A 129101-nucleotide genomic window follows, 5' to 3' on the forward strand; every position below is an offset into this window, starting at 1 on the left:
GCACAATAATCCTCTTACTTTTGTAAATACAATAAAATCTGAATTAGAAAATGTCGCCCAATGGATAAAGGCAAATAAATTTTCTCTTAATCTTCAAAAAACAAAATACATGTTTTTTAGCAACTCTATAGAGACACTACCTGTTGACATTGTCTTTGATGGGACTCCACTGGAAAATGTTTCCCATATTAAATTTCTGGGAATAACAGTTGATAATAAGCTTTCATGGAAATTCCATATTGATAGTATATGTAAAACTATTTCACGAAATATTGGTAAAATTAACAAGATTAAATTCTGTCTTCCTTTGTCGTCCCTGATTACCTTATATTCATCTCTCATATTGCCATACTTAAATCATGGTATTCTTGCGTGGGGAAATACATATCAAACACTCTTAGATAAATTACTTGTATTACAAAAGAAGTCACTCCGTATTATATGTCATATTGCATTTCTGTCTCATACTGACCCGTTATTTTTTTAAAACAAATATTGAAAATTAAGGATTTGTATTTGTATAATTTAGGACAATTTATGTATAATCATGATAAAAATAATCTTCCAAATATATTTGAAACAATGTTTCCAAGAAATCAGTCCGTTCACAATTACCCAACAAGGCGTTTGAATGAATTTCATTTGCCCTTTTTCAGAACTCTGCTGGCTCAGAACACCTTCATTTACGATGGGACAAAGTATTGGAACTTACTTCTTAACGATGTTGTAACCGCAAGAACTTTGAATTCTTTGAAGAATAAATTGAAATTATTTTTATTGAAATCTTATAACATACAACCGAATTAGGCTTGTTTCATTAACTCAATTAAGTCATCTTTCTTTTATGTATGCATTAATCAATTACACATCAATTTAGAGTAAGATAATCTGTCAAATATAAGTTCTCCTCAAATGTTACTGTTATTGAACAGTGCATCATTGTGTCTATTCTCTCCTTTTAATATGTCCGCTCTTCTGTATTTTTTCTGGTATGTGTACCCAATTCTTGGCAATATCATTACTCCTACATCCTGGAATTCGGCTTGCTTGTGTCCACGATGGCGTGTGTTGCAGTTTCATTTTCTTTTTCTTTTTTTCCCTTTTTTCGTTCCTTCCTGTTATTTCATTTTATGTCAGTTGACATTGGTATCTTTGATTTTGTTTCATATATTTGTAGTTTCATGAAGTCATTATTTGTTCTCTTATGTATTTCTGAGGGTCCCATATCGTACAAGCTTGGCTTTTTAGTGGGACCCTTCATTTCCATTCCCATCCATGTAATATGCATAAATGCAATTATGTTGTCACTCATGATCACATGTATTTTATTAATGAACGTTTTTGAAATTACTACAAATATGTTCTGTTAATGCATTGTATATAATTTTCTCTGTTTATTTAATGGAAATGAAAATAAAGTTGAATTGAAGTTGAATTGAATTGTTTGATGCCCGCAAACAATATTGCTTAGAGACTAAGCATTTGCTTAAAAGCGTATGCATAAAACGGATCTTTTGCCTGTTCTTGTTAGCAATACATACAATTTTCAAGGCTCTATAAAACGAGCTTTAAGAGCTTTTGCTTAAGTGGGATGTTCGCTTTTAAGCATCATTTTCATATTCATTAAAGAAAGACCAAAGTTGTGCAGGAGTGGTATAAATCTACAATTTCTCCCCTAAGATGTATAAGAAACGTTTTTGTTTCAACAAGGGGAATATCCAGCGGTTAGCATGCCAAAATGTGATGAGAAACTGGTAGGATATTTGACGTCTTATGTGGAGAGCAAGGAGACTTCTCTCTCCACGTGCGACCTGGCAGATCAGGGTTATACTAGTACTATAAACAGCAGTTGGGGAAGTGAAGGGAATCAGCAAGTACGTGTGTGTATAGATGTGCGTGTGTGTGTGTCTGTGTGTGTGCATTTACGAGTGTCATTTTATACCTCTTCTGCCATGTCAGGAAATGTTTCCGCACACACACGCCCTATCAAAGATCTTCTCAAACTCATCTTTGTTCTTGTGTTCGCACAGGCGTGACGTCCCTTTTAGGCAAGCAAAAGCAAATTAAAGGTTTAATGCATATAGATTTAAGCAATTGCTTGAGCTTGATCTTTTCCTTTACAAACTTGTGCTTGTGCTTGGAGCAATTGTTCAATTGCTAAGTTTAAAGCATACGGCCCATTGACTTTTGTATAACTTTCCCTTTTTTTCAGATCAAATTGCCTGAAAGAATGGCTCCCGGAAAGAAGCGAAAGATTGATGGCAACAAGCACACGCTTGTTGAGCGCTACGAGAACGATGCTCGAAGAGCGGTGGAGAAGTACCAGACTCTCCGTGACCTGGACATCTTCGTACTGGATAATTCGATCCGTGAGAGCACTGTAGGGCAACTGAGGGGCCACACCCTGGAAAACAAGTGGAAGATTTACAACGAGGTAAAGAAGTGCGGCTTCAAGAACACCATCGTGGCCTCCTTCTCCCACATGACCCGCGTGGATGATGTCTTCATCATGCAGCTGAAGGAAAAAGGGGAGGATCCAGAGGGTCTCTGGGCTTTCTCAGAAATCACAGAAAGTGTGTACATCATTACCTTTAAAAATCAAACATCAGAAACGTCGCTTTAAAGAGTCTATCGTCAATACAGAAGAGTTAAAAATTACAAACCGATCGATTTTAATCTCTGTACGCCTTAAAAAAAGAGAACAAGGGCCAATGCATCTGGCGTTAAAACGACACAGATAAAGACAGCCTTAACACAATGTTGATATACCTTGTCAAGCCACCAGGCGTAAACACGACCATTTATCAGTGAGCAACTGTAATGGGTTAATTGGTCGATGTTAAAAATCTCCAAAAAAAAAAAAAAAAACTAGGAAGGGAGGAGGAAGGCATTCGTATCTTTGACATTGTGACCGCGATGGGGGTTTCGAAATATTAAACTGGCCAATCCTTATGACAGAGACCCTGTTTCCAGAATCTACAAAATCTCCTTGGTGAGACTCACGTCGAAGGCAGTCACGGTCACACTCAATATGAAAGATGAACAAAATTTTAAAGGATCCTGCTGCATAAAAGTTGAGATCAAACATAAGTCAGAAAATCATACATAAGTCTCTGAGTACTCAATGGTGATCGGCTGATGCCTGAATTATGTTTGATTTTAGGAATTATATGTTTGATTTCATCTTTTCATGCAATAGCGCCCAGGGGTAACAAACCAAGGCATACACGCGTATGCCTTGGTGGGCACATGGAATGTGATTGAGAGTGTGGGCGTGTCTCCCAAAACTGCAATTTTTACTTATGGAATTTTTGATATCAAGTGCTGATTCACTCTTTCTACCGCTTATTAAAACTGGCATTATGTCATTGCGTGTATCAACTCTTGAATACGATATGTATAACACAAACTTCCCATTAAATTGCTCACTTTGGTGTCGTGTCTTGACTAACAGGTATCAAGGGCAAGGTACCCGACTTCAAGAATGTACCGGTAGGTATCAGGAAGCTGAAACCAGCAGGCCTCTACAGCGTAATTTTTGAAGTCGATCTTGGTGATACGGTGTACGACTTCACCAAGTTTTCCATAGATGACATGTGTCAGCTGCTCAGCAAATGGAACGACTGGTGTTTCGACAATCTCAGCCCGAAGGCAAAGGTGATGTTCAGCTTCCGCGACTTACCCGACGTCATGCCCGAAGACAGCGACCGAGTGTTCAAGGTCACTAATTTCCTGGCCAGGCTTCCGCCAAATCGACGTCCCTTTGGTATGATGTTTGAGGAGCCAAGGGGAAAGTCCGTCCCGGAGGAGTGCGGCATGTGGGCCAGGTACATCCGGATGGTCATGGACGCCAATGACTGGAAAGGTCACTTGCTCGCTCACGTCCACGAGAAGTTTGGCCTCTGTGATATGACAGCACTACAGGTGAGTTAACAGCGTAACAATGAGGCCTTTTTTACACTAACATGATCTGCATCAACTAAGGATCAGTTTTGAGAGTGATGGTAGCCATTGAATATGTGGACTATACGATAGCATCGCTGTCAGTAACGTCATGTATACGAGAAAGGACTTTTAAGGTTATGGTTAGGAAATGTTAGCAAATGATGGATAATTATTTCGTAAAATGTACCCATGAAGCTGCACTTTTTTCTTTGATCCGCAGCTACGACACGACCTTGGAAACTACAGGTACCATAATTAAAAGTCAATGTTGCACTACACTAGTATTCAAAATATGGCATGGTAAATCGTCCGCATGTAGAAGTAGCAAGCAACTTCTTTCATTGAAACCGATGTGGACCGTTCTCAATACGGAATTCCGTGTACTGATTGCCTATCAGGTTCTTATGGATGGCGCTGATGGCATCTGGGCCAGTGTCTGTGCTGAGGGTGCCTCCATGGGTAACGCCCCGTCCTGCGTAACTCTTCTGAACCTCATCCGCCTCGGCAACAAAAAGGTATTGAAGAAATTCAACTGTACCTACCTACGACAGGCTGCCATTAATGTGACCAGGATCACCACGGGAATGGATCCCCACATCAAACAACCAGTCTTTGGTGCTAGAGCTGTAGACTTCGTCTTCGATCTCAAGCCCGAGGAGTTCGACTTCGCAAAGTTTTTCGGTGAAAAGGCTCCCGTTCGCATCACTACCATGGCCAGCAAGGAGATGATCCAAAAGCGACTTGTCGATCTCTTTGGAAAGGATCCACAGTTCACCTTGGATCTGACATACAAGATGAAGGAGCTCATCCTTAAAGATCTTCGGAGTGGCAGGTGAGAATGTTGTTCAGTTTAGGTTTTACCACATGAACCTCAGAGTAATGGCGTTGTATGTTGTGACAGTAAAACAATTGCTTCAACTTCTTCTTTTGTTGGGATCTACCCTAACAGGACCCCTGGTCTTTTATAGTTTCCAGTTTTCATCTATAGTTATCATGTTATGTTATGTTATGTATTGTTATGTTATGTTATGTTATGTATTACATGTTTGTATACTCGTTCACTGCCTTTTGTTTTTATGTTTAAAAAAGTTATTTTTTATGAAACACAATGAAGTTCATGTTCAAGTTTTCAAGTTCAAGAATCACTCTTGGAAAAATTCCTTGCGTTTTCACGTGACTGCTAAAGATATTGCACCAGAGGGCAACTGACTATGGCCTTTGACATAGCTTTGGAAGAGCGTATTGTGGTTTCCCTGTACTTTGTAAGATATCAAGTATCAACATGAATTGAATTTACCTCTTTAGATTTTAACATACGTCAGAATATGGCAAAGTTCGAATAGCTGCTGAATGAAATGTAACTATAACTGACCTTGGTTTTGCGGACGTGGTTATAGTTATGCATATCATGATTTCTTTCCTTTCATTTTGTAATGTAACAGGAAGGAGGAATACATGAGCATGGTGGGGCTGGCCTTGCTACTCGATCGAGCCGGCGGGAAGTTGAACGCCCAAATGCGAGATGCCATTGATAACTTCAAGCTGAAGGCACCACATGCCCAGTCCTTGCTGGCAGAAATTCGCAAGACGTGGGACGAGTGGGACTTGAAGGAAGAGAAAAAGGGGGACAACATGCTCGAGTTCGACTCCTTCTACAACGGCTTTATGGCGCCCTACTTCTCGTGCTACCGCTGCCTGGACACCAAGAAAGCGCTTTCGGCCATCGATATGGACAACGATGGCGCCGTGGATTGGAACGAGTTCGAGACTTACCTGAAGTGGGCGCTTCATCAATATCCAAACATCAAGGATGCAGACGAGCTCCTGGATGTTGCCTTCCGGAAGGGAATCATCCCAGCGATGCAGGATGAGTACAGAAAGTGCCTTGAGGCTTCCGCAGATTAAACACATACAAACCTGCAGTCATTAATAGACAGCAAGCAATTACTTCTTGGCCTGTTTACGAAACTTGGAAATTTTGTTTTTGTTTTGGTTTTTTGGCTTTTTTCTTAGGGGGTATTTTTTCTTTAATACGCCCTGTCATAAAGGAAAAAAAATATTTTTTTTTACTAAGTCATTTTACTTCATGTGCAAACAATAAAGCCTCTGAGAATCACACACTGATCCCCATCGATTTACGAAATATTGCAAACGCCAGTGTTGAGAATACAACTGGACACCGTGTCTGTATTAAATTCACAACGTCTTATTTTGAGATGTAACAGCACATCTGCAATTCTCTCGATGGTACATACTTGCTGGGACACTATGGGCTCTCTAGTTAATGCAACAATAACTGGAACGAAAGCATTTAGACTCCCAGAGTTTCTGATTATCAAAAGTTGAGAATAGCACACGACTGTAACAAGGACACTACCGTATGGGAAATTTGGTCGGAAACCATTACATCCACAGCATTCATCGGAAACTCAGGGCAGACAGCACTCCCTCGCTCGAAGGTTTGATCTGTTGAGATATCACCGTAACATTAAGTTTGTGTTATTAACATTTAAATTATTTATCTAAAAAATTTGAATTTTTTTTTTTGAAATTATTTATCTAAAAAATTTGAATTTAGTGTTTGTGATGAATTAAATGTAATAAATGAAATTGTAGAGACTTTGTTTGTGGAAATTTGTATTCCGCAAAGTAAGAATATTATAATTGGTATTGTTTATAGACCCCCAAGTTCTAGTTCCAAAGATTTTTTGAATTGTATGACAAATTTATTAAAAAGTCCTCTATTTATTAATAAAAGCACTTTCATAATGGGTGATTTTAATATTGATTTGATGAAGAATGATGATAACACATCTCAAGAATTTCTAGAAATGTTTTTGTCAGCCTCTTTCTTGCCATTAATTTCGAAGCCAACTCGTGTTACAAATCACTCCGCAACCCTCCTTGATAATATTTTTTCTAATTCTGTGCAGATTTTAAATTCTGCTATAATTTTATCTGATATAACTGATCATTTCCCTATTATAACATGTTTTGATCTTAAACATTTGGTTAATAGGTTTCAGTTTTCTTCATTTAGACGTAGAGCTTCACCGGAAAATTTGGCTAGTCTTGGTGCTTGCTTAGATAGGGCTGACTGGTCCAGTGTTCATGATAATGATGATGTAAATGCATCATTTGAAAATTTTTCAAGGATTATGAATAAATATTTAGATGAATATATTCCTAAATTAAAAGATAAGTCAGTTAATTATAAAACGTCTCCTAAACTTCCATGGATTTCAAAATCTGTTCTTCGTGCAATAAATAGGAAAAATAGGTTATACTATAAATTCAAAATGAAAAAAAACTGAGGAGTCAAAAAATAAATACACTTCGTATAAAAACATTTTAACGAAGATTATACGGTTGGAAAAGAGGAAATATTATATGATTCAGTTAGAAAAATATAAACACGATATAAAGAATACATGGAAGGTATTGAAGCAGACTATGAATGTATAAAAAAAGAAATTAAATATTACAAAGTTAAAATATGATAATAAAATTGTTGAAGATCCTAATGATATAGTTAATATTTTCAACTCTTATTTTTCAATAATTGGGGAAAATCTGGCAGAAAAAGTACGACAGTCAAATACGCATTTTTCTACATTCTTAGGGCAACCTAATTCTAGTTCTATTTTTTTTGTTCCAACAACCAAATATGAAATTATAGATATTGTTACTCCAATGAATGATAAGCGAAGTGCTGGTTATGATGATATAAGTAATTTTATTTTAAAGGGAATTATATCATCAATTGCTGACCCACTTTCACATATTTTCAATAAACCTATATTAAGTGGTGTTTTTCCTGAATTTATGAAAATAGCTAAGGTTTTTCCTTTATTTAAAAAAGGAGATGAATTTGATGTACGTAATTATAGACCCATTTCATTGCTTTCATCCTTATCTAAAATTTTGGAAAAAATTGGTGTTTGTAAGAACAATTAATTTTCTTAATTTTCATAATGTTTTTACAAATTCTCAATTTGGGTTTCGTCAGAAACACAGTACCATTCATGCCCTTTTGAAGTTTATTGACCACGCCGCGCATACTATTGATAATCATTCTCATCTTATTGGTATCTTCCTGGACTTCTCCAAGGCCTTCGATACGATAAATCATGAAATTTTATGATATAAATTGTCTCATTATGGAATACGGGGGAAGGCCTTGGAGTGGTTCAGGAGTTACCTACAAAATCGAAAACAATATGTATCTCTGAACGGGAATGACTCAAATCTAGAATTTATTAAATGTGGCGTCCCACAGGGTAGCTTATTAGGACCTTTACTTTTTATCATTTATATTAATGACTTTTGTAGATCATCTGATATACTCTCATTTATACTTTTTGCTGATGATTCCAACGTTTTCTTTTCTCACCGAAATCCAGATACTCTCGTACGCATTGTTAATTCCGAATTGAAAAAAGTTACTCAGTGGATAAGAGCTAATAAATTATCACTTAATCTCCAGAAAACTAAGTATATGCTTTTTAGCAATTCCGTAGAAGCTTTGCGCACAAATATCATTTTTGATGACACTCTGCTAGAACGTGTATCTCATATAAAATTCCTTGGTATCACAGTGGACGATAAACTTTCATGGAGACCGCACATTATTAACATTAGTACCATAATTTCTCGTAATATTGGTATCATAAATAGACTCAAGTCTCATATTCCAATGTCCTCTTTGTTGACATTGTATTTTTCTCTAATTTTACCGTATCTTAATTACGGACTCCTAGCATGGGGTAGTGCCCATCAAACTTTGCTAGATAAATTACTGTTACTGCAAAAAAAGGCACCTCGTATTATTTGTGGCGTCCCACCACGTTCCCATTCAGAGCCACTGTTTAATAGATATAAGATTTTGAAAATTAAAGATTTGTATTTTTTACAGCTTGGTCAGTTTATGTTTAATTACAATGCAAATGCACTTCCCAGTATTTTCAATTCAATGTTTCCACGGAACCAGTTTTTTCATAATTATCCCACTAGGCAATCTAATGAGTTTCATTTGCCCCTCCTGAGAACTTTATTAGCCCAGAGTACATTTATATACACCGGTCCTAGATTTTGGAATTCATTAAGCTGTGATATAAAAAATTCACCTTCTTTGCATTCTTTTAAGCGCAAGTTGAAATCATTTCTCTTAAATCCTCTCTGATATATTCTTTATTAGTTAGATCTCATCAAACTCAGGGTTCATCATCCATCCACCAATCTTTCGATCACTGGCTTCATTATTGCGTAATTGATTACGTGTTTTATTATGTAATAGCCATCAAATCCTTGCACAGCTGCGTCCAGTACCAGCCCTCTGAAGCACATTTTCAATCACCCCCTGTTCCATTTCCCTAGTTCAGCGTGTAGGCATTCTCTCTTTTTTCTTTTCCTTTCTCTCTCTCCATTCTTTCCGTCTTTTTTTGTCAAGTCGTGTCATGTCTTTTGTATTTCTCCTGTCTTGTTCTGTTCTGTCGTAGTGTGATAAGTATTTGTAAATAAGTAATTCATAAGTTTGTTCATTTTTTGAGTGGTTCACAACATACAAGCTTGCTTTTTAGTGGACCTCTCAGTTCTTTTTTTTCTCAACTGAAGCATAACTTTGTACTTTTTTTCCAGTATGTGTTCTTTTGTTTATCTGTATCATTTATCTTTTGCAAAGTCGAATGTTTATGTTTATGATGTAATTCCAAATTTATTATGTGTTATGTTTTGTTGGAAAAAAGAAGAATGAAAAATAAATGAATTGAATTGAATTGAATTGAATTGAACATACAAGGTTTAGCAAAGGAATGTATCATAGATGTCCTGGTATATCTCGGAAAAAGGTTGTTGTGGATATAACATGGAACACAGGTGTAATGTTGCATCCACCACATACAATTGACATGTGTTTGTAAATATTTCCAAAACGCATCACAAAATGATTTGTGCCCCTTGAAAGCTTCGTGAAGGCACCTATTGTTGGCATGGGTGTAATCTCAGTTTATCATGATTATATGTGATAGGGGAGTTAAGATAAAAGATGCGTTATGCATGCGTCTGTTGATTTATGATGAATGCGTTTTGATGTTTAGCTTCGTGTAGCATGTAAAGGTTTATTAAAGGAATTCAGGTGACGGGATATTGTGACGTCTTATATGAATTTGTGCGATCAAGCAAGGATTTTTTTTTTTTTTGTATGTCATGAACATGAACGGAATATTAATCATGGTATCTGAAAAATGTGAACTCAGCCGTTATATGTATTTTGTAAAGTTAACAATTTTTGTTGTTAGGCTGAGGTAGGAGGATCACTCATTTCAAACACGACTTCATACTCTTGATCGGAACTAATACTTAACCTCTTCAGTTTGGATGAATATCTGAAAAGGGAGTGGTAAATAAATCATGTCATTACGAGTATTGGTTTCCATGCACTTACAGCGCAGCGTTGGCTGACGTAAAGGTTTCTTTTGTTGGATATATTTTTTTCTATGTGGGGGCGTATGCGCAATAGTATCTGCGAAAAATGTCATAATTATATGAATTCTTCAATGTTTGATTGCTCACCGAAACTTTGTACTTCAGGTGGTCATGTTTATGTTTGAAAGAGATTGATAAGCAATCTCTTGACAAAAGTAATCTGCGTGTAATTTTCAATGTCAAAAAAAATGTATATACATGTTTATTGCGTATTCTTACGATCAGTTTGAGAAGGTGCGTATCTATAGACTATAGCTGTCAAAACAAATGCTATGACATTAATGATCATTATGATAATCTCGGGTTATTGATTGCGAGGAATGAGTATAAGACGCAGACTATTGGCTAAACGTAAAAACATGAAATGTACGAATTTGTTTTCGAAGCTGATCAAAAAAAAAAAAAAAACACGAACTAAACCTAAATCAATATTAGACTGTAGGTCGCAATTGCCCTATGCCGTGGTGTCAGTAATGTGTTTTTTGTCAACCTTTGTACGTTTTAGCAGGGTTTAAGTTCCAAGTGAGTTGAAATAAAGACCGATTCTTGTTCCATGCTGAATAATCTTTAACACCAAGCTTGCACGTGAATTAATGTCTGCGTTTGCTGTTCATTTGATTATTCGTTTGTGTGTCTGTGTGTATGAGTTTGTTACTTTCTTTAGTGATTTTCAATTTCTTTGATGTTGTTTTTCATGGGAGAGCCAAAAACTATAATCCAGACTATACTAATTTGGACTCCCATCTATCTTTCCGAAATCGATTCGGCAATAAGCGATACGCACATCAAAACAAACATGCGCAACAATATCGAATATTGCTGCATAAGTAGAGTCGATTGATATTCTACTTTTAAGCGTAAACACGTTTCGACATTGGGCAAGAAAGTAAAATTCTAAATCATTCTTATTTTTCCACATTTTATGTATGCGTGTGTCCACGCATAAAAGAATACAGTATAGTAAGCCTGCATTGTCAACCAGATAATAATAATATAATATAAGCCTAAAAGGTCATCTCGGAATACACAGGCGAATATGTATTCTTTTCAACCATAGCAACAAACGGAATTCACTTTTGGTTTACTAAATAAATCAGTTTAGTCTGTATAATGGCCATCACTTGGTCTGATACCCACTTTGGTTGATTATCATTTTGGTCTAATGACCAAAATGGGGTAATGAAAGAATGCATCAATCTTATCATATAACTACGTCTACGTATAGGCGCGCGCAATACATCCGAAAGCGACAATGCAACCAAGATATCGCCCTCACAGTGCATCCGTGACAGGGCTCTAGAGTGGTGGTTTGCGCATTGGCGATATCATGAAACGGCATGGACCTCTTATGGGGTTAAGTTTTCTTCAATTTGTGTCCCTCTGTTCATACCTCATATCTTCACCCCTCTGCTTAATAGTCTCCAGCTTTAAGTATGGACCTTTGTTTGGATGATTCAAAGAGAGTTGGTAAAAGAAATCATAGAAGTAAATTCCGATGTATATAAATATATAATTTTTTTTTTTTTGGGGGGGGGGGGAATCGGTAGTTGCTAAACAACAACAGCAAAAAAGAAAGAAAGAAAGAAAGAAATCCAGAGAAACAGATTGAAATAAAGTAATGAAGGGATCATTACTGGAGGAGACCTCCAGATGATTTTTATTTTTGCACATTTGAACAACTATAAATTAGTTATGCATAAGTGGAGTTTCAGAATTTATATAGTGGTTGGGAGAAGGAATAAGAATGTTTTTAAAATTGACAAGGATGATGACATGGCGGCCTCACCATAAGAATGCATGAGTTGGGGCTCGAGGATTGGGCACGTATAGATTCCACACAGGCATTGACAGGTAAACTTGTTAGGCATGCGGTGTTGTAATGGAAGTACACTGCTACATTTCTGAAATATGTGATGCATCAATGTCATCAACACTATTCAGTGTAATTTGTATAAAAGATTTTTCAGAGCATTGGTTTCTCTGCTCAAGGACCACAATAAATTCCACAAATCTATACATGGAGCGGTCGATTTATGTACTACATGATGTGATATTATGTTAATCGTCTGGAATGCCGTTTAAAAGCGAAGTGCGGGATGAAACAATAACAATTATTGGTCTTAATTTATCTTAGTCCTACTTATATGGATCTTTATAATAATGATATGGTTGGCACTTTTCAAGGTAGCAGGTGCATGCAAGAGTGAGTATTCCTTGTCAGAAACATTGCTACTCCACTGGGGCAAAACGGACCCTTAAGTCCGTTTATGATAACAGAGACGTGAGCACGTCGATCTTACCCCACAAAAACCTTCGCGAAATTCCGCCCGCCCATGACCCCAACTGAACCAGATGCGAATTCATACATCTCTCAGCACACGCTTGGTAACAAATCACTCAAACTCGCAGAAGTCAGAGGTGAAGCATTTGAATGTATAGAGACCGTAAAAAAGCATCAGCTGATAAATCGACTCATACAAGGTCGACCACTTACAGCAGCACTAGGCGTCAAACAATGACTAGTCCATTTGTGCTCAGTAATTACACAGCGACCATTAGTTTTACAACTCTCCAACTTTAAACAGAGAAGTAAAAATAAAGTGTAAGAGCGTTCAGATGTTTGAAGTTTGCCTGTTACAACTACATATTATATGTATCTTTCAAGTTGGAGTTGAATGATATACATTGATGAACAATTTTGCAATTATTCAACATGTTGATGGTCTACAGGTAGTCAAATGTGGCTTGATCTGTATCATAGTGTATAGCCGTATTCACATATTTTCTTAATTTACCTAGGGGATAGGTAATAATTATGATATTGACTGGCCTTTCTTTCGGGAGGTACCAGAGTAATATTGCCCTCGTCTTCGACTCGGGCAATATGCTTTCAGTTTGGGCAATATTTTCTGGTACCTCCCTCAGGGCCAGTCAATATTTTATAACTCTTAAATGAATCCCACAAGGATTGGAACAATCATCACCAGCATTCCCACTGATTTTCACTGATAAGTTACTAGCCATCCCCTTTAAAAACGACATTTTTTTTTTCTCAGCTGGATATGAACTTTTTTTGCAAACATCCTTCATGGGCAGTCATTCATTTTAATAGGTACAGTGTAGGCGATTCACTGAGGCAATAAGGTGGGTCGGTCTCACTCACCTCCCTGGTCTCACCCATATTAAACTTTAAATACATTTCACGTAACTTTTCCCTACGGGTGTCTATAGTGTCAGACAGACGCGCTGGAAGCAGTTTTGGATGAGGAGGGAAAGACTAAAAGGGGAAAATCCAGTCCCAATTGACATTGACATTGATATGAGCAATAGCTGGATAGAGTGCAATTTTGTTGGAGGTAATTTGGAAATGAAAGCATAAATCAATTTCATTAAAGACCTAATAAAATGGTTTAGGCATTTTTTTCTCAATGATGTAATAATATTAAATGTTAAATTCTAAGTAATTCTATGGTTGTGCGGGTTTTTTTACTGTTCTGAATTTTGTTCTATATTTGTTAACATAATGGATGCAATTTCCTCGGTTTTGGAAAACTTGCTATACTTTCACCGCATGCGGCGCACTATCACTTCTAAATTGTGATGACGTCTAAGAACGGAGTCGTTCACGACCAGTCTATGCCGTAGCCAGCGAGCTGGCAAGGCTATGCTAGCGCAGCGCAGCGACAGCCGGCGCGCGGCCGGCCTGCGGCTGCACTGGCTAGCGCTGGCGGGGGAGCGAGCTAGCGAGCGCATAGCAGGTGCTGCGCTGCACTATTGTCATTGGCCAAGCCTTTAGACAAAAGAATATTTAATGAACTGTATCGGATTTAATACTGCCAATAATACAGATTACAACTGTGGTACGCTTGGATATCCATTATTTTCGGCAAACTCGTGAAATAGGCCCCACCACTGCGTGTCTGTGCTAATAGTAATACTACGGCGACTCGCCTGTTTCAGCCCCACCGTGTGGCGTTCATCTCGGTAGGTAAGCACGGCGGTGGGGCTGCCTTCCACAGTGAATACTCGTGAATGCGGCGAAAATGACTTCATAATATGGCCCTCGGCTCGACTAATTTAACGGCCAATTTAACCATAAATACAACCCTACCTAACCCTAAACCCTAGGAGGACCTACCCTTGCTTGCTATAAACGCACGGGTACGGTGCACGCGTGACTGCGGTGGGGCCTATTTCACGATAGCCCCACCACCACTGCGTGTCTGTACTAATACTTCGGCGACTCGCCTGCTTTATAGGCCTAGACCTACTCGTGAATCCAGCCCCACCGTGGCATTCATCGGTCACGGCGTTTGGGCTTCCTTCCACAGTATAATTTTTAGCATAAAACAAAGACTACTCGACCAAAATTGACGATCATTCTTGGTATCGTTTTTCTTAGAAAATGACGCATCTAAATTACTGATCATATTGCAGAAACTGACTATGGGAAACTGGTTAACGTGTTAGGCTTAATCGTTAGAGTGTAGCCTCTGTACTACTACCAAAGATTCTGCTATTACTACTTACTAGTCTACTAGACCTAGTGCCGTAGTGGTAATAGTACACTACTAGTAGTAGTACTAGTAGACTACTACTACTAGTAGACTATTATAACTACTAGTAGACTGCTACTAGATCTACTACTAGACTACTACTGGTACCCAGTGGTAGTTTAACTTGTAAGCGCCGGCCGACGGGCCAGGCCACGGCCGGGACGCTCCCGCTTGCTTGCTGCGGCCGGAGTAGCCGCTCACTTTGTGAGCGAGCTGGGCCTGTTCTTCTAATCTACTTACTAGACAGTTACAACTTACAATGTCAGTCATGTAGAATACAGTGTATCCTTTCTAACGTTAAACTATATGGGGGCATACCAGACATACCACTCTGTACTTCCCAGGCGATCGTTTCCGTGAGGTCTATTCTCGGGCTTGGTGCCATGTTCATACGCTCTTGCACTGGCAGCGGGGGAGATGCAGCTGGTTCATATCGGTAAGGTGCAGCCCCACGATAACGTTCTGGTTCATCGGCTGCCTCTCCCTCCCCATCTTCCCCTTCAACTTCATGTGCCTCCTCTTCCTCTCCGCTATCGTCAGAGCTGCAGTCTCCATCATCATCATCAATGTCGAAGTTTACCCATATAGGGGAAGACATTATGCTCGAGGTACCAGGTATCTGTGCAAGCTAACTTAGTGATAATGTACGTGGTAATGCGTACATGTCGACAGTCAGTGTGTCGACCGGGAGCGCACATCCCGCGGGGCCCGGGCCTGGCCGGGCTAGCTATCGTGTACGCGCGTGTACCAAGCTAGTAATCTGAGTGCTTGTGCTGAGCGGCGTCTGCTAACTGATTACAACTCCGTGCTTATACGTCATCTATCTTTTTCGCAAAAGCTGCAACGGGGTCCTCCAAAAATGTGATATTTGGGGGAGTTTCTAGAAGCAATGAAAACCGGAACGACACTGACAACATATTAACATTGATAATCATGACATATATTTTACATTTCTTTTGCATATTAAAAAATTTTGCAAGCATTTTATTAGGTCTTTAAATTCAAGATTTATCTTGAACTTAGGTTTAAGATTTTGCTCTATTTTCAACCCTCTGTACAAACTTGTCATTTTGCACTGGGGTCAATTCGTGTGTATGGAGTGCGTGGTTAACACCCAGACAATGGTCCTAAACAATGGCCAGGGTTTGAATGCTGTATTATTAAATAGTTCATGAGAAATTCCACTATCACAGCTAGTCTTTATTCATCCTGAAATGTAGTGTACTCAAGCGTATGAAAACATGTGCTTCCTTTTTTTCATGTGCGTGCATTTTACCCTTTACCATTAATTCAAACTAGCAGTGCCCCGGGCAATCCATCATGAACTGTAAATAAAGCATATGTGCCTTGGAGCGTGGACCTGTTGTAGGTCCATGCTTGGAGCAAAACTACCATAAGCCCAGTCAGCTGAGCTCTGAAAAGGTGGTATTTGTGGTATTCATGTCTATTTTTTTTTTTTTTTTTGGATTTCTGGATTTTATTGATCAGATCGAAAAACATCGTGCTTTTTCATAAGTCATATGACAAATACATTTTTGACATCACAAAACAAAAGTTTGATAGCATTCAATGATAGTAAAACTACCAGGCGTCTGATCCTTTTTTGGACTATAGTCTCTAACACACATTAACACCAATAATTCTAGAATTGTATACACAAAAAACGAGGGAAAAAAAAGAAAAAAAAATAGCCTTCAATGGAAACACTAAATATTACGAAAGACCAGACAAAACAAACCAAAGACGCAAGAACACACACTACAATCTTAAAAAAAAAAAAAAAAAAAACCCAAGAAAAACCAAATCAAAGGTACTATTCACCTGGCTCATTTATGCACTCTCCGTAACTTCCTTTCTACGATAACATAATTATACACCCAGCCCTGGGCTGAAGATGCGAAGTCTCCTGTCCCTTCTCCCGGCATTGGGGGGGGGGGGGGGGTATTCGACGCTGCAATCTTTGAGGTGATAATGCAGGACAGAATAATTGTTTCATAAACATAAACTACAGTGAATGCCATGACAAGAGAGAGAGAGAGAGAGAGGGGGGGGGAGGGAGGGGGGAATTAGAAAAAGGAGTATAAACCGCGGTGAGGAAGAAAGGACCATCAGAGCAAGGGAAAGGAAGAAGAAAGTGGGAAGGGCATTTGACTTTCTATAAAGATATAATTTGTTCTATTTTCCTCCACTTTGCCCCATGCAAATCAAATTTATTTTTGCTTTTAGCTATTTCTTCTTCAATCAAACTATATTTTCTTACATATTGCACAAAATGTTGCCTTTGAGGACATAAACTTTGATACTTACAACTTAAAATAAATTGTTTACCTAATAATATTATGAAATTGTATGAAAAAACAAAATCATTCCTCGGATGTATAACACCATATAACACCTTTTGACATGAAAACAATTGCAAGAAATCAATTTTACTTTTTTCCTCTTTAAACAATGATTCCCAGAATACTGACACCTTCCGACAATCAAAAAACAAATGTTCTATTGTCTCCGGTTCACTTTTACAAAAGGAACATCTTGAGTCATCTTTTCTCCCTATTCGAACAAGCCACGAATTAACGGGGATCAAATTATTCAGTATCTTATATTGCGTTATTCTTAATTTTGTATCAATTGTCAAACTGGCAGGTAATTTGAAAAGAGATTGAACATCTTCAAATCCATTGTCATACATAACGTCAAAACGATCAAACACACTAGATTTTCCAGGGTTATTCAAATGCAGATATGCTTTGTTGTTACGTTATGTAATTCCAACCATCTACCCTGAACCCAGATTAAAGGAATAATACTCAGGGGTTTAATAAAGGGGTGATAGTTTTGACGAAGAAAAAAAAAAACTTCCATTCACTTGGCATCTTCTTGAAACAATCAAGAAGAGTGAAATACTGAGTAAACTGTAAACCTTTACCCTTACAATCCTTCCAACGCAGAGGTCGGCCGTACTCATCTAACATATCAGTTACCTTCACAAAACCTTTCTCTACTATATGTTTATTAAACATAGACTTCCCATGAAACAAAATGTATTTATTATTCCAGATTAGTTGATTGGGTATACTTGATTCTCTGTTCTGAAGGAGGGACCACGTTTCTAATACCTCTAAAAACCACCGTGAAACATTAATCTTTAACTTTAAAACATCAAAGTTGCAGAAGAACAAAAATTCTCCTCCTACAGATGCTAACAAATTCAAACAAATGGATTTCCATCCTTTTGAACATGACCCAAATAACCTCTGCACCCATTTTATTTTTTGAGCTTGCATCATTGACTTCAAACAGCACATTTTCAAACCTCCCTCCTCATAATCTTTTACTAAAACATCGCGCCTTATTCTATCTGGGCCTCCCCAAATAAATTCATAAATAACTTTATTCACGTCATGTATAAAAGAATCTGGCACTGAAACTATACTTGCGATATATAGCAACTGAGATAAAGCATAAGTCTTAACAATCTGAATTTTCCCGTAGAGGGATAAATCTCTAAATCTCCACCTATGCAGTTGTGATTTAATATTCATCAAAATTCTTTGTAATTGTGCCTTCCGGTCGTGAAAAAAATGCGAAATATCTATCCCTAAAACAGTGAGAACAGATACAAATTCTACATTCCTAAATTGTTGCACGTCCGTCTTAGGTGCAGTAGTAAACACCGATGGACCAATTCGCATCACTTTTGTCTTATCATAAGTAATTGATAAAGACGAACAGATAGCAAAATCATGTAAAATCTTTGCAAGATTAGGAAAACATTGATCATTTGTTAAAAAAAAAAACTGTGATATCATCAGCATACATAGAAAGTTTTATTTCCTCCTGTACACTTAACTTTATTCCCATAATTTCTGGGCTAGACCTAATATGAAGTGCAAGTGTCTCTATGGCTAAAATGAACATATAAGGTGACAAAGGATCACCTTGGTGGACGCCCCTCCCAATCCTAAAATACCCAGTTGAATTATTATTATTCAAAACACAACTTTCTATATCATTATAAAACACACGCACAAATCTACAAAATTGTTCTCCAAATTTAAAGAATTTTAACACTTCAAATAAATATTGATGATTGAGGGAATCAAAAGCTTTTTTAAAATCAAGGCTAACAATAAAACCACGAATATTTTTCAATCTTGATTATAAAAGAGTGTCTCTGAAACGGTGCGAACCGCTTCACCTATATACCTATCTTTGATGAAGGCTACCTGGTCCGAATGAATGATATCAGGTAAAACCTTCTTTAACCTCATCGCTAACACCTTCGAACATATCTTGTAATCAACGTTTAATAAAGTAATCGGACGGTAATTCTCAATAAATAACCTATCTTTACCTTTCTTAGCTATCAACGTTATCATTCCTTGTCGTTGCGACGAACATAATTTACCAGACATAAAACTGTAATTCATAATTCCTACGAAAAAAAACCCAAGTTTATCCCAAAATTTGATATAAAATTCTACCGTCAGACCATCATTTCCGGGGGATTTATTTTTTGCCATAATTTTCAGAGCCGCAGTAAATTCTCTCAAAGTCAGATCTGCATCACATATATCTCGTTTTGCTGATGACAGTGATGGACTATCATCAGACTTTAAAAAGGGACAGTCTGTGAAAGTATTCCTTTCGGGCTCCTTATACAACTCAGAATAATAATATCTAATATATTTACTGATAGCATCACTATCATCAAAAAAAAAAAAAAATCTTCTCCTTTCTTCAACACGTTAATACATGTATACATCTTATTCACCTTTTCCAGATTAAGAAAATAACTACTATTTTTTTCTCCATATTCGACCCAATTTGCTCTAGACCTCACTATAATACCATGTGTAATGTGATCCAAATGCGCCTCACAATCACAATTAACGTTTTCATATTCTTGAAGAAATTGATCTCCTTGCTCTTCTATCAACTTCTGTAAATTATATAATCGTCTCTCTAACACCTGTCTCTCCTCCCTCATCTTCTTTGCTTTTTCAACACTATATTTGCGAGAAAAACAACGAATTTTATACTTCACAAAATCCCATCGTACTCTCAAATCTTTAAACTCTAATGATTCATTAATCCAAACATCTATACTTCGGGACATCTCAGTACAGAATTGCTCATCATCACATAAACTATTATTACTATTACCTATTACCTATTAACTATTATAAACTTCCAATTTGTAACATTAAAATATTTCCTTGTTTTATTCTCAGGCTTTAGAATAATTGCAGAGTGATCAGTGCCAACCCCAGGAATAATATCAGTTTCCTTAACATAACTTTGAAGAACATCCGAAATCATCCAAATATCTAATCTGCTTTGTATTAAAGGGTGGGACTGTCTCCATGTATACCTTCTAACAAGGGGGTTTCTTAATCTCCAAATATCTACTAAATCAAAATCATGTTGTATTTTGAAAATCACCTCTTGAATAACATTACACGCTGCCGGGTTACCTCCATCCCTATCCATATATCTATTCAAAAGTGTATTAAAATCTCCCCCCATTATAACAGCCAAAGAACTAATATCATCAAATGACGTCAAACGTTCATGTAATTGCTCAAAATAACGTCTCTGATCTGTGTGTTTGTCGCCTGTTGGCGCATAAATATTACAAAGTAAATATTCATTGCTTTCTATCTTCACCCGTAATAATATCCATCTTCCATTTTCCGAAACATACTTATCAATGATATCAACATCTAACCTATCTTTAAACAAAATCATCACCCCGCAGCTATGTGAAGATCCGTGTGAAAATATTGCCTTTCCTCCCCATTGTTTTGTCCATTCAATAACGTTGTCTTCAAGACTAATACGTCTCCTGCAAAAAATATAGCATCTGCCTGTTTATCTTTACATCATGAAAACACTTTAATTCTTTTGAAATAAGACCGAATACCTTTAATATTCAAAGATATAAAAGTCAGCTTTGTGTCCTTAAAAAACCCTTCCATAATGACATATAATCACTTTCAAATACAACCTTATTATCACGCCAATGTGATCAGGAATTAGCGAGAGGGAATATGAACTACCGTTGTGACCCAATTTTTCATCAGAAATCAAACTTGTGCATATCAAAAACCACAGGATAAAGATTACACAATATCTCAATCCCAGGGATGCTATCAAACCACCCAGTTTTCCATAACACCATACCCCAAACCGCTTTGACACTGATGCGCCAACGACGTCCAAAAGGAAAGCAACGCACAATTCGTACCAAATGGACAGAAATGGGTTTACGCTCGGGACGCGCACAATAAACTTCTCAACTTGGAGGGGTCTGTCTATTGTTCAGGGTCACTGTAAGCACACACTCACCTACACATCATTGGCTCCTGTGTAAAGTTCAATTTTGTGCAGAGGGTTAAGATTTGACCAAAATCTCGAGGCTAACTTTAAAATTATTCATGGATTTGTTAAATCTGATTCCTGCTTTCATATTCAAATCACCTCTAACTAAATTGTACGCTATCAAAACTATCATTCATATCAATGACAGCATCATCTGATGTATAGTTTTCGAACCTTTTTAAGGATCAAAGTGGGAAATGTTTTTTTTTTTGTAACACCTAGTACGATTGATAGGGAAAGCGCAACGTATCAGCAAAATCCTCGTCGGTATATAGGAGGTCTTGCATACATTATAGACATGTACATACATATTGCGCTGATAGCCATTGGGCAAATCGAGCAGTGTCTTTGATTAGTTCCGTAAGAGAGTTGCGCCAGACTTTTAAAGACAAGTTTACTTGAGTGAATGCAGAAGTATTAATAAAACACATCTGAGAAAATTTGAAGAGAATCTGACAATCAGTTCAACAGTTACGATTTTTTTGGTAGTTTCAGTGCAACCGTTGCTGGATGAAAAAAAAAAAAAAAAAAAAAACTGCTACAGCTCGTGATGTCAATAAGCCAGTTCGGGGTTCCAGTTTGAGCATGAGCAGAAAAAGGTCATTTGTACTGAGAGACAGGTTGGTTATTAATTTCACTGAGATAAGCATCCTTTAATGCTATGATTATTCATGGATCCCTATAAATGGTGCCTGCCAGTACATCCACCGGACAGCAAGCCTGGTATTCGGCAATGTTAACAGAAAAAAGTTTTGTTAATGTAGTCAAAACAGCACAATTAAATAGATGCTTCCCAAAGTGTTGATTGAAGAACCATTCTGTGCACTTCATCTGCACAGGTTCATTCTTGAGTTCCATAAATAATATTGCTGTGTTGGGCAAGCTGCTGCATTATGTTGCTTTGAATTAAGTGAAGTGCCTAACCAATTGAGAAAAATGAAAGGTCATTTGTACCCATGTGCACATGAGCTATCTCCGAACTGGCTTATTATGTACAACGTTATAAAAACAAATCCACAAAACCTCTTTTTTATGAAAAGTACACATGACCTGTTCTTGACAAACGATTTTGTTATAGGCAATGTCATTCCCCTGCTTTCAGAAAGAGGTGAGTGACGTGTTACCATGAAAAATTGAAAATAATTTATTATGTTGTATAAATCTTCTTTACATTTTCTCTATATAATTGTACATACAGAATGTATGATGTGAACTGACTAACTGTTGTAATCTTGTCATCATGCAATGGCTGCAACTAACAGTTACAAAGTTCATTACATTTGAACAGATTGTTCAATTTTCTCCCAACTTTCTTTGATGTGTTTTACTAATATTACTACATTCACTCTACTTAATCCACATCGTGTATTTGGGTGAATTTGCCCTATAAGCTCTGGAGTAAAAATCAAAATAGCAGACCCCAACGGCAATGTTAGAGGCCTTGCGGAGCTGAAGCGCTCGGTTTTGGTTCTCCAAAGCTCTTTGCTGACCACTGTCAGCGCAGGTGATAACAGCATGAAGGTCTCTGAAAAAAGGTTAGCACCCCGTGGTACATTGGAGCTGCTGACGGTTCTGATGTTTTACTATTTTCTCTTCCTTTTTTCCCTTAACTCTCCCCTTTTTCCTGTCTTTTTTATATAGATTTTCATTGCACTAGCACAATGCATAAAGCCAAAATTGTTTCCTTGTTTATCAACGAAGAAGAATTAATGCCGAATTCTTGTTATGCGGATCTGTTTTTTTTTTTTGTTGTTTTTTTTTTATTGTTATCATCATCATTTCGACCACTGGATAAGTGGTTTTGACATTACTATACGGGTCTCAATTCACCTCAGCCGGAAATTGGCACGGCCTAGGCAGTGCCCTGCTGAGAAGCCTGCTGAACGTACCCGGCCGGGCTGACCAAAAAATACAACACATGTACAACTTGACGAGAACTAGATCGACCACCTGAAGGTTTATGACGACAAAAAAGGGGAATTGTGGCTATGTAAGAAAAGAAAGGAAAAAAACACAGTTGTAAGCAAAAAAAAAAAAGTTTATTAATATTTATTTGATAAATTACGAAAATACGTATGAAGAGAATTATTAACACCGTTTTTGGCGTACATATGAAGACTAAATGTAAAACGCCATTAACGTAAACGACAACATTATTTATGATGAAATAACGGCGAAACTGTAAGCGACATCAGTAAATCTTTGCTGCAACCAGACATATTCAGTCGCGACCTACCCACTGGAATTAATGCTCTCATTTTGAATCTCCTTTTTGAATCATCGTGCGAAGTTTAATTATTGACAATCTGTTTGCATGCAATATAGATGACAATCTGAAGTTGTTTTGTTAAAAGAGTTTGAGCTAACTCTTGCCGTATCCAAAGCACATTTTCCAGCAATAAGTATATCGTTATATCGTTAAGGAAGAAAATGTCATATTTCACCCCCTTTGATCTAAAAGGTCAAAGGAAGTATTAATTGGTAGTAACTGCTCTTTCATGCTGAAGTTCACGCTTGAGGCATCACTAGGACTACTGGCTAATGGAGTAGGTACCAGACAAGCAAACAGTGACGCTCCAATTATTGTATTGAAAGAGAACAAAGGAGAGGGAGAGAAATGGGGAACCTAGTTCCTGACCTATATAGGACGAAGAGCGCTTTTAGAGAAAGATTCATCGAGCTGGGTTCACCGTGCGAATGGATGACAGAGCGTGGCTTTTAACATGACTGTAGACCTAGTGTTGCAAAAGAGAAGGCCCATCTCCGCTCAAAAAATAAAATAAAATAAAATAAAAAATAAGTGTTGCCTGACTGTAAAGGCTTGACTATAATCTAGGCAAAGAGGAAGAAGTCTGGTAAGATGATTATGATAAACATCAGATACCTAATATTTGTATATGCATATACGTATATGTATAACAATATGCATGTAGGGCCTATATGTGTACAATGTATGTATACAATTCATGTTAGCTGTGTAATTGGTGATGGTGACTTGCCTTACAAAATCTATCCTATATGGAGATATATAATTGCTAACTCTCAAATTTAGAGTGGACTGCAATCATGTTGTAAAGTGTAGTTTTGATTCAATTCAATTCAGTTTATTTGAACCGACTTTTCATTGAATGATACAGAGTAACAATTACGAACAGTACTGTATAACAGTTTGATTATTATTTGGGGTCCATCATCATAATGGTACACCGCACAAAGATACATTCTTATTTCACTCAGACAAAGAATACTTTGAGATACTCACAACACGAACATTGAGGATGCGATGTTATAGACACACATTCTATTTCTTTTAGTAATTGAATCTTAGTAATTTGATAATTTGAAGTTTCACATATGATATACCATGTGTATTTGGAACAGACCTTAAGCAGAGAATCTCTCATCTGAACGTGTAGGATTTAGGTTAAACGGGCAGCTTTACTTGGTTACCAAAGACGGGACGTATTATTGTGTCTTTTTGTGCATTTGTGTCTTTTTTTTAGAAAATGCGTACAGAATGACGTGAGATCCATATCCCTTCACTTACACGGAATGGCCCTTTTCCGAATACCACCTGACGCGTTCACCCTTTAGTATGCAACAATGCTCTGCTCACAGCTATAATATAAGGGGTACATAAAAGGGGAGGTCTCTGGCAATATAGAGGCTATCTTAGAAAAAAAAAAAAGAGACCTCATATTATTTCTCATCCCACCATCGAGGAGGATTGATGTGGTGAAGTTCACTTTTGACAAAAATAAGCCAGTTCGGAGTACCATTTTGCAGCAGAATAAAAGGTCATTTGTACTTAAATGAATGTTGGTTTGTAAATTCACTGAGATAGTCACTTGTGATACTAATGATTATTCATGAATCCCTTATAAAGGGTGCTTGCCAGCACATGCAATTGACCGTAATCATGGCATTTAATAATACTCATTGAAAATGTTCGTTAGCACATTCGATGTAAATTGATATAATGGATACTTTCCCAAGTGTGATGTTTTGCGGACAATTCTGATCACCTCGTTCATTCAATCTTTGTCCGAATATGATTGATGAATTCCATGAATTGTATGCATCGCGTTGCTTGAAACGCGTTAAGTGCTTAAGCAACCGATAAAAAGAAAAGTAATCTGCTGCAATGTGCGCGTCATGAACTAACTCCGAAATGGCTAACTATAGTATTAGATCTCCCCACCACATGCAAACTCACATACATCCCTGTAGGATCCTTCATACATACGCAAATAGAAGCACGCCACATGCTCATGTTCTTACATTTCAATTTGTGTTTTTCATAATCTTTATCTGATCTATATGATTTTATATTAACACACACAGACCCACGTACACACATGAGGGTAGGCAAACGTAGATATTTTACTATTCATAAGACGTATCACCTGATGTTACAGGATACGCAACACAGGACGAAATATTCATACTCATTACTTGTTCGTTTATATACACTCAGCAAAAAAAGAAAGTAAACACTTTTTCGAGTTCATGTTTTCCATAGAAGATTTTGATGAAAATCAATGTATTATATACCATATTAACGGTAATTTAATTGGCTATCAATTTGTAGTTTAATTCAAAAGGAAACTTTACGCATGAGTGAACACATTAATTTTTGCCCACCAAGGCACAAAAGTAAAAATTGCAAAAACTGACAAGTTGTCTTTCATTTGGCAATGTCCTTCAAGATAACAATGATAACAAAAAGCCAGTTTAACACAATGAGAGACATGAATGAAATAGCAAAAACAAGGTTTTGTTCTCTTTATCTCTTTGCAACATCAAACAAAAACAAAATGGGAAACTAAAGAGGAAAAATAAGAATTTTTTGCCAGCTTAAACTTCAAACGACATAGGGAGTAATGGCATAGAGATGATTAAATAAACAGAATTTCTTTATTTTATTCTTTCTATTTTGTAATTTAAGGATTCATGAAATAAATTTAAGAACCAGATATTATCTATATACAAGTTTTCCAATTTCAAAACAAATTGAAATTTCTACCATTTTTGTTAATATTGCTTCTTCTCTTTATTTCATTTGAATTGGGGTTTGACCAAAGATTCTTCATTTTTCTCCCTCATTTTTGGCCTTTATTGATGTTTTGGGCTTCAAAGATATCATAGAGATCAAAGGTTTATTTTATTCAACTTAAGCAATGTATCTAATTGTGTTCGATTTGTCTTTTATTCTTATTGTTACACGGAAGAGTACTTGCACATGAATGACAACTTGTTCATTTTTGCAATTTTTGCTTTTGTGCCTTGTAAGAGAAAAACCAAAGGTGTTCACTCATGCGTAAAGTTTCCCTTTTTATTGACCTACTAGGCTGATAGCCAATTAAATTGCCTTCAATATGGTATATAATACAATAACTTTTGGCCAAATATTTTATGAGAAATATAAACTTGAAAAAGTGTTTACTTTCTTTAGGGCTTTTTACACTTGTAAATTTTTGCTTAGTCCCGTACCAACGGTGGGGCTAAGGGGGGGGGGGGGGGCTTAGCCCCACCGTTGGTACCGGACTTCCCTCAGCCCCCCCCCCCCCCTTAGCCCCACCGTTGGTACGGGACTAAGCAAAAATTTCCAAGTGTAAAAAGCCCTTTAGAACCAAGTTTGTGACGTCTACAAAGAGTATAATGTTTTGATTTATGAGCCTGTTTTCACCTCACTTTTTTTTTTCATCTTGTCGTATTTCTCCGCTTGTACATTTGATGACAATGAATACCGTGGCCTTTCTGATTATGTCGAATTGAATTTGATATTTTTGGAATAGGAGGGGAATGCGAAAGAGCAAATCTTGTAATTAGTCTCATTTTGGACGCATATTATAACGTCATTATCATGTTGTATCATTATTACAAAATGATGTCTCCTACTTCCGTTGATAACTGACATTCATGTATAACTATTTGTATTGTTTACTAACTGAAACACAATTTTAAATTCAATTCAGTTCACTACAGTTATACTATATTTCCGTCAAACTAAACGTAATAATGATACAAAGTGTATAATTGACAATTTTTTTTCAACAACTTGTATGAAATACAAGTCATAAGGTATGATACAATTTTGATTATGATCACACGCCAGATATAACTCGCAGAGAATTTGCATACCCCATTCATAGATATTTTTCTTTCATCGAGTGTACTGTATCCAAGGCACGCTTAATAAAACTCGCCTAAAACTCGCATAGAATATTCATACCCCACAAATATATTTATGACATTTCAGTTTTATCGAGTGTTCTGTAAGGTTACCTTGTGAAAGTCAAGGAAGTTTTGCCAAAAGGATTATTCCCCTTTCCCTTTTCGAGTGGCTATTAAGACTTTCAATGCATTTCAGGAAGGAGTTCAGGTTGATATTTTATACTGAAATGAGCAAATTCTCGTATTATCATTAAAAAATGGGGGTGGGAGTGGAGCTGTATTTATGAAAGGTAACCTTTGACATGATACCATAAAAAATGTAATGTATTATCATTAAAGATACCATGCTGCTTTCAAAACAGCCATTACACGAAGGGGGTCTTGACCTCTACTGATTCTTGAAGGTTTGTTTATATCGGGGGAAAATAGGGGAGTATACTAGCATATTTTTTGTCTTTGCATGTGGTTGCGCTGTTTTATTCAACATACTGTTCAACGTGTCGTCACTCTTATATTGTATAGATGCATTCTCTGTGTACTGCTCTTTTACACCAGCGGTTAATTTCATTACAAATTAGTCGTTTCTTTATTCATTTTTTGCTTTGTTTTGTGAAGACTGTGGGTTTTTTTTTTTCACTTGTGACATCGCAGTACCCCTGTTCTACTTGTAACAAAGCAGTTAGGAACAATCGGAGGGGATGGCAGTGCACTTATTGCTGGGAATGACGGCTCACCTCTTGAATCGTGGTTAAAAGGACAATCCCAAACTTACACCAGGATTACGTACATTAATTTCTTTCTATATTGGAGAAGCAGCGATGCCGTGTTTGCAGTTCTTTTTTTTTTCATTGCTCATCTCTTTGCCAATTTCAAACACAATGAATCGAATAAAGGTGATATCGATCTTTTCATAGATTTCTCCCTCGGTTGAGTTCAGAAAAAAAAGGAATTCTGAGATATCTTCGCAATATTAAGACCTTACAAATGAAGAGCTTCTCAGTACAAAGTGCTTCTAAGTTATAAACGACAATGGCATTCATATCGTGGCTTTGAACTAAACAATCTAGTATGGCTTTATCAGAAACGACGAGTTATGCATTTAAGATTACAATCTTAATTGTTCGTAGATCCCGAAAACACAATTGGGATTGTGATAGATTTGAATAATTAGTTATACACGAATATACATTTCATAGTCGTAACTCAACAGCTGCTCAAAAACCATTGTTTCTTTCAAGAATATCAGACAATATTATAACTGTTCCTATAATATTAGTTCATTTCAGGCAGATCAGTTTTATGATTTCTTTGCAAGTATATGAGGGTCTCAACTAGCATCTACGACCATCCGCATTTCGAAAGAAAAATAGAAGAAATACAATTCTCCCAAACAAAGCATTTTCGAGTTTGATCCCGTAACGGTAGGAGAGGGTAGCAAAATTTTGGAAACTAGTAGTTCTTATAATAAATCTATAGGTGTTAATGATATTTCTGTCATGTCTATGTTGATCCTAAAAACGGCAACCCCCGCAATCTCATTCTATCTTCCTTAATCAAATTTACGCAAATTCTAAATCGATCTCTTTGTTGAAGGCGTATTCCTTTTCAGATGGAAAATATCAATTTCACACCTTACCACAGAATTTGGAGGCAAATTAACGTCCTCAAATGATTACAGACCAATATAGAATTTACCTTCCAACACTCAAATCTTGGAAACACGTGTGCAATTACAAGTATGGCAGACTATCCGAAATTTAATGATATTTTTTAGAAGCAATTTGGCTCGACACAGCAAGAACCATTCAACAACATCGACTTTAATCAAAGTTACAAAGGATTAGCTGACCTCGTCCTCCAGATGTCGCCCTTTACACCACAGCAATCTATATGGATTCATGAAAAGTTTCTGACACTGTTAACGGCCGTGTCACACTAGCCTTGCGTGCGACTTCCGAAGAACATTTTTGCTATCCGGAGGTCCCCGCAGATGACCCGCACATGATAGTACCTAGCATGTATCTCAAAAGTAGTTACCCGGAGGTGCGCACGCTGGCTCTATTTACCCGCTGCCAAAAAAGGCCCTGTCACACCAGCTAAGCGGGCTTATTGCGTATTGGGATTTTCAGCACGCAGAATAATTTCTGCGGCCGGACAAGGTTTAGGGCGAGTTTGGCGTGGGTATTACATGATAAACGCGTGATACCTAAGTCCTTCTTGCGTGTATTCCGTTGAACTGCATGTTAGGCGCGTGGGTGTCACGTGATAGCTTCGTGATAGCTTCTTTTATGTCAGTTACGGGCGACGTACGGGCTCTGGGAAGTACCTGCGCCACAACTGCGTGTTATCTGCGTACTAGTCGCCTGCGAGGTGAGTGCTAGCCTGAACAATAGGCTGGTTCGAGTGGATGGGCAAACAATCATTTGTCAACTAGCTTTCAAGAAGTGAAGATGCCCCGTAGACGGAAAGTGCACAAGGGCAGAGAACGTCCAGTGGATGGACAGCCACAAAGCCCGGAAGATTCACAGCAAATGCATCAAATTGCTGCTGAAGTCCATTCGGCGGATGAAGTCCTGTCCGAAAGGGACCAGGTAGCGCACAAATGGCACGCACTCCCTTCATATAGGCATAGATCAGCGGGCAACTTACCTACTTCAAGTGGGTCAAATGCCTGTGAATTGCGGCGGCTACGACCCTCCTACGGGTGTTCTGCGTGGAACTCTTCGGGCAATCCTCGCGACTCATCCGGAAATAGTTTTGGTCATGCTCAAAACTTTGCTGCGGGAAAATTGGACTAGCGTGCGCACCTTCGGGCAACTAAGGACGAGATAAGTGCTAGGTACTGTCAAGTTCGGGCCAACTGCGGAGAGCTCCGGGTAGCAAATTTGTTTCCCCGCAAGTCAAGCCGCAAAACTTCCCCAGATACGGTATGACAAGGCCTTGAGCATGCTCAAAACTTGTTCCGGAAGAGTCACGGGAGTTGCCCGTGGAGGTACGCGCAGAACACAAGTAGGAAACCCTTACCGGTAGCACCTTACAGGCAACTCCAAAGCAGGTACTTCGCAATCCCCGTAAGTCGCTCGTAACAGAAAATGGATCGGTTTCAAAGCTCTCACGCGAGTCACACGGAACGCACGCAAGTAGAAGCTAAGTAGCACGCGTCTAGTAAGTAAGAAACAAGTGTGAAAATTGCAAACATTCTTGTCCGCCCGCGGAAAATCTTCTACGTGCTTTAAACTACCTCCTCGCCACAAGCCCGCGTAGCTTGCCCGGACAGGTGTGACACCGCCTTGACCTTTCACGGTTCACTGGTTACTAAACTGATCACCGAATTTGTACATGTTATTACTGTTTGAAATCGACAGAATGAGATGAATATGAGTTATGGCGTCCCTCAAGGCCCTATCTTTAGGCGCGCTCTTGTTTGTTATCACCGATGGTAATAGTCAAACATGTGAATCGTTGCTCTTTATTGTATGCTGATGACACTGATTTATATCTCAGACAGAGCTTTCAGCACTGTCTGCGTTGTTCTGAATTCTGAATGGCAGAACATTTCTTTTTTTTTTTCTAATTGAGAGTAGGCTCCCTTGTGTAACTACACTACGTGTGTGAACGAGGAGTCTCCCAGCAAAAATGATAAAAACTTCTGAGGACAGAGTCATTTAAACAGAAAAACGCTTTCCTCCGTTTCATCGTCTACGCACTAGCTGTCGACCCAGAGTCAATAGGTGGCGCCATTCTCGTAATCTCAGTTACTGCTCCACGGAGGGCAGGGTTATCCAATCGCCAGTTTTGACGTCATCATAATTGTTAGATTTTGTAGAGATCTTTTCCTTCTTTTCCTAAGTCTCCATAATCATTTTTTCCCTCTTTGATGTACTAATATCCCTTACCCATAAAGAGTAATGCCGGTTATCTTAGCGATTTTTGTCTTCGAATTCTAATAACACTGAAGATTTATGACAATTTTAAGTTGACATAAAGTAGGATGTGAATCTTTTTTAATACAATGAAATGTAATTTTCCTAGTGTTATTATATTTTATGACTGGGATTATGTGATGATAACTAAAGAAGTTGACGCGAATGCCTAGACACAAGGAGATAATAATAAAATTTAAAAAAGGTTAACCGTATGCTCATCACTGCCGACACTGATAGTAATTGGTTTGGATCACAATCATCTTGTATTTTTCATAACTTTCTGTGAAATTGATTTTCCGCATTTACTTTACCGATCAAAAGAGTTACTCATTGTTTAATACTAGATAAGATCTAACACATGCAATGTATATTATCAAATATCATATAAAATGTTTATCGCAAAACATGAATTTCATCCGCTATGCACTATGATAACGCAACTTATACGGGTACCAAAATAAACTAGATCAGATTCATAATAAGTCTTAAAGCATTTAGATTTTATAATTCTCTTTTGATCTTGTAGGAGAAACATTTATCCGCCAGTCACTTCAAGTGGTCTTGATTGTGTCTGGCTGGATTCTGTCTTCAACTCTTGTCTATGTTCGCTGACGTGCATTGGGTTATAAAAATGTCAGATCACACTGTTGCGCATCATTGGCCAGCCCCACCTCGGTCACGACATTAAATTGATTTGGTTGGTTGTTCCTTCTAGATATAGTAGCAAAATATTTAATATACAAAGTGTAAAAGGAAATAAACGATACAAAGTAATAAAGGAATTGTTATTTCCGTATATAAGAATACTCTCCCTGACAGCATAACATATTGACAACTAGGAAAGTAGAGATAAAAAGATAGAAAACAATGAAGAAGACCAGATTCACAATTATGGATGGAGCCTCAACTTTACCGTCATCTTGTACACTATACTCTACCGCGCAACATTCCTATGTAAAGGGAAAGCCGACAAATTGTGAGATGATACGTTCTTGCTTTACATGTGGGCACTCTTGGTGATAGGTGTGCAAAGTGGATAAGATATACATGTAAGACGAAGCACCATTGCCTTTCTGTATTAAGATTGTATCATACTACCATGCCTGTGTGACAGTGCAAGTGGCATCGTGCCCTAAGTCGTACGGTCAGTGTAGGGTTTCTCTATACAGCCTCGAATCCACTACACGACTTCTCCCATCACATTTTTACCTTCTCTTTTGTTTTTTGTTCTCTCCCAAATATAACACGAATTATACTCTACCTAATTTCGAGTTTCTGGTTGAAAGCTACATGCCTCGGTGTCTCAAATATTACCATTCACTGAGGAGCTGTGCCCCTCAGTGAATTCATATAATAGTACAATTTTGGAGTCACCTGTGACAATAGTTTTAACCAGAAATTCTCGAGACGAGGTATAATTTTATTATTACTATTATTACCATAGACTCAGGGAGAGATTGTTGATTGCTAACTGGGATGAAGTCTTTGGTATTGATAATTATGTAGAAACTGCATTTAATATTTTTTTGGATAAATTTTCACTGCTTTATGATGAAATTATTCCTTTACGACAATCCACCCGTTTTACCAAAAAAATAGCACCAAGAATGCCTTGGATCACCAAATCCCTCCTTAAGTCTATCAATCATAAGAACAATTTATTTTGTAAATATAAGAGGAATCCAAATGATAAAACGAAAGGTAAATATGCTCGTTATCGTAATATTCTTACAACTACTTTGAGACTTGCTAAGAGGAGTTATTTCACAAGGCAGTTTGACCTTTACAAAAACGATACCAAGAGCACGTGGAAGGTGATTAATAAAGTTCTCAGAGTTAAAGATAAACCAGAACAAGTCAAGGAAATATCCCAGCATGGTATTTTGATCCAAAATCCGAAACATGTTGCTAATGCGTTTAATGATTTTTTTTTGTTGATTTAGGCCCCAATCTTGCTAGTAATATCCCAGTAACAGATAAAGAATTTCATTATTTCTTATCTGATCCAAATCCTCAATCTATGTTTTTTACTCCCCATCCAAGAATACGAGGTGAGGGATGTAGTTCTTAAGTTAAAAGCAAAAAAGGGTGCTGGACATGATGGTATTACGAATTTCTTACTGAAAAATATTATATCCGTAATATTGTCTCCTTTAACATATATATTGAATTTGTCCCTTGTTACTGGCGTAGTGCCTAGTCAAATGAAACTTGTCAAAGTTGTTCCGGTTTATAAAAAAGGTAATAAACAAGATGTAAGTAATTATCGTCCTATTTCTCTTTTGACGGCGATTTCTAAGATTCTTGAACATTTGATATATTCTCGTGTAATTAAATTCTTAAATGAATGTAATATTTTTTGTGAGTCTCAATTTGGATTTAGGAAAAAACACTCTACTACTCACGCTGTGCTTGCTTTTATAGATAAAGTAGCCCACGCTATAGACGACTCATCTCATACTGTTGGTATATTCCTGGACCTGTCCAAGGCCTTTGACACTATCGATCATGGTATTTTGTTATATAAACTCTCACATTATGGGATACGTGGAAAGGCCTTGGACTGGTTCAGGAGCTATTTAACTAATAGGAAACAGTTTGTAAATATCAACGGATTTAGTTCCAGTCTAAAAACATTATCTTGCGGGGTCCCTCAAGGATCCCTTTTAGGCCCACTTTTGTTTATTCTTTATATAAATGACTTTAGAAAATCATCTAATGTTTTATCTTTTCTCCTTTTTGCCGATGATTCTAATATTTTCTTTTCACATCGAGATCCAACAACTCTTTTAGAAGTAGTGAACAGAGAATTAATGTCGGTTCAAATGTGGATTCAAGCTAATAAGTTATCTCTTAATGTAAACAAAACTGTTTATATGTTATTTAGTAACTCCGTTACGCATTTGCCTGGCGATATAAAAATGAATAATGATTGTTTGACTCAAGTTGAATCGTCCAAATTTTTAGGTCTTTATATTGACCATGAATTAACATGGAAACATCATATAGATTATTTGTCTAATATGCTTTCGAGAAATACTGGGATCTTAAATAAGCTAAAACATTTTTTTCCCAAGTATATTTAAGAAAATTTATATTCAACGCTTGTTTTACCCTATCTCAGTTACGGTATACTTGCCTGGGGCAACTGTGCCAAATTACACATTGATAAAATTTTCAAACTACAAAAACGGGCTATTCGTTCAGTTAATCTAGCCGATTTTTATTGTCACACGAATCATTTTTTTCTTTGAAAACAGACTCCTTAAGGTTGCTGACTTGTTTTTATATAACTTAGGCACATTTATGTTTCAGTTATCAGCCAACGGCTTGCCTGACGTATTTACCCACATGTTTCAGAAAAACTATGCCGTCCATGCTTACCCAACAAGACAAAGAGATTCATTTCACCTTCCACGTACTCGTACACTCCTTGCTCAAAAAACAATTGTTTTTACCGGGCCTAAATTCTGGAATGATCTTCCCACCGATTTAATCAATTGCTCTAGTATGTTTATATTCAAACAAAAATTGAAATCAAAGTTAATAAATGAATATAATCAGTCTGATTAGAATTTTTCTTTGATATGTTATCTGCAGTATCCTTATTTAATGTATGATGAATCAACCTGCAGTTTATGATTGTTTGCTTCTGGTTTATGCTCCCATTATATAATCACTGCATCCGTACCATTGCAGTAACATATTGAACTCGTTATGAATTTGATTCTAGATATGTGTGAGTATATACTTGTGTATCTATATGCTAAATTAACTTTTTACCCTGTTGTTATTCCTTAGGTTCTTGTTTTTTTTTTTTCCTTTTCTTTTTCATCTCTTTTATTTTCTTTTTCCTTTGTACCTTGATAATCTAGTTTTTATATAGTTTCGTCATTATTACTTTGTGTCCTATCTCCATTGAATGCATATAAAATTTACACTGGTATATTTTCTTGGAACCTGCGTTTACAAGCTTTGCTTTTGCGGTTCCATCATATTTCACAAGTTATAGAGAATTGTCTTATGTACATTATATACGCTGACACACTTTCTGTCCAAGCCCCGATTTATAACATATTTTGTATCTTGCTTGGTTTGTATTCTTTTTAGTGTATTTTGATGAAATGTATATCTCATGTGAAATATGAAAATAAATATGCTGGAACTGTTTACTGTGTCTCGAGTGTAAGACCGGTGCAGTTTCAGTTATTCAATTCAATTCAATTCAATTATTATTATTATTATTATTATTTATTCGGCATTTGCAAAACAATATAAGTGATAACAGAGAAACAGAATAAACAAACAAAACACAAGAAAACAAAGTGTCAGGCTTTCCCTGTTGAGCTTCCCGAAGGAGCCGGGTTGGAAAAAAACAATCAAAATCACTATGACCCTTGGGCCTCTCCAACCAACTTAAGGAAGCACATCAGGGATTTGTTGAACATAACAGAAAAGAAATAATACAATTTTGAATTAAGCGTGTACACCAGATGGATTTTTTTCTTAATACAAGCTAAAAATATCATTGTGGCAAATGGGTATTCATTCCACCCCCCCCCCGTAAAAATAAGAAAAAAAAAAATCCAGTATACAAAAAAGTGTTATCAGAGTACATCTCAACAACAACAAATATCCCCTCTAACTGCACTACAGTGTATAAAGCCTGCAAGTATCATCAACATACCCCAAATCATCTTCGATACACAGTAAATATAAAAATAATTTCAAAACTTTAACTTCATCATTACCCTGAGACTACATAACCCAGCACTTTCTTGAAAATTTCCTTGTGTGGTATTACATACACCATTCTGCAATGTACATTATATATCAGACGCCAAAATTCATAGATAATATTAAATAATGTGAGGCATGAATTAAGGCATGACCATCCCCCCCCCCCCCAAAAAAAAAAAAAAAAATACTAATCAGTTAATGTTTAGTAATTTTATATTTTTGGGGGGATGTTCATGCCTTAATTCATGCCTCACATGAATTAAGGCATGAACATAAAAAAAAACAACAACAACAATTAGAAGATATAACAGGTTGTACACGGCACAGGTCAAAGGTATTCTATTGAAGAGTTTGGGATGTTTATCGATCCCAGTACGGGACGGCTTGATACTGATATGTCGTTGGAAGAGGATGAGTATAGGAATGACAGTCATTCCTGTCAGATTTCAGCTGGACATTGATCTGGACGAAATGTTGTAATACTCTTTAATAGCCTACACTGTACCTAACGGATTTTACTTGTTTCAGCGCTCTCGTGGAAACCAAAGTAGAAACAAAAAACTTTTCCTTCTTTTCTCTCAATCACTTTACTAAAATCAGATGATCATTTTAGTGTGTGCAGATAATTCCCCAACTTAGATGGATGGATATAACCCATTTTCCATTCATTCATTAATCTTTATTTTCATTTCCAAACAATAAACATGAATACTATGCAAAAGACAAAATAATAGTATATTCCGCGTTACATGATTATAGACAATGGTATATTCCATGTTACATGATTATATACATACACATTTTAATAACAATAATAAAAATAACAACAATAATAAATACAGCATTTGTAATGCGCCATCGATCTATTTAGTGGCCTATTCTGAGGCGCAGAGGGACGTATAAAGGGAATGACATAAATTATAGTTGTACATACGAAGGTTGTAGAAGAAGAGAGAGAGATAATAATATATACTCGATGAGCAATTCAATGAATATTCAACCAAAACAAGATGTGAACATTTATGACTTCAGAAGCTTTTTAGATATTTCAGTGGTTTCATTTTCATTTTATTTCATAATAGACTAGAAATGAAAATTGAGGCGCTGCTAAGAAACGATGAAATGCTGTTCCCTCACTTATTGCAAGGGTTCGGAAGTAGAATCGGAGAGGATTATTTTCACGTCATCTATTTGCATGTAATTCAGTCTATGATACAAATGTAAAAAAAAAAACAAAAACAAAAAAAAAGAAAGAAAAGAATGCAAGTTGAAATGTGTGCGACAATCGGAAGCACACTGGTTAAAAAAAAAAGAGAAAAGTACAGAGAACTCGAAGGAGACGAGGAGGGATTAAAAAATGCAACAAGGACAACAAACTCATGACTTGGAGAAAGAGATTTCACATGGAAGTACTTATGATGCAATATAGCTTTGCTCTAGTTAGATGGATAAATTTTGCATTGAAAGATATTTCTAGAAGTACAAAGTAAAGTGCAAGGACGCAAGGTAGGCAGATAGAAAACATCACTGTCAGATTGTGGAAACACTGAGGAAGTGCAAAGAAGACGACGCTAGTTGTGGTTAACAGTATTTTGTTCCCTCTGACGTAAGGAGCATACCAGTCTTCGAAGTCAAGCGCACTGATATAAAACATGAAAAAAAAAATAATAGTGATGGTGACAATAAATTATTATCTAAAGTCATTTTCCAGTGAATTCATATCGCCCTATAAATTTTATCATCATGAAACTGACAATCACTGCACTTCGCCTACTAGGAAGACTTACATTACCTAGTCAAGCGTTCTGCAATCAGGAAAACAAAGAAAATATTAGATCATACAAAAAATAAATGTAATAGAAGAAAACAACACAGTGGTAATGAGCAAATATATTATATTCTTCCTCTTTTTATACACGCTTTCTCATTTCACTGCACACTTTTGGATCGTCAATGTGTTCTTCACTATTTCTTTCCTATAACTCCATTAATTACAGTCTATTTGCCAGTGTACTTGGGCATGATAATAAAGTATGCCCCCACGCCTTTAAGAAAAAAAAAAACCGCCCACAGAACGTTCTGTATGTTCCTATCCTGTTCATGCGTATTTTGTGACAACATTTCCAACGCATGAATATTAATGAGTTGGAGGGATAACAGTGATTATACAGGAGCTAGACGGGTTTTACGCGCAGCTCTGAACACTTCACTTATTCTGTTTCAAATCAATCGGAAGATCGGACAGATATATGTGGGGAGCTCTTGTTGAGTCGAACAGACGTTAAAGAGTTTCTTGCGCAAATATCTAACCGAAAATTATGTTCGCTTTAAAGGATCGTATACCGTACCATCATGTATTTACACCTGTTATTTATATACCTATGCACTTGCTATTTCATTCTTTGAATTACAGCTGCAGATAGGCATAAGAACATCATATTGAACCATTATACAAAGTGACGAAGTGATTCTTGGACTTTATTCTATTATATTTCAAAACCAAAAATTGTTCAACATAAAAAGTTGGTGAATAAGGTTTCAACATGAAGATTCATATTCACTTCATTTACCAGATGATAATAATTGCAATGTATTCTTATGACAATGTTATAACTCCCATTAATGGCCTTACCCTTGTGTATGATAATCATGTAGGCCCCTATCCCATTATTATTGACCTATATCACTACGCAATGTGTCATCACCGTGAAAAAAAAAAACCCAGATAAAACAGTTGCTTTAAAAAACGGTGATTAAAATCACTGCAAGGTAGTGTTCGTCTGCCCATCCGAAAATGTTATGTAAAATATGATACGCAATTTGAATGTATTTACATCTGCTGTGCTAACTGTGCATTTCCAATTTGTACCTACTTTGATTTACATTTGCACAGGCACGATCATGTCATATTGAGTCATTATATAAAGTGACTCGCGCTTTGTCTTTATAATTGCATTCCAAAACAAAAAAAAATATGTTCATTACAAATTGGTAAAGCAAATTGGAAAATGCTTATTCACAATAACCTCATCTACCAGATCATAAACTTGCATGCATTTATGTAACTTTATGTGTGTGTGTGTGTGTGTGTGTGTGTGTGTTTTGGTTTTTCTTTTTTTCAATTTTATGGGAACATTTTACTCTTGTAACTGATTTTATACATATTTAAACATTCATTAGAACAACTCAAGAGTCCTATTGACTCAAAATATTTAGGACCCTATTGATCTGATGTCTTAAATCCTCTCCCTAAATAATCTAAAGCAATTCATATATATTTTTTCAACACTTATCAAATGAAAACTACAGGAAATAATGATAGATAATAGCTGTTGTTTTTTTACTAAATAATCAAACCCATAAATACATTATTGAAATACAGAGTGTTATTGACAACTACAACAAAATACATATCTATTTTAATTCATTATCCTTCTCAGCATAACCATATTGATTATCAAGATCCAGCCGAACCATTCCTGAATCCTCGTACCCCCCCCCCCCCACATCTTTGCCCCTTCTTTTGTAAGATAATCATAGAGAAATATTTAGTCATTTTGTCATGAAGAAAAGGCTTGCAATTTTCAATAAAAACATGATTTCTTTTGTAGAAAATCAAATTTTACAGAAATTTGTATTAGCATTTTTTTTTCTTTTTTTTTTCATATCATATTCTTCTTGGAAAGGGTTGCAGACGTAAACTGAAATTAAAAAATGGAATTTGAAAATAAAGAGAAGTCTTTACCAAAAAGTTTGCTTCCGTCTTGGTTTCTTTGGTCTTCCTGTATACCTTTATTGTATTGTTTATTTCCAATTGAACACAGTTCAAGTTCAACTTCTTCATCGATGAAATGGATATTATGATGTCACAATAACCACCACACAATCAATTCAACTTCGCGCACGGCAAAAAACCGCGGTTCGACATACACAATACACACGTGCACGCAACTGTCATATCACCCTGTCCCGTTCTTATTCTTGTTTGATACAAACGATATTAATGCATTCCAGTTTGTATAGAAAAGCTTTTCATGATTTTATGAGGTATGAAAAAGAATGACGTGTGAGATTGTTAGAATGAAAAAAGAATGAATAAAGAATGGGCGCCAGTAGACTTGCGCACTTCAAGTCACCTTCGATTTTTTTTGAGGACCACTTTACTACAAAATAACTCTTCAAGCTGAAACCTCCACCTGTTTGTTTTCTTTATTTCTTTTTAATGATAATGTGTCCCCAAACTCCTATGGGGGCTAGAGCATCATTACACCAAGAGGGTGCTTCTAGTAACTCCTTGGTTACACACACTCCAAGATCTTTCACTATAATTATTTATACTATTATTATTACTATTGTCAGGTCTGTCACTATTGTTTCATTATCATTATTTTTTTAACATCATCTTCTAATGCCGGCTAGCAGGATTTTCATTGAAGAAAGTTTGAATTCATAAATATTATTTTTTTCGATGACAAAATCTCCATATATACGCTTCCATTATTTCGACAGAGAAAAAGGAATGTGAATCATCCATTTCCCCTTCCTAATTATGTAAGTAATTTACAATGCGAAGCTATTCATACCTTTTTACTAATTGACGAATAGCGATGAAAAGGAAAGAAGAAAGTAGTCAAACAGAGAAGGCAATGCTTATTATTATCTTTCTGTGAATGATAATGTTTCTAGTTTTCTCCTAGCGCTTGAAAAGCGTTTTCCTAATCATTATGACACAACTTTGATTCGATTTCATCTCGCTGAAAGATCGATGCTTTTAAATAGGGAGAAAGGATTTAACGTGATCATTTTTCTTTCTTTCTTTATTTCAGCATACTTCCATCAGCAACGAACTACTTCTCCTGCCTCTCTTTCTCTAATATTAGGTCTTGAATAGCAAAACAAACCGTCAGGAGATTGCAGCTAAATGTCTCCATGACCATTCCATCAAAGCATTCAGACGCACGAAGTTTTTACAGTGTAATCAACTACAAAGGACAATTTCCTCATCAATTCAAGGCATTCCACCAGTATGTCTTCAAATCACATTACCATTACGCTTCCCAGGATTTGAATGGGTTATAAGAAAAGTATAACAAGCCCTTTCCAAAAGATTTTTATACAGATTTTTGTTGTTGTTGTTATTGTTGTTGTTGATTCAAGCTGTTTTTCAGGTACCGTTAATACTTGATGATAGTGGTTCCATTGGAAAGACTCAAACTGGCCACATTAGAATTACCAGGGTAACCGCTGTCCATTCGTTTGTAGCCATCTGAGACATGTGATAATTGAATTATCACATGGTTCTTCCTTTGCCATGATTTCTAAGGCGTTACTCTTTCAAATTTTGTTGGTGAAAGACTAGCTCGTGATCATCAGCAGATGTCAATGTACTGTTGCTGAGAATGGGTAATGTTCTGCCTTGAGTGCAACCAGATGTCGTGTGTTTCTGATGAAAGGCTTTGCAAGAATGTTTCGGGTCCGTTTTGTGTCAGTGTGTATGTGTATATGTGTGTGTGCGTGTGTGTGTGTGTGTGTGTGTGTGTCATTCTTGTTCTTTTGATGTGGCAAGATTGGATATGTTAACACTTTAATTTCTCTCACTTCGGAGCAACAAGAATATTGCTTGTTACTTCAGTGTAGAGATTTTGACTACTTGTGTAAAAAAAAAAAAGTTTTGTTGAAAGAAGGTTAGTTTCTTAATTGGCAAGTGCATGGCAAATGAAGTGGAAGCCGGTTTCTCATTTCACGCGTGGGTTACGTAAACCTACGCAAAATTAAATGAAACCAATCACGAGAGGTTGGGATAATCAGTTCGAACGACCAGGTAATGACAAATTTAAATTTTACGCCGGTACGAGTTCCCAATCTGAACACGCCTATCAAATGTTCACATCTCCGCGAAGGAGCCTTCGTCGAAGTCATCAGAAGAAGTGTCGACAAGCACAAAACAAAACAATAAAACAGATAAGCAAAGAGCACACACAAACCACACGCAAGCACGCAGCAACACACACGCGCACGAACGCACACACGCGCAAACACAACCTCGACATGTGATTTATACACAGTGATACTGTCTTGCTTGGAAACAAATTTGCACTTGTTCATAGCTCGATGGAATGAAATTGTTTCTTCTTCCACTTGTTCAGACACTAGCTCTGCCTCGCTGGAGCTTTCCTCCGTGCTCTGCCTGAATTCCAGGGAACAGTATATATTTTTTTTTCTCGACCTTTCTCTCTCTCTCTCTCTCTAATTGTCTTTGTATCTTTTTCTCTCCCCCCACCCCCCAATCCATCCTCGGTCTTTCGGTGTCTGACCCCTCTACCATTCTCCTACAGTTTTTCTGTAGTTAGAGTGCTATATCTTCAGACACGATACAATCTCACAATGTATCCACTGATAATTATATTTCGATGTCACCCGTCATTTGGCTTTGCTTAACAAGAAGAAAAAGAGATTCGCATCAAGCGATGTTCGATGCCGGAAAAACCCGATAGTCACTAAATCAAAGAAACTGCCACTCTGTCTGTATTTGTCAACGTCGTCAACATGACCATGACATTATTATCAAACGGTAATTATAGAATAAATAGAAAATATGATTTCTAAGCGTTGAAGCCTTTAATTTCCCTATTTACTTTGAAATAAGGACGGTATCAATTCAACAGTAATCATATTCCCATAGCAACGTTTGTTACGCAACCAAAAGTTGTTGGACTCTAATAATGCATAACAATTTCTTCTTTTCATCTTTTGTGCAACGGAACTAATAACATAGACGAACAATTATATATATATATATACATATATATATATATATATATATATATATATATATGCATGTGTGTGTGTCCGTGTATGTGCTTGTCATTGTACTTACAGTGGTGAGCCATAATATAGTCAGTCGGAAGATTTGACAAATATAAATATTATGCGGCAACCAAGCTTGCGTTTTGTTGGAGCAACGCGGGGAGTTTGCCGTCGCAGATCTAACCAAAGATTATTTCCGGCTCCACGTACATTCGGCGTAAGGAAGCCTTTGCCAAAATTATCTAGTACTCACTATTTTTTTGTTTGTTTGTTTGTTTGTTTCATTACTCATTCTTTAAGCTAATGAGCACTCTCGAAATTGGCATCGTAATTTTGATCATTTAAACAATTTGATTTTTTTTCTTTCTTTAAATATGCAAATCTTTGTTATTTGTTTGATATCAGTTTCTGAATTAAGGAATTCCATCTATTTTTTTTTTTCCGCCAGGATGAGGTCCACGGTAAAGTTGGAAAATTAATAAGGACAATCATAAATACTTTCTGTAGCAATGTGTTTCTAAGATTTGATAGGTTAATGCACAGTACAGTTATAACCTGATGAAACGTCACACAATGTCCTCACACTGTGGAATATAGATTACATGTCCATGACGAAGCCTGCTAATAGTATTTGTGACGGCCTTCTATCTTTGATAATGAGACGACAAGCTGGAAATATCGCGGTTAGACTGTGAATAACAAGACTTACCTCTTAACTGGGCAAAATAACTTCGTAAAATAAATGTATCTAAATTGAATTGTTCCTATTCTCTTCGAAAATGATATTTTTAAAATTATCCGGTAGGCAATAACATCAGAGGTAAGATTTTACCAAGCTATATGCAAAGAAGGACAAAAAAGAAAAGAATGCAGAAACACACAATGATGGGGGTTTCGCAAACGATTAGAAAAATGATGAATGCTTCTTTTTCATAACAGAAACATTGTATCCCTTTTATTCGTTTTTGTAAGTACGCTATATCACGTCCTTCGGTAAAACTCTCATTACATCCAATTTGTATTCGTCACGTAAATTTTTTGTGTTTGTAGATTACATCGTTTCACGTCGTTTTCATTACGTCGTGCATTTTATTCGTTATTCGTTTCGGAGCGGATTTGTATCATCCTTTTCTTTTCTCTATACGATTTTTGTTTTTTGTTCCATGAGTGATGTGTTTTAATTAAGTAAGGCGTATATCGACCAAACGTTCTTTTCGAAAAGTCTAATTTACTGTTATTCGCATCCAGCCAATTAGATATTGCTAATGCAACGGTGAGAATCGCTTTATTGGTTTAAATCACATCACGTCTAGCTAAAACCACGCCTCCATCTAGCAAATTAGCAAATTTGGCTGTCTATGTCGCGCGAAATTTTAAATCGTCTTAAAACATGTTAACGTAAGTGCGATACCTCTCACTGTAATGAGTCTGATAATAAGACGTATACGCAGTGATCGAAATTCTTTCTCGGGCACCTGGAATGACGGTTTTCTGCACTTTCTTATTGCCACACTTCTCAGATTCTTCGCTATTTTCCCTCATTCTCTCTCAGTGCTTCTCCTTCGAGTCCGTCTATGACAACTCACTCAAAGAGATGGCGAGCGTCTATGTGATTGTGACCATAACCTCTAATATTATAGTGTCGGTGATCGGTGTGATAGGAAACGTGTCTCTGCTCGTCGCTTTCATATGTCGCAGAGAGATCTGTACTGTCCCAAACTACTTCAACTTGACGACGTTTGTTGCCGGGTTTATAATCAGCGCGATTTCGTATCCATTGCAGGGGCTCATTGATGGATTCGTCATCAAGAGAAACCCTGAGTGCCTCATCGTCCTCTGCCTGTCGATATTCATAGGAATCTGCTTCACCTTAAACGTTGTGGCGCTCACTGTGGAGCGGTACATCTCCATATGCCACTCCCTGCTCGCCCCAACCATCTTGACCAGGCGTCGTGTTGGCGTGGCTCTTGGGGGCATAGTCGTATACGCCGCTACGGTGGGACTTCTTCCTTTTCTTACGACCATTGGGTTCAAGGGCCCTTTCAACCCAAGCATAGGCTGTCGACTATTTGTAGTCCTGCACAAATTCTACGTCATGTTCGTCTTCATTAACTTCTTGACACCTATACCCGTCATGATTATCATCTACTGTCGGATCTTCATTGTCGTACGTCGGCACATCCGCACCATAGCCAACCATTCGTCGGTCCAAGACGCAGCTGGTGCCAATCAAGCCGAAAACGTCGTGCGAGTTGTTGCCTCGACCACGGAAAGGAGGAGATGGAAGCGTGAAGCCAAGTCTGCTTTGTTTCTATTCGTGCTCATCGTCAGCTTCGTCGTCTGCTGGCTGCCGTTCTGTGTCTTCGTGCTGGGTACGACATACCAGACCAGAGTCAGTCCGCTTGTATTCTCCCTTTCACACGTTCTGGTCTACTCCACGGCCACGATCAATCCATATCTCTACGGTTTCGGTAACAAAGCCTTTCGTCAGGCTGTGATGTCGGTGTTTTGCAAAAGGTGTAGAAAAGTTGACCCCCTTTCAACATCGGTCAACACCGTGACATCTGTAACTGTGAATTAGTGATTCTGAGCCTCTATGGGGGTAAGAAGTGCACAAAAGTCTTATAACAACATGTATTTTTCCCGCAGACTAAAGCCAAACGGACAAAAAGATGTTGATTCCTGGTATTGTTTAACTGTTCTCTAGAGTCGCTACTAATACCAACATGCAAAAGTTTCCCCCCTTTGCCATCTGAAGTGAGAAGCTTTTATTTCATTTTTGTAAATTATTTCTAAGGTGGAAGGCGTCTTTAAAAACAAGAATACTTCTCATTTCTGTAAAGCTACATTCTAACCTGGTGATCATCACGTTTGATAATAAAAAAGAGGTAATGTCTTGCGCTCGAAGATTTTGTCCATGTGATTTAAACCGGGAGAATAGAGATATGGCATGAAAATAACGCAGAGTTCTAAATCGAATGAGTATAGTTAAGCGCTATAAGTGACAATGTACTGGATGACATAACAAGCAAAATGACATATGATAATTAAACTGATTGTCAAAACGATTCGTACTCTACTTCCATCTTTTTTTCAGGTTTGAGGATTAGAGTCTATTAAATAGTCCGCTGTTAATTGTTAGTGGGCGTAAATATTCGTCTGTGCGGAAATTGGAAAGAAATCTGTATCGGATCATTGTTTGTATTTAACATAGAAATAATTTGAATGTTGCCAAAATTGTGTTTAGTTTAGTGTAGTACAATCAGTCATTTATGTCAGTTCATATAGATAAACATTCACAGGCAGTCCGTTGCCCTCATTCATTATTTTAACATATTATGAAATGAAATGAAATTTGAAATGAAATGATATGAGCGTCGTCTTCATTTCATTTCGTTTCATCTCCATGCGTATGTAAATGTTCCATAATTTGACTAGAAAAAGCAGGGTGAAAGTATACGAGTGAATTCATCAGTTAATAATGTCTATGTAATACTGGCAACACCTCTTCTATAAGCAAAGTGGAATTAGATGAGGTACAAATGTATTAAACAATTCGTAGACAGCATAAAGACGATGCACCGCTTTCTCCTTAGCTCCAGTTTTCCACTGACATTCTAACTTCGATGAAGAATTACTGCAAACAATTAACAATTTTTATCCACCTTTCAGGATGAATTAAATCGTCGGAATATCAAGAACAGATCTGCAAGGAGGTCCTTAGTTATAGAGTTGGAATCACTTCATGCTTGAGCAGGTTTGTTAACCGGAAATTATGATATGAAAATTGAATATCTTGTTTGTCAATTTTCACATCTTAGAATATGCATTTATGGACGTTTGAAAACTTTGCATTCTTGATACCGTAATTGGAACACAGTCATGAGCGTCGTTGAAATGCATGGAAGAGTATCAGATGGAGACAAGAACAGAAGGCCATATTTCTCATTAAAGGGATGACGCAGTTTCAGTTGAGACGGGGATTTCAGGTTTTCAACATTTTTTGATGGTTATTTTTTTTTTTGAGATAATGAAAAAACTTTCATGAAATATGAAAGAGCATATAATTCTTTAAGATGAATTCAAAGTTTATTTGATAAAAATTGGTTTCGAAATGGCTGAGATATCCTAAATACATTGTATAGCAATCCTAATAAAAGGTGGGACTCATCTTTTATCAGTATCGCTTTGTTTACTCCGTTTTGGGCTATCTTAGCCATTTCAAAATCAAATTTAATCAAATAAACTTTGAATCCTCTTAGAATTGTTTGCTCTTTTACATTTCTTAAAGTGGTTTCGAAGTATCTTGCAAAAAAAAAATAGTTAAAAGCTGAATCCTCACCTCAGCCAATACTACGATCTCTCTAAGTTATACAATAGTTAACTGGGTATAGTCTTCTTCTTCTTCTTTTAATTGCAATTACACCTTACGACACCGGCCCGTTGAGGCCAAATCGTAAGGCAGGTTTGGCTGAATGCCCACAATTCGCTTTCTTAAACAGAAGAATAAACGTAATTTCGCCTTTGAAGAAGGGAAAGCAGAAGCCATACCTAACAACAGATTGTATAACTTTAGAAAATATTTCTTTCTTTTTTGTGAGGAGTTATGTAGTCACTATGAGAACATGTAAAGATAACTGTGTCTTTTGTCAGTAAACATAGCACACAATCATAATTTGTGATAAGCTGACGCGAATGCACTGTAATGGATTTGCCAAACGTGCAGTTCTGATATGGGTAAACTGTATTAATATTATTAGGAAGAATCTGTACAAGTGTTATTAGTTCTTGTCACATCATTATTACTAATGTTACGTAATAATGTAAATAATGATATTTACGCCATCCAGGGCAGTATTTGGCGGACAACTGCTGACAGGAAACTTTATCTGTAATAAATGACTCTTTAGGAATCTGAAGACAACAGAAGTGCCATCGCATCAACTGTATTGTAGACGTAATATAGTATAAAACCATTACCAATTCTTGGTGTATCTAAACCCGTTCTTCAAGAAGATAGTTATTTGGATCTTCGAGAAAGTGCACAGATCTTTCGATTTTGAAATACAGTCACCTCAACTTTCCGGCGTCATCTAAAATTCAAGAATGTCGTGCACACTCTTTCAATATCCTGAATGTTTGATTCATGTTATTCATAATATCCAATCATATCGTGGTATTGCAATTATCATGGCGTCAAACATTCATGTTCCTTGGAGAATATATACAGATATATATATATATATATATATATATATATATATATACATGTATATATATATATATATATATATATATATATATATATATATACATGTGTATATATATATATATATATATATATATATATATATATATATATACATTATTGAGCACTCAACCTAACGCAAGGCATCAATAGCAGTTTTGTATCAGTTACTATTGTGAATGAAGATGCATTAGCTTTTCATCAAACTTTTCCCCTTACATGAAGCCTATTCCTAGTTGGCATACATTCATTCGGAAGATACACCAAATCACGCGTATAATCGGAATGAAATAATTGCTGGGTACCTTTGAAAATTCTGTCGACAATGTTAGAAGCATATTTTGTATCAGCTTTCGGGTCGTCAAGATTGCCAGTTAAAGACGTTCTTCGTATAATAAAAAGCGCGATTTTCACTGCTAATGTCATTTCAGCTGCATCATTTTATTTTATCTATTACTTTTGCAAGTATGTATCATGTGCAAAGGAATTTAAGAATTGAGAAGATTCATACATTTGACGATTATAATGGAAGCGCTGATGGTGATTGCATGATGCGCGTTTGTGTTAATGTGTGCGAAAGAATGTGGATGGTGTTTTAGTGTGTGTTGGGCAGTGTTGGGATTGTGTGATTGTGAGATTGTGTGTGCGTATGTTGTGTACATGTATGTGTGTGTGTGTGTGTGCGTGTGTTGTGCGAGTGTGTACGTGAGTGATTGTGTGTATGTTTGTGTGTGCTTGTATGTTCTGGCGATGGCTGTTCATTTCTATTACAGGTGGTAAAGGCTTCTACCTCGGATGCCTCCTGGTTGGCGCCACAGTCGTGCCAAACGGACAAATTTAATAGCTATTAAAACCATCCGCGTTTTCGGGAGCTCGCTGTGCTGTCAGTTCAGCAAGTGAATATGGAATTATTCAATAATATCTTCTTATTATTAAATATTCAAAACGTTTTCAGTTGCTATGAATATAGAAAGAATAGTGTTAGGTGTTTGCGTGTCACCAGGGAGGTGTTTTCCACCTCCCTGGTTTCACGTTGGATATTCCGCATCGCATTAATACCGTGACATGTTTATTTCATTACTATTGTCATTCAAGGATACAGCGCACCTACACGACCGTAAAAGGGATTCGCCATGGGTGTATTAAACATTTGCACTGCTATTTTCAGATGTACAAAATTGGATAACGACATACATTTATCCCAAAGAGATTTAACCCCCCCCCCCCTTACAAAAAAAAAGAATTTTCAATCCATTGATGCACGGGCAATTTCATGCTCAAGGAAGCTCATATCTGTTTTCTCGACATTGGTCGTCTAAGCGACAGTTCGAGTGGTTTCACATTCAGATTTTGTCTCAAGAACGGCTGAGCGTTATATCTGCATCGGTCCTCTGCCCGTCTGTACCGAATAAAGCCCGACAACCATGCGATGCAGCTTGAAACTCATTCAAGCGGCCAGGGAATACGAGATAAGTTTGTCAATATGCCAAAGATGTTACTTGTATTTAACATTTCAGGGTCTTTCCGATTATTCTGATTCCACATTCCTACGTTTGAAGCCTATCTGATTCGATTTGCTACTTTCGCGAATACTCTGTGGAATGACCCGTCAGCTATGAAAATGATCATTCTGCACGACATCCCGACAGGCGTTTCAATGACAGCGCATCATTATCAATCGAAAATAATCACCCCTTTTTTTCACCTTGTCAAATTCCAGCATCCAATGTTGATTTTGATAAGTAATGTGTATCAATTACTATAACTAGTAGTTATATCTGCTAAAATACTGGGAGACATTTCGAAGAGATTGAATTTTTGCCATTATTTATCAAAAGAAGAGTGCTTGACGAGAATTTTGTAGGCGGCATGCCAGCTTGGCAATCTAAAAGGGGCTTTCCCACGGACACAACCTTCAACGTTACAACACGCAGGCACGCACACATGCACACACACACACACACACACACACACACACAATAATGGTACCAACATTGAGTGTGAAAAATAATGATATTTTCAGGCGCAAAATTGGTTTTACAGAGTACAATTTACAGAGTTGTGCACGTTATATTCACTCTCATGTTTGTGTGTTCAATAATAATTTAGCATTGTGTGTATATTATGTTTCTGTACATTTTATATCGCCGTCATATACCGGTAACAATCTTCTCACAGAACACAGTTACCATAGAGGTATATACATGCAATGCAACATGAGAACCATTAATAGCGTATTTTCGTTCTCCTTTACTATAGCATTGCAAACATTTCAGTTTTAAAGGATTTAATCTCTTCTCTCGCGTCCTCTATTTTCTCACTCATCTTTCAACGTGGACAATGCAATCAGCTTTCAGGCCATTATCCACCCAATACCCCATTTGATATCAAAGCAGTTCAATGAATGCATTCAATACAAAGACCTGTGTAGGGCGTGGCTGGTTTATTCATCATTACGTTCTACATCTCACAATCGCTACTACCATCAAGTCACAGAGGACACATTTTTAATGATTTAATGCTGTATTTTTTAATCATGTTATGAATAGTATTCCATAACGTAGAATAAACTCTTCTCTTTCATTTGAAACCTATGTTGGTCAGAAACCATCGTTTACGTCAATTAAAGATGAAGCCCTAAAATGTTAATTCTGTGATTGGCCCTGACATTGACAATGCATTCTGGAAGAATATAGACTTAAATGTTTTGGTCTTGTATTCACGAATTTTGTATTTTTTCGGATGAAGTGCAGATTTTATATATTTAGGCAATGTCAATTAATCTTTGTCCATTGTAGGATATGTGGTCAAAATTCATTACTGCCAATTTGACGAGATTATATTTTCTGAATCTATTGTCCCAGTCTGTGATGGTAAACCATGCACTGCTCTCTCCCATTATAGTTACCCATGGATACTGACACTCGCCTCAGCTAAAAAAAAAACAAAGTCAGCGTTGATGCAACCTCCCTATATACGGTGCCCCTTAAGGGTACGTCATTAACTGCGGGTCAAGTGCCTCACAAACAATTACAATGTATTATTCTTTACATGCAATGACCTACACGCAATACAGTTTATCATTTTCTTTTACCGGTAAAGAGATACCTGATTGACCTGTCCAGTGTTTTGGCCCTCAGTAGCCTTGACCCGCGGTCCCCATGTCGGTGTGTGGACCATGTACGTCTCTTGAATATAACTGCATTCCCTATACTAATCGGAAATGTATTTTGAAGAAAGTGATGGCGAGGTAAATCTGTGGGGTCATCCCTAGAATTGTCATAAATGTTCTCTTTCCCCTATACGGGCATATACAAGTACATGTTATAATGGATCAAATCATAACTCCTAAGATGACATCTTAGCATTTATTTTATCAGACAGGACTACTTTTTTGATCTTCTCTCTAAACTAGTAGATATCAACACAGTCCTTATAATGCATCTCTGCTTACATACAAAGAGATTACACCGAAACCACACTTTGATGACATCAAGTTTTTTACAGTTCCAGTTGTTCAACTTTTAGCGTGAATAGACACAACTGCCACAACAAATCTAGAACCTATCCATGGCATTCAGATGGAACATATCGACGCCTAGGCTATGGGTATTTAGCTCCGAGCCATGTGCTTGCAGAAATCTTAAAGATACCTCTATACTGTATATAATCCTTTCCGAAAAACAAAAAAACAAACAAGCAAACCTAGATCCAGCTCATGATCCATCGTCGCCAGACCTGAATCACATAAGTTTCCTTTAAAGGTAGAGAATCCCATTTGCATGCCTTAAATGAAGAGTTGTATAAACACAGTGGTATGTTGAAGAGAGTATCATTTTAGAAACTCCCATAAAGTATTGAAAGTGGAAGGTAATATTTAGTACATTTTTATTGACCGTTAGATTTTGAATTGAATTCTTTTCGGGGCTCACCGTAAATTCCAGTACATTACTAGGCTACCTTTGCAGACCCATGTACTGCATGTGTGTCCATCATGTATATTTTGTGTATAAAGTTCATCAAAACTTACAAACATTTCTATATACATTCTTGCCACACACTCTATATGTTATTACATCAGCTCTTATACTTTCAGATTTGTGTTTATAGATAAAAAATACAGAAGACTGCAACAAAAAGGCGTAAGTGTGGCTGACACACAGAACTACTGAGTAGTTGAGTGTTGTGCATTATTCAAATTGTAGATAACTGTCGACTTCCAAATTTCTAAGCAGTGGCCTAAACAAGTCCCCTGAGGTTCATATTTAATGTTTTGCTGCATTTTGGGAGTTCTGTAAAAGGTATCCCCTACCTTTAACCACTACATCGGACTGTTCCTCACAATTTCATCAATATCTGTTTACAGCTTCTTCTTCTTCTTCTTCTTCTTCTTCTTCTTCTTTTCTAACATTGCCAACAGACAGACAACCCAACAAACGCTGGCAGAAACACAACCACCTTATTGGGATGAACTCTATAGCTTTTACACAACACACGCACCAAAATTACATTAAATACGCGGTTCCCCGTCATGTTGATTTACAGACAAGTGAAAGGAATCGCCCCATGTTCTTACAGACTAGGCCTACAATTCTAGTGAGGGATCTGTATTGGCTACGTGTGCCGCAGGATCTGGCATTTAAAGTTTTGTTGTCTGTCTACAAACACTTAGGGGCCAAGCCCCGAGTAACACTTCTAAACAGTTAGAATACATGTATGTATCTTACAGGCGTATCCATAACCTTCGTATTACGTCCAAAGATATAACACTACTGCTACAAACCCAATCACGTATAGCAAACGCAGTTCGCTTTGAATAATAAGCAGAGTCCAAAATGTAGCATAAAGTACGTCTACAAATTAAAAAATAAAAATAAAACGGACACAATCCTACAAACTTTTAAACCAGAATGAAAATCTATATCTTCTCAACAAGGTATCTATAATTGATTGTTTTAAAAAGTAATAAGTACCAAAGTAGCACAGTAAGATATATTTTATCTATAAACATAGTTTCTTTGCTTTGTGTGTCAGTATCGAAAGATGTTCTTAAGTCATGACAATGGGATATAATTTCCCTTGTAAAACTACACGACTATGATCGTACAATCGTACGCTCGTGAATTGTTTCGGCTCTCCAATTATACGCCCATTGTATGGCACATTTTCAACAAATAACTCACAATGCGATATCAATTAAAGGTCAAATACACAACAGAAGTACATGTATCAGAAACAACAGTGTCGCCGTTAAAATACCATTCGCTCTCGACTTACAGTTGCACAAAAACATATAACATCGATACTATACAAACAATCACAATAATGATATATGGTTAGTGAATCTGTAATACACTTGTTACTTCTGGGGTTTTTTTACTTTTACTTGATACTTTTCTTTAAAGCGACTTGCGACGCTGATCGCACATGGTTGTAATAAGAACGTGCTTTGCTTTTTACAAAGGGCCCGTACTCTTGTTAGATTGCACGTGCTTTCCTAGCTGCAAAAAACGTTACTTGAAACATCGCTTCTGAATTACCTTCCTTTTAGTACTGACATATACACATACACTCGTATAGTATCGGCGTATCACGCGCAATGACAGAATGCTTGCGAAATATATCAGAATCTAATCCCACATACAACTCTACGTGCAGTGAATAATGGCACCTGAGAAACAGCAACTTTCAGAGGCTGACCAGGGAGGTCACCTCCCTGGGCTGACACAGATGTGTACTTCATAACGTCATGTGTCATGTGTGTTATGTGGTGTTAGACACATATACATACACACAGCACCGTTATTAGGGAGTTATCGCTACAGGACGGGAAGACCGAGAATACGCGGAAGCAATCACCTGTGACAGTCCCCGTACTCGGACTGCCGTCCTCCCGTCCCCATCTCTATTCAGTTTCGCTTTCCGTTAGGATGGAGGCGTGGGGACAAGATCGCTGATTGGCTGGCTGGCTGGCTGGCTCACTCCTCGCCTCCTGCCCAGCTGCATCGGGACCAAACGCTATTTTGGCCGAATACCGTACTCGTTTTCCCCCAGTACGGGACGTTTCTCGGATTTGATAATGCGCAGAAGCAAATTTTGCACACGGCACGCTCAAATACCGGCTGCGTCGTGCTTGTGAAAACTCCCTATTGTCATTTTGAGGCAGCAAACCCACTGCGCTACCATTACATAGAACGTCGCACCCCTTGGACCTGGAGCCAAGTGGTGGTTTGGTGCAGACACGCAAGATTATTTTGAATCCCTGTTGCATGGGGCGATGGCCAAAACTGGAACGAAATTCCGTATCAGCACTTCCGACATACTTCACTTTATTTAAACGCATTTCGACGGTATGCCCACCTCACAAAGTGATCTTGACTGAAATTCAAAATTGCGTTCAAACATTTGGTATAACACCATGAAATATCAACTGACCGTCTTTATGTTACTCAAACAAGAGACGTCATAGGTCCCGAAGCGTGTATTCTGATATCTTGAAACAGATTCACCTTGCCTCCTTTATTCAGGTGTAGGAGCTTGAACGAGCGTTTCTACAATGTATATGAAGCTCGCTCGCATAAATAATTAGTACTATAATTCCACAGAATGTATTTGAACAATCAAGCAATATAAAGTTGCAAACATACTTCAGCCGCAACTTATTCAAAGCTGAAAGCGTTCGAAGTCGAGCGGACCGACTATAGTGATAGTAATAATGATATGGTCTTCTTTATCCAGGGTAGCCTCTTCAATGTTGACATTGTTCTACAAGAGGGCCCTTCCATTACCATTACCCTAGCGTTGCTAGGTACCCATTTATACACCTGGGTCGAGAGGGACATGGTGGGTGAAAACATCTTGTCCAAGGACATAAGCACTGGACTGAATTCGAACTCGGGTCCTCTGACTTAGAGTCAGCAGTCTTATCCAGTATGTCTCAGTGCCCCCACCACCCATCGGGTTACAATATTGTCACGAGTGACTGCAAGCCCTATATAGAGTACACTTGTACTAGTAATCAACGTGTTGGCCAGACAAAGACTAACTTTGGTAGCTTGACGTGAAGCCCACCATCAAAGTTTATCTCAATTCGCTCTCTTTCAAAATCTCATCAAGATGCGCTCTTAAACGACGCCATGAGCGCATTTTAATATATCGACAATCTCAATTCTCATTTCTTCAGAAAAAAATAACAAGAACGAAACTGGTATAACATTAACCAATGTCATACCACATTATGGCCCATTAAACATCAGTGAAACTTGTCAGAAAAGAACATGATAAACGAGGCGTTTGCTCGCTTAGAATGCCACACATGTCCTATTTCAATACGGAACAACTTGAAAAACACGACAGATACCGCTTTAACGTGGATGTGGTAGTCTTCAACACGGGTATCTATAAATGGCTAAAACTGGAAACCACCAGAGACCATTTAGTCAACCATTAACAGCTAATACTAAGTATATGTTCATCCTCGAGGACCAACTCAATAACCAATGACATTTATGACACCTCGCAGACTTCAATTTTTAAAACAAAAGATGACACACATCCTGAAACAGCATGCACGAAAGGGAGTACTTACACTATAAAGGACTATAACAAAAAGAGTATGTCGAATACACAATATCAACAGGATGCTCATGTATACGCGGCTATAACTCCTATACCCTCAACAGCATGTGATGAATATTTTGCTACGGCGCGAGAATGGTCTTTGTAGTGAATTCGCAATACAAAAGGAAAGTTCTGGAATATATCGTCAAGAATTACACAAACAAAGTTGTTGATGAGAAATTCCCCCAACAAAGAGATCGTAAACAATACGTATAAACGTTCCAATAGAAGCCGGACTCGGAGGAATTGACAAAACCAACAAGCTTCCATTCGGTCAATATTTCAGTGCTTTCCATGTCCGTACTCGAAGGCCAACTCCATAACCAATATCATTTAGGAAAGCACCTAGAAGATTTCAATATATTTGAACAAAACATCTATCCTGAAAGCAATATTTTTTTTTCTTTTTTGCTGATGACATACATCCTGAAACAGCAAGAACGGGAGTGATACTACTATAAAAAAAAACTATCGCGAAGAGAACATCTCGAATTCACAATAGCAACAAGAAAATAAATGCTTAAACTATGAAGATATAGTATACTCTTACAAATCTTCAACAAGAGCCAATGATTATGTGGCTACATAGTTGTGGCCTGGGAATACTCTTTGTAATGAATTCATAAATGAATAAAGAATCTGCTTGAATATCGTTAAAGATGTTATAAACAAAGATTGCTGAAGAGAAAATTAAGGTGCAAAGAGTTCACTAATGTGCACAAAGGTTTCAAGGAAGCCCAGCTCCGTACGAATTGACATAAACGTGCACGTCCAAGTTATATTCACAGCCGCGAGGTGATTGTCATAGTCCTTTGGGTTATCAATGTGAGAAGATTGACACATTCGTAAATGAAAGTGCTGATCTAAAAACTTTTACACATCATCACACTTAATTATCATTTACTCGATGAATACTGTTTAAAAGTTACGCTCCTTGTAAAATATAGCCAAATCAACAAACGAACTGACGAAATGAAATGTCAAAACAATACAATGCAATTTTTACATCTGCATAGCGCTCTTACAAACTATATGTAAGCTGTGTCAAAGCGCTTCATATCACATCATCATATAGCGCAGCTGCGATATAACGCAGATCATAATAAAAAGAATATATACTGTAGTGATAACAAATGACGAGTGCGTATGTTGAACTAGAACATACTCTCATTGAGAAAAAACAAATCCTAAAGAAAAAAAAATACAAGCAATGCTTTGTGACGAAGCACTGGAAATAAAGGATGTTACAAAAGGAGATATTATACAGACAGCTGGTTCCATGTTCTGTTTGGTAGGCACAGCATTGGAACACTGCATTCCAAAATACAGGTCAAGTCTGACGTAGGGGGAGCTCTGTAAGAGCAGAATATGTTTTTTCTTTTCCACTTTTTATTGATTTTCATAACTTACATCCATCGGTAATCAAAAACATAAATCTCATATCAATCAACAAACAATCAAAATACAAACATAAACTAAACTACATGTATTCTTAACACAAAGTTACTTGTAATGGTGGGTATCATGAGCAGAATACTATTAATGAACCAACAAAAAACAAACAAACCGAACGTGATACAAGCCCACGTCATCAAAGTATTGACAGTATTTTCATTCCTTGGTGTGTTTTTTTTTTCGTCTGTCTATTTTTGTTCTTTGTTTGTGTGTGTGTGTGTGTGTGTTTTGTTGTTGTTTTTTGGTCAGTGGAGAAGCGTGTGCAAACACTTTTGGCAATGCTGCTGTTTGCAACTATACATCATTTCAATGATACATTGTACATCATAATTATCATTATCATTATTTACAATCTACATGATACTACAAACTAAACCACAAACCAAACATTTCACACTGATAGTCCAGCAACAAATAGTCGCTTCGAGTGTATAACGCACAACTTGTCATAATAATTATGAAAATCCAATAACAGCTTAGTGATGTACATCTGATCCATAGTCCTTACAACATAAACAGGTATTTCCGAAGTGTATTGAAGCAAAAGGTTTAAAGACTCTGCATTTATGTTGCATACACAGTGTGTAAACAATTGAAATCAAATATGAGTAAAATTTTAATTACCGAAGCGAGACCATTATTATAATGCAACGAGAAAGCAATAGTGTTTATCAAACCTTGCAATTAACTCTTTGAAATTTAATGGACATTTCTTGCTTGAATGACTCGTCCAAATGTCCCTCCACTCTCAACCATGGCTTCATAGTTCGCGTTTATTCCACGTTTTACATAAATGTTTGAAGCCAAATAAAAAAAAAATAGAGAATCATTGCAAAACAAATGAAATAAGAAAAACAATAATGCAGTAAGTTAGCATCATAAAGTAAACAAGTAAAGATACAAGGTAGTGAATAAAAAGTTTAAAAGCTGTATGATGTTAATATCAAGGAAAGAGAGACAATTATTGTCATTGCCTTTGACAAACAATGTAAGACGAATCATCTCAATACATAATAGCCTGTATTTTGCAGGTCTCTAAGAGAAAGATTTGCATTGGAGGAGAAAAAGAGGAGAAAAGGAGAGAAAAAAAAACAACCCAGAAAGTAATTCAAGAGGATTATACATGTAAAAACATGCATAAACATTATACATGCATTGCGCGGATGTGAATTTGCATCTTATACTAGTAGCTCTTTCACCTCTGCTGTTGAATGAAAAAGATAAACTTTATACAAGAACAATTTGTTTCCTATCACCCTTTATAGACCATTGCTCTCGAAATAATTTCACGGCCTTCAAAAGGGTGCTGCGGCTCCACCCTTTGACCACGCAGCTTGTTGCGCTTTGTCCATCTCCCCGGCCAGACGGTTTTCGTCAGTCAGTCGATGACGTTGTCCACCGATGGTTCCACCGCACTCTGGGCATTGGCCGCGTTCCATCGCTCCACCACATTCTCCTATGGCGTAGATATGACCCTCTCTGCACTTGAACCAGTGACCCTGACTCAGTCCCATCGCCTGGACTACTTGCATCCGCTCCCTCTCGCTGATCCCGAGGCCGGGAGCTTCTTCGATTCCTTGCTCTTTCCGAATTGTGGTGATGATGCTCTTAGCTTCACTTTCTTGCTCAAGGGTGAGCGGTTTCCCGCTAGCTAGCAGCGCGTCAAAGTCCATGACACGAGTCTGAAACACGGGATGCTTGTCCCACCATGCCAGGTCGCGAGATAGTAGGTGGGCGAGGTCGATTTCCATGCCAGTGCGAATGATTTCGGACATCATGTCATCGACTTGTTGCTCGGCAAAGCGATCAAGGTCTCCATCGCAAAGCCGGTGCTTCATTTTATCAAGGCGTGCAGACAACGGTTCTAGCTTGAATTGCGCGATATCATGAAGGGACTTCATTACCCTCTTCGTCGCAGATTCTTCCCTCAGTGCGCCCTCAATGCTACCTACTTGTTTTTCCAAAGCAATGACCTCCTTCATGAAGTTGCATCGATTCAGGCGCGAAACCACGGTCTCGAGATGATTACAGTCGTCCAGCTTGTCCAGGAAGCGTTCGACGGCGCTCTCGTCCATTCCTCCATTTGCAGACTTCCTCAGCGCCCCCAGGTTCTTTTTTAACTGGCGCCGCTTTCCTTTCAGCTCCTTCGTGCTGCCCATCATTTTTTGCTTCACCGCTTCGATGTCAGCGAGGGCGCGTTTTATCACGTTCCCATAGCGCAGATTCTTCCGAATAGGCGTGCTGCACTTGGGACAGCCTTTCAGCTGAAATCAAAATGCACATTAAAAACTACGTTGAACTTTATAAGAAGCTATTCCTTTCTCCATTTTCCCAAACTACAGACATGATCACCGTCCAATCGGAGTATTGCTTTGAAAGGTTACAATACCCTGTCACCAAAGATCTGTGTGCAGTGACAGGAAAATAATGTACAAGGCATAATGGGAATAAAGTACCCATGGGCTCAAGAAGAAAACCATTATATGAGAAATGTATTCTTCATTGCCTAAATCAGCCGAAGAATTGCCAAGTGATATGAATATGAACTGATAAGTTATTATGGTTCAAAAGACAAGGAATTGCTTACTGCAGTGTTGAAATAAAGGACGTGGAAATACTTAAAAGACCCCGAGGAAACCTTTTTAATGGTTTGGACCATACCATGACTTTGTCAGAGACCAACCTATGGTCGGTAAATTCAAATGCGCAGTTAATAAAATAGAACATTGTAAATTTGGCTTCATGAGAATGAATTGTATCGAGAGCATGCTAATTGTTTTTACACTGTATCTCAAAAGAGAATGACACCCAAATATATATGTGGATTGTCTGAATCCAGCAATATTGAACATTAGTAAAGTTTGAGGAAAATCAGATGCGCTCAAACATTTTGACTTTTTAAAGCTTCAGTACCGCCACTGATGAGAAGATGTTGATAGTTTGTGACGTCACTGGAGAACAATAATATAAAAACAATATACAGAAAATTCAACATATTTTCATTTTTATAGCATAATGAAAGAGCACTTGACTTGCCACTTTCAGAAAACAGAGGAAATAACATTGTCTTTAAAATACGTCAGTCCAACAAGTCGAGGGAATGTGTACTATTCGTGTTAAAGAAATGAAATTTGGAGGAATTCTTTTTATACTGTATATCGTTGTCCTGCGTCACGATTCACTGCAGCCTTCTCATCCAGCAATGACTGCACCGAAACTTTACAAAAAAAAAAAATCATAACTTTAGAACGGATTGTCAGATTTTCCAAAAACTTCACTGTTTGATGTAATGTCAGCTCCCATGTATATGTAGGTTACGAGGTGTTTTGAGAATTACCTGAAATCTATTTTTTTTTCAATAAAAAAAACGCATTCAGTCGGCACACAGTGACAAGTTTTAAACAGAAGTACGAACATGTATTGAGTTCATGTACATACATTATGTATATACATACATAGGCCTATAATCATATAAATGTGTGTGTTTGTGCATTATATAATAGGCCAACGGAAAATGAGCGAACAAAATAATAGTCCTGTTGGTGCAAAGATTCGATGGGCGTGTGTACATACCTTAATGTTTTCTGATTCGTCTGTATCTGAAGGTTTCATCCATTTATCGAGCCCTTCGACTTCCAGCACGTGACCACAATCTTCCAATTCCACGAATCTGCGGGGATGGGGATGGTGGTAATAGGCAAGTTAACACATGCGTTATATCTTTTTTCCCCAAGCGGAATCTGACTTATTTATTCTAAAATACTTTCACCGATTGCCGAATCGTCATCGCATCTCAAGTGGAAGAAGAGACGGGGATTTGCTGCAAGACTGTTTTCTCAAATGCATCTTTTTGTTCTTGTAGTTGTTTTATCAGACCTGTTCTAATAGGAGTGTAATATACGGTTACATTTTTGCAGAGACTCCAACCCAAAGCACCTTCTGATCTGGAGATTCTCCCGCCTGAAACCCCTAGCAAACGGGAGACTCCAACTTGATGTGTGCGAAGCGCGAAGTTCCTAGGGTTCTAGATGCTCTCTTGTGCTATCTAAGGCTTATTTTTTCAACATACGATAGAAATAAGTAAGAAATCCCTTCCAACGGGAGACAAAGAGCCAGGGCGGGAGAAATTAGATCTCAAACGGGAGAACGGGAGATTTTGCAAAAATGGGTTTTCGGCGGGAGATCTCCCGTCGAAAACGGGAGAGTTGGAGTCTCTGTTTTTGAGCGGTTCACTTATTGCGACCCAGCATGTAACGCTGATTTTTGTGTTGTTTTGTGTTCTTTTTTTTTTACAATTTGATGTAACATGGAATGAATATTGTACATGGAGGAACAAGATCTAAAAGTTTCTACGTCTGATGAACGTATCCTAACCTGGCATCAGGTTCGCTTTCTGAGCCAAAGAAGGTGCTGGTGACGTCTTCTTCATGGCAGATCCTGCACTTCTTTGGACAGGGCTCCCCACACAGTCCGATGCACTCATGGCCGCACCTAAGTGGTTTCGTACACGGCTGCTGGCAGGGCTCTCGATCGCAAGGCTTGCAACAGACTTGGCGACAGCTCTGATGGGGGCACTGCCACTCGCAGTGCTCCGTGCATGGGATGCATTCCTCCCCGCACAATTCCGTGCACCTGCTGTGATTGCATTTGTTCTGGCAGTCTTCTGAGCATGGAGGACAGGTGGCCGAGCATTTACTCTTGCACTGGTGTCCACATACGAGGATGCGCCCACAAGGTTTCTGGCACGCTATATGCAAGCGACCTCGCATGCAGGTACCGCAAGTTCCCTGGCATACATGGCCGCACTTGAGCTCTTCGGCACAGGGATGGGGACACATTTCTGCGCTGTCTGAACAGAGCACCTTAACGTTATGACCGCATGGCCAGCCATCACTAGTAACGTACTGGGGACATTTGGTTGCACACTCTTCACCACACGTATTTGGACATTGATGTCCACATGGAAGCATCTTCTCACATGCACTTCGGCACTGAATCTTTTCGGTGGGAAGAGAACACGGTGCCAGTTGAGAGTGACCACATCGTAGTTCTCTTTGGGAGTCTTTGTTGCACTTTTTGTCACATTTCTCAAAGCACTTTTTTGTGCACTTGTGACCGGCAGCGCAAATTTGTTTCTGACATGGTTGCTCGCACCGGTAGTTTCCCATTTGTTTATTGTCGTGTTTGTGGCATGGCAGTTTACAGCTATGTCCACATTTCAGTCGTGCATGACATGTGTTTCCGCATCCTTTGAGCTGTATTCGCTTTCTGATATCCCTGGGTTTGGAAGCTAGCGTTGATTGGTCACGGTGAGTACTGCAAGTCAGTGTCAGCTGTGGTCCTCCTCTAGTCAAACGTTCAGCTTCCTCAAAGAACGTCAGAATAGAGGCAGACTTTTTGGCCAGAACATCAATGTTAGATATGACATAGAGACCCTTTCTTGCACGAGTGAGTGCTCTCTTCATCCGTACTTCGTTTCGCAATCGTCCATCACGGATCTGGTACATTCCGTAAGTTGCGAACAACACAAGGTCGCTTTCACCCTGGAAAGTGTCGAGAAGATCCACAACGACGTGCTGGAGATCTGCTTTCCCAAGTATCTCCTTGACTTGCTCTTGCTGTTGGACAGAATTCACGAGGACAGAAATATCACCATTATGCCCTTGAAGCGTGACGTATTGGCACAGCTCAGACAAGAATTCAGCTTCGTGTTTGCTCGCTTCATTTCCAGTAAGACCATGGCGCAAGAAGTACACATTCTCCGCAACACCCGGCACGTTGGAAAACCTGGTCACGCTACTGCCATCCATCAGATCAGGATACATTTCTCTCTTCAAGAATTTTGAAATCTCCGGTCTCATACGATGCTGAATCTTCAAGTTGTTAACTGCATAGTTCTTATCCAGAATGCGTTGGAAGAAAGAAATCTTCACATCACTCCTGCTTGCCAAGGCACTCACAGCAACATCAGGCTCCACATTTGGCTCACATTCTCCAAGCAATATCAGCTGTCTGCAATCCGGAGAAAGTGTAGAGATAAGGGCAGCCTCAGCCACATCTTGGGCTTGGTCGACTATGATTATCCGTGGCTGGACATATCTCAAAACATCGTGATTTGCTACTGTGGCAGAAGCAGTCATGCCAAGCACAGATGCAGCCCGAAACACACTGTATTCACTGGCACGGCACCCCTTTGCCACTTCATGCATGATGTTGTCTACTTCCTGGCAAATATCTAGAATGCGGTGTGATACTTCCTGCTCATACATGGCAACCCAGAATCTGTAGATCTTCCATTTCTCAGGAAGAGGCAAGGACCAAAGATTTGTGATGCACTGAACCTTTTCCTTCTTCATCACATCATGATGCCTAAGTTGCCGCAATACCATTTTGCTTTCCTTTTCCTTGCCTTGTTTTGCTCTTTCCTTTGGATCGTAAGCTACTGCAAGACTACACTCTGTCCACTCTCTCTCCTCTCCGTGGATGTTTCCGACTGAAGTATCATCGGCCGCATGGCCATCTTGCATTTCCTCAGGTAGAATCCAGGCAGCCATACCTCCATTTTGACTGATGCTTTCAAAGTGATGTTCATCCATGACAGGTCTCAGGGAGCTGGCTTGTAGGATTGTGCCCTTCGCTTCCTTGATATTTCTGTGCAGTTGAGAGAGTTTCGTCCTGAGTTCCTCTACACCTGGCTGTTTTGATGCACCAGCCGATGTTCTGGCTACATTGCTCGCATCAATAGCATTGATCTGTGGATCACTGCTCTTGCTTCCAAACCTAATAATCCCTTTACCTTGGAATGTTAGTACGCCTTTGAGGAAGTGATCCAAGCTTGAGTCATCGGCACTTAGGACTAGAATAGGACCGCTGTCAACATCTGCTCGAGAACATGATGTACTTCCAATGCTTCGTCCCCATACATGACGATTCTGAAGAAGAATTTCAATGATCTTGAGACCAAGGTAACGCTTTCCTGTGCCTGGCGCGCCCGCAATGGCAGTGAACTCTTGAGTCAGTGCTGCTCTCATGGCTTTCATCTGGAATTCATCGAGGCATGAAGATATTACTTCAGGCCAGCACTTGACGTCAGTGAGTGGAACAGATGTTGCCCTGGCTTTAGCGCTCTTGTGTTGGATCTCTTCCTTGACAAGTTGGCTCAGATCATACGAACAACCACTGTCGTCATCCCGGCAGAATGAAGCGGCTTTCTGCGGTGAATCCATACCAATGAAGTGATTCTGAAGCGGCATGGTGACATCCGTCAAGAGTCGCAGAGTTGAAAGGACATTTATTACGCCATCTTCCATGACACGACAATCAATCATGTAGAATTTGTCATGAACAAGAAGAGAAACAACGTCCTCCTTATGTGGAATGTGCAATTCCACTACGCCTTGCCTGAGCCATTTTACCTGTCTTTTGCTCACGATTCCGTAAACCAAAGTTTTGAAGTGATCAAAAGAAAGGCAAACAATTGATCCTTTCAAAAGTTGTGTGCTCGTATCCCAGTTCACACTTTGAAATGGACTGTTGTCAAAGTGCACGCGGTACGTCAATCCAATGCGCTGTTCGCTGGACTCGACAATACTCCTCAATGTCACATTTTGATAGACAGGAACCCTGTTCAACTCATCAGGTGAAACCTTATTCGAATCATACAATGCATGATATCGCGAAATTCTTTCCCGGATGGCAGCTGCGAATCTCTCTCTTGTCATCTGGAGTTGCGCGTTGATGCATTCTGTGGTTGATTCGTACAAGCCTTTATCTCGAGTTTCCGGTATCAACGGGGGCCGGTCTGAGTGGCGTATTTCATCCGAGTCTGGGAAGTCGCTGGTTGGAAATTTGTTGATTGGTTCGCTTCGCTTCTTTTTCATGCTTGTACCGGTGACAACTGCTTTGCGCTTGTTGTCGCAACTTTGAAGCAAATCCTTCATACTCGCAGGTATGTCCACATCCTTTGATTCCATGTCTTTTAGAGCATCACCAATCACAAGGAGTAGCGACTGTGCGTCAGCTGCCTGCTCTCGGTTCGATACATTCAAGATGTCCTGCAATACAACCATTACTGCTTGAATCTGCTGTAGCAGCTTCTCTGGAGTCTCGTTGTCGGTATCGACTCTTAGGCGCAAAATGTACTGTGGCAAATGAAGCTTCAACAGTCTAGTTTGACGCCGTATTGTCTTGATCAGCTGTGACGCGTCACATTCTTTGTCTTGAATAATTTGAGCCAATATGTGCATAATATTTGCCAAGGCTTCCGGTGGCACCTCTCTCTGGCCCAGTAACTTGCCCAAACTACCTTTTTGCCTCAGTAGCTCTCCACAAACCTCTATAACCGGCTTGGTCATCAGCGTTGTTATGAAATCCTCTTCCAAATCAGGATATCTGCAGTGGGTATGAAAAACAGAAATTCCTCTTCAAATCTCAGTTCAGTGGGAAGATGAAGTGAAGCCATTAATACCGGAAGTTCCTATCTATACTTTAACATTCATGAAATACAAGGTCAGGATGAATTGTATGGACGTCAATATTCATGACTGTCTCTGATATGTTCAGAGCGATTGGAGGCGATGCAAAAACCTGCTAGAGTTCTTGATTCCAGTGCAGATTAGATGACACCTCTACAGTACTGTATATCTTACCAGCATGCTGCAGTATACAATGTAACGGCAAATGGCAAATGGAGTTTTTAAATCAATATCAATACTTGTCTTTGGCATGCCGTAGTGTGCAGGGATTTCGAGAAATGACGCTCACTTTTGAAGGATATAGCACGCTCAATATTGCCAATCAGATACAGCTCCAAGTGAGTCTGCGATCATTTTTTTTTTTGAAGGTTTGCCCGTCATCAAAATATAGCTCGTAGTAAAATCAGACTACATGTTACCCTCTCCATCAAACATGTCTACTGTAACGTGGTGATACACTTGTGCACGTAACAAGATATAATTGGAATATTGAGATATGCGTATACAGAGAAATATATACTATAGGAAAATCTAAATCAACCCACATTCCTTCATCATGCTCATGTTTAACTACATTCTACTGCCTTTCCTCTTACTCTTCTGCGTTTGACGAATCACTTTCTACTTCAAGTCGGGGTTCTTCTAGCTCTTGAGGATTGCTAATGCTGCTATCGACTGACACATTGTCGCCATCATCGCTGTCGTAGAGGCTCTCACTTTCATCTCGGATGGAACTACGATCGTAACTACTGTTGCGGCGCTGTCGACTTCTGTTCCGGTTGCTTTCGTTTCTTCGGCGCCCTCGTGTTCTCCCTTGCTGAAATTCCTCTCTTGTGCCTACGGAAGAAAGTCAAATCGGAAGAAAGTGACAATGACTGCGCGAACTCGCATGGATGTGATGACCCTGCGTACGCAATGACATACACACACACATACACACAATCTACACACACACACACACACACACAAACAAAAGATTGAATAAACGCAACTTGTAATGTGCGCCCGTCTTCAATACACGGTTCACGCTATATAGTGACAAAGAACTTTACGTAGCTCAGTTGAGGCCTTGCTCGACGCAACAATACACTTGCGGATGCCAAACCAAATCTGTGTAATGCTCCCATACCAGATACAACTACTGTAGAGTAGGACCTCTGAAAGACTACTGAAATACCGTAAAAATCAGCAGATGTCTCAATGATCATTCAGTAAATTTTCAATGATCTCCGAGGTCCATCACGATTCCTAAAAGTGATCGTTCAGTGAACTTTGTGTCTATCGTCTCCATTTTTTTTAAACGGTTTAAAGCAGTCTTTCAGAAGTCTTTCAGCAATCTCTCAATGAGCGGTCAAGGATCTTACTCATATCTTTCGACAGTCTCTCAAGAATTAGCATATTTTTTACAGAGATCACTGAAAGATCATTGAGAAATTATTGAAAAATTAGTCTCTCAATTTCAGTTTGATATTATATCTGCATTTTTCATGAAAATCATACATAATGGTACAAGTACAGGGTATTTCTAATAAATTGTCATAACAAATTCACAGCATAATATTGAGGACAATGGGCCGAATGCATAAAACTAGCAATTGCGTGTAAACAATTGCTTCAAACAAAAGCACAAGCTCGTCTAGCAAAAAAAAATGTCGTGAAAAAGCACGATGTTTTTTGATCTGATCAATAAAATCCAGAAATTCAAAAAAAAAAAAAAAAAAAAAAAAGGTCACGCTCACGTGCTTATACCTTTTGCTTGTCCCGCACAAGCAATTGCTTGCGTTTTCAAAAAAGGGACGTCACGCCTGTGCGAACACACGAACAAAGGCAGCTGTGACAGCATGTATTTGAAAGGATGTGTGTGTGCGAAAATATTTCCTGACATAGCAAAGGAGCTATGAAATGACACTCATGTGCACACAAAGACGTCACACGCATCTATACAGACACATACTGGCTGATTCCCATCACTGCTTGTATCGGTAGCCCGAATCTGCCAGGTCGCACGTGGAGAGAGGTCTCCTTGCTCTCCACCGAAGTCAGGCAACATACACTGTACCTGTTTTTCATCACATTTTGTTTGCTAATCATTGGACATTCCCGTTGTTGAAACGAACAATATTCGTCCCCTAATTAGGAGTAATTTCTTGTACATCTATACAACTCCTGCACAAGTTTTGTCTTTCTTTTATGAATTTGAAAATGATACTTAAAAGGGAACGTCCCAGTTAAGCAAAAGCTCTAGCTCATTCTACAGAGCTTGGAAAATTGTAAGCAATTGCTAGCAAAAACAAGCAAAAGGTCCGTTTTATGTATACGTTTTAAGCAATGTAATGCTTGATCTCTAATGCCCCTGTCACACTTTGCCGGATAAGGCAAACGTGTGGGAATTAAACGAATGTCGATTTTAGATATCCGTTAAAATGCGTTTCATTTCCTTTTTGTCATCTGGATGGACATTAATCTTTCGGTGATTTCCGTCAGAGCGGCCAGAAAACTTTGTGCCAGCACAAAGTTTTTTCTCGCCAAAAACGGATAGCGCGATCCGACCTGTATCTGCACTGTTCTTTGCCGTTTCCCACTCGTTTCCATCCGCTAGGCCTCCTTTAAAGTCCATTGCTGCAAGGGATGGGACAGATGGAACGGCTATGTACAGCACATCAAACGCATACCCACGGCATAGCCACAAGACGACCAACGGGCAAAACGCATGTACTTACGGGTGGCAAACGGACAGGACAGCCATCAGTGATGGTTACATGTTACCTACAGGATATCTACAGCACATTCACAGAATATGAAGAGGACATGAAGCTGATGTTTAATGAATATGTACCGGCCTTGCCGTAACTGATTCCTGCAAAGGCATATAAAAACGCAGTAGAACCTCGCCCTTCCCATTCAATGCCTGTCTGTCGTGACGAACTGCCACCGGATCATATACAGTGTAGGTATACATCAAAGGCAGGTGTGGTCCAAGACGTGGCTTGCTCCTGAGAGACGCAGGCAATTTGGTTCGTATGACCAGTTGTCATAAAAACAAGATTGATACACAAATTAGAGCTGCTTTGCCAAGTCTCCACGAATTCACTATGCAAATGTTTGTTTCAGGTGAAAAGGTGAGAGGCACATCAAAGAGAAAGCAAAATGCATCATGATGCTTCAAGGTCGGAAGGACTATCATAGGGAAACAACCTTCTCACCCTCTGTGACATGACAGCAAGTCTTTCGGAAGAGCAAGATTTTCAGACAGTTTACTATCATGGCTGTTAGAAGAATGTTGTAAATAACGAGGAACTGCATATCTGAAGAAATTTAGGGGAACATCATTATCACACTATTTGTACCACAAAAAAAAAAGGGGAGTCCAGCTGATCAGATCCGCTATCATGATCATGGTGCGATGAAGCACATACAATATGACTGGGCATCGGCTGAGATGAATTGTTGGATATTCACACGTCCCAGAGGTGGTGAACTTCGGGTTGAAAGTGAGACAATGAGTAGAAGATTTATGTCATCAAAATTAAAACCCATGACAAGGTTCGAATAGTATTAAGAAACCTAAACGAGCCATCTTACTGTGCTGCATTTGATTTGATGTTTCACAGAAACTGTTTGAGAGAAAAATAGAGACTGCTTCAAGTTTTGAGTCCATGTCCCAACTTGAAAAAAAAAATGTATTGCCGACATTGATATTCTGAATGCAGACAAATGTTAATTCGACTTCAGGATCTTCTAGTACAATGGATGAGTTTAATGAAGAATATGAGCCTTATCTTGAGAAAATCAATGTTGATCTAGCTGTTAATCACTTTAAAAAGCATGTAAAAAAAAGAGAAAGCTAATTTGTGCAGCAACATAGGGGCATGTATGAAAGTGACTGTGTAAAGTGAGAAACTGTGAGGTAAATATACACTCATGTAAGTGATATTTGGAACCAAAATGAAGAAATTAGTGTCAAAGGTCTGGCAAAAGTAGCCACCATATTGAGGAAGAAATTAAGTCTTGGCCTTTGATCCCAAGTTTGGCGTATTGATGGAAGCTGATGAGATGTGAAGTGAAGTGGAGAGGCAGTAGAGGCAGAGCTGGCCGAGTGGTGGACGCGCAAAGATGATGCACGTATTTGTAGCCCCATAGCCATCACGTGAATGGATCTCTGACGTTCGATGTACGTCTCATATGTCGTCCATTTGTCCCTCGTGCGTTTTGTCCTGTGGGCATGCAATTCATATTCGTTTTTCATGCGTTTGCGCACGTTCCACTGTCCTGTACACAATTGCCCCTGGTACGTTGTATCTTCATTTTGTTCGGCCCCTAGACCGTGCATTTATGCTCCTCTAAAACGGAAACTTTACACTTTGTCCACCGGACTGACGATTTGAACAACGAATGAGCAAAATATCACCCGCTTCTTCTACGGTGGGCCTATCCGGCAAAGTGTGACAGGGGCTTAAGCAATTGCTTGCCAGCAGCAAGCAATTGCTTGTTTTTTATGCATACGGATTCAAGTAAAAGGCTAGCACAAGCAATTGCTAGCTTCTATGCATCCGGCCCATTCTTTAACGTTATTACCAAATACAATGGAATAAAAGAAATCAGCAATACATTTTTTTTTTCTGGTTCTAAAGAGAGAAAGTACAACAAATGAGAGAGAGAGAGAGAGAGAGAGAGAGATATCTTGATTTTCATGAGAGATCTTGATTGATTTCTCGAAGATCACAGGGGAGTTTTTCAAATGATCTAGTGATTTTTCATTAGTCTTCTTGATCTCTAAGCGAACACTCTGCTGTCTTTAAAGTCCCATATAGAGTCCTGAGAAATTTGTTGGAATGGTACTTTTTGGTCTATCAATGATCTCCCAATGGCGTTTAAAAGCCATTCCAAATAGACACTATTATGGTCTTGGAGGCTGCTGACGGATCTTGTCAATTTGGGGTCTCACACCTACAGTGGTCTGTCAAGGGTCTCTTAATGTGGAATGTGCGTCTAAGATACGTGCATAATTTTTTTTTTAAGCATTCTAAAAGAATCTTGACTGAAAAATCATTAAAGACACCAAAAAGCCCTTGTATTGGAGCATTCCAAAGTTGGAAAAAATACATACGAAAACTGTATTTGCATACATCTACTAGTATACTAAACTCATATACAGACGTACACACACCATCATCATCACATCATCTGAATTCAGTTGATTGGCACCTTTTGCATTATCGGATAATGTCGTACAATACATCATTTTGTAGTTTTCCAAATCAACAATATATTTCAATTTTTCCTTACGTATTATTTCTTCATTTTTGTGTTTTTTTTTTCTTTTTTGCAATCCAGAAATGTTCTTTAAATCACGAAAAGACGTTCTTTGAATGAAGAGTTTGTTCGCAAAAACCGATAAGTCCATTTTTGAAGATTTTAAAGTACGATCTCTGTCATAAAGTGCAAAATAATACCTTTTAACTGATACATTGGTCACTACATATAAAGGTATATCTTTGAAGTTACGGTCAAAAGAAGGAAAAATTTTATTATTCTCCTTATTTTTCTTGACCTTTAATCACAAATATCTGATTTGGCAAATATGGACTTATCGGTTTTTGCAAACAAACTCTTCAAATGTTCTTTAAAACCTCCGAAAAAAAAATTAACGTTCGTTTAGTCATTTAATACAAAATACCTGGCATCCAATAACACGTGTTTTCCCCAACTCGCATTATCCAACTCTTGCACATACATGTATCTTGCGTACCTTTTCACAATCCCAAAGCCAATGTATGTTTCAATATTTAGTTTTCACAAAGAACGCATATTATCTTAAAAAAAAAACCAAAATTCAAACAAAGTTATGTTCTTTTGTGTAAATCACCCATGGAAGGAGTATGAACTAAAATCAGAGTTAGAACTAGAGTCTTTCAAACCAGAAATAAACTGGAAACCATGATGGTCAACCCCTTATCTCTGAATGGTATGACTCTTATAGACTGATTGCAAAATGTTTCTATCTCCTCTTGAAATATGTTGCAAAACCTATTAACAAAAATATCCCGTATCATTATTCTCATCCAGATATCTTCATTGGTCACTGAAGTGCACTTAAGACCAACGACCAATTGTGTATCTACCACTTTTCAAATTCATACCACAGAGTTTTCAGAGTTAATTTCAAATATCTAATCCTAACATTAGAAATCAATAATCGTCAAAACAACGGCCTATTGCAACTGATTGACAATTGCCCTACATCGACGTAAATAAGCACTGAATTGATCAGTGTGTTAGTGGTAGCCATGATAAAAAAATCATGGGCGTACATACTCAAGCAGGATTCGAACCTACGACCTCCTGATCTCCGGACAGGCGTCATCTCTACTCGACCACCGAGCTTCCGCCCGACAGCAAGTGTTGGTTCTAATCCTTATAGCATGCAGCGGGTATACTGCGTAATTAGTCAAATTTATGAAATTCTTTCGTTGAGATGTTTTCTTTGCAACTGATTGACAATTGCCCTCCGTCTTTGTAGGGCAATTATCTATCAGTTGCAATGAAAACATCTCGACAGAAGAATTTCATGACTTTGAACAATGACCTAGTAGATAAATAAAGAAAAATTCCCATGTGGAAAATTTCATCGAATACATCGTCCCACTCTGTAATAAAAATATCTGTTATCGAAATTAATTTGGTTTATTTCAATATCCTGCTTCAATTTAAAAATATAGATCGCAAATGTTGCTACTCTAAAAACAACAACAATTTCTTTGTGTCATAATTACGACATGCGCCCCGTGTGGCCTCGTCCTTTACGTTATGATTTTTTTTCTCTTTGTTGGATACGAATATTTTTTTTCTTCAAAATATTCCTTGCGATCTGCACCTTCATCAACCCAAACTGCTTTGACCTAATTCTGATTCCCTCTAAAGAAAATAATCACACAAGTGCGCGCGCGCACACACACACACACACATTTCCTACAACATATATATGATGCTATACAAATGCTGTGGATCATTATCATCATCATCACACACGGATCTTCCCATGAAACCAGCTAATTCTGGAATGATGTGAGAAGTAAGGTAACACAAATTTCATGGGAGGGTCTTGCTTCAAGCATTTATTGACAAGAGAAAAAAAAAGACATACCATGGTCTCGTGAAGGTTGACCATGTAGCCCTTGTTGGTGCATGGGATATGCAACACCTGTTGGTCGAGCCTGCTGTTGGGCCGGTGGTGGGCCTCTTGGAGGAAACTGTGGCATGCAAGGTCTATAACTTGCCACTATCGGACCTTGCTGCGGGAAGTTACTGAAGAGTTGAGGTCTGGGACTAAATGATCGGGGACCGCCTTGATGTAACGGAGGAGGAGGTATCATTGGAGGAGGAGGAATACACGGCTGTGATGAAGAAAGTCCTACTTGGCCATGGGGAATGTCGCTCTTAACTGGTGGTCTTCCGGGCTGTCCCATCAGCGGTGGAATGAACTGTTGTGCCTGATATGGCTGCTCAATAAACAATATAATATTATCATACAATCGATAGGACAAATAAATACAGCACCATTGCATGCAGTGAACAATATTTTACAATTTTTTGCAATGATTAAAATATTATTGTTTCAACAATAAAGATGAAAATAACTACACCTACTGTGCGTGCTATCGTGCATGGCTTGAGGTTCGAACACAATATTTTTCTTAAAGAATTGTTGTGTAATGAGTTCCCTCGGCGCCTTGTGGAACTTGTATGACTTTCCTCAATATAACCCCTTGAAATATTGGTGACATCAAATTGAGTTATGTAAACCTTTTGACTCTCTGTTACAAATCGCATAAAATGTAATCTGACCGGAACTAAAGTGGAAATTCAAGAGAATTAAAACTTGGCACAAATTATTTACTGTGTTTATTCTAGAATCTTAAAAATGACAAAATGTAAGACTTTTGCGCATTTCACAACGGGGAATGCAACAAGAACAACAACAAAGACAAAAAGTCATATGATGTCTGCGGTAAGGAAGGTTCACTTTGCATTGGTATGGCATTTATCCTGGATAAATATCAATTCAACACTCAAGCCCTTGTATTTGTTACAGCTGTACAGAACAATACGTGACTTACCGGGGGAAATGGAGGGCTGCTTGTACCGACTGGTACACTCTGACCTGCAGGACTGTGTGGCGGTCGCATTCCGTCGAAGTCTGACTCCTGGATATTTCCACTTTCATTCAACTCTGACCTGCTTCCTGCACGTCTTAATCCGCCTTTTCCACCCCGACCCCTACCTCGATCAGGGCCACCACGCCCGCGAAACTGTCCGCCGCCTCTGTTTCCACCTCCACGACCTCTGCCCCTTTCAGATGGTCCATGTTCAGTTTCCTCGTGCCTCACCTTGCCGCGTTCAGGGTGCGCCCCGCCTCTCCCTCGATCACCGTGCCATCCTCCTCTCCCTCGTTCATGTCCGCCACGTTTCCCACCTCGACCATCCTTGCTCCCGTTGCCAAAAGCTCCCCCATCGGCTGCATAGGGCTCGTCTTTGCCACTTTGCCCACGTCCGTCATATCTGGAAAAATTCTTTCCCCCGTGTTGAGCACCGCGATGTCTCTGCTCATTCTCAGTTCCTCTACCTCGGCCACGCTTGCCCCCTCCATCCCCTTTCTGTTTGGTATCCATGACAACCCTCTATTACGTGCAAAGTCTGTAACTTTGGCAAAACAATTTTCACGAGTTTGTTGGACAGACTTGATCCATGCATGCTCTGTAAAATCAAACAAAAACACTTTACAGCGTGAAGATAAGTAAGTGAAACTGGAAGTATCGGCAAATTTATATCGAGATTTCTTATAAGATTTTGAAAATGATGGTCCCATCACCAGGCCTTGTTTAAGCATCGTATACATCAACAGATTTTTGTGTAAAAATAGATTCCGAAGTAATTGTTATACTGTATATAGCAATACGCCTGTATCATATTTTTCTAGTTAATTTCCGTCCCATTTCAACTTAATACAAACTGTGTCTATTATATATAGGCACTGATAGGCTATGGGAAAGATTTTGTAAAAATACAATTTATGACATCTCTTGAAGAAAACAGCCTTTATCGAAATATCATTGATTTACACGGAGACAGTCGGTCGTCACACCTTTTGTCAAAGTTACCGATGAATGGATGAAAGCCATAGGCAAAGAAAAAGTGCTTGGGATAAAATATTCATAGACGTTTTGTTGCGTCACTTAATCATAACTTGCTTCTTAGCAAATTACGCTATATTGGAGTATCAGATGAAATGCTTGCTCTGGTTTACCAATTACCAGAAAGGGTGATCTATTTAAACTTTTCTGAATTCAAATCTTTCATCTCCATTTCCCGTCTCTTCTGAGCGTATCACCGGGATCGATTCTTGGTCCCCTTGTATTATCAATACTTTATTTATAGACACACTGCAAATTTCTCAGTTCAACTGCATGCAGATTATCCCGTTGTTTATTTTTCTAATAGCAACATTGATGATGCCCGTGCAAAACTTACCAATGATTTATGTATTTTTCATAAATATGTATTTTTTAAAGGAATAAATAAATTTTGAATAGAATGCATTTTTACCTAAGGGCTGATTTCACGGAGCACGCGAACAACTTGCTAATCAAAAAAGGATGCGAATGTCGAAGAAATAGTCATTTCCACAGTAAAATTAGTTACTTTTCAGGGATGTTGCTTCATTTTCTGTTTCCAATGTGCATTACCCCCCCCCCCCGCCACAATACAATATGATCTTTTAGAACACTTTAATGATAGAGACAACTTTGCCCCAAAATTGCTTTAAACAAGTAATCTATTAAAATTTATGCCAACGTTTGGGGTAAACATAATAAATATAGGGCCTACTAACATGAAGGTCAAATTATGAATGTTCATTGAATCCTTTTTTTTTTAATTGAATGGTCTAATCTTGATAAGAGAAGATATTAACAGCTCTGAAATTCGACTGAACATTGTGTTTTATACCACTTCTATATCTAGTGTTGAACGTATATGACAGACCAACTTGTCGCATTCTGGTCTGTCCATCATGCTAAATGTGTATCACATACATGTAGATCAGCAGACACCTGTAGGAGACCTAATGAGGCATCTATCATCTTTTATCTTTGTGTCATTATGTATAACATTTATATTCACAAATCTGTTATGCTTTTATTCCATGTTTGCTTGTATTTTTATACCTCGAGAGGGAGGTTGAAGGATTGAAAAAAGACAAAAAGCAAAATAAAATCATGGTACAAATTCTACAAAAATAAGCTTGGGTTACGCAAATTTTTGGCCCCTAATCCCTGCATTGCCCTTTTAACAAAAAAAAAAAAAAAAAAGAGAGAGAAATAATAATAATAGTAATAATAAGGATATACACAACAAAAGAGCCCGATGAGATATTAAAAAAAAAAACCACGAAAAACACCCCCATAAAACAATAAACAAACAAACAAACCACGAAATTAGTGTTTTACCTGCAACGTGTTGTGGATCCACAGTAGAACTTAGAAGTACTAACTTTAGTACAGCTGTACTAGTAGAACCTATAGTATTATAATTGTACCTGGTACAATTACTATAGTAAACTCCAATCGGTACACCGATGCACGCGATCAGTCAATGCCCAATGGCGATGAATAGATGACCATTCAGCCGGCTACGGTGTCTTTGATTAGAAATGTTCTTTTCTTTACAGTACTTAGGCCTATAATTATTATAACTACTACAACTAGTATGGGTACCGAAAATGTACACGTAAGTAGGTTCTAAGGTTGGTGACTCAAAAGTACAGGGTCCATACATTTCGACGCACTTCACGTTATTTGACGGCTCATCATATAAATACAGATAAGTGCTATACAGGCAGATTCTTGCGTGGAGTATGTCCAAACATAATGTGCATTTCATCAAAACAGCGCATCTCATTCACACGTTTGAAAGTTTCTAAACGAGGAGGTTGTTCACATACGTTTCAGGCTTGTCCTACATCACCCTGCTGATAGGTTGAGTGGTAAATCTAAGAACTTAGGCCTTTTATTTTACACACATACGTTAATTTTACTTCCTCAGTACAGTACACCAGTGAGGGTGTTGTTTTTCCAACGGATAACGCATTATGCTCTGCCCTTAGACTCACGGTACGTACGCACAGCTGACCGCGGGTTCTGATCTCAGTGGGTTTTCCCCAGTTGCCCAAAGAGCTTTTCCCGAGTAATACTAGAGTGCGGAGTTTAAAGAGTCCGCACTCTAGCAGTCACTGGGAAAAATTTCTTTGGTATAGGGCTCAAACGGGTAGATAATTCCCCATATATAGAGACGTGTGTTAAAATTCAAAATACAGTGTACAAAAAATTCTGTAACATAGCTGGGAGAAATGAGGTGTTTCATCTTCACTATCTTGGATAAGTGAGATATACCTTTTCATCCATCAAATTTCCAAGGCGGGTTCTTCGGCTCAAACTCTGTCCAAGGGTTCGCAAAGCCAGACTACGAGTTCTTTTCACTAAAAAAAAAAAAATCACCTATTTTCCGTACATGCACCCAATGAAATATATTAAAGTCCCCTCAAATTTAATGAGAAAAGTTTTTATCTTCCAACCAAAATGCAGTTAAAACCTTCATACTCAATATCTACAGCTATTCAGTTTTTTTTTTTTTTTTTTTTTTTTTTTTGCCAAACTGCATCATCGATTTTTAATTATTGTTTTTCTTTATTTATTTTGGTATCTTTGGTACGAATTTGTGAAGGGGTCCGGGACATCCCATTTCATTTACAAGTCAGAGCCCTAAATTGTTACTTCAGTACGCAGAGTCCGCCTTTTCTAAATGGGTAATGGCAGCCCCCATGAAGTCTCTAGTACCATTATATACTTCGCCCTCTAGAGGAAGAGAGGAGAAAATAACTGGTTTTCCCCGTTCGATTTCCGCTTCCGTCCTGGAATGTCAAAACGCAAATCCGCATGCGCAGATGAACTCAAATCACAAACGCCAATGTGTGTGTGATGCATGCACTCATTTATTTCTTTCCTACTAGTATTCAGAATCCTTAGTATTTTGCTTGATTATTTTCAGATGATTTATTTTCTCAACATTTCATCCAGCGACATGTCTGTGCTAGAACACTTTTCAATTAAGATTGAGTGGGTGTTCAACTGTGTGTTGTGTGTGTGTTGTGTGTGTGTATCGAGTATGCATGTATATATACAAATGTGTACGTATAGTATATATATAATATATATATATATATATATATATATATATATATATATATATATATATACACTTGGTGATTCTATCCTTCTATGAAGAGTGCTCGATATCCTCAAAGGAAGAGCTTTAGACAGAAGTATTGGAACAAGTTCACTCGGTTGACAGCAGGTTCATCCGTATTTTATTGCTGCTCGGAGTTTCATGCCACCTTCATTTAGGGGCAATCATCAAATGAAGGTGGCATGAAACTCCGAGTAGCAATAAAATACGGATGAACCTGCTGTCAACCGAGTGAACTTGTTCCAATACCTAATTATACATATATATATATATATATACATACACTGTATAGGCCTATATATTCCCACGTTATGTATACGTGATGTATCCCCATTTATTCCCACGTTAATTACAACTTATATTTTGTATTTATTTTGTATCGTCTGGTAAGTTCATACTCGACTGGTAGAGAATAAGTAACAATGGTTTACATTATAGCTTCAGGAAATTTTAGGGAATTTGTAGAGTTATTAACTAAATCCAAGAACAGGAACATATAGCAATAAATCGTAATACATGATTACATAGGAATTTAGGAAGTGTTTAATGGGCGGCCGCGTAAATAGTAAATAAAATTAATTGACTTTGGCTGAGATAGGATTGCTTCCCGCGTAAGTACTAGTAAGCAAAAAAAAAAAAAAAGGCAACAGTGGAGATTTGCTTTAACCTTGTGTAAAATTAAAAAAAAAAAAAAAAACTTTAATTTTCTTACTTGTTGAACCCTGAAATCTTGAGTTGTACAACCTTAATTGTCTGATTTTTTTGATTGTTTCTGTACGACTCACTTGCTCAGTTTCTATTCTCATACACCACACACCCCAACGACTAAGAACATACGTACATCATTCATACATACACCACATTATACTCCTCCCCTCGAATATTCCATCTTCCCTCCATGGTCCTATACTAGTACTTTGACCAAAGAACTCATCCCCATTAATTAGCACCGAGACTATTAATTTCTGAAAGGTTGATTAACTCTGTATATTTTTACCGCTCGGACATTGGGATTAACTCAACACCTCGCCCATGGAGTACCGGTAATATTTCGGGAAACACACAACATCACATACTGATATCTCCCGGTCGTTTTTGTTTGTTTGTTTGTTTGTTTGTTTGTTTGTTTGTTTGTTTTTGTGGTGATAGCGCCCCCAACGACAACATCGGCGCAGTATGGTGCGCGGCGTGTTGATTTTGTGCGTAGAAGAAAATCAATCGAGTAATCGGTCAACTTTATACAGTATCCTACTTTACCACAGGCTGCCATCATAGACTTACCACAGAAATCAACTATTATAATTAATTACAACTCTTCATGCTCAAAGGCGATGTGTAAATGCCTTGATTAAGGATGCTAAGTTACAATATCATTCAAAAAAGGAAAAAAAAAAAAGGTTACGGATTGTGGGAAAGATACACAGAAGCCGTACAAAGTTTCTAATACTTTACTGTACCGAAACAAGGCATAATACCGCACTTGAGAAAGAAAACTGGATATACATTATCAAGATTTGATGCACAAATTGTTTATAGAAAGTTGTATATACAGCGATTACATCAACTCATTTTGTATATTCGTATCAATTGGCTGCTGTGGAATAAAGTCAAACTTCACAAATTTTTAACTTCCCTGTTTTTCATCAAGATGTTTGTGTTGCACCTCTCATTCTTTACAGATTACCTTTTTATCTGTCCAGAATTACTTTATTTTGCTAATGTATCTTCAACAAGAACAAAGAATAGAATAAAACGTGTTATCTCAGGTTAATGATTATTTATTTTCACATTCAATCACAGCGAATGAACATATCAAGAGCCAACATCTGGATGCAATAGTCCGTGGTACCTATGCATGGTAGTAACATGATAGAGTACTCGCAATCAACACGAAAGGTACCACTGCATACTTCTTGAATTTACTGAAATAATGCAGCACGGTACATATTCATCAAGCACCTATGTTTAAAAATTTGACGCATAGCATCTACTTTATCAGACCGTTTATGACTGCTTTACTGCAGGAATATGAGCACGTCAATAACACAGAATCGAACAGGAGTTATATGTAGGCCTATACAATCTCAAAGAGTAGTACAACACGACAGTGAGCACTTAACCACAAGTATAGCAGGCCTAGAACTGTTCTATTCATTAGGAAAACTGATCATCGAAGACATGGCATACAGACTCACAGACAACTAAACACACAAAAATCCATGGACACAAATGAATTGCAAGTGTCGCATAACGATTACAGGCTCTTAATTACACCACAATTATTCACTCTCTCGACAGAAGTTTGTTATTCAAAACGAACAACTTCAAACACGAAATGACGATGTTTATCAGATTTACTCAACCTTGCCTAGGTCCAATCGCAAGGGACCGAAGAAAATCAATCTACTTGAGTAAATTTCAATTTACATACATGTATGTATATGATAAATTAACACGCGTATATCCATTGCAGGAAAGAAGTTTCCTTCAACTTAACCAATTTTTCGATGTCGACTTGGGCGAGGTTGACTGTAGTACGTAAGTTATAGAATTATACAGATGGGTCTATACAGTGTGTAACAATCACCACTTTCCTAATTTCACTGACAAGGTTTTTAAGGAGTGCCTAATAAACATAGACAACAAATCACTGTTACACATTTTCTCAAGATTTCACTCTGAAGAGATCGCATGTAGTTCTCCCTTTTTCATACTCCACCTGTAAGTACATTGTTGTAGGTTGTAATTGACTATGATGAGGAGCCACAGGTAACTTTTAGGAGAAATTAATTTTCATGGACGAAAGCTTTGGACGAAAACATAGTCAGCCACTTTTCTCCGCATGGTAGCCTTGTTATCCACACACACACACACACACACACATACATACACACACACACTCTATACATAGAAAGGGCCACAGAAAAAATAAAACAACAACAATGCAAATTTAATGAAAAGACAGTTTGGTCGATTAAGACAAACAAAACATCTCTGTGTGGTCTACTTTTTCATACTAGAAATAAAATTTAAAATGTTACGCAGAATTCACTGCTTCAAATTTGTGTTTGTTTTTTTCTGACGTTCAGTGTACATGTACTAGATTACAAGGAATAGCTGGTTCACTCCTCTCACAAGTTGCATTAGAACTAAAGTTGTACACTACCACCTCCACTATTCTGTCTCATCACGTTCTTTCTCGTCAGTGAATGCATTTTGTGATGCTGTATTCACCCAAAGTACTTCTCCAGCAGTTTTCTCTAAAAGAACAAGCTTTCGTAACAAATAGTGTTTTGTTCTTGTTTTTCTTCATATACATGAATTTGATGTAAAAACTAGCCCACCTCCACATCTTCACAAAATAGATGACCAGAATCTAAAAAATTGCATCTAATATATTCACAAGTGGGTCGGTCTTGTCTTTTAGTATTACATCGTTATAAATGATAAAGTACACCCGACAGTGTAATGCAAAATACAAATCTGAATGGCATAGCCGATTGTGTAAAGAAGGTTTATTGACTTAACGACAGTCTTTACTGCTTGGAAAGGATCTTGTACTTCCCTATCACCAACTTAGTGGACACTTTTGGGCAGAGGTATTAAAAAAAATGGCAGCAAAAGTGTCACTAATATCAGAAAAATGAGGTAGCTTTGGGGTTATGAATTAAAGCGGGTCTTTGCAAAATTGTTGGTCACAGAATCACATGTGCGTGTGAGAAAGAGTGATAGATGTCACTGTCTTTCAGTCTCCCATGTGTTTGTACAAAATTACTCTTGAAACTTTTCTCTGTCAAAGCTAAAATCATCCCCCCCCCCCTTTTTTTCCCCATGGTCATCACTGTTGAGGTCTAAAAATGCCAAATCTCCCTGGTGTGGGAGGGGGGATACCTCCCTTGCTCTGTCGCTTTGCTCCCGCGCACATATTTTCCCAAGTTTGCCCCCCCCCCCCCCCCCAACTGTCTGTTAGTACCACCTTGGCCAGGAACATGGTCATTTATTATGCTGATGACATCCCCACCTCCACCAATACCCCATTTGGAGTCTCCCGAAACCTCCAGAGGCTGTGCTGTGTTTATCTCAGACGCCTGGGACTCTATAACAGTCACAGCACAAAGAACAAGTCTGGAGTGAGTCTGGTGATAGTCAGGAGTGAATTGGAGGTGTACTTTGCATCCCAACTATGACTAATGAAAATACTGTTGGAAAACTATTTTATTTTTTTTTTTTTTGGGGGGGGGGTGTATTTTGCGTTTGTTTCTTCTTAATTACACTTTCACTGGCACTGTCATGTTTGCTTGAATGTACAGTCAACCTGAACATGGATTCATTTTTATTTCTATGTGTAGTCAGCAACCAGGTATCATCATCGAGACATCTATTACACTGCCAGTACATTCAAGTAGATTCTGCCGCCCAATTGTTAACTTTTTACCAATACGCCATTCATTACATTGGCTGCCTGTAGAAAAAAATAAAGGATTATCTTTAAGATTCTGTTATCAGCACCACATTCATTTCATCCTTCCCCCCCCCCCCCCATATACCTACATGAATCTATTCCTAAATAAAATTCAACACGAAGTGTACGTTCATCATCAGATGTACTGTTACCCCAAACACCCACAATAAAACATGGATGGGGGTATTGTGCTTTCTAAGTTATGGGACCAAAATTGTGGAATCACTTTCCTATTCAGTTATGGCAATTATCATCTACAGAAACATTCAAATCCAAACTTAAAATGTATCTGTTCCTCTCACACTGAGGATTATATAACTGTAAACTATAATGTTCCGAACATAATTGTGTTCTTTATCTGGTATGTGTTTGTCTGTCGTTTGTTATTTCTTCTCTGTTGTCATGTCTGTACATGAATGTATCATTTATCTTTTCATCTTTTTTTTTTTTAAAGCGCCATGAGCACCGAAAGGTGGACCTGTACGCAATACAAGTAACCACTGTTATTATTAGTTGTAGTAGTAAGAGTATTACTCTTCACAGTTGTATACAAGCATCGCAGACCAGCCTTTGACAGGTTGTTGTTCAATTAATAATGCAAAAATCTCTTTCAAACATTTTTTATGTAATTATATACATATACATAATATACACATACATACTGTATTGTGCATAATATACACATATCGTCGCTGGGGTGACAAGACCCTGTATCTGCGATTTTGGTGAAAATGACTTTTTTGCATTAAAGGGGATGGCTAGTAACTGATCAGTGGGAATCAGTGGGAATGCTGGAGGATGACTGTTCCAATCCTTGTGGGATTCATTTAAGAGTACATTATATATCTATTGTTGTGTGAAAATCATTTGCTTCAGAATGGTCTCATATTCAAGTAATGTGCAGTTTAATGTTTCCAGGTTAGCGTGCCTGGTCAGTGATGGGGCATTAATCTGCACATTACTTGAATACGAGACCGTTCTGAAGCAAATAATTTTCACACAACAGTAGATATATAATGTACTCTTAAATGAATCCCACAAGGATTGGAACAATCATCCCTCAGCATTCCCACTGATCGGTTACTAGCCATCCCCTTTAAGTGATGTCCTGTCCAACTCCTAGCTGTCTTACCCCAAAAATGAAGCCACCATGGCACGTCAAAGGAACGGCTGTCCCATTCGGTATAGTGCTTTGGCCGCCATGTTTTTTGGCTCTCCTGAACATTTGACATTTTGTAGATACGAGGTCTTGTCGCCCCAGCGACGATATACTATGAATTCAGCTTTAGGGAGTCATCATATGCTCATAATTACTATATATATTAAGGATCAATCGCATGGTTTACTGCTGACATTGCTTATCTACATACTGTCTCCCTAAAGCTGGATGTAGAGAGATATATATACATACGGCATGTATATATTACATATACACCAGGGTTTGACATTAGCAGTGGCCACCAAATTTCCTTCTTGGTGGTTTGATCAGGCATCTTAAATTGATAAGGAATTTTCGCATTTCATTTCATTTTAGGGTCACCAGAATTTTGTATTTAGTAAAAAAAAAAAAAAACCTAGTGTCAAGCCCTGTATACACACACACACACACACACACATCTATATATATCTATATATGTATATATATGATACACACAGTGTAGCATACAGATTATATCACTAATCTGTGTCCACAAAGGAGGTGAAACAAAAAAATCTTGTCTCACAAGAACAATATCAATATTGACACAACATGTTCAGTGTTGTCCAGTTGAAGCAAGAATCATTGTATGCAGACACATTCATAGTACTTAGTAACATATTCACATTTTGTCAATCTCAGAGCCCTTCTTTACATTACAAGTATGCATGATGACAACACTTTAACTTCTCATGCATAGCCTACTTACTATTTTCTAGTCACAGTCACAGTTGTAGCTTAAGTATACTCAAGTCAGTATCATACATGTTTCTTTTGGCAGAATATAATATGAGAGACTTTTATCATAGACTATTATATCAATATATTCCTCTTGTTATCTACATACAAGGTAATAAATATGCAACGCTACTGGAATGGATAGTTTTGAGACAGGTTGGACACATTCACACCTCATGTTGATACAAGATATCTACTGTTGATTTGTAGTCGACCGGCAAGTCAAAATCCACCCCCTGGGCGCCGAGTCTGGCAGCACCGATAGCGGATGATTCTTTCAGCTTCAGTAAGGTGAAGCTCTTGATGTCTGGGCAGGAAGAATCTCCTGACGTCAGCCCTGCAATGAAACCTGCAGGAGATCATCAGTCATTTTTTTTTTGGTCATCAGACAAGGGTCTTGTAATAGTGTACACAGTAAACTCTTACAACAAACTCTTTGGAACAAAGGACTTTGGTTTTTACATTTTATCCATACTCTGTTACTGCATCAGTGTGGTGAAAACAACTAAATAAAAAGTTCAAACATTGAGTCCAGTAAAACTGGCTGATTTACAAGTTTTTGTTACATCAGTTTGTTTCACTGCTTTTGTTTTCACTCCATTGTACTGGCCCATTTGCAAGCTACCGTGGTACTCAGGCTGGTTTAACGTCATATTCACATTTAGAGAATACAGTGTACCTCCAAGCCAAATGATTGTTCCTAAGTACTAAAAACCAGTGAAGTTAGCCTGATGGGGCAACAACGTGAGCATGCAAACTAGATTCCAAAATCTGAAATGTATTTGGTTTCACAGATTCAATAGGGTAACTGAATATGAGTCGGCCAGCCAAAATTATATTTCATTCATTAAAAGAAAGAAAAAAATCACACTTTCACCTACAGATTGACCAGAAAAAAAAAAAAAAAATGTGAGGCATTGCACAGGGGGATATGGGTGAAACAGTGAAATTCTAAAAGAATTTGGCCTTGACCTTTGACCTTGAACATGTGCAACAAAAGTTGATGGGCACAACTTTGTTCACTCATACATATGCCAAGTTCCATGAAGATATCTTGAGCCATTTCAGAGATATGGAGAAAAAAGTGAAATTTTTGTACTTTCACTTGACCCCATGTTTCATTAGGATATCTCAAATGGTTTTTAAGTTACAGTGTCCACAAAATTGATTATGGACGGACAACTCAAAAACATCATTACGTATGCCTCCGGTGACACTTTGTGGGAGAGACATAAAAACCATGAACTTACCTTCCTTCAGAAGATCCCAACTCTTCCACACTGAGCCGACACAAACAATCCTCAGTCCATTCTCCCCTTCCAAGAGACTCTGTAGAGAGCACAGTGCACAACAAGATCCAGATCATCGAGCATGTTTTCATTCATTAAAGGGTGTTTTCATTAAAGTTCTGGTCGAGGTGAGGATTTAGCTTTTAACGTTTTGCGAGATATTCAGAAACCACTCTATGAGATGTCAAAGAGCATGCAGTTCTAGGGGGTATCAAAAGTTTATTCGATGAAAATCGGTTTTGAAATGGCTGAGATATCCAAAAACAAGATGAAACAAAGAGATCCTAATAAAGTTGTGGCATGTCGCCTTTTATCATTAGCACTTTTGGGATATCTCAGCCATTTGAAAACCAATTTTCATCAAATAGATGTTGAATCCTTCTTAAAATTACATGCTCTTTCATATTTCATAAGAGGCTTTTCATTATCTCACTTAGGAATGATCAAAACATGAATACCCATACACTCCTGTTAAAATGAGCATGGTTTATAATGAAATTCTTGTTGCACAGTTCAGAGTAAAACGTCAGGTCTCCAAATCATCATCTACACTGTATATACTGTAAAAGTGGAAATTTTAACGCAAAGAGATGTTAGTGCAAAAATAAAAGCACAAAAATATTTTTGCTTGTCAATTTGCTCCAGTAGTTGATGTCTTGATTCTGTGGAATTAAAAACATGTGAAACTCTTCTTACCCAGCCAAGCGCAAAAAATTAGCTCCATCAAACATCACACCCAACTACAGAGACATGACAGCTGAGCATGATACAAAACAAGTGATTGCATCATTTGCAATAGAGCAGTTTAAAACATCTTCAATCAAGCATGCCATAGAATCACATGTACACTCACCTGATCTATGTGTGGAGAGACAGCGACTATATGTTTGCCTAGCAGTCTTCCAGCTTCGCAGAAAATCCATATACAGAGGGGGTCCTTGTCATCCCTGGCACCTGACACACACAAGCACACACAGCACAATATTACAGGTGGAATCACTCCTTTGTGTGACCTTTTTTAATCTCATAAAAATCAATTCTCACTACTGTCGCACAAACGCAACCAAAACCACAACACTTACAGCTGTACATCAAACTGCCCAGCTTGACAGAAAAATTCACAGAATGATGCAGATTATCTTTAAATTACAAATTGCCTGTGCAATGAGTGCAATCTTTTTTTTTTTTCCTTAAAAGAAAAAAAAAATCTTTAAAACACTTCAATATGTATCTAACTGCTTCAAATGGCAAATTAGGTGTCACTGCTTGTCTCATAGTCCCATGAATGGTGAACGTATGAGGCCTGGTGCGAACTCTTAGTACACTTTATCTATATGGTCAACTGGTTCTAATCACTCACTGCCCAGAAGGAAAATTAGCATCAGTTTCAGCACTGCCTGACCAGCTACATCCACAAAAACAACCTATTAGATGATGTCCAGCAGTAACATTGGTACAAGGATCATATTCAGTGGTGGTTGAGGATGGGGGGGGGGGGGGAGGGGAGGGGGATAACATTTTAGCAGTGGAGGTGTAAGTGTAACAGATTATGTCTAACATTGAAACTGCATTACAAAACCACCCAAAAGTTGCCAGACATGGACTTTTAATCAAGGGTAGATTCTGAAAGAGCAGACTCTAAGCTTTGTGTAACTCCATACAAATTGACTTTCCTAATCTATTTGAATACTGGAAAGAAAGTACACACTATGGAAAAATGTTTACTGAGAAAAGAGGCTATAAAGTTTAGAGTCTATTCAAGTACACTACTTAATCCTACCAAGCTGCGCTTTGTGCAATGAAGAGGACAAAACAGACAAACTCCACAGCAATCACAATGAAGGCATTATTACATTAAGTTGAAATTTTGCATTACCTATTGCACATTCTATTCACGACTAATACTAACTCTCAAGCAGGAGCATCGTCCTTTCAAAAGTTAATAGGATTGAAAGTGAAGAAAGTGAAAAGGGTTTTCAAAAAATGAAAAGGGCGTCACCTAATCACACTATTCCACAGAAAATAGTGCTCTCAGGAGGAAAGCTGCAAAAACAAAATTTCCCATTTGTTTCATGACTGCAGTTTTTAGAATTAGAGGGAAGGAAGATTTTTTTTTTTTTCAGAAAATGAGAAAAACTCAAAGATTGTCCAGGTTGACCTATTTCACCTATTTTGAGTCCTCTCTCATGTAAAATGCAGTAATGCAACTCTTTGTTGGCTTTGTGATGCAAGGTCACATACAATAATGACAATAGTATAGAGCTGGACCTAATCCTGTCTCCAACCTCACTATCCACTGTGAGAGCAATGGGCTGATTTTGCACGACCAACTTCCTCTTTGCATATCATATCATTTCCTCACACCGGAATTGAAGCAGAATCTTCATGTAACACTACTGCAAAGAAAAGTAGCATTTCATACATTTGCTTGCTACAGGCGTGCAATAATGAGCTAGTAGCATACTAGCTGATTTTTAGCTTGTTTCCGAGGACTGGGCCACTCAGCATCTTGACAGTCATTGACAAGTATTTCTTTGACAAAGCAAGGATATTTTCAATAGTTTATAATTTTAAACTCAGAGTGAATGCCTTGCCCTCTTGTGTAAACAGGAAACTGCAGTGCCTTTGCATACATTACTGTGGCGTGTAGTGCTGTGGTAGCTTGCTCAGTCACAACATAATTTTGAAATAATTGTGGACCAACATGTATACGAGAAGAGACAACCTGATGCATATTATATAAACAACTGAAACTATACATGTAATTTACACAAGAATGCATGAGGAGCTATTATAATTGCGGCTTAGTGGACATGACCATTGTCTCTAAGCCAGACTCCCATGGTTCAAGTCCCACTACAGCAGCAGTTGTGCCCTTAGGCAAGACATCTAATCTTCACTGCCTGGTCCTTTAGCAGAGAATTACTGGTAAAACCATAAGAAATGTGGCAGCTTGCTCATAAACTTTGAATGACTTTAAACACACACAAGTGGGTGCATAAAGGGAAAAGGGTTAAAGGGATGGTATAGTATTGGTTGAGGTGAGAATTCAGCTTTTAACTTTTTTGTGAGATACTTGGAAACCACTTTATGAAATAAAAAAGAACACATAATTATAGAAGGAACTTAAAGTTTATGCTATGAAAATCAGTTTTGAACTAGCAGAGATATCCATAAACAAATTAAAACAAAGTGATCCTAATAAAAGGTGGGTCCAATTTTTTATTAGGATCACCTTGTTTTGGATATATTAGCTATTTCAAGACCAATTTTCATCAAATAAATGCTGAATTCCTCTTAGAATTACATACTCTTTCCTATTTCATAAGATGTTTCTCATTATAAACTAGAAATGTCGCTTTGGCGACTGGTATGCCTCCGCCATAATGCATGATTTTCCCAATAGGTCTAGATAGTACATGTGGACAATGTGTGATTACATTTTCACAAAATTGGCAAAATATTGAAATGACAAGTTTGTCACAAATGTGTTGAATGTTCACCTTCCTTGACCTAGGTTTAATTGGATGAATAGGAGAGCATGTATCCAGGGATTTAAGGACTTTAACTCGACTTTGACCCATTCATACATTTAGGCATTGAGTAATTTTCAAGGTACAGGTGTGGAGAAAAAGTGCAATTTCTGAATTGAATAGTAAATTGTTACCATTTTCATCTGGCCCTTGACCCTAAAATTCATAAGATAATCACTTTCAGGTAGAACATGCATAATATATGTACTAAGTTTCAAGATAACTTGAGCCACTTCGAGATATGGAGGAAAAAGTTAGTTCAGCACTTTCACTTGATCTTTGACCTTTTGACCTTTGAGGCAAAAAAAGAAGAAAAAAAAAAACTTTCCAGAGAATTTCTATTAGGTTACACATGCATACACCAAGTGTAAAAAAATAATAACCCTGCTGGCATTGCATAAATATGAGGGAAATAGTAAAATTTTGAAGTGTTGCACTTGACCTTTGACCCCGTGAACCCTACATTCTCTAGATAATCACTTCCAGTCAGTACATGTATATACTATGTTCCATGAAGATAACTTGAACAATTTTCCAAGGCACGGAGAAAAAAAAGAAGTTTTGATATTTTTACTTGACCTTTTGACCTTTGACCTTTGACCTCATGACCCAAACTTTCACCAGAGAATCTTAATTGGGTAATACATGTATACACTAAGTTTCAAGAAAATATCTTCAGGCATTCAATAGATATGGCGAAAATAGTGAAATTTCATGTATTTGACCCTGACCTTTTGACCTTTGACCTTTGACTTCATGATGCAAACTTTCACCAGAGAATCTTAATTGGGTAATACATGTATACACTAAGTTTCAAGAAAATATCTTCAGGCATTCAATAGATATGGTGGAAATAGTGAAATTTTATGTATTTGTGTGGCGCTCCGACAAAATGAGTCATAAGTCGCACGGGGAGTTTTCCCGTAATGAGCCGAAAATGAAGGGGAAGCACTGCTCGGGTCGAAATTTTTTTATGACGGATTTTGATTCCTTGAAGTTTTATCTGTTTGTACAGAAAATTTCAGCGTGTAAAAATGAGTACAAGTGTCCCAAATCACAGTTTTTCTGAGACAATTTTTTTCGGTTACATTTTTTTTCGAACGCTCGCCTTTGCGTTGCGTTTCGCACCTATTGTTCTTGCCCGATCGAGACTCCGCCTCCGTTGCCAGGATGTATGCTAATGAGGCATTGCTCTTGACCCCATTAAAGACAAAACAAAGCATGGTGCGCGCGGCGGCGTCGGCGGCCAAGCGGCGAGGGCTTTAGAATTACGCAATAATAGTGAGCTGACGAAGGCTATCGATTGCATGACCAGCGAGTTTCGTTGGATACATGCACTCCATTTCATGAAGTGGTGATTGATGTGACGCACAAATCGCGCTGAAAACTTAATTTCAACGAACGATCACGCAAAATTTATGATACTTTATCTATGAGCTAATACAGTTATCACATATCGAACTTGAAACCTCTTTATGCGTGTGTGTACTCTTTCAACGGTTATTAATTGGCCTCATTAATGAATTCATTCAAATAATCATACCTTTCGTTCCCTTGTATGTGACTTGCTGTTTTAAGTTCATCTCTGGAGATATAGTAAGGCCTAAGTTGTCAATTATTCTCGTTTTTATAAAGTCGACAATACGTGTGATAATTCGCCAAATGTAGGTAATGCGTACTATTATTTCCCTGGTTAATAAAACATATTGCACTATTTCTTATGATGGTTTGGGCCGTGACGGCATGGAGAGAAATCGGAAGACAAACATTATTAATGCCCAAATAGCTCGTGTTCCCTTTGGAGGATATTCTCACCCTTGTCATCTGTGTATTTATTAGAAGTAGGACCTATTTGAGAAAGGGACAGAAAGCTGTGTCGCTACTCAAAAGTTCGCTTCTTCATTTTGTTTTGTTTTTTAATCAGAATGTTTGTAATGATAGCTGTTTGTCGTGTATTGCGTGTAGCTGACATGTGAGAGGTCAAGTCTGCAAAGAATTTGGCTAACAGCTTTGCGAAGTAGCAGCGCTAATTGCCCATTGAATTTCGTATTCTGAGGAATTTCGAATGAAAGAACTCGGACGACACTGTTCACGCTTTGTATCCGAGTAAACCCCGCATCAACGAAGCCTTAAACAATGAAAGGTAAACTTCCTGCTATCAAGGCGTGGATAATCACGCAACCAGTATTCTTTCTTCGCCATTGAAAGCAGAATCAGTGACGGCATGGAGCAGCAGTGTTGGAGGATCGGCATTATGTCTGCTAATTTGTAAAAGAATTTTTCAGTCCCCTTTTGTGTTCAGAACCACAGTCAAGGACGCTAACTTCCCTATCTCCGACAAGCTATCGTTATTATCTTAAAACGTGAATTTTATGAAAGGTTAAAAGTGATCGCGGAATCAGTTCTTCTGCGTGACACATGCAGGCTTTTATAATAGGATACCAAGCTTACCTGTATAGAAAGGGCGGGGATACACACTTATCGCAATCATCCGGATTTGAGAGTGATACACTCTACTACTTTTGTTCATCTTTCCCCCGACGAAGACCATGGTAGTTCAAAACAAACAAACAAACAAACAAGCAGTTGCATTATATCAGAACGTACAGAATTTTTGTTTCATGTATGTATAGGTCATCTCTTGATGTATAGTAGGCATTTGTTGTCGTTTTTACAGCGTTTCCTAATAAATGCCTATAGCGAAAACCCAACACAACTTTTATCAAGGAGGGAAGGGAACTTAAATTTAAATATAACATAGTTTACAGAAATCAGACATGTAAATAAGGCAATCATATACATCCGCACGGCCGAGTGTAATCTCTTACTTTGATTATCAAACATGATCGCCTGCATTTACGTGCTTTTTTCTAATTTCTTGAACTTTGCCTCATTTTCTCTTTTTTTAAAACAATTGCTCGAAACATCTAAAAATCGTAACACAGTCTGCTGTCCCACAACATAACATTCCATTTGATTTGCCACTAATAATTGTTGGTCGGGTGACGCCAAATGGTGGAATCTCGAGCGATGATACACGGCATTTTGTTTGTTGGTTTTCGTCTCATCGCTCGAAAGAATTTTGACTACGATTACAGAGGTATCATCTACAAGACATAACTGATGGTTTACAGAAGAGATCATCAATTCAGTAAAAATTAGTCAAGTCATGAATTTACTTTACCCATCATGTCTAATCGACCTACGACATTGTTTGGGTAACTGCGCCTTTTTATTCTCATCGTTCAAACTAATTCTTGACATAATCAAAACAAATAATTCTTTATAAAATTTCTCAAAATACTCAAAAGATGGCCTAAGTCAAATCTTTCCACAAAGATTGCATACGGCAATCTTTACTAGCCTAAACAAGTTTTCTAGAGCTATCAGTTCCCCCTATGACGATGACTTCGATTGCGTTTTGAACTTGTATCGAACTACTTTCAAAACAGCTGTTACCTTTATAGTTCGATTGATAAACCAGTCTTTTGAATTCATAACCAACATTCGTAATCGTAACCATACAGTAACATAATACTGCATGTCAATAAAAGTTGAAAATGTAAATGCTATTAATAGTAGCGCAAAATAAATGAGTAACGATTATCTTAATACATTCTAATTCCTAAGTGATGTTGCTACGAAAATGACACATGGTTTGACGACTGCTTCAAGCAAATAAAAAAAAAAGGAATGGGATATACTTCTAATGATAGTACCACGCCGTACAATGCATTTCACTGTATTTGGTAACGTTTGGTTACGTTTCTGTGCGATTTACGTACGGAAAATAAAAGGCAGATTGATGCTCTTAACATGCTAACACACGCATTCAAAATGATTTTTTTTTTTTTGAAATACACCGTGTACTAATGTTTCAGTATACGGTTTGAAACTTTTAATTTGCGAGTCCTTTATAAAGTTATAGCAGGGTTATTACATTATCAAGCAAAAATTAAAGTATTTAGGGATTCGGATTAGCGCAGAAGACTAACAGTGCTATATATGACGATCGTTCGCAACAGAGACAATCCTCTCCAATAGATATACAATGTAATTCTGTTTTCATGAATTGAAAGAGAAACGAAAAGAAGTCAACTTTTTAACTTCATTTAGCTTTCTCACCAATTGAACTTGATTTGATCTGCCACGCAGGATCGCTGTGTGTTCTATTAATTCTATTAAAATGTTATCTAATCGGCGTGCTTGTTTTTTTATGCAGAATGTCACAGGTAAGTTTAATTCATTGAAGTTCATAATATTTGTACATATGGCGTATTAGTTTTTTTGTATTTTTATTTTTATAATATATCATGTGTCCATTATCTGATTCTGACCACGAAAATATGGCGACTGTTTGAATAATAATAACAATAATAATAATTGCATTTATATGGCGCTTCATACTGACGTTTCTAAGCGCACAAATTAAATGCGGAGCATGTACTGGAAAACTGTAATGTCTCCTGCCAGTATAGACAAACTAATTTCTAGTCTATCCCCGCTTGAAATGGAAATGAAATTTAAAAAAAAAACGAAGTTCGACTTTCAGTAGATTTCAACCGTTTTGTATAGTGCCTGATTCATGTAATGAACACAATTCTTTAGCACATAAGCAATCACACAACTTTCGGGAATAGATGTGTGTCTCAATGATTGTATCTCATGGAAGAAAACTCGTCATCTTGCCTGACTTTTAGCTTTTTCCTGTTCAAGCTTGCGTGAAAGAAATAGTTGAACAATCGCAATCATTGAGAGAGGCACACATTAAGCACAGGAGTACTGAGACACACTTCGAAATAAAAACGGGTCTTTTATCACTATTGACAACGCATGACATTGAACTGTTTTTTTTTTTCCTTGGGAGAGGGGGGGGGGGGTAATACAATTGATTATTCTGAAGATTCGTTAATAACACAATGAAATATGGTTCACTATTAGCTTAGGTTCGTTAACAAGAACATTAAATGCGGTTCCTTTCCAGTCATTGCCGGTGGTTCCTTTACCCGAAGTAATCAAGCAATCATTTTTTCTAATAAGGTTTGTGAATGCAAAACGAAATGAAGAAGGCCTAAGTATTAATTCCGAATATTTGTCAGTATTATTATATCTATACTCCACTTCTCAAATGCAGAAAAATTGTAACTGCAAATGTGATGTTAAAAAAAAAAAAAACATTCAGCTTAAGCTACAAGTTAATGATTTTTTATATGCTATGGTATTACAAAAGTGACCGAGAATAAGAAGTATATTTATGATACAATCATTGTAAACCCAACGTGAAGCTGTCAAGCCTACATCAACCTTTGCTTCTGATACGTTTAATATGTGCAGCATTGGCAAGCGTGATAAGCGATAATTACTGTGCACGTAACGCCTATAAAGGAAATGTGCCTAATATGGCGGGAATTCAGAATGTTACAGAACAGACGCGAAAGCAGTCTTTGATGCTCTGCAACATTACGACCATGTGCGTAATTTGAGGGTTTTTAGTACACGCAAAGAACACGATCTCAAAAGACGACTATCGTTAATTAACTTCATTGACTTTTTCTACCGATGCTGTCTTTTGAACCCCCGCCTACAATAGGTTCTCAGGTTCTATTTAGGTATTGGTACTTGCATACTAAACGCATCCTCTTTAGTTTCCATTGACAACAGCATCGGAGGAGAATGGAAGCGATGAACGCCCTCGCTACAAGACGCTCTCGTAAGACGCATTGCGTGCCCGCCTACAATAGGTTCTCAGGTTTAGGTATTGGTACTTGCTAAACGCATCCTCTTTAGTTTCCATTGACAACAACATGGGAGGAGAATGGAAGCGATCAACGCCCTCGCTAAAAGACGCTTCTCGTAAGACGCATTGCGTGCCTTTTTTTCTTTTTACTGTTTGCTATTGTTTGTGAGTTAAAAACTTGCGGCAAACCACAACGCAGCCGACACACAACGTGTACCGACTCATTCATGCGGCGGCAGCGGCACGGACACAAACGCGCCGAAGTTTACATTCGGGCTGCCGTATTGGTCAGAATCGTTATTGACAGACCTGTCCTGCGATTGGTTAATTATCTTACATACCCAAGCTATCGCCTTATACGGTAGTGCGTGCGATGGAGCGTAAACGCCGTCGCTAAGCAGGACTGCTGTATTGTTTCGTCCCGTGAAAGAAACAGGTTGTGAGCTTGAACGTAGCCTGAACTTTGAGAGCGATTTTCTCCGTTATTTAGAAAATGCACTGACATCATAAACGTAGTTTATATTCGTTTTTATGATCTATAGGGATATCGAAATGAGTTGTATTACACATCAGTGTAAAGCTTAGAGTCTGTAGAATTCACATATAGGCATAACTACGATTTCATTTTTTGCGACTTTTGACTCATTCCGACGGAGCGCATCACATTTGACCTTGACCTTTTGACCTTTGACCTTGAGCATGTGCACCCAAAAGTTGATAGGCACAACTTCACCCCCTAATACACATACATGCCAAGTTTCATTAGGATACCTCAACAGGTTTTGATAGTTACCTTGTCCACAAAATTCATTACGGACGGACGGAAGGACGGATGGACGGACGGACGGACGGACGGACGGACAACCCGAAAACATAATGCCTCCGGCACCACTTCGTGGCGGAGGCATAAAAAAAACCCCAAAAACTAAAAAAACAACCCTGAAGCCCATCTCAACCAAAACTGTACTACCCCTTTAAACTGAACCTGCATATTTTTTCTTTGGACACACACACACACACACACACACACACACAGATGAAAAACTAGAAATGTCGCTATGGCGACTGATGCCTCCGCCATAATGCATGATTCTCCCAATAGGTGTATAGTACAATGTCTTCACAATGTGTGATGACAGTTTCACATAAATGGCAAAATATTGAAATGACAGGTTTGTCAGAAATATCTTGAATGTTCACTTTCCTTGAACTGGGTTTGCTATAATTGTCTAAGAGTGCAGGTACACATATTTGGGGAATTGAGGATTTTTACTTGACTTCTGACCGTCCCTTTTATAAGTTTATGCATTGAGTAATTCTCAAGGTATGAAGAAAGAGTGTAAGTACAGTACAAAATAGTTTTTTTTTTGCATTTAAACCTGGCCTTTGACCCTTAACCTTTGACCTTCTGGCTGGAAATTTCGCAGAGAATCTCCATTAGGTAATACATGTACATATTAAGTTTTAAAACTAATAATGCAAGCATTGCATAATATACTAGTATGGTGATAAGCACAATCAGGGTATGCAATCATGACTTTCTCACTTTAAAAAATTGTAACTTCTAAAAGAATGCACCAACTGACTTTAAAATTCACATGCAGCATGCTAAGACATCAGTAATCACATGTGGTAAGAAAATAGCTAATTTCTTCTCATTTACTGTTAATTATTAAAGGTTAATTACCAAAAAGTCCCCCAAAACCCACGTAATGCGTCAAAAAAAGCGTTTTACAACTTACGTAAAATCAAGATTTGAGGTCCATATTTTAAGTCTACCCCTATGTGTTTGGTATCAAATTAATGGATTTTTTCCTGGCATTGCTTGCATGCAATAAAAAACAGTGGTTCTTTCAGCTGGAGAAAGTTATAAGGTCTGAAGTCCCATCGCCATGAGCATCATCATTGATGGACTTTCAGCGCTTTATAAGAGGCCACTATTATTATTATTATCCTGGTAGGAGTGTAATGCTAGCTTATTTTTGTGACATTGTGACCTTTTAACCCATGTTGTACAGCTATACATGGAGAAACAGCTTATTTTTCTGCTTTTCCTGAAAGTACTAAAGACACACTACAATATGGTGCGCTGTTTGCCAATAAATGTTCAGCCAGTTTTGAGTTTTGAAACATTTTCAAATGCTGAGTAAAATAAGTGCAACCGTTTTTCAGTATTTTCAGGGAGGTATATCCTAATTTGACTACTTTAAAGACTCTTTTCCCATTATTGAATATCCTTGTTTTTTTAACCATGAATTGTACATATGTAGAAATCTATTGTATGAAAATTTTAGCAGATTTGAGCAATAGAAACTTATTTTTTTTATTTTTACAAATTGCTGAGCATAAATAAGTGCGATACACGCCCATGTTATACTGCATGAAGGCCATATGATAAGTGTTCAGTGTTCATATTTCAATGCTTGTTCAATTTCTAAAGATATCATAAGCAAAAACATATTATTTTGGCTTAATATGTCATTGTTTGACTGTCACAGCTTGGATATCAACTCAAGTCATCATAAATCTCACATTCATTCTTCTATCTGTGTTTACAAATATGAGAATTGATCCAAACACTGTGCGCACATTCAAGGTCAAACTGTACAGATAATTTTTTGATGAAAAATATAATATCTTCCAAAGTACCAGCCCTAATTTCATAAAAATTTGTAATAATGGCCACTATATGTCTGTTACCTATTCCTGAAAGTTTCGCCTCTTCACTCTTTGGCAAAAGTGAAATATCATAAAATATGTAAAAGTGGTTTTATTTGAATTCAAAATAATGCCTACAAAATTGATCATCCATTTCGAGAAGTGAAAATATGAAATTTATTCATATTTTGTGATATGTCATGGCTATGTGCTGGTGGTGAATGAAAGAGATATTTATCAGGAATATCTCACAGCATTATCAGATGAAAAAAACATTCTCCTTTTTTTTAATGAATTTTTTCCAATATATTAGTCATTTCAATGTAATTCGACACCCCTAATTTAAATGCTAATTTATGCGCAGTTTAATGCAAAATTTTGACTCGTTCTTTACGTGAAATGAAAATTTGAACACTCAGCTACAACAAACAACAAAAAAAGCATTTTCACCAAGTTTTTTCATTTTTGCCCCTTTACACAATTGCATACCCTGATTGTGCTATTGACCGTATATGAGGGAAATAGTAAAATTTTGAGTTGACCTTGACCTTTGACCCCTGACTATTGACCCATGACCCCTAAGTTCCCTGCCAGTCAGTACATGCGTATGTACCAAGTTCCATGAAAATACATTGAACCATTTGCGAGAAAAGTGAAATTGTAACATTTTCACCTAACCTTTGACCTTTTGACCTTTGACCTTATGACATGAAACTCTCTCTGGAGAATCTTTACACTGTAGTACATGTCTACATTAAGTTTCAAGAAAATACCTTTGGGCACTGCATAGATATGGGGGAAATAGCAACATTTTTAGCATTTGACCTTGACCTTTTGACCTTTGACCTCTTGCCAATGTCACTTACATCTACTCAACTAGTTGCCCCATCATACATCATCCTTGGACCAAGTCTGGTGAACGCTGCTTCATCCAGTCTGGAGTTATCGCACAAACAAATACAATTTCATGATTTGACCTTGACCTTTGACCTTTGACCTTTGGCCGAGTTCACCCAAAATCTAATCAAGTAATTGCCCCATCATACTTTATACTTGGACCAAGTTTGGTAAAATTCCAGTCAATATTACTCAAGTTATCGCGTAAACGAATGCGGACGGACGTACGTACGGACGTACGGACGGACGGACGGACGGACAACCCAAAAACATAATGCCTCCGGCACCACTTCGTGGCGGAGGCATAAAAAAGGACAAGAAAACTACACAGGGAATGAACAAAAGTGTGATCAACTCACCTTCAGACAATCTTTTACAGAAGCCAGCAAACTTTGACTTGTCAAAGCTGGTGTAAACATGATCTAGTAAGCCAAATCGCTCTGTTATCTGAAAAAAAACACACACACACACACACAAAAAAACACACAAGGCATTTGCAGAGGCCTCAATGCATGTAAGCAGTTTGACCTACATGAAGAACTTGAAAAGCAAACTAATTGTTGGTGACTTACATAATATTGTACAAATCTAGATACAAGAAATTCATGGAGCTGTACATTAATAGAGGTCTTGGAGCTCCAGTATTCAGAAGAAATTGACAATTTTCCCAAGAAATACATACATGTATAAATAATCACGCTGAATAATGTGGATGAATGATAGGCCACACATATCAACTTTCACCTTTAATATATGATTTATATGATATATGAAAATGAATGTTTGTTTTTTTCTTCTCTATTTGTAACTAGGTCACTATTATACTGTTAATATCTGTAATTTCTTTGTACTTTAAAGTAGTCATAGAATATTACAAATGCATATGTCCACTACCTGTAGATAAGAATTCCTTCATATTTTTTTTTCAAATGTTTGTATGGAGAGACGCACAAAATCAATTATTTGATTCATTGAAACACTATAAATCATCAAGAGTATATAACTTTTTAATTTGATTTGAAAGTAATACATCAATTTCCTACATTTCCAGCACAAAGTTTAAGCACAAAACAATCTTAAAAGTGATGAGTAGCAAATAAAAATAAAGGAACTTTACCCCATAAAACTTTTCCATGGCACCCTTCACGTATTGAATGTCATGCGGTGGACTGGCAAGATTATCTATGGCATCAAACACAATCTTGACAGCTTTGTGTGATATCCAGTAGGCTGGGATGAGGAGTGAGGAAAAAAATAGAAGTCAAATTCACACAGATGAGATGATATCAAACTATCTACAAAAAAAAAGAAAAAGAAAAAAGAATCATCTCTTACAGAAAGACCAACAAACTTAAAGGGATGGTATAGTATTGGTGGAGATGAGTACTGGGCTTTTAACTTTCTATGAGATACCAAAGAAACAATCATGAAATAACAAAGAGCATACCATTCTAGGAGGAATTCAAAGTTTACACAGATAAAAATCGGTTTTGTAATGGCCGAGACATCAAAAAAACAAAGGAAAACAACGCGATCCTAGTAAAAGTTGGGTCCTACCTTTTATTAGGATTGCTCTGTTTTGGATATCTCAGCCATTTCAATACTAATTTTCGTCAAATAAACGTTGAATCCCTCTTGGAATTACTTGCTCTTTCATATTTCATAAGATATTTCTCAATATCCCACACAAAAAGTGTTAGAAACCTGAAGTTAAGGTCTTGACCAAAACTACGGTATGTGATCCCAAGGATGACAAGAAAACAACAAATATCTGTCTTCCATCACCCCCACCCCCCCCCCCCCCCAATTGGCAACGAGTGGACTTGCATTTTGTGGACATGAGTAAAGTTTGAATGTGCTCTTGCAGAGACAATAATGACTCAAAAGACAATGTTACGCATTTTGTGCTGAAAGAGCATTTTTGTGCTGGGTGTGTAACAACCACTGTATGGAATCTGTGTGGAATACCTTGGTAGCGATGGTATGTGTAACAGCATTAAGTGATGACTTTTCTAGGTAATTGGCACCTAAAACAAAAGACAGGTTGTGACACCCAACAACTAAAACAGTGGGTTAAGGGCATATCTCACTGGAGGAGATGTCACAGCAACTGCCGTGACTGACAGACATCTCCACAATAAATAGAGACTCAAGTCACTACCAGGTCTCACTTAGCCTCCAGGCTAATGAGATTATCTTTCCACCACTGTAATCAGATGCTCCCTTATCAGGGAGAATCAAACACAACGTTAATCATAATCTTAATTAGAATCAAACATAATCTTAATTAATCTTAAAACAGTGAGAACATCTAAAATGCACACAAAGAAGATGGATTAAGTGCTCATGGCAGACTGACTATAGCAATGAACAGAGATTGGGGGTGGGGGTGCAGGTAGAAGGGACGAAGCAATCCTACCTGAACTCTCATCTCCGAGCATGTGGCCCCATCCACCGCAGGTGTGCACTGAGCCATCGGGGTTGATCAGTTGGCAGTTGGAGCCGGTGCCAGAGATGAGCACAATGCCACCTGGATGATGGTGAAAGGAACGAGAGAGCAGCAGCATCTGTCATTGGCTGAGCTGGAGAAGTGTGGTTGCCCCAGCAACCCAGCCCTCAACATCTTGAGAGCAGGCATTTTGGCAAAGGGAAACCAGGATGCTACTGTAATCCAAACCTGAACTTGAAAGGGCAATACTGAAAAAAAAAAAAAATGCTGCTCTCTTGCAACATTTGCGGCTAGGATGGAAGTGTACAGTACATGTTAATGACAGGGTAGGGAAAGACATTGCTTTTGTTGTTTCTTCCTTTTCTTTTACAGGACATATATTGTTAATAGGGAGCAGAAATATTCTGGGCCTTACAAAAATGCTGAATCGAATTAAAATCTATCATTGTTCATCATGTGACATCATGACAAGAGAAATAACAAATATAATTTAACTCAATTATAAAATTGAAGAAGAAACAATCATGAAAACCAAACATTAAGTTTTTGCAAGGAAAATTCAATACTGCAGCTCTGCAAACATTAACATCTGAAAAATCACACGGGTTACATAGAGCAATCAGAGAGATATTTGTGCGTTGCACGCAGCCCAAAAGGTGAAAACAATTTCCATATCAGGAAGGTTTGCATATTTACTGGTCTGGACACAAGGAGATAAATATTATTTGTAGGAAGCCTTCTGCAGAATCAGTTCAGTTCAGTTCAGTTAGTTTTGTTTTGTTTTGTTTTTTCATACTTCCAATTACCTTCTCAAAGAAATTACAAAATCATTGACAGTAATACAAGTAAGAATAAAAAAAAAATATATACAACCACATATTTTGAAAAAAAAAACAAAACACATATTCATACTTACCACAAGAAAGGCTTGGCAGCTCTGATATCACAAAATAGTACACATGGGCAATCATTTGGAATCAAAGTAATTGAATGCAATTTACTCTAAAGAAATAGTTCAACACTACGCGATTACAAGACCCCTGATATGCTGCTGTGTTCTATCACTGACAAATCCATGGTTCAGGCTTCAACATAAAAACGTACCTGCTTTGCATGCTGTAGCAATAGCTCCATAGGTGTCCGTACACATGTGGTAGTGTTCACTAACATTGGGATATTTGGATTTCATTCCTTCAATGACCTTTCGTTGACCCTCCTTTTGTTCACCACCACTCAGTGATAGTCCCTAAAAAAGACAAACAAACAAACAAACAGAAAACTACTCAGTTTCGCTACATCATAACATTTCCCCTCTGGAGGATATCTGATCCGGTCCTCGCAGTGGAATTTCCAGCTCATACATGTACATCATTATACCAATCGACGTACAATGTGTAAATCAGCATCTAGATATACAGCATCACAAAACAAAGTTATGTGAAATGCCCCTCAAGGACTACCATTCTCTTGTAATAGTATTTCAAACCTATATACTGTATTCTGTGATAAAAAAGATTTGTGCTTCAGTTTAAAGGTAGGGGATACCTTTTACAGACCTCCCAAAATGCAGCAAAACATTAAATATGAACCTCAGGGGACTTGCTTGGGCCACTGCTTAGAAATTTGGAAGTCAACAGTTATCTAAAATTTGAATAATGCACAAAACTCAACTACTCAGTAGTTCTGTGTGTCAGCCACACTTAAGCCTTTTTGTTGCATTCTTCTGTATTTGTGATCTATAAACACAAACCTAAAAGTACAAGAGCTGATGTAATAACATATAGAGTGTGTGGCAAGAATGTTTATAGAAATGTTTGTAAGTGTTGATGAACTTTCTTCACAAAATATACATGATGGACACACATGCAGTACATGGGTCTGCAAAGGTACATATTGTAGCCTAGTAATGTACTGGAATTTACGGTGAGCCCCGAAAACAATTCAATTCAAAATCTAACGGTCAAAAAAATGTACTAAATGTTACCTTCCACTTTCAATACTTTATGGGAGTTTCTAAAATGATACTCTCTTCAACATACCACTGTATTTATACAACTCTTCATCTAAGGCATGCAAATGGGATTCCCTACCTTTAAGTTTGAATTCACAGTCTCACTAAATTTCTGATCTTGAGCGCAGTCATGTTGCAATGTAATATGACATGCAAAGTATGCAATTTGATGGCATTTCATTTTCAATAGCCTAATGTACTTATAAAAATGCAATGTTTAATATTAAAGTCAAACCACACTGCATACAGTGCTTGACATACGGAATCAAAAAGCAGTACCATCATTACTCATTTCATGTGGCCACTACGGAAGTAATTAGACACTTAATAGATGCAAGTCCTTTCAATGTACCAGGCAGGAAAGATGTATTTCCTTGCATACAGGCACTATCACTGCAGCTCAACAGAGAGCTCACACTTGAAAGTCTGTGTTGTACTGTAATATTACTATATCTCAAGATGCATTGAGCAGCCATGCACATATTGGCAGAAAGGTGTCTTGTCATGAAATAGTCAATCTTTTATGAATGTTGCTTCCAAATTTACTCCACTCAGTTACATGTGGATTGAGTGAATGAGTACATGTATTTTTGCAGAACACATCAGGGAAAGTTTGAGATATATATATATATATAATATACTGGCCGTCGGCGGTCCCAGCGTGTTGGTCTTTTTGGGGCATAGGGATGGGTGATCTTTTGCGCTGCAGTTATGGGAGAGGAGGAATCCGTATAGAATTAATGATAAAAACGGTTATTTTTTTTTCTCATTTCTTGTAAAATTGATTCTTCGGGTAAGGATTTCCTTCCTAGAGTTGCCCTTGGCAACCTAGTATTTGCCCTATATAGTGGCGGTTGGCGGTCCCTATGAGACTTGAGATGTCTTCTCTTCTGTCATAACACAATACGTATTACATACATGTGTTCCTTCTATTGATCGGATAAAGAACAATTACCGCAGTTTTATTATAACTTATTTTGAATATTAGTATTCATGCTTATGACAAACTGTTCTCTTTATGTTTGTGCCTACTTAGATCGTATTAATGTTATGTATAGGACGATCCTATTTTCCTTTGTAGACAATGTTATATTAAGAGACAACGATAAAATGTGTAACTGCAATATTGCAACAATCTCCACAGTCAAATTGTTCTCTACTGCCCTCTACAGGTGCCCTCGTGGACTCGAGCAACGGACAACACGCTCACCCTTTAATACGCAATTCTATAGACACAGCATTCAATTCAATTAATGATGATGACTTTTTTGATTTGGCAGGACCTTCTTTTGAACAAAACGAATCAAATATCAATCAAAATGACAATTTTTTTGATAATTATGTTTCTGACAGTTTTAATTCATCGCCGCAAGAATTAGATTATGATTTTGACACAGAGAACCAATTGCAAAGTCCGTCTTCTGAATATCTTACTCAATCCCAATTTACCAATGTTGTCAAGGAATATGATAGTACTACTTTTTCTCTTTTACATTTTAATATTAGAAGTATTAATAAGCATTTTGAAGAATTGAGGTTATTTTTAAATAGTCCCATCATGCATAATATCTCGGCGGTAGGTTTAACCGAAACCTGGCTCTCTCATGACTCCAGTCTTCCCTTCGCTCTCGACGGGTACGATTTAGTGGTTAATAACAGACAAAATAGGGTAGGTGGAGGCGTTGCCATATATGTTAAACAAAATTATGATTATGTAGTCCGCGATGAGTTCACCAGTATGACTGATTTTTTTGAGTCTTTATTTATTGAAATCACAGTTCCAGGCAGCAAAAATATAATCATAGGTGTAGTATATAGACCACCAAACGCGAATACTAAATCATTTTTAGATTATTTTTCGGATCTGGTTAAAAACCCACTTTTTATCAATAAAAATTGTTTTATAATAGGTGATTTCAATATAGATTTACTAAAACAGAACAATATGTCGCAAGATTTTTTGGAAATATTTTTGTCTGCCTCTTTTTTACCCTTAATATCTAAACCCACACGTATAGTTAATGAATCTGTTTCTTTAATTGATAACATTTTTTGTAACATTCTTCCTCCTCCTGATTCTTTTGTAGTACTCTCAGATATCACCGATCATTTCCCCATCTCGACTGGTTTTTCTTTAAATGAAACAGTTAATAATAAAAACAACAATATATTTAAACGAAGAATTACTCATGAAAGTATAGCTAGGCTAGGTGCTAGCTTAGACACTGCAGACTGGTCCTGTATCTTTGATACAGATGATGTTAATTTGTCTTATGAATATTTTATGAAGATTTTTATCCAACATTTGGACATTTGTATTCCAAAACGTAGAGAAAAATCAGCTAATTACAAAAAAATACCCAGGCTCCCATGGATTTCAAAATCACTCCTGCGTTCAATAAATAGAAAGAACAATTTATATTACAGATTTAAAATGAAACGTACTGAGCAATCAAAGTTGAAATACACTAGTTACAAAAATACTTTGACGAAAATTATACGAATAGAAAAGAAAAAATATTATACTAATCAGTTACAATTTTACAGGCATGATATGCAAAATACATGGAAAGTTTTAAAGCAAGCCATGAATATATCAAATGTTAAGTCAAATATTACAAAAATTAGATTTGATGGTGAAATTGTTGAAGATTCTCAACAAATTTGTGATATTTTGAATAACCATTTTTCTTCAATTGGGGAAAGCCTGGCAAGTAATATTCCTCCCTCCACAAAACATTTTTCCGAATTTTTGGGTCCCCCAAATTCTAGTTCAATATTTTTTAATCCAACATACACTCAGGAGATAATTAATATTGTCTCTGATTTCAGTTCCAAAAAAAGTGCTGGACACGATGACATCAGCAATTTTCTTTTAAAGGGGGTAATATCGTCAATTGCGGATCCCTTAGCTCATATATTTAATCTATCCCTTTTTAATGGCACCTTCCCCGAAAGTATGAAAATAGCAAAAGTCATCCCCTTGTTTAAAAAAGGTGACAAATTAGATGTAAATAATTACCGACCAATTTCTTTGTTAAGTGCATCGTCAAAAATTCTTGAAAAAATTATTTATAAAAGAACTATTAATTTCTTTAAATTTAATAATATATTTACGAATTCTCAGTTTGGATTTAGGGAGAAACATAGCACCACACATGCATTATTGAGTTTTATAGAAAAAGTGGCACATGCTATCGATAAATCTTCTCATTTGATAGGTTTGTTCCTGGACTTCTCCAAGGCCTTCGACACCATCAATCATGATATTTTACTTAACAAATTACACCATTATGGAGTGCGTGGGAAGGCCTTGGAGTGGTTCAGGAGCTACCTCATGAACAGGAAACAATATGTTTCTTTAAATGGTTGTAATTCACAAATATTAAATATTAAATGTGGGGTGCCACAGGGAAGTTTATTAGGTCCACTGTTGTTTACTGTTTACATAAATGATTTTTGTAGATCATCAGATGTTCTTTCTTTTATTCTTTTTGCAGACGACTCAAATCTATTTTTTTCACACAATAATCTTTTTACCCTTGTTAATACAATAAATTTAGAATTAGAAAATGTTGCCCAGTGGATAAAAGCAAATAAGTTATCTCTTAATCTTCAAAAAACTAAATATATGCTTTTTAGCAATTCTACTGAGGCATTACCTGTTGATATTGTTTTAGATGGTACTCCACTCGAAAATGTTTCCCATATAAAATTTCTTGGAGTAACAGTTGACAATAAGCTGTCCTGGAAATTTCATATTGACAGTATATGTAAAATTATTTCACGTAATATTGGTATAATTAATAAGCTTAAGTTTTGTTTTCCTTTGTCGTCCCTGCTCGTATCATATTCATCCTTAATATTGCCATATTTAAGTTACGGTATTCTCGCGTGGGGAAATACATATAAAACATTCTTAGATAAATTACTTTTATTGCAAAAGAAATCACTCCGTGTTATATGTCATACTGCATTTTTGTCCCATACTGACCCACTATTTTATGAGCATAAACTATTGAAAATTAATGATTTGTATTTGTTTAATCTAGGACAATTCATGTATAATTATAATAAAAATAATCTCCCAAATATATTTGAAACAATGTTTCAAAGAAATCAATCCATTCATAATTATCCAACACGGCGATCAAATGATTTCCATTTGCCATTTATGAGAACTTTGTTGGCTCAAAACACATTTATTTACGACGGGCCAAAGTACTGGAATTCACTTCCCAGTAACATTACTACAGCTCAATCTCTGAATTCCTTTAAGAATAAATTAAAATCATTTTTATTGAAACTTTATAACATCCAACAGAGTTAGTTTCCCTTTATCATCTCAGTCAAGTCATCATTCTTTTTTACATAAGTCCTTCTATTAAACTATGTCCCTGTTTGTGTTCTAAATATAACGATGTTTTTTTTTTTCTCCTGCATTCTTACCAACATAACTACGTATAAAAAATGTTTTGCATTACATTCAATCCAGCTTGTATTTTATCACTTATTTTACATTATGAAATCCAGATTGCTTGCGTCCACGATGGCACATGCTGTAGTTCCCTCTTTTTTCTCCCTTTTTTCCCTCTTTTGCTTTCCTTTCCTTTTCTCTCTTTTTCCTCTTCCCAATCATTTTGATGTCAGTTGACATCGGTTCGTTTATTGTGTTTTATATTGATGTTTTGTGTATTTTTTCTGAGGGTCCCATATCGTACAAGCTTTGCTTCTTAGTGGGACCCTCCACTTCCATCCTCATCCTTAGTTGACTTGTATTATACGCTTTATGTATTTAACAAAGATGTAATCACATCTACTTTTCATTTTCATAATTTTCTTATGTACCTTTTCAAATTTTGTTCTATATCACAAATATCCCGTGTATATGCAATGTAAATAAATTTCTTTGTTCATTTTGATGGAGGTGAAAATAAAGTTGAAAGTTGAAAAGTTGAAAGTTGAGAAAAATCATTCAATCTGTTCAAAAGTTGATTTTTTTTTTTTTAAGCTTTAGTGCAGCCATTGCTGGATGAGAAGGGCACTACAGTTTGTGGCATTACATATGAAGAAGAACATAAAGAAAATATAAAGAAAATTCAACATATTTTCACTTTTCTACCATAATGACGGAGCGCTTGACTTTGAACCTCTTTCAGAAAGCAGGTGGAATGGCATTACCCTTAACATACAGTACAATGTATGCCAGCAACAAGTCGAGGGAATGCATACTTTTCATAGTAAATGGAATTTTGTGGATTTTCTTTATATTTTCTTAATATCATTTTTCATCAAATTTTCATAAAATCACATGAGGTGACATCATCATGACCTTACAAGTCTCCTATTCATCTACACACAAATCTTTACCTACATTTTGTATTTGTTTTCCTGATAGTACAAAAAAAAAAAAATGTTTCATATTTTAGTTCTTATTTCTGTTGCGTTGCAATGATCCAGCAATGGCAATGACTTTGGCTGAGAAAGGATTGCAGTTGCTAAATTCTTAGCCAAAAACATGATTTGTTCACAAACCAATGGAAGAGTCCGTGATATTGTAAGATGGAGAAATAGGGAGTTTATACCTTAAAACAGAACAAACCTCATGTAATTTATAAGTGTCTCTTCATTGACCAAGTTAAGAATTTATCCCCATTTCCTGCCCCAATTATACTGTCTAGATATACGACCAGTCCAATCCAAACCCTATGATCACTTCCCAGCTTTATAGTCTCATATCCTTTTATCAACAAGACCATCAAACCTCCAATGAAACTTCCATTCAGAACCCAACCATCTTTGTTATTACTTTGGTTAATCTCTACTCAATAGTTAATCCTTCCCTTTGTCCTCAATCAAGTTTAAGTAAATTCAGACCAACTGTGTTTACAATTCCCACCACCAGTCCCTTACACAGTACTGTTCAATGAACCTATAATCCCCACATCATAGACCCTCTCCTACTAATCTCTTAACTTCTATTCATGTCCCTATATATATTATGCTTCTGGAGTTGAGGAATCAATCTTACTCCGGCCCCGACTCTGTTCGGTCATGTGCCAAGAAGGAGTGGAACAGTATTCTTTATATATACTACCGACAATATTCCCTTGTCAATATTATGCACCATTCTGGAATTCCTGATTATTATATCTAATAAACTAAACTGTATATCTTGGAACCATCACCTTGTCTCCTGCATGGACTAATGTTCGATTGTGGCTTGACATCATATACTATAGTTAAGAGTGCACACCACGCTACCAACACATAAAACCAGCACTCTTACAGTGGTGGCAGCGGTAAAGCGGAGCCATCTACCCGCTCGACGTTACTCTTGGTGGCAGCAGCAAAACGGTGACCTGCAACCCGTTGGCGTTATTGACTACTCGTCGTGCTGCTGATCATCCGAATGTCAACTTATATGAGCCTGGTATGCTTCCTGCATATTGTACAATTGTACGATAATTTTTGAACGCTCTGCTGCTGTTGACTAACTCAGGTTAGTCAGTGTTCCCGTCTACTCTGTCTGTGTTTCCTGTTCAACTCCCCCTGGTCATCTCTTCTCATCGACTTTCTGGGATCCTGTTCATCTTCTTCCTGTCTACCTTCGGCTTCTACCTGACGATCCTCTGTACCTGACGATCTTCTGTCAACCCATCATCTTCCCTCTAATGTGGTCATCCTCTTCATCCTGTCTCTGGACTTGTGCTACCTGAAGCTGCGCCTGCAAAGAAGCTGCCTTCGTGGGCTCCTCAACACAGTCTTCCCGGCAAACCTCGCCTGTTCATCTGTCACTTCTCTCCAGATTGTTAAGTCTACTTTCAAACTTTATTTCCCCTCTTTCTATATCATTTCTATTGTATGAATTATATTGCATTTTTTTTTTGTGTGTATAAGACCTTATGCTCTATTTTATGTTAGCTGTCATTATCACTGCATTTCATGATTTATACATAATAGGTATAGGTATTGTGATAGCTTTTAGTAGTAGGCCTATATCATATAGTTGCTTTCTTTGCTACCTCTTTTTGTAGCTATTGTTTTTTTTATTGTGTGTTATCGGCTGACGCTTTACCAAGCGAATTACATTATTATCTTATAGCTCATACTTTTCACTGCGTAGTAGTGCCCCTCATTTCCCTTCAGTGTCCTGTTTCATTCTCTCAGTCTTATATCTCATGGCACTTCTTTCTTCTTTGCTATTTTTCCCCCTCATTGTTGCTGTAAACATTTGGTTATATTGATTTTGTACATTGATATTCCTTCTATTCCCCATACTTTTTTTTTTTCAACACAATGTATTCTTCCCGGGATCATAATTACTCTCGAGATCGATCTCACAGTTTTCGACCCCATTCACCCTCCTATCATTCCTATCGCTCCCCCTATCACTCCCGTTCTCCCTCCCCGGAACGCCATTCATCCTACTCCCATTCTCGTTCACACTATCGCCCTCGTTCTCCTTCTCATGACTATAGTTCTTCCTATTCCCGACATCATCGCTATCACTCGCGTTCTCCTTCCCCTGATCATTACTCTAACTACTATAACCGCTCCATCTCTTCAACCAGTCGGTATGGTTACGATCATCGTTATGATGATTCAAGTCGTTATCGGTATGGCCCCCATACATTCTCTCCAACCTCCACCAGACTTCATTCTTCACCTCCACCTCCACATGATACCCCCGGTGTGAGAAAGCTTTCTTCTCCACCCCCGCCTCCTTCTCCTGGCGGTCATTACAAAGGTGGCCATGACGATTTACCTGTATCTTCATCTTTCCCTTCAACAATAGACAGAGGTCATAATCCATCCCCTCCCTTATCTCCATCACCAGCTGTACCGATTGAAGTAGCTTCACTTCCTTCATCGGCATCAGCATGTGCCGATTCATCGTCAATTTCATCTCCTCCCTCTCCTCCCGCTCCTCCTACTAACGTTTCCTCCTTTTGTAGTGTTCTGTTAAAACATGGTGTACGCCTTCATCAGGCTCAGCACCAGAATCTAATCATCCGGCAGGTCACTGCCTGGATCCGTTCTGGATATGTACCCCCAAAATCGGCCATCCCTCATTACGAGGAATGCTTGTTCAAGTTCCGGCATCAGTTTGAGCGTTTCGTAATTCGTGATGGATTGTTGTGTCGGCGGAAGAGACATCCCTCTGGGATAATGATAGAACAAATTGTCATACCCTATTCTGTGATCCCTACTGTCCTGACTGTCATGCATACTTCCATGTCAGCTCTTCACTTCGGTACAGCCAAGACAATTGAGCTTATCGAAGGGCTCTGCTACTGGCATGGGATGCGCAAAGACATTGCGGACCTCTGCTCTCACTGTGAGGCCTGTAATTCATATCGCACCTCAGTTTTCCCGCCTCCCTCACTACCACAGACATGTGCAGTGATTTCCCACCCCTCATCCCCATCTCCCCCAACTCCAATCCGATCTCTGAAGTGTACTCTTCCCATCTCTAGCCCACTTTCCCCTCTTTCTATTGACTGCGACATTCCTCCCCTTGCCTCTGACTCCGACGCCCCTGCATCATCTTCCACTGGGACTGATTCGGACAGTTCCACCCCTTTCTCCACCTCTTCTCCTCCTGATTTGCCCGACTACCAACCCCCTCTTCAAGCTCCCTGTACTGTTTCCTCGCAAACCCACACATTTCAGCCCCTTCCCCCATCTCTGCCCCATTCTCACTATCCTCAGCTGTCGCCCAGCCACTTCACGAATTGGGACTCTGTGGTCCCCTCTCACATGTCCGTTGCCTCATCACACATCTTGTACAATCCACACGCTGTGATCCATGCCGATAGTGTTCGGACACACGGCAGTCAGCTTCCTAATCCCCCAAATGATTATGATCCATCATAATTTATGATCTCATTTTTTTTTGCGACAGGATGTAATGAAATCTTTTTTTCCCTTTACTTCCAAATTTCAAATTTCAGAATTCTCATTAATTATTTACGCATAATCGAGCATTTATGGCAAGTCTCCTTATCCCTTCCCCTTCCTGGGCACTTAAATTCCTATTTTTTAGTAGTGAAACTTTGTTTTTAATGTCATCTCTATTTTATACCTTCTTTCTGTACTTTCAATTATATTTTGCTCACTCATCCCCGTCCCACATGGCTGTTCATTCATTTTTCTGCATTGTCCATACTTTCCCTTTTTTCCTTCTCACTCTCTGTCACGTTCAATTGCCCCTTTCTTGACCGTTTTATAACCCGATTTCTGCTTCTTGCTCAACAATAATGTCGGTTTAACTTCTGATGTAAATTTGTAGCATTATTTAGTGTTTTTACTTTTTGGCATAAATTTCTTAGTTAAGTATGGTTGTAACTTTTGATTTTTTTTGTGAGAAATGTTGTTTTTCTGATCAATTGCTTTTGTATGGAAAAAAAAAAAGAAAAAATTGTACCATTAGTAAACTTGTTGCAGTCTACAGTCTTGCACATATAAATATCCTGTTGTTTGTCCAACTATTCTTATACATAATGTTATTATCTATACAATTTGAATTACTCTTGATGCCAGATATCTTTTTACATGTTGTTCATCAACATCATTATTTACAAGTTTCTTTCATGGTGCATCTCAAAGACACCAGCTCTGTATAATTTAGGTCATTTAATTTAATTGCTTCATTCTCCTTTCTCCTCTGTCTGTTCCTCTTCTTAAGTGTTTTTTATGATTATACTGTTCATTTTTCAACATATTTGCTGTGCACAAGACTTAATGTATGCAATCAGTGTATTGTTCTAGTTTGTAGTTTTGTCATTTATGTTATATGTTTTTTTTTTTAATGTACGGTAATATAATTTTTGTCAATTCTTGGACCTCTGATTCTTCTTTGAGTTTTACATACAGTTTGTGGATTACTATGATAATTTCTTATTTTTCTATCCATTCTGTTTTCATTCTACATTTCATGTATATTGTTATGTCAGTAAAATGTATTGGTTACCATGCAGTGTGTAGGCCATGCTGTTTTTCCTACACCTCTCAAGACAATGATATGTCCCCTGGAAAATAGGTTTCTTTGATTTTTTTTTGATTTTTTTTATTTTTTTATACCTCATCTGCAAGATTTGTGTGCACATCAATCTTCTTTTTAATTATTTCACAAATTTGTTAATTATTAATATGCTACTCAATTTGACTATGTTTTGTGTAGCAATTATCTTTATTATGTTTACATGTCAATAGTGTTTTCTTATATTTTTTCTCTTCTTAAATGTATAGGAATTGTTTTTTTTCATTTGTCAATCGTTTGAACTTCTTAAATATTGCAGTATATAATTATGAAACGAGGACGTTTCTTTTTGAAAGATTGGACGAATGTAAGATGGAGAAATAGGGAGTTTATACCTTAAAACAGAACAAACCTCATGTAATTTATAAGTGTCTCTTCATTGACCAAGTTAAGAATTTATCCCCATTTCCTGCCCCAATTATACTGTCTAGATATACGACCAGTCCAATCCAAACCCTATGATCACTTCCCAGCTTTATAGTCTCATATCCTTTTATCAACAAGACCATCAAACCTCCAATGAAACTTCCATTCAGAACCCAACCATCTTTGTTATTACTTTGGTTAATCTCTACTCAATAGTTAATCCTTCCCTTTGTCCTCAATCAAGTTTAAGTAAATTCAGACCAACTGTGTTTACAATTCCCACCACCAGTCCCTTACACAGTACTGTTCAATGAACCTATAATCCCCACATCATAGACCCTCTCCTACTAATCTCTTAACTTCTATTCATGTCCCTATATATATTATGCTTCTGGAGTTGAGGAATCAATCTTACTCCGGCCCCGACTCTGTTCGGTCATGTGCCAAGAAGGAGTGGAACAGTATTCTTTATATATACTACCGACAATATTCCCTTGTCAATATTATGCACCATTCTGGAATTCCTGATTATTATATCTAATAAACTAAACTGTATATCTTGGAACCATCACCTTGTCTCCTGCATGGACTAATGTTCGATTGTGGCTTGACATCATATACTATAGTTAAGAGTGCACACCACGCTACCAACACATAAAACCAGCACTCTTACAATATCATTGCCCATTTGGATGCAGCCCATATCACTGTTCAGGAAAACGTGTGAATTTCATCAAAATTTGATAATCTTCTCATTTTATATTTGCCTGCTTTTAGGAAACTACACCCTTTTGTTTATGTGATATTACTGTTTGAACCATATTGGACCAGATAAGCAGCATCCCACAGCTGAAAAAGTAGTGATGCAGCCACTCATTAGAACTTTGCTGAATGCTGTCGCTGAATTATCCTGAATTCCAGTGACTGATACATGTAAATGAAGACAATTTTTCCTCCTTAAAACAGTATGTACATATCTTACCCATGTTTCATGTTTACCAATAAAGAGTACCGGTAGTTGTTTTGGAAGCTGCCAGTTTGACTGCACTCATGTGGAAAAGTGGCTGGCCACTATATAGGCATTTTATGTGCACATGTGCATACACTGGCCCAATTTGGGTGAAAAAGCTACACACATGTATGTAATAGTGCAATTTGCACTTCCTTTGGGTATAGGCTATCATGACAGGGGTACTAAATAACTAACCAGTGCTTTGAGTGGCTTGTTAACATCAATCCCTGCTTCCTGCTTGGCCGCCTCTGCCATGCTGTTGATCCTTGCCAAGCACATGTTGATTCCAATGAGCTGGTTAGTGAGAAATTTAAGGACAAGCATAATACAAATTGCAGTCATTCCACAATAATGAACTGAATTCAGTGCAGAAAGGATAGAATGTCAAGTACCACTACCGGCATACATTCATAACACACTGAAAATCAAGATGTGCAAGAAGCTAATCTTGGATGAAATACATAGCTAAAGAAATATATAGGGAGAACTAGAAATGTCGCTATGGTGACTGATGCCTCCGCCATAATGCATGATTCTCCCAATAGGTGTATAGTACAATGTCTTCACAATGTGTGATGACAGTTTCACATAAATGGCAAAATACTGAAATGACAGGTTTGTCAGAAATATCTTGAATGTTCACTTTCCTTGAACTGGGTTTGCTATAATTGTCTAAGAGTGCAGGTACACATATTTGGGGAATTGAGGATTTTTACTTGACTTCTGACCGTCCCTTTTATAAGTTTATGCATTGAGTAATTCTCAAGGTATGAAGAAAGAGTGTAAGTACAATACAAAATAGTTTTTTTTTTTTTTTGCATTTAAACCTGGCCTTTGACCCTTAACCTTTGACCTTCTGGCTGGAAATTTCCCAGAGAATCTCCATTAGGTAATACATGTATATATTAAGTTTTAAAACTAATAATGCAAGCATTGCATAATATACTAGTACATGTATATGGGGGAAATAGTAAAATTTTGAGGAGTTGACCTTGACCTTTGACCCCTTGACTATTGACCCATGACCCCTAAGTTCCCTAGATAATCCCTGCCAGTCAGTACATGCGTATGTACCAAGTTCCATGAAAATACATTGAACCATTTGTGAGAAAAGTGAAATTGTAACATTTTCACCTAACCTTTGACCTTTTGACCTTTGACCTTATGACATGAAACTCTCTCTGGAGAATCTTTACACAGTAGTACATGTCTACACTAAGTTTCAAGAAAATACCTTCGGGCATTGCATAGATATGGGGAAAATAGCAACATTTTTAGCATTTGACCTTGACCTTTTCACCTTTGACCTCTTGCCAATGTCACTTAAATCTACTCAACTAATTGCCCCATCATACATCATCCTTGGACCAAGTTTGGTGAAAGCTGCTTCATCCAGTCTTGAGTTATCGCGCAAACAAATACAATTTCATGATTTGACCTTGACCTTTGACCTTTGGCCGATTTCACCCAAAATCTAATCAAGTAATTGCCCCATCATACTTTATACTTGGACCAAGTTTGGTAAAATTCCAGTCAATATTATTCAAGTTATCGCGTAAACGAATGCGGACGGACGTACGTACGGACGTACGGACGGACAACCCGAAAACATCCTCCGGCACCACTTCGTGGCGGAGGCATAAAAAGAAACAGAAGTCCATGATCAAGATGAGGAGAATGAAGTGGATTTCAAAAATGGCATCATGTCTTTGGAGTGAAACATATGACCTACATGTATCAACTATCATATGCCACATAGTGTAATTTAAATATATTTGCATGGGTGACACTGATGCTATGCTTCTATGGCAGTTGACTAGATATTTTCTGTAAACAGAGGTATCTAGACAGGAATACTCCTCCAGAGAAAATATAATCGTGGTCTCCACAGTGGGATGACCTTTCATGTACAGGGTTGAGGAAGTCATTTTGAATTTCAATACCTGTTTATAGTCCAATACAATGAAATGCACACTACAGGCTACAAGCTACACGTAAGCTGTTTATGACCATGTACTGTGCAATGTGTGCATCAAAAAGAAATGTTAGTGTTAGTTAATGCAGTGTTAATTCATTCCTGTGGCTACTGTGAGAGGGTAGTCTTTCAATACATGTGAAGGAAAAAGAACAGAATTTAGCTTCAATTATTTTTTCACTTAGTGAAACTGTTCCTTGCTGCCACTTTATTCTTTGGAATGTGTACATTGTATGAGAAATTTGTGAACTAATATTTTAATCAGCTTAATGCAAGGAAGAACATTACTACCCTACATCTGTTTGTTACTGCCTAAAAGCAATACTACCGCAAGCACTTTCCAAGCATTAGAACTACCTATACACACTAAACAGCTTCACAGATGTGTGTTGCCATGGAAACCATGCTCATGTCTTGTTACTTCAGTGTTCATGGGAAGCACAGGGTTATAATCAACTTTCATTCTTTCTACTTCATTTTTTTTTAACATGTACTCATATAATCTCCCACCTTTCTGTCTGAAAAAGAGGGATGATTTGGCTCAAAAGTAGAAAAGAAAGAGCAGTTCTCATAGGAGTATGCAGTAAAATTCTCAAGAAAAATAGGAAAATCCTATTGAAACAAGAGTTGGGAATTGTCAAAATTCAGATTCTTTTCACCAATTTTAGAATGGTTTGGAGGTCTGTGTACCTAGCATTAGCCACATTCAACATTTTTCACTTTAGAGAGACTGTTTATTTATGATGATGATGATCATGATGACGACGATAATGATGATGACGATTGTGATGATGATGATGATGACGAATGTGATGATGATGATAGTGATGATGATGATGGAGATTGTGATGATAATGATGATGATGATAGTGATGATTGTGATGATGACAATGAGAATGATGATGATAATGATGATGATATTGATGATTGTGATGATGATAATGGTGATGACGATGATGATAGTGATGATGATGATGATAGTGATGATGATGATGATAGTGATGATTGTGATGATGATGATGATATTGATGATGATGATTGTGATGATGATGATGATGATTGTGATGATGATTGATGATAATGATTATGATGATGATGAAAATGATAGTGATGATGATTGTGATGATGATGATGATAATGATGACGATGATTGTGATGATGATGATAATGATGATAATGATAATGATGATGATGATAATGATGATGATGATGATGATGATGACCTCATCTCACCCAGTGGTTGGTGCTTTCAGCCTCACTCCAAGCAAGAATCGTTCCTCGGTCATCCATGATGACCATCTTCGAATGAGTTGCCCCTCTGCCAGACAATTTGAAAACAAGGAGTACAAATTAAGTACAAATTAAGAGTTTACATGTAAAATCTGATCAGAATGACTTAAATAAACTTAGCTAACCCTCTCTTGTCCCTTTAGTAACTCACATGTCAAGCAGGACAATATTTTCCTTGCATTAGTAGGGATTTCTTGTTGTTGACATCCTTGTTAATATGGCCAGCTGCCATTTTTCTTATTGAGCATGTCACACATGTGATCCACTGATTCAAATGTGAGAATTTACAAAACATCTCTGATCACTGTAGAGTAGACTTGACTCCTTTCAGAATGACAGGCATTTTAAATGTACCTACTGAAACAGCCAGCACCACAACAATGCTTTATTCTGTCATTCAGGTGAAGTACTGAATCTGCAGCAATGATATCATCGTTGATGAGTAAAAAAAAAAAAAAAAAAAAAAAAAAAAAACACTCAGTTTTGGTGTAACAAATACAATGTAGCACTTCGTAAGGATTGTTGTTGTGTGGTAACATTACAGTAGTGTAAGCCAAGCGAAACATGTCGGGGTCACCAGTGTAGTTAGCAGTACAATTGTACATATAAAAAGTAGATATGTGCTCCTTCACAGTATTTTTAAGAAGCAGCCAGTTTTGGTTGGCAAGATCGTACATATGGCACCTACAAGTACATGTACCTACAAGTACATGTACCTACAAGACGCACATCAAAGCACAAGATGGCCACTGGTTTGAAGAACAAACAGAACTACTACATCAATCAGAATCACAATATGCACTATGAAATACACAAGTTTGTACGCTGTATGCAGAACCCATACCATGGGCCAAATATTTTGACTTGTTAACCTGCACTTTTGATAATGACATACACGGTACATGTATACTGGACTTCAAATCTTTAGCAACTGAAGATTCTGTAAACATGTAATGGCCTATGGTTCCCTGAAAGGTACAATGTACAGCAATATCGCTCTTATTTCAACAACTTTCTAAGTGATGTAATATACTGTAGCTCACTGTATGTTTATCTTTTTTTAAAGCTATGTTTATTTGAAAGCCTATTAAGACTTTGAAATACCGAGAAAATGGTGTGTCACGGAAGTAATTCTGACATACTATTGTTGACCTTTGATATTCTTTCAAATTACACAGTACATTGCTGTCACAAATTTTATATGAAAACAAAAAATGGTAAAGCATAAAACTAAACAAAAAAAAAAAGAAAAATGGACAGGCAGTTTTTGGGGTTTTGGGGACTAATAAGAGTATTAAGACAGCAGTTCCTGGTGTTTCACTGACTAAAGGGCCGAAATATATACTGAGAAAACCAAAGATTTGATAGATTCTAAAGTTTACGGTATTGATCAGTTTAGCGTGAAGCTGCTATTTCACACATCTGTTTCAGCTTAAAATACCACGCACTAACCTGATTTCAAGTAGGTAGACTTTCTTAAACATTCAGGTACCATGTACATGTACTGTACATAAATGCATGGCAGGATAATGTATCCTATCACACAAATACACTGAGACTAAGCCCTCGTACCAGTTTATAATGATCAATTGCATTCCAGACTTGTGGACACTACAAGTCATCAGTGACTCCAATCTGTTGATCAGGTGTGATTAGCTCTCCACAGGGTACTAGGCATCTTGTTTATCAGTACGCAAACATTCTAGAGGTACATTGTAGTTTAGTGATGTTAAATGACACAAATCTGAACAGGAAATACAGGGTCTGTGGAATATTTTCAGTGTGGGGGGGGGGGGCTGGCTGGTCAAGGTCACAGTAGGATTGAACCTGTGGAAATTAAGGGGTGATGAGATCCCCCTCCCCCCCCCCCTTTTTTTTTTAAGCCAGCCAAATGAGAAGGGGGGGGGGGGGGGCTGCAGCCCCTGAAATAAAGGTAGTGATGTTGGCCATTCATCCATCACAGGTGAATGTTCCCTAGCCAGACAGAGCAAAAGAAGTGACTCATATTAGAGTCAAAAACTGTTCTCTCTGCTCTGTGACTTTCAGTTTCACAAGTCCAGTTGAACGGATAATATAAATTAAGTGTTATTATTTAGCTATGCGAACAGTTTTTCAAATTCATGAAATCATTCCGTCAAGTTGTGCAACTGATTGACAAATTCATCAAATTTCTGTGAGTGATTGGAAATACAAAAATGTAAGCTCTTCTAGTAGTCAGATCTTGTGATTTTGGTACAATTTGGTTTGGTAGAATTCCAGATATCTAATTTTACATCAGTACATGGTATGGATACCAAAGTACAGAGCCCAACCAAGACCATCCTGCTTGCTAATGTTCTACCTCTAGAGTAGGGCTAACCCTTGACCGACAAGTATGTCTACACTGTAATTCCACGAAAAACTTCTCATTTACAGTTGAACCTCTCGTATCCGGACAAGTCGGGACCGGGGCTCATCCGGATAAGGGATTTGGCCGGATACGGGAGACTCAATGCTTTATACACGTACATATACATACATATGTACTGGCGAATTGTAGTACCACATGTAGTAATGTGTATACTGCAACCTTTCGTTGTTACATTAGGGGATGTTTGGGGATGTTAAAATGTCTGAAGGTAAGCAATTTGGAAGGAAATTTGATGCAATGTATGTTAATCATGTTCGAAGTAATATGTAATTCATGTGTGTTTGTGTAGGAGTTCTCAAGGAGTTAGGAATCCCCCTTTCCTCCCGTAATTATTAAAACAAAAATCACGGCGAGATTGCGTCCGTATAATAGAGAGATCCGGATAAAGGGAGGCCGGATAAGAGAGGTTCAACTGTATAATAATGACATTTGCTGGGTCAGTTTTTTCAGAAAAACTGACCCAGCAAATGTCATTAATATTATAAATGAGAAGTTTTTCGCAGAATTAGACATACTTGTCGGTCAAGGCTAACCCCCGGCCCGGGGCGCTCCTTGTACACAGGGTACAGCAATGCTTCACGTTGGGGCTGGTTGCAGTTAGAGTACAGCCTACAAACTTAATTTTAGAAGGAATAGACTATCTTCTTTAACTATATAAGAAGAAGAAGAAGACAGTCCAGTCGCTGTGTAAAAAAAAAAAAAAAAAAAAAGTCACAGGTTTTTACAGGGACTGGATGGGCTGTCTACATGTAACTATGTTAGTTTTCTTCCCAACTGTTACATTTTATATCTTGCACACGTCATAAATAACATACTAGTAGCCTACTACCGTACATACTAGTAGACTCTGACCGTATGTCAGTATTCATTGTCATGTCTCATGACATTGTCATTGCATTGGTTGAGATTATAACTGGACGTGGGTGGGGCAAGAGTTCCTGTCCAGCTTACCCCTCGATTCCTCCATAGTAGTCTCTCTCTGCATCTCCCATTATACGATGGAAATGAGTCTTGGTCGGGCCGGGCGCGGTAGCGCGAGGATGTGAAACTGGTGTAATGTGGTGTGTGGCTGTGGTAGTGACAACCTGTTGATCCTATCCACTCGGACAGTAAATCACCAACTTATTGTTTCAGTGTTTGGCACTGACCATGTAACTTGGTACATGTGCTGACAATGCAATTATTTGCAATCTGGTCTTTAACGACCTTCATCAGGGCAGGAACCGAGGGTTTTAATTGTTGATTCGCGGACGATACGTGTTTTACCAGGGTATGTTCACAGGTGACAATCAAAGTACTAGTACTACTACTAGTAATAAATTGCAGAAGCCTGTAATGAATCACGATCACGATGTCGACGGAAAGTCCAGGGGGAACAAAATGCCAGTGCAGTGGTGGGCGTGCACACACACAACCGCAGTGCAGAAAAGCTGTCGACTACGGACACCGCGGCAACGATGATAGTTGTCCCGTTCTTCGTTGTGTTGTTTCCTGTTCACACGCACCCTGTCACGGTGACGCAGGATATGATTGTTTTTATCATTTCAGATATATAACGCGTTACAGAAACTTGTAACGGTGATCAGAGATAGGCAACCGACCCCAGCGTACATTTTTGTACACGTCCGGCGTCCGTCGTCCGGCCTCTACTACTCGCTGATGACACTTGACTTGACCACTACTACTCTAGCATTTGGCGCATATAAACGTACAGGCAAAGAGCTAAGAGGAGATCGAGCACGTAGGTGGTGCATGCCCAGCCTATTAATGTATGGTATCTCTCAAAATAAAAAAAAAAGAAAAATGTAAAATTGATTACGATGCTTTTGCAATGATGCTTTTAGTTTATGTAAGTTTCGGTGTAGATCGCATAAATTACCTGTAAACAATGGTCGAGTTAATGCAAACATATCACATTGTAATATTCAGTGCACACTCTGCTTGTCGTCTCACATAGGTGGTGAGTTTCATTATATTTTTGTTTGTCCTTATTTTTAAAGGGAGAGACGTTTTTCCAAGTGCTTTGCGCATGACAGAGCTTTTTGATACCAAAATGTACCTTTCAGTTGAAAAATTTAGCAAGATTTACTCGTCTTATCATGTTCGGATTTTCTAAAAAAATCTGAAAAAGATAATCACTTAAGCATCATGATAGTACAAAAAGAGTTGGTTCTACATGGACACTTATAGCCGTATGTTATAGTGAAGCAACCTTTTTTGTTAAATTTGCGACCTCAACGCCGGACGCTAAATAATTGTTCTTTTTTCTATAATTTTTTTTTTTTTTTTCACTAGGGACAAAAAAAAAAAAAAAAAAAAAAAAAAAAATCGCACCCCGGGCTCTGGCAGCACTGATGTTCCTTTACAGTGTTCATTATCGATCGACCGTACTGTATCCGTACGGTATTTCACTCATTGTGCAACGGATTATTGAATTTCAATTCTGAAAATGCAAAAGCTCCGTTACGTGGGAGGGGAATACCCGTCCCTTACCCTCCCCCGTTAGGTCTCCAACCATACACTTAGCAAACTTGGGGAATTGACAAATTTCAGAATATTTCATCCAAAAGCATATTTGATATCTGTGACTTGAATTCAAATATATTCAAAAGTTCCCTCATCCTCTTTGATTTATGTTTCCCCCGCTCGGTTCCTACCCGCAGATTAACAAGACCCGACTCATTTGGGGACTGACAATTTTTCGGAGTATTTCAAAGAATAGTGTGCATCAGATTGTTCTATTTCAATTCTAAAAATGCAAAAGCTTCGCCGTCTGGGAAGGGGCTACCCCTCCAACACCCTCCCCCTGTCAACTTCCATGTATTACTATGCCTACACAGTGATGTTGCACACGTGGAAGCAAGGGCTGAGATGCCGTGAGTTGAAGCAGTTATCTTTTTCCTTTTTTTTTTGGAAAGAAAAAACAGCACAAATTTCACCAGAAGTGTGCACTAGAACGATGAATTTCAGGTCTGAAAATGCAAAATCTCCCTGTCTTGGGAGGGGGATACCCCCTCCCACAGGCTCCCCGCTCGGTCGCTCCGCTCCCTCGCACATGATATGCTATATTCCACCTTCAAGTTTTTGCCCCCCCCCCCCCCCATCATGAAAACGGATTGACGCCGCTGGAGTGGATTATGCAGAGAAAGTCATGTGCTAAAATGTGTTAAAATGAAAGGTTCATCATTGATTATTGTGACAATAATTATCATTAGGAGAAATAACTTCTAAAGAGCGATCCCTATGCACTAAAAATCACGATACCAATTAGCAGCCACTTATACTCTGTGTCTGGAAACATACCAACTATAGTTCATTGAGACTTGCTTAATTGACTCATTTCTAAACGGCTTCTTGTGCTTCATGATCGACCGCAATACATTACATAATTTTTCTAATGTAAATGTGAAGTCCTAATTAACTATGTCAATATAGGATTTCATATATATATATATATATTTATATATATATATATAATATATCTGATTATTACAATCTAATGATAATCAAAACAAATGAATATAAATCAATAAAATCAATAAAGCATTTCTGAGGAAAAACAAAACAGAACGGTAAATTTGATAGTGTTGTCCATTGAAGTTGGTTAGAAGAATAAGAGAGGCAGTGATTTTGGGACTTTAGGATGATCAGTTTATATGTTATCTATCTTTAGTAAGTGTGTGTGTGGGCGTATGTGTGGGGGATTTAAGGAACTCACTGTATATCATCAATAATTATAAGATATAAATGTATATAGGGCATAATGATAAGATATATAATCAATAATTTCTTGTTAGTCAATAGTCGCCTCTGTAAGGGTAGTATATGTGCATGATATAGGGTGCCCTCTACACCAGCGTATTCTATCTTGTCCCCAGAACCTGTAGGGTTGAAAAATAATCATATTGATGTGTTTTGTTTAGTTTCTTGTACGTGTACGTTCAGAAATCAAAATCTTTTGAAATCTCCCTCCAGTTTGTGTGTGGGTGTGTTTGGAAGCGCGGGGGGGGGGGGGGTGGGGCAGAAGGGACACTTGCCCCCCCCCCCCCATATTTTTGTGCCCCCTGTAACAATAATCAATTAATTATTTAAAGACCAATATGAACAATAAAGACACTTTTCTCGTCGAAAAGTTGTCAATTTCATAACTGAAAATGCGAAATTTTTCGCATCACATAACAGGGAGAATAATACGCTAACAATATACATTATTATATCTATACACTAATATTTAATTGAGTGTATAGAAACCTGTTGGTAGCCTCGCTTCCTCGAGTGTGCCCCCTGAAACATACTTTTAGTAAACCTTACATTTTCCTTTTCTTCTATGCTTCTATGCTCATATAAGAACAAATTGCATTGCTCGAACAATGCGATCACTTTAAGCTTTTAATGAATACATTTCAGACGAATGGCAAAGTAAAAGTAGCTCGCTCCCCCTCCCCGTACTTAGTAAAATGAATAGTTTTCATAAGTTATGATCTAGTCCTTCGCAGTGATTTCTTATTATGTTTTATTCCTTAGAAATGTGATTTATGTTTTTACAAAAAGTCCCTACCATGGGAGGGGCTATCCCTCTCCCACACCCTCCCCCGCTCGGTCGCTTCGCTCCCTCGCCGAGGATCTCACACTGTCACATAATGTACTCCCGTATAGTCCTTCATAGCAATATTTTTTTTATTATGTTTGATTCCCTAGAAATTTGATTTAAAAATGTTCTGTAAACGCGACTTTTATCTTCTGTTTTTACAGAAAGTCCCTACCGTGGGAGGGGCTATCCCCCTCCCACACCCTCCCCCCGCTCGGTCGCTTCGATCCCTCGCCAAGGATCTCACACCGTCACATAACGTACGACCGTATGTTATGATCATAGTCCTTCACAGTGATTTTTCCACTGTGTAAAATGAATAGTTTTCATAAGTTATGATCATAGTCCTTCGCAGTGATTTTTTTTTACTAATTCCTTAGAAATTTGATTTAAAATGCTCTATAAACGCGACTTTACACCCTTGTTTTTACAAAAAGTCCCTACCGTCGGAGGGGGTATCCCCCTCCCACACCCTCCCCCGCTCCGCTCCCTCGCCGAGATCTCACACCGTCACATAATGTACCCCGTATAGTCCTTCATAGCGAAGATTCGTGTTATGTATACAATCACAATATGTACAATATATAGTGTATAATGTAAATGTACATGATGACACAGGAGCCAATAAATCAAATTATAAAAAAAAAAACAATCTCACAGATTACATTTGTGTCAAAACGCACCCCCTTGAAAAAAAGTTGGTGACGCCCCTGATTTGTAATATTCTGCCATTAACATGTAGATTGTCTATGTATTTTTTTTTTCATTTTACTCATGTTTGTATTCTCATATACACTATATTATCTTATATATTATCTTTTATGTCATTATGTGTAATCTACAAGAATTGTATTCACTGGTTTGTCATAAATGTATATTGTTATTTATATTCCTTGTTTGTACTCTCATACACCGAGAAGGGGGGCGAAAGAGTCAATAAAATTCACTAGATTCACGAACAGTCCTGGGCTGCTAACTATATCGTGCAGTTTTATTGCACATGGAGCTTTGAAAATCCCATTTCACTTGGCAAAGGTAGGGAAATCTTGGCAATGTCATCTGCTGGCTAGAGGCATATTGAATTGCAATACCCTTTTGTATTACTCCGTAGGTGCAAAATGAGTAGGAAAGATTGTGCTTGAGGTAATGGCAGTGAAAAATCATGGTAATTAAAAATGATGATAATAACGATGATATCAACATCAAATATCATGATCACGCAGACCGCCGTAGCCAAGATTTTTCAAGGGGAGGGGGTGCGGATAAAGGTTAAAAAATTGGAACGTTGATCACTGCGGCCCGATTGGGGGGGGGGGGGGGGGTCAAGGGTGAATGGTAACCTACACTTTAGGTGGAATGATTAAAAAAAAAAATTCAAGCAAAAAAAAAATTAATGCACAATTAGTATTCAGTGACAATATGAATGGCTAAATCGTGTTATCTGTCACCTTTTGACCCGAGTGTGCGTCTTCACTATAATAGTTTATGGAGATACTGGACCAAAGGGAGAGGGGGTAGGGATGTCCCTGCACAAACGAGGTAGCTTCTATCTCAAAAATTTAATGAGCGATCTGGTGCACACTTTGGTGGAATGTTTGCATTTTCCCCGATCTATATAGGCTATACATAGGCCTACTATGAGTTTATGGAGGTGGACCAAAGGGGAAGGGGCGCTTCCCTCCCCCACAAGTGAGCTTTCGATTCAGAATTGAAGTTCAGCGATCTGGTGCACAACACTGACTATCTGTCTTTGCATGACTTCATAAAGGGTCTCCAAAGGCGATATCCGAATTTGGATTTGGGTCGTTTTTATATTCAGGTATTCAATTATGGCATCTTTACTGTAATTACTACTTCCATACGAAAAACAACCCCTGCTTGACCCCTTCCCGAACAAATCAATATGAATATTAATATGATATTTATTTAGAACGGGCATCGTTTGAGTGATATCATAATGAAAATAGTTGTTATCTTGTCAGTCATTAGCATTTCATTTACATCAACAGCATCCTCATTACGATCGTCAACAGAAAGGTTGTCATTATTACTGATATACACACGTATCCAGGGCCGGCGGAGCGTTTTCAAAAGTGGCCGTCCGTGGTATCGACAGAATCATCGGCATCATTAAACATTTTGGTCAGCTGATAAGCACATACGCATCATTGGTAAAATCACCATCGACAAGGTCACCATCGAATCATTAAAATAGTCCCTTGCCATCATGAAGCAAAGCCAATAATTTTCCTAGCACAAATAATTGTAAATCATCTTGGATCTTAGGCCTAGAACCCCTTACCCGACCATCTTAAACGATGATAATCTATTCATGTATTGAAGAAAAAAAACAGTTTAGAGATATAATGTTTAACGTTGGGTAATTAACGACTTCAGCATGTCGTTTATTATTCGATTGCTTTTCATGTATTCACACATCACTCAGGAAATGGCCTCGAACTTTGGCAAACATGACCATCAAGACATATTATATTATCTTGCATGTGTACACGCAAAACTTCATTGCACAAATTCTTAACAATTTTGCACTATAATGAACAATTGCGCATTTTGTTTCCCCCATTCGCAAAAAGGGCTCGGCGAGTGGTGACTGGATTATCTATGATCGTACCGTATAATAAGTCTTTCTCAAGCCATAATCCTCGTCAATCATCTGCTAATGATAACGGTCTCCTGCATTTTTACACAACAGGGGGTGTTTCATCAACGTTTGTCGGCGCTGACAACTTGAATCACCATAGTAACAGTCAGTGACCAGAGTATCTCAGCCAATCAAAACCAAGGATTTTGCTGAAATTGGTCAGCGCCGACAGTTGTCGGCGCTGACAAGTGTTGATGAAACACCCCCCTGGTTTCGTTAATATTCTCTTGAACAGTAGGTATCTATGGATTCTTGTTTGTTTTTTATGCGCAATGCGACACCTGCTCATCTTCATTTTGTATCATCAATACCAAAACAAAACAGTGCTGTATACATTTAAGTCAACTTGTCTACCTGTTTCCATGTATTTCCTCTGTTCGAATATCACTACAGAACTTCGTTCAATCGACTTTGTGTCATATTCTTGTATCAAAAAGGAATGTAAAAATCAAATCAAATTCGGTTTGCGATATCAAATTGCTGTGTAACATTGATATTATTATGCAAGGAGAGTAAAACAACATACACGCACAAACACTAGGAACAACTATATTACAGCGAGATGTCAGTGGTTATTAAAATTTGTCTCATTTATTTGAATTGCTGATATTAAAATACAGGTGCGATAACAAAGTTAACTGTAAAGTATAGAGTCGAGATTTTATAGCAAACTTTAAATCACTGATGACATCAACCAGTATTGCACCATTTCGATACTTCAGAATTATAGATAACAACAAATCTCTCCGAGTTGAATGTACATTTAACAATATCCAAATTAACAATTAACAAATGTAAAGTATCGTCATCATTTTTTGAATCTAAATGCATCTAGGAGGATTTAAAACTATAACATCGTGGTCACGTAGTTCCCATGACTGTTAAAAACGAAGAAAATACAGAATTCAACGGTTCCGTGTGAACGACGGAGGTAACAGCGCACAGTATAAAGTGGGGTACCTATACGCCTTCCCACGCTATCACCACATTTACCGCAAGCACTCTTCACCACATCTTTAACTGAGGGATCTTTGATCTTCACCATGGACCTCGAGTACAGACTTAAAACCCACCCTCAAAATTATTATCCCTTATTTCAGTCCATTTCATTAAATAAGCATGATCACTAGACTTTCCTATCTATCACAGGAAGTTATGGTTGGAATTCGAAATATTTGGTAAAAATTATTGGTTTTAGACTTTCAATATCTTGACCATTCACATCTGTCATTTCGGGCTACTAATTTAGGAATATCATCTAAATTGAATATTCGAAGTTGTGGTTATGGGCTGGAAAATGAATTGAATACTTGATTAAAACAAAGTGAGTCTGACCATGACCATTGATCTTTATCACCACTATTAGGTTCAAATAATTGTCAATTCATTTTCTATTCTTCTCACAAAAATGACATTGCCATAATAATGTTCCTATCTGAAGTAATGACTATAGAGATAAAAACAAAACAAAACAAAGCAGTTCCTTCGGCAATGTCATGAGGCTTTTACGGCAATTACTTGTTTATTTATTTCACCCTGACAACCATATTTTACCACATTTCAATCAATCACTGCTAGAAATATCTCACTCTTTTTTTCCCATAAGTTTATTGACCTTAAACCCTTCACGACAACAATCATTGTTACGTACATTACTTTTTTT

At 37.8% G+C, this 129101-nt stretch overlaps 4 protein-coding genes across 4 annotated transcripts; 2 read left to right on the plus strand and 2 right to left on the minus strand.

Moving 5' to 3' along the window:
- The first annotated feature begins 2217 nt into the window (after window positions 1-2217).
- Window positions 2218-5914, plus strand: LOC140241715 (uncharacterized). Its single transcript, XM_072321465.1, has 4 exons — window positions 2218-2573; window positions 3455-3924; window positions 4344-4777; window positions 5388-5914. The coding sequence occupies exons 1-4, from the start codon at window positions 2231-2233 to the stop codon at window positions 5848-5850; spliced, it is 1710 nt and encodes a 569-aa protein (XP_072177566.1). The 5' UTR covers window positions 2218-2230; the 3' UTR covers window positions 5851-5914.
- A 24084-nt stretch (window positions 5915-29998) lies between these two features.
- LOC140242016 (alpha-1B adrenergic receptor-like) lies at window positions 29999-45602 on the plus strand. Its single transcript, XM_072321760.1, has 2 exons — window positions 29999-30139; window positions 44574-45602. Exons 1-2 carry the CDS (start codon window positions 29999-30001, stop codon window positions 45600-45602), a joined length of 1170 nt encoding a protein of 389 aa, XP_072177861.1.
- A 12849-nt stretch (window positions 45603-58451) lies between these two features.
- On the minus strand, window positions 58452-74487 carry LOC140242029 (NFX1-type zinc finger-containing protein 1-like). Its single transcript, XM_072321774.1, has 6 exons — window positions 73936-74487; window positions 72963-73317; window positions 66415-66655; window positions 61719-65735; window positions 60918-61014; window positions 58452-59608 (listed from the first exon to the last, which is right to left on the minus strand). The coding sequence occupies exons 1-6, from the start codon at window positions 74485-74487 to the stop codon at window positions 58640-58642; spliced, it is 6231 nt and encodes a 2076-aa protein (XP_072177875.1). The 3' UTR covers window positions 58452-58639.
- Window positions 74488-84637: 10150 nt separating this feature from the next.
- Window positions 84638-121180, minus strand: LOC140241984 (N-acetyl-D-glucosamine kinase-like). Its single transcript, XM_072321728.1, has 10 exons — window positions 121140-121180; window positions 117722-117806; window positions 114709-114807; window positions 102184-102325; window positions 101050-101160; window positions 99748-99860; window positions 98990-99077; window positions 86659-86759; window positions 85767-85845; window positions 84638-84865 (listed from the first exon to the last, which is right to left on the minus strand). The coding sequence occupies exons 1-10, from the start codon at window positions 121178-121180 to the stop codon at window positions 84684-84686; spliced, it is 1041 nt and encodes a 346-aa protein (XP_072177829.1). The 3' UTR covers window positions 84638-84683.
- Window positions 121181-129101: the final 7921 nt, after the last annotated feature.

The sequence above is a fragment of the Diadema setosum genome, chromosome 18, assembly GCF_964275005.1.
Source record: "Diadema setosum chromosome 18, eeDiaSeto1, whole genome shotgun sequence".
In the NCBI taxonomy this organism is placed as follows: Eukaryota; Metazoa; Echinodermata; class Echinoidea; order Diadematoida; family Diadematidae; genus Diadema; species Diadema setosum.

Excerpts from the sequence above, each read along its gene's own strand:
- LOC140241715 (XM_072321465.1), top strand. The coding sequence starts at position 2,231 with ATGGCTCCCGGAAAGAAGCGAAAGATTGATGGCAACAAGCACACGCTT. Across the intron at positions 2,574-3,454 it reads TTTCTCAGAAATCACAGAAA|GTATCAAGGGCAAGGTACCC; the intron begins GTGTGTACATCA and ends CTTGACTAACAG. Across the intron at positions 4,778-5,387 it reads AAAGATCTTCGGAGTGGCAG|GAAGGAGGAATACATGAGCA; the intron begins GTGAGAATGTTG and ends GTAATGTAACAG.
- LOC140242016 (XM_072321760.1), top strand. The coding sequence starts at position 29,999 with ATGCCCCGTAGACGGAAAGTGCACAAGGGCAGAGAACGTCCAGTGGAT. Across the intron at positions 30,140-44,573 it reads TCCTGTCCGAAAGGGACCAG|TGCTTCTCCTTCGAGTCCGT; the intron begins GTAGCGCACAAA and ends ATTCTCTCTCAG.
- LOC140242029 (XM_072321774.1), bottom strand. The coding sequence starts at position 74,487 with ATGGATACCAAACAGAAAGGGGATGGAGGGGGCAAGCGTGGCCGAGGT. Across the intron at positions 61,015-61,718 it reads GAAAGCGAACCTGATGCCAG|ATTCGTGGAATTGGAAGATT; the intron begins GTTAGGATACGT and ends CCATCCCCGCAG. Across the intron at positions 59,609-60,917 it reads ACGAATCAGAAAACATTAAG|CTGAAAGGCTGTCCCAAGTG; the intron begins GTATGTACACAC and ends TTTTGATTTCAG.
- LOC140241984 (XM_072321728.1), bottom strand. The coding sequence starts at position 121,180 with ATGGGAGATGCAGAGAGAGACTACTATGGAGGAATCGAGGG. Across the intron at positions 117,807-121,139 it reads TACTATGGAGGAATCGAGGG|AGGGGCAACTCATTCGAAGA; the intron begins GTAAGCTGGACA and ends ATTGTCTGGCAG. Across the intron at positions 86,760-98,989 it reads CTGTAAAAGATTGTCTGAAG|GTGCCAGGGATGACAAGGAC; the intron begins GTGAGTTGATCA and ends TGTGTGTGTCAG.